Source organism: Eschscholzia californica, unplaced genomic scaffold (assembly GCF_041429995.1).
Source record: "Eschscholzia californica isolate CP2 unplaced genomic scaffold, dmEscCali1.0.p SCAF_1, whole genome shotgun sequence".
NCBI classification, from domain to species: Eukaryota; Viridiplantae; Streptophyta; class Magnoliopsida; order Ranunculales; family Papaveraceae; genus Eschscholzia; species Eschscholzia californica.
Genome location: NW_028238198.1, coordinates 18,155,744 through 18,299,922, shown reverse-complemented (window position 1 = coordinate 18,299,922; position 144,179 = coordinate 18,155,744). Strand labels below are relative to the sequence as shown.

At 36.4% G+C, this 144,179-nt stretch overlaps 8 protein-coding genes, 1 long non-coding RNA gene and 5 pseudogenes across 14 annotated transcripts; 8 read left to right on the top strand and 6 right to left on the bottom strand.

Moving 5' to 3' along the window:
* The first annotated feature begins 20,382 nt into the window (after positions 1–20,382).
* LOC147564816 (aspartic proteinase CDR1-like) lies at positions 20,383–21,750 on the top strand. The gene has a single exon (XM_086639413.1). The coding sequence runs from the start codon at positions 20,383–20,385 to the stop codon at positions 21,748–21,750; it is 1,368 nt and encodes a 455-aa protein (XP_086495539.1).
* Positions 21,751–23,812: 2,062 nt separating this feature from the next.
* On the bottom strand, positions 23,813–26,915 carry LOC147564815 (uncharacterized). The gene is made up of 2 exons (XM_086639292.1): positions 25,565–26,915; positions 23,813–23,931 (listed from the first exon to the last, which is right to left on the bottom strand). The coding sequence occupies exons 1-2, from the start codon at positions 26,913–26,915 to the stop codon at positions 23,813–23,815; spliced, it is 1,470 nt and encodes a 489-aa protein (XP_086495418.1).
* Positions 26,916–40,188: 13,273 nt separating this feature from the next.
* On the bottom strand, positions 40,189–44,560 carry DWF4 (Cytochrome P450 superfamily protein). The gene is made up of 8 exons (XM_086650086.1): positions 44,103–44,560; positions 43,685–44,009; positions 43,448–43,600; positions 43,039–43,338; positions 42,700–42,792; positions 42,213–42,291; positions 42,013–42,119; positions 40,189–40,901 (listed from the first exon to the last, which is right to left on the bottom strand). Exons 1-8 carry the CDS (start codon positions 44,312–44,314, stop codon positions 40,635–40,637), a joined length of 1,536 nt encoding a protein of 511 aa, XP_086506212.1. The 5' UTR covers positions 44,315–44,560; the 3' UTR covers positions 40,189–40,634.
* A 4,511-nt stretch (positions 44,561–49,071) lies between these two features.
* Positions 49,072–50,876, top strand: LOC147564813 (uncharacterized; annotated as a pseudogene).
* A 2,909-nt stretch (positions 50,877–53,785) lies between these two features.
* LOC147564812 (uncharacterized) lies at positions 53,786–56,244 on the top strand (annotated as a pseudogene).
* Positions 56,245–68,308: 12,064 nt separating this feature from the next.
* Positions 68,309–75,091, top strand: LOC147564811 (Sugar isomerase (SIS) family protein). 2 transcript variants are annotated; one of them, XM_086650082.1, is made up of 24 exons: positions 68,309–68,545; positions 68,802–68,861; positions 68,942–69,018; positions 69,142–69,223; positions 69,320–69,367; positions 69,524–69,679; positions 69,774–69,870; positions 69,967–70,009; positions 70,244–70,311; positions 70,412–70,496; positions 70,609–70,657; positions 70,970–71,042; positions 71,147–71,207; positions 71,680–71,746; positions 71,915–71,971; positions 72,072–72,125; positions 72,225–72,353; positions 73,201–73,264; positions 73,335–73,408; positions 73,888–73,941; positions 74,021–74,089; positions 74,290–74,379; positions 74,511–74,618; positions 74,797–75,091. In XM_086650082.1, the coding sequence occupies exons 2-24, from the start codon at positions 68,808–68,810 to the stop codon at positions 74,842–74,844; spliced, it is 1,707 nt and encodes a 568-aa protein (XP_086506208.1). In that variant the 5' UTR covers positions 68,309–68,545; positions 68,802–68,807; the 3' UTR covers positions 74,845–75,091. The 2 variants fall into 2 exon arrangements, with proteins under 2 accessions (XP_086506208.1, XP_086506206.1); XM_086650080.1 differs by lacking the exon at positions 68,309–68,545 and adding an exon at positions 68,550–68,623.
* Positions 75,092–79,841: 4,750 nt separating this feature from the next.
* Positions 79,842–84,975, bottom strand: LOC147564810 (sulfite exporter TauE/SafE family protein 3-like). Its single transcript, XM_086650079.1, has 12 exons — positions 83,938–84,975; positions 83,396–83,555; positions 82,924–83,124; positions 82,646–82,710; positions 82,510–82,552; positions 82,100–82,161; positions 81,922–82,008; positions 81,735–81,785; positions 81,083–81,304; positions 80,656–80,749; positions 80,443–80,583; positions 79,842–80,202 (listed from the first exon to the last, which is right to left on the bottom strand). Exons 1-12 carry the CDS (start codon positions 84,181–84,183, stop codon positions 80,129–80,131), a joined length of 1,446 nt encoding a protein of 481 aa, XP_086506205.1. The 5' UTR covers positions 84,184–84,975; the 3' UTR covers positions 79,842–80,128.
* A 16,117-nt stretch (positions 84,976–101,092) lies between these two features.
* LOC147564809 (uncharacterized) lies at positions 101,093–101,848 on the top strand (annotated as a pseudogene).
* Positions 101,849–123,455: 21,607 nt separating this feature from the next.
* LOC147564808 (F-box/kelch-repeat protein At3g06240-like) lies at positions 123,456–126,653 on the top strand. 4 transcript variants are annotated; one of them, XM_086650020.1, is made up of 3 exons: positions 123,456–123,600; positions 124,044–124,160; positions 124,885–126,653. In XM_086650020.1, exon 3 carries the CDS (start codon positions 125,230–125,232, stop codon positions 126,169–126,171), a length of 942 nt encoding a protein of 313 aa, XP_086506146.1. In that variant the 5' UTR covers positions 123,456–123,600; positions 124,044–124,160; positions 124,885–125,229; the 3' UTR covers positions 126,172–126,653. The 4 variants fall into 4 exon arrangements, with proteins under 4 accessions (XP_086506146.1, XP_086506156.1, XP_086506151.1 ...); XM_086650030.1 differs by having other exon boundaries at positions 123,456–124,796; positions 124,885–124,986; positions 125,316–126,653; XM_086650025.1 differs by having other exon boundaries at positions 123,456–124,796; positions 124,885–124,996; positions 125,316–126,653.
* A 109-nt stretch (positions 126,654–126,762) lies between these two features.
* LOC147564807 (anaphase-promoting complex subunit 6 pseudogene) lies at positions 126,763–127,814 on the bottom strand (annotated as a pseudogene).
* Positions 127,815–131,607: 3,793 nt separating this feature from the next.
* On the bottom strand, positions 131,608–132,429 carry LOC147564806 (cytochrome P450 78A5 pseudogene; annotated as a pseudogene).
* A 1,919-nt stretch (positions 132,430–134,348) lies between these two features.
* On the bottom strand, positions 134,349–137,948 carry LOC147564805 (uncharacterized). The gene is made up of 4 exons (XR_015228133.1): positions 137,142–137,948; positions 136,419–136,522; positions 135,055–135,103; positions 134,349–134,903 (listed from the first exon to the last, which is right to left on the bottom strand). It is a non-coding gene; the product is annotated as an uncharacterized LOC147564805 (long non-coding RNA).
* An 814-nt stretch (positions 137,949–138,762) lies between these two features.
* On the top strand, positions 138,763–139,917 carry LOC147564804 (F-box/kelch-repeat protein At3g06240-like). The gene has a single exon (XM_086650050.1). It carries the CDS (start codon positions 138,763–138,765, stop codon positions 139,915–139,917), a length of 1,155 nt encoding a protein of 384 aa, XP_086506176.1.
* Positions 139,918–139,941: 24 nt separating this feature from the next.
* LOC147564803 (F-box/kelch-repeat protein At3g06240-like) lies at positions 139,942–143,659 on the top strand. 2 transcript variants are annotated; one of them, XM_086650055.1, is made up of 2 exons: positions 139,942–140,844; positions 141,953–143,659. In XM_086650055.1, the coding sequence occupies exons 1-2, from the start codon at positions 139,944–139,946 to the stop codon at positions 141,967–141,969; spliced, it is 918 nt and encodes a 305-aa protein (XP_086506181.1). In that variant the 5' UTR covers positions 139,942–139,943; the 3' UTR covers positions 141,970–143,659. The 2 variants fall into 2 exon arrangements, with proteins under 2 accessions (XP_086506181.1, XP_086506185.1); XM_086650059.1 differs by lacking the exon at positions 141,953–143,659 and having other exon boundaries at positions 139,944–141,037.
* Positions 143,660–144,179: the final 520 nt, after the last annotated feature.

Below are 144,179 nucleotides of genomic sequence, written 5' to 3'. Positions count from 1 at the left end.
GGCCACTGCGTGGGCCTCGCCATTGCTTCACAGTAGCAGAAAGCCAGTTCATTTTGATTTCATAACCCCTTCCTTGCTATATAAGACTAGATATGATGATTCACATGGTGGCCCCCATCCCATGTTGGGAATCCATAGTGGGTGAACCCTGGAAACAGGAACTAAAGTAGTGAGAGATTAGTGGGTGTGTAACTACCCACTTCTTTACTACCCCTGCCCATGATCAGTGGAGAACGTCTATGGTCGGTAACTGCTGCCGATTGATCACCATCGTCCCGTAGTATCTCCTCTTCCGAATGATCACCATCGTCCGTTACAGAATGCATTTGAACATTTTGAATTTTGGTCATGTTTTCACTCTCCCAGAAAGCCAATACTTTGAATTCAAGAGGATGTTTGGGTTGCATCTTTGCCATAACTATCTCTCGTTGTTTATCAGTGAGATTTTTCTCTAGTAGCTCCATTAATTTCATTCTAGATGGACATAATTCAAATGCATGCCCCAGATAACCACCATAGAAACAAAATTTGCATATTCTCACAAATCTTAAAGTAACCTGGTGTGTTTGGCCTCCCGTAATTTGGAGAATTACTTCTCTTGGTAGAGGTGATTAGATATTAACCTTAACTTTGATTCCGCCATAAACCGACCACTTTGATTCTGCCATAAACTCCCAATGGTTGTCCATGATCAAACACTCTATCCCGTAAAAATACGAAAGATAACAAATAAAGATCCTAAAGATCAACGAAACAGGCCCTAAAGACTAACAAGGAAATAACCTTTATTTAAGGACAAAGAAAAAGAAACCCGACGAAGGAGCAAATAATACCCTGAAAGAAAAACTCAAGAAAACGGTTATGGGGAGAGAGTAGAGAGAGAAAATGGAGGGGTACCCGTTGTCCTATTTGGGATAGGTTTTGACAAAACAAAACTCGGACAAAAGACGAAAATGCGAAGAAAAAAAAGCATAATTTTGACTAAATAAAAAGTGTTAATTCCTATTTGGTCCTTACTTTGTGACCAACTTCAAATATGACCCCCAAATTTCTGTAAATTCAAATATGGCCCCCCATTTTCACACAAATGCCATAACTACCCCTCTTATTAATGTATTTTCAAAATAAAATAAAAAAGAAAACTTAAATTCCACCTCACTTCCCTCTCCACCACTCATCTCTCTCCACGTCACCTCTCTCTCTCTCTCCAAGTCACCACTCTCTTCTCCGATGAAATTTTCCGGCCGGCGACCTTCAAACTTAAAAAAAAAATTCACTCATCTCTCTCTCTCTAAAAATTCCGGCGAAGGGGATTTCCCTTCGCCGGAATCTGGTCTGTTGAAGAACAGAAATTTGAAATTTTTTTTTTAAGTTTTTAAAAGGCCCTTCCAACTCATAAAACATTCTTCCATGCATTTTGTAATGTGAGGATCGTACTTTATAGTATTATTCAGGTGAAGGACAATCCAGCAATCAAGAATATAATGTTTAGGTATTTTCACTCATTGTTAATTGATTTTGAATTGGATGACCACAAATTCAATATGCACCCCACTCAATTAGAGTTGACTTCAAAATTATATAACTGTTTTTTCTTTTGCCGACTCTCTTTTTTCTACTTATGTTGTGAGAAAAAGAAAGTGACTATGATAATGAAGATCTTCACCCTCATTTTTACTTTCTCGATCTTTAAAGTCATCGTTTTCATACTCAAACTTACCATTCAGATTCACCTTGCTAGCTTTGTGAGCTCTACATTTCTTACTAATTCATTTATTTATGTATTTGAATATATAAGAAAAGGAAGAAACGGTTAAAACTAATGGGTGGAGAGTGGAGATATATAGAAAATATTGAATGATGAGTTAAAATTAAGAGTTATTTCCTTTTTGGCCCTCTACTTTGTGACCAGTTTCTTTTTTGGCCCCCTATTTTTTATAAATTCAAATTTGGCCCCCTATTTTCAAGTAAATGTCATAACTACCCTTCCTAATTTCAAAATAAAATATAAAAAAGAGACATTTCCACCTCACCTATTTTCAAGTAAATGCCATAACTACCCGGAAAATTTTCTTTTTTTTTCTTAATATTAAATATTTTTTATAGTTTTATTTTGAAATTAGGAAGGGTAGTTATGGCATTTACTTGAAAATAGGGAATCAAATTTGAATTTATGAAAAATAGGGGGCCAAGAAGGAAACTGGTCACAAAGTAGGGGGCCAAAAAGGAAATAACTCAAAAATTAAACTTTACTGAGAGGCATAGAGATTGTACTAGATATGGACTTTTTGAGACCATAGGATCCAAATTTAATTAGGCTTAGCCGCTTAGGAGGACAATATTTAAAAAGGGAAATTTGGCCAAAACTCCCTAAAAACTTTGGCCTTTGGTTAAAAAGGATTGGACAACTTTTTATGGGCTTCAGCTCCCTGTGGCATTTTTGTAAATTATCTAATATAGGGAAAAGACAAAACTGACCTTATTGCAAACTAGTTTGCAAACCAGTTTGCAAACCAATTTGCAAAGCAGTGCAAACTAGTTTGCAAGGCAAACCAGATTGCAAACTAGTGCAAACCAGTTTGCAAATCAGTTTGCAAAGCTTTGCAAGGCAAACCAGATTGCAAACCAGTTTGCAAATCAGTTTGCAAATCAGTTTGCAAAGCTCTGCAAGGCAAACCAGATTGCAAACCAATTTGCAAAGTAGTGCAAACCAGTTTGCAAATCAGTTTGCAAACAAGTTTGCAAAGCTTCGCAAAATCAAACCCTAACAAAATAAGTAACTAAGAAGTAAGATTATATAAAATGTGAGGGTTTTTGGAAAATCTGAGGGTGTTTCTAAAATTTTCCTTTATACAAAGGTCAATTCAGGTATACAAAATTAAGGGATTTTTAGAATTGTCCTTCAAGCCTATTTCCAAACTTTTCATGGTGCCTAGAAGGAAAAAAAGATAACTTGTCTTTTTGACAAAAAAAAACAAAAAATTGGGTCTCCAGCCCAATTTCACCATTTAAAAATTGGGACAATTATTTTCAATCTCTTCATCCTCATTGATATCTCTACACTTTTCATTGCCCAAAAGTTATTTGAAATCTAGTAACAAAATAAGGCGAGCGCTTCGGGGAAAGCTAAATAGTTTTCGGTTGGTGAAATTTTAAAGGGAATATGTAAAATTTTGAAACTTTTTCGGGGAAACATATTTTATGGAGAACATGTTTCAAAATAAAAAACCCTCCACTTCACCTTACTCTCTCTCCACCTCACCTCTCTCTCCACCTCACCTCTCTCTCTCCCCACCCCTCTCTCTCTCCCCACCCCTCTCTCTGTCTTCTCTAACCAGGTCGCCGGCCGGAAAATTTTCCGGCCGGCGACCTGGTCGGAGAAGAGAGAGAGGTGAGGGGGGGGGGGGAGAGAGAGAGGTGAGGTGGAGAGAGAGAGAGGTGAGGTGGAGGTTTTTATTTTGCTATAACAACTTACAAAATAAATTTGTCAAACAAAATTGACCAATTTTTGATCAAGTCTTCATACCCCGGAAACTATTTTGTTTTCTCGAAAGCGATGGCCATCAGAAATTGAGCCCATCTTCATGACTTCACTCCATTTATTTTTGGTAAATGGAGTAATTCTCAACTTGGTCCATCCAGGTAACCTAGTTTTTATTAGGGCCAATTCAATTTGGCCCCTATTCATTTTTTTTTTACTACCGTTCAAAACTTCCGACCTTGTGGTATCTCCCTTAGTTTAGACTTAAAAATATTTAGTGAAATGATGTCTCACATCTTAACCCTAAGTTGCAGTGACTGTGGTCGGACGTTAATGAGTGAATAATCAAATGCATACTTTGCTTTATTTGTACTTCTAATTTATTTCTTTAATCAGGCTTATGTACAAAATATGTGAGAATGGGTTGCACTGGTCTAAAGATAATAAATCTAGCTCTAAGTCTAAGATTAAGCTAGAGTTGCTTAGGTCATGCTCATTTTTTTTAGCTTTGTATATTGAATCCGACTCGAGAGCTAATTTTTTTTTTCTTTTTGAGAGTTCGAGAGCTTAATCGGTTCAACTCGTATTTCAGAATAATTATTTCGTATCTAACTCATATAAAATGTTGGCTCAAATTGATTTTCCTTCTATTTGAATAAGATATAAAATAGTTCTTGATTAAATTTTACAGTGTAAGATAGTTTAAAACAACTTATGTTTCTCCCTCTAAAATAAACTGGACTAAGGTAACAGAAATTCAAGCAATTCAAGCTGAGACACATTAGATTTGCAGCCCTGATACTTTCACTTTTTCTCTCTAAATCTGACCCGACCACCTCACTTGGCCGAGATTCAGCCGGGAGAGCGGTCGGGCATAACAACATTTTCCTTAGATTTGAGATAATAAAAAGAGCAGAAGTAGATGATGGAAGGGCCACATTTTGTATAAGAGGGCAGAATCAAATACTTTTCAACTCTTTACCCCAAAAACTCCAAAAGAAGGGAGTAGTAAAACTTAGTGCTTAGGTGTTAGGAGAGCACTTTGTGTAATTTTGCACGGTGGCCAATACGTGGACAACCGATTTTCTTATATGAACAACAATTTTATGTGGACAATTGTAAAAATTGAAATTTTTATATGGACAACAATTTTTAAAGGGACAACATTCTATTATTTTTCATTCAAGTCCTCAAGAATTAGAACTTTATTCCCTCTCTTTCTCCTAAACCCTAGACTTTAGTCTTCTCCTTCTTCTTCATCGTCGACAATTTCTAGAGAGAGAAAACTTTTGGAGAGAGATTGTTGAAAAATCTTCCCAAATAGAAAGGTAAGATTTTAGTCTTTTTCTTGAACCCTAAAATTCCTTTTTTAAAATCCAGAAATCAATTTTTGAAAATTTAAAACCAAGAACACACAGTAGATGCAGAAACAATGGAGATTTTGTGTTGTTGTTTCTCAAACCAAAAGGTAAATAAGAACAAGAAAATATCTCATCTTCTTCATCAAAACCTCTCTCAAATAACCCACCAAGTAATAAACGGAGTAGAGTGTTGAAATCAGAGCCGATTTTGGCTCGACCTGATTCATCAAACTCTGAAACGAACCGCGTCATTGCGTTCATCTCGTCGAACTCTTCAATTTAGAGCCACGAATCACTCAAATCCGATTACGGATGAATGAGAAATTCAAGTTTAAAGTTTGGAAGAAAATCGGTTGAAATAGGGACTAAAACGTCAAAACGGACAAAGTTAAATTGGGGACCATCTGGGCGAAGTGAGACGTCCAGATTTGGACGGCCCGCGTTCAACCCGAGCTTTTGAAGCAAGATCTGACGGTTAGGCGTTAAGATAAGCAGGATAGTGTTGCGATCACGCGAGACGCGTTGGATCAACGAGATCCAACGGCGTGCGCTTATTCCTTGTCGGGCATGGCTCAGAATTTTGCTAGATCTTCGATCTAACGGCTAATCTCGTCATCTGGTGGGCTATTCTCGGGATGGAACTAACTCCATCTAACGATGGGCGTTTCTCCCGAACTTTTACGGCTAATCCGACGGTCTGAAAGCTTGCCGAAATTACCAGTTAAATAACCAACTCTTCTCAAAGAGTTGTGTCCCAAAAACTAAGGGGTTTGTTCCCAAAACTCAAGAGATGTGTCCCAAACCAATTTTCCTACTTGATTCCTATATAAACCACCTAAACCCACTTCATTTCTCACAACAAATTCATTCTATTCTTCTCTTCTCTTCTAACAATTAGTGTTCTGTGTGTCAGAATACTTATTGGGAAGTAATTCTAGTATATCTAGAAAAAGGAAGAAAGAAGTTTCGAGTGAATTTTTAAGGCGTCTAGAAGATCATCCGCATAAGTCTAAGAGCTCATAATATTTACGAAGGTTCGTCCGCTTTCAGAATTTAGAAGTACCATCTTAAAATTCTGAAAGGAAAGTCGTTGTATCTCGAAGGCATACACCCTAACGTTTGATACTGTTTCGGGGGTGTAAAATGTCTTAAGGAAAGAGACCTTATTCTCGCCTCGACTCTATTACTCTCGTCTATCTCGGTTAATCCGAAAGAAGGAATATTGATAAATCATTATTCTCTAATAGTCTATCTCTCTATAAGTTAGAGAAAAGAAACTCTGTCTAAACTAAGCCAAGACAGAGAGAAATCGACTTATCGATTGATAACCAGAGGAACAACATAGAGTACCTTCTCTGTCATCTACTTCTAAGAGAGATAAACAATCTCAAGATAGATTGATTCAAGAACAAGCTACTGCTGCTTCTATACTCTTTAAATAACAACATCAAAATCAAAATGGTGGTTGATGAGACATGGAAATGTCCCATCTGAGTCTTTTAATTTAGATGAGTTAGTCTCTCTAGAGCAGTTACTCTCAGAATTACTCTCTTTTATGTTCAGGTACCTTTTTACAGAGTTACGCGTGCAAAACGGATAAAGTCGGAAAGAATACAGACTAGGGGCATTTTGGTCATTTGTTGATTCTGACTTCTTGGTCAAGATTAGTGTTCGGATGGAAAGTAGAGTCCAAGACGAGCCCGTAGGCGAAAACAGAAGTCAAATCGGAGTCCGGATCAATAAAATAGAGAAGGTCAAAGTTCGGGTCAAACTTGGTGGACTAAACGACAAGACGGACACATGGCATGCATCCAGGAAACAATCGCACGAACCAGAAGAGACGCGGGCTATGTTCGGTCAGTAAAGGTGTGTCACATGATTCTCAAAGAGCGTCAGATCCGGTACACCCGCGAGCAAGTTATTACGGTGCTTTCGAGCTTGACCGCCGTCCAGATTCGTGTTTTGTAGATCCGACGATCTCTGTAGCCTCCCACCGTGGAGCAATCGGACGTAGCCAGCTGGATCCATCAACCTCATTGTTTCAAACCTCTATTCCTGTTTGATACTGAAGAAGATTGTCAATTCAAACCGAGAGAGAGAAGGAGATATTCTCGGCAAAAAGAGAACAGGAGAGAGAGAAGGATTGAAGAAGATAGAAAAGAAATCAAAACAGAGAGGGAAACCGAGAGAGAAGGAAAATTGGATCACGATTGTTAGGATTTTAGAGAGAGATAATCAAAACGGAAACAAAGGATTTCGATTGGTCTATAAAACATAAGAGAAACAGAGAGCTAGAGGACGGTTTTAAAAAGAGAAAAGAATAGGAGAGAGAGAGACAGAACCGAACCTTACATTTTTCGATTCTCTGAATTTTTGATTTTCCTTTTGTTTCCTCTGCTTCTTAGTGAGAGAGAGAGAGATTACAGAGGAAGAGAGAGAATTAGAGAGAGACGGAGAGATTAATAAGAGAGTTATTGTAGAGAGAGAGAAAAACAGAAACTCGGTTTTAATAATATCATTTTCTTGCTTTTTATTTTTCTTGTTGTTTTCGACTTCTTAGTGAGAGAGAGGGAAATTACAGAGAAAGAGAGAGAGAGAGATTAAGAATAGAGAGAGAGAAAACAGAAAGTGAGAAAATAAAGAGAAAGAGAGTTAAGGAAGGTGAGAAAATAAATTTCTCAGAGAGGAAAATATTTTCGGGAAGACGAGAAAATCGTTTTCCCTAGGGGTGCGCTTGGCAGAATTCTCTGAAAATCAGAAGGAAATCACTTCCTTAGGCTCTGTTTGGTGGGAAAATCGCAGAAAAGTTAGGTTTTTTTCTTCTTTTTCTTATACTAATTCAAATATTTATCGTTTCTAGCATGAGTAGCTAAATCTTTTCTATCTAGGGTTTTAGATGAAGTCATAATAATAATTTTCTCGATAAATTTATTAAAGTTTTTACTATTTTAACAATAAAATCTTCCGGGTTTTTAGACCGTTCATGGACTAAAACCTGAGTTATATAAAGAACTCTCCAATTAGATCAAAATTAAATTGTCGTTAGAATTGTTAGGAAGACGGATTCGAAAACCCTAGGTTTCCTTTTTCTGAATATCGACTTATTTCTTTATTTATTTTTGAGTTTTATATTTTATTTTTATTTTACCTCCATCAAACCATTTTTAAATCTCAATAGTTTTAAGGTTAGAATTTAGTTTAACTTAGTCTCTGAGGAACGAACCGGTCTTACCGGAACTATTACTTGACGCCCGTATACTTGCGGGTGGAGACCTTTTAGGGTAACCTTATAGGCCCATCAGTGGTAGAGTTAATCTTCAATTTTGGTCGGTTCACTCTTTAAAAAAACCCTAGTTTAAGTCAAGTTAGAAACAACAATCTTTACTTAGAAGTTCTAGGGCTCGTTCTCTTAGTGATCCACTTCTTCATCATCATCATCATCATCTCGTTAATAAGTTTTTTATTTTATATTTTTGTTAATGGTCCACAATTTAATAACTGTTAATATTTAAGGCCTTATAAAGTTGTCCCCTTATTAAATCAAAGTCAACTAACTCAAATATAGCTGACTCGTACCCGTTAAAAAAATAATTGTCCATATAAGAAAATCGGTTGTCCACGTATAAAAACATACTTAAGGGGTCAGTTTACTCCCGTTAGAAAGCTGAGACCAACGATAGACATGTGTTTTAGGTTAAATAGAGGATACGCCGATCTTCCAAGCCTTACATTTCAGTTCGACGGGCCAGCCGATCTTAAAGTAGCATCCACAAATGTCTTCCATACAATGCCCACGAAGACTTTCACTGCCTTACAATGGTTCCTTGAAAGGTAGGGATTTCTGTGGTAGGAGCAAGGCATCAAATCAACAACCGGATGAAGTATAATTTAGCTACAAATAGACTCTCATGGGCACCTGAGGATTGTCAAAGGTCTTCACAGGGATGATCTCTGTTTTGTTGGAGCATATTTTCACTCTTTTCTTATTTTTTTGAAGTGTAATGGCTCCCATACTTCTCTAAGTAATAGAAGCAAATGTTCAGACATTCCAATGCCACTCCGGATTGCCTTGGAAGTCCCGTACTTCCTCAACCGTGATTTTTTTCGGGGCATGTCCCTTAATCGACGGATGATTGTGTGCGCATCCATTTTTGATGGGCCTAGAAAGTTTACCTAAATAGGTCACCACCCGCAAGTATACGGGCGTCAAGTAATAGTTCCGGTAAGACCGGTTCGTTCCTCAGAGACTAAGTGAAACCTATTATAAGACTTGGAAGTAAGACGGTTTTGAAAATTGTTTTAGTGATAAAATATTAAAATAAAATAACGGAATGAAAATGAACTCAAATGGGGGAGAAAGCCTAGGGTTTTGGAATCCACACAATAAAATCACTTTTAGAATCAATATCTAATAAATTCTCTTTTCCTATAACTCAGAATTTTGGATAATGAACTATCCTGATTCCGGGAGATGTTTTCGATAAAATCGGTGTTTAACTCATGAAATTGTAATTGTTTTATTTTGAGAAATGAATTTCCAAACTACTATCTATCAATCAATAAGTATGCATCGTCAAAGGATTTAACCTAAGCACGATGCATCAAACCTAAAAGCATAGATAGTGAAAAGATAATCGACTTGACAAATTAAAAACAATTTAGACATTAAATCACATTTAAAGAATTAACCAAATAACTTATGTTTCTAAAAGGTCGAATATGGTTTCATCATCAACCCTAGATTAAGAGTCTTAGCTAATCATGATCAAAGATTAAAATCAATATGAAGAATAAGAGAAAATGGAAGGAAAACAGAACTTTTCTCACTTATTTTCCACTGGCAGCCAAACGCACCCTTAAGGAAAATAATTTTCTCGTCTTCTCCGAAATACTTTCCCTCTGGGAAAATTATTTTCCAAGCGTTTTTTCTCTATCTCTCTTCTGTTTCTCTCTTTCTGAACTCTTTCTTTCTCTCTCTATAACCCACTGTTTTCTTTCTTTTTGTCACAAAAATCAGAAAACAGGAGAAGAAGAAGAAAAGATGATGAACACTGTTAAACCTCTTGATTGATTACAATTTTCTCTATCAATCTCTTTACAGCCACTCTTTCTCTCTATGAATCTCTCTTTTCTCTCACAAAAAAGAAAAGATTACAGAAGATAAAGATGTTACAATAAAAGATGATGGTGCTCTGTTTCTCTTTCTCTCTCTCTGATTTTTCTGTTAGTTGAGCTTTTTGAGAGGATTCAGACCTCCAAAGATGAGATGAGATCCTTTCCTTCTCTATGTTCTTCAATATATATAAGAGAATGAAGTAGTTGCAGTTGTCCCTCTCTGTCTATAATATTCCTTCAATCCGCCACTATCGAAGAAATATATTCAGCCCTAAAATCTTCTCATTGATCTTGCTTAAATATTTCTTTCCTTCTCTCTCTCGACCACGAATATCATATCATCTCTATCTCCACTGTTAGGAAAGTTGTCTTCTTTTAATTTCTATCTACAACCAACCAAATCTCCTTCCATCTATTTCCAGCCAATATTATCCCAGCTCTATATGCAAAAAAATCTGTTTATGAGAAGATTGCTTTCTCTCTCTAGCTTTATATTTGGTTAGAAGATGGAAAGTGAGAGAAAGAAAGAAAGGGATGTTTAAAGATGGGGATGGTGGTGGGCCACATATGCATTTCTTATTGGATTTAAATTCCCCACTAGAATTCACGTGATATGGCAAGCTGGTAAGGTGCAAGATTCCACGGAGCAGGGTCTACCGAATTTATGCGCGACACGTGTATCAAGGAATTATTTGCTGACCTTGGTCAATCGACTTTCTACCCAATCTTCGACCCAGTCTATCTTGCTCGTCCGGGCTCTGATTTGACCTCCGTTTTCGCCGTTGGGTTCGTCTTGGACTGTACTTTTCATTCGAGCACCAATGTTGACCAAATTTACCATAATCAATAAATCACCAAAATACCCCTAACATGTCTTTCTCTCGATTTTATCCGTTTTTCACACCGAATTTCGTAAAAGACACTTGGGAAAGAGAAACAAGCAATTCATCAGAGTAACGACTCGTAATAGACTAACTAGTCCAAATTAAGAGATCTAGATGGGACATTTTTATGTCTCATCAATTTTCCTGAATCTCTTTTGAAGATTAGGCTCCATGGTGGCCAACATAAGGCAAGTTACTGAAACTTATTTCATCCGGATACTTTTGGCCTGCTTTTGTTCCTCAACCTTTGAGTTCGCAGTTATCCTTGGAATTGGGGTATCCAGTACGCTTTCTTTGTTTGTAGACTTGAGAACACTTCTCAATCTCTTTTCTCAATCAAGGAAGTTATCCATGTTCAATTTGTCCTCATCGAGGATTGAACATAGGTTGAAAACATTGATTTTCGCCATAGTAAAACTACATGAAACAGAAAAAGGATTTTGCTAAGTATTACATTCGATAATTTTTGCAAAAAGTCCTAAGTTTTTGCCACATTATTCAAGATAAAACGTGTCCCTAGATGAATAATGCGATTCCGAGATCCCATCTCTCAAGGATTAAGCGGACCAGGGCCCTGTACTTAATTCCCATTGATTTAGGTGAGTGAACACTTTCACTGATCATACCATATGATTCTCGGTTGATGGATTATATGTTTAGTGTAAAATCCATCCTTTTGCCTCGAGTATCCAAGACTCTCTTGCTGATCTCGTTGAGTAGAACCATTTAGACATGTAGGCCTCTTCTATAGGCCTACCTGCAATGTCCCAAGGTAGAAGAAGTACTCTGCGAAGGCCGATCCACCTTCCTCAAACAAGGGCGCAAGGAGTGTCTTAATTTGGATAGGCATTATACTCAAAATTACTTTTAGGGACTTTTAAGCTAGTCTGGCGTTTGTTTTAGTGAACTAATTAGCCTAACTAACATCCACAACATAAAGCGTAAAAACTAAGTAAATGCGCGCGAGAAAGTAAATCAAGCACATATGGATCCTAGTATGGCCTCTAACCTAGAAGATCTAATCTCCTTTGGTTTGATTCTTGTTTCGCCTTTTGGTTCGTCTGAATCTCCATCTTTGAACCTTCATTGATTTCTCCCACTCACCTTTGGATTTCCTCCTTGAGTTTCTTCAATGGACTCATAAACCCTAAACTCTAATTACATGACTCAAACTATTCGCAGATTGTGTAAACTTGAAATTAAAATTATTACAAATTACGCACCTGATGGGTCATGAAAATGCCCCATCTGAGTCGTTTAATTTAGTCGAGTTAGTTCGTTTCGAGTCTTTATTATAATAAAATGGTTGGTTTTCTTGATTAGGTGTCTTGTGCAGAGTTAGGTGTGAAAAACGGTTAAAAACGAGGAAAAGATGCATGAAGGGCATTTTGGTCTTTTAGACACAAGGGTATTCTGGTAAATTTTGCCAAGGTCAGTTTATGGGTGAAAAGTAGAGGTCGAGACGAGCCCGTAGGAGAAAACGGAAGTCAATCCGGAGTCCGGACGAGGAAAATGTGCAAAGTCAAAGTTGAAGTTAAACAATGTTGACTGTTGGGACGCTTTCGGGCAATTTTCTTGCTGGAGGGATAAGAGTGGACGATGTGGCGCGACAATAAGTATGGACCATCTTTGTTTTCTGTTCCTAATAGGCGTTGAAATGCACCATAAAGAGGATGATTCGCTGTAACACGCGACAAGTTATACCCATAGTCCCACAACAAACCTTTTAATCTTAGCCATAGTTCCACAACAAGTTATATCCAACGGTCAATAAATTGTCGGCGGTTTAAGAACCATGAGTTTGGCTACATTGAATCATCTGAATTCCCCACTTGTAGAACCCAGTCGACAGACTCATTAGTGCTTTAGGGTTTTTTATATCTTAAACCCCCGTAATTCCAAATATAACCTTCTCTTTTATTATTTTTTACCATTTAACCCAACTAAAACCCTAACCCTATATAACACACCTTTCTCCTCCATTAAAACCTAGACTTGAAAACCCTCTCAATCCCTCTTCTCTATTCCCATACCTTCTCTTTCTCTACTTTTCTTTCTCTAACCCTAAAATCATCCTCTCAACCTCCTCTTACCTATTTCTTTCTTCAACCTATCCTCTCTTACCTATTTCTTTCTCTCTTCTCTACTACTAAATCCATCTTTTCCATTCTTTTTCCATCTTTCTCTACTACTACTACTACTACTACTACTACTACTTCTTCTCTACCACTATTATTCTTCCATTAATAGTCATCTCCTTCTTTCTTCCATATTTTTCTATCATCTTTACCCCCTTTCATCTTTTCTTTCCAACTTCTTTCTACATCTAATTTCTTCCTTCTCTTTCTTTTTCTTATTTGGGTGACAATAAAATAGCTATTACTTGAATTTCTTGGAGTAAAATTCTTGAGCACAAATGGAGCAAATCTTGGATAAAATGGAGATACATGGGAATATGGATTTTGAACATTCTTGGTGATTTCTTTCCACTAATTTCTTAGTATTTTCATTTATTTTACAATGTCAATGAATGTTACTCTAGATTTCATGTATAGTTAACTTAGCAATCTAAGGTTGTGAATGAAACTCATTTTGGATCTTTATAATACTTGTTCTTGATTAATTAAATCCTTTGATGTGCTTTAATGTCTATTGATTGTTTATCTATATGGATTGGATTTTCTTTCCATTACTCATGCCTCATAATTAGATATTTCATACTTTCGTTAAGTTGTTAGATGGAGTATGCTTTTTAGATAATGAATAATAGTTAAGCAATCCGAATCTCTATAAGGTAGACAATTAGAATTAGTAATTATAGAATTGTTTTATCTAGAACATCATCCGAAATCCAAATAGTTCATTATATTGGATCCCGAGTAAATACAAAAGAGATTTAAGTAATTAAGTGCTTGTTTTATAAAGTGAAATTATGCGGTGGATTTTATAACCCTAGATATCCTCTCACCTCTCACTTAGATAGTTTATTTAGTTTTATTTGTTTTCTTATTTCTTTACAATCAATCATCAAATTTATGAAGTGGGGTGTGTGTGTGTTTTAGTCTAAGTAGTTATTGACATTTTGATTATTGGGCTAAACTCGCCGTCAATATTCGAAGTTACCTACCTATTCCTTGGGACGATTTCCCGATTTACTAACATACTATAACTTGACCCCGTATACTTGCGGGAACAGACCTATTTTAGGCCTATCAGCATCCATCCGTGCTTAAAACAAGAATAAGAAATAAATTCTATGACCATACTAGTTTCCGCATTCACATCACATGCAATCATATAATTTATTTCAAGGCTAACAATTATATATGCAAGTATATCCGGGAGATACTCTTGTCGACATCCATATGTCATGTACGGACCATAAGTCTATATCAAAGGATTAGACTAATGGTGCGTTCTGGTTTGATTTTAAAATCCGATTTTAAAGATAAATTCCGTTTGGGCTTTGAATGGCTCGGGTCAATTTCGGAATTATTTGGATTGGAATCGGGAGAAAATTTGGATAAAACTCCCACCCACCCGAATAATGGTCCCTTTTCGTGATCCGAAAAGCCTTGAAAAAGTCCAGGACAAGTCCCGGCCCAAGCCCACAAAAAAGGGCTCGGACAAGGTCCGGACATGGCACGACCCATAGGGCCGGCATGTTCGGGCCGAGGCCAATAGGCCTGATCTCGTCCTGGCCGGAGCCAGGACGCTAGTCCATGCACCAGACGCGTCCTAGACGCATCTGGTGCTGGACCGGACCAGCACTAGGTGTCTCGGACCTCCCACACGCGTCTCTAAGACGCGTCTGATGGACACGTCCTGGTTAAGCTGCTGGTCGAGTCTGGAAGACGCGTCCACCCAGTAGTTGGTCGAGTCTGGAAGACGCGTCCACCCAGTAGTTGGACGCGTCTCCAGACGCGTCCACTAGCAGTCTGGGACGCGTCTTCCAGACGCGTCCACCCAGTAGTTGGAAGCGTCTCCAGACGCGTCCACTAGCAGTCTGGGACGCGTCTTCCAGACGCGTCCTCCAGGCTACTGGTCCGACCAAGAAGCTTCCTGGCAGGATCTATTGAGTTTCTAAACTCAATAGTTTCCTTTTTTTGTGTTGAAATTCTAAATTGCTATTTCCAAAATTTGAAACACTTCTAAAATATCTCAAATTCTTTTTAGAACAATTCTAAAATTTCTAAATTTTGTTTTTCACAAGTTTCCAAAAACTTAAAACAACTCTTTTAATCAAACCAATTTGGATCAAAATTTTAGGTTTTGAAACTCTTTTCAAGAACAAGTTTTGAAATCTTTTGACAAATACTTGAATCTTATTCAAAATTAATCAAAATTTTTTAAACACAATAATCTATCTAGAAAAGTATGAAATTCGTCCAAAACTTAGATAAGATAGGCTATTTGAAAAAGGCTCTAACGCCATTGTTGGGTTTTACACCCTTCTACTAGTGTTTATAGCGGAAATAAGACATCTAATGTCTACACTAGTATTCTTAGGATCACATGCATAAGCCCATAATAATACTAAGTAAAACTAGAAAGATAAATACCTTATTCGCTAATTTTCCCTCGAACCTTTTCCAATTGCTTATTAGAAGACCAAGAGCTTCAAGCGTAGCTCCTATAGTTGGGACACGAGCAATCAACTTGATCTCCCACCTTGTTGTTTAGCTAGCACATCAATGGTGGTTGGAAGAAGAACTCCGTTCTTTTTTACTAGATAGATAGTTAATGGGAATTAGCTCACTTTCTCCTCTCTACTTGATATGGTAGAGTAAGAAAGCTTAGAGAGAAATTCCACACCTTATTCTCTGCCCTAAAAGTGTTTATATAGAACCCTAATGAGAATACACCTCCTCAAAGGTTTCCTAAAACACCCTTTAGAATAAGATTTAAGGAAATAGTCGAAAATAGCATCTAATGATATTTTCTCAATTCCCTAATGATGAGGTTTCCAAACACCACAAAATTTTTCATGCATACTACTGGATATGTTAGAAATCTCCCCTCAAAATTTCAGCCCAATCCGAGCCCTAGAAGTGCCCGAATCGGCTAAGGCCCAAAAACTCTATTTTTGGCCCTCTTGTACTATCTTTGCCTAATTCCTTTTTAGGCCTATGAGATATGTTAATGGGACATTCCCATTATTATATCTCACTCCCACTAGTCATATCCTAGATCAATTTGACACTCTTATGTGTAACCCGTTGTAGGATCCGATCGAAGTTAGCCGCGAATTACTTCGTAATTCGACGATCGTAGTTTGTCTCTAGCTACAACTCTACGATCCCTAAATCAATCGGACTTGATGATATTCCACATCAATTGTCCTATCCGACAAATTGTTCGCAATGTCACCTTGGTCGAAGAACATCTCCTTCAACTCCTTCAACTCCTTCAATTTCTTGAATATATTCTCAGATGTTGTATCCAAATTTAAGAATGTTGATTACATTTAATTCTTCGCATGCAAACAAAAATAGTTATGTCCGTAACAATATATTAGATGCATGGACATTAAGAAGTTTGTCTCTGGAAACTAAATCCAATGTAAAAACACAACCATTAATGTTAAACAAAAAACGAAGAGTGCCAGATACTAAAAAATTCTTGTCATTGACACAACATGGGATAAAATAAGATTGTGACTTTCATAAAATTTAAGCATGTTGATAACAGCATAATGATTCATATACAAAACATTTTGGGTGACATAAAGCAAAATGATGAAAACATAAGAAGGAATGTTGTAAACATATCAAACAATGTTATTTACAAAATAAGCAATATTCAAGACATAAAGGAAAAGTTGACTACAATTGGGCTCGACAAGTAGCATTGTTGTGGTAAGAAGGTTGGTTGCACCAGCGACAGATTCTTTTCCTCCTCGTTACGTCTTCGGAATTCTGCAATCGTGTTGTGCGAGGTCTACCGGGTGGCATTTTCACTAATGGAGGATGAATCTTGGTTGATTCATCAAAAGTTTCTGGTTCATCAAAATTTAGAACGGGGTAAACACTGTTTTTGTACGTGTTTCTATAAGTCTCCACTCTCCAGACATGATCATAAAAACAAGTACTATCACTCGGCGTCTTATTGATGCATATCATTGCATGTTGACAAGGGAGTGAATCTACTTGCCAATGGCGACAAAAGCAAGTAAGAGCACCGAGGTCAACGGTATGACGTGGAGTTGAATAAACTTAAAAAACAAGTGGTGCTGCCTCAACGAATCTCCAAGTCTCCGCAACTTTGTATTTCGCATCTTGTTCGTCATTAATGGAGGGGCAAAGAAAAGTGTTCCATCCGATAGCTAAGTCTCTGTGCTTTTTGATCTTGTTCGTTATTTTCATTCGAATGGCATCCAACAGTGCTGTAATAGGAAGTACTCGGGCCTTCTTTATCATATTGTTGAAGCTTTCAGACAGTTGAGATGATATGATGCCGTACCTTGAAAAAAAATAAACATATGTTTATGTGTTGCAAACAGAAACGAAAGTGTTTCATACTTTAACAACTATGTAAACAACATAATAATGCACACGGTGACAATAATGCGAATGTGGCTGTAACGATTGAAACATAAGAGAACATGTGATACTATGTAGACGAATAAGATGTAATGTTTAATGCCAACAGTAGGACAAAATAAAGATGAAGCATAAATACCTATCCCAGGAAAAAAAGAATCAGCCCATGATTCCAGATTAAGGGTTTCGAAAAACGTGAAACATTTGTTTTGCTCATCTCACTCATTTGTCCAATGGTTGCATGATACTCACTCGCTGGTATGCACGGGTTGCCTTAAACATAAGAGTCTGAAAATAACGTGATTGGCGCGCACCGTTACGTATTCTGAGGTTTAGATTGCATTGTAGGTGCCAAGCACAGAAAGAGTGGTGAGCAGTGGGAAAACATTCTTCACTCCATTGAGAATTCCACCGTGTCTATCAGAAATGAAGGTATATGTTTTTAGTGGATCCACCACCAATTTCAGATTTTCCAGAAACCAATGCCAATTATCGTCGTTCTTAATATCAACAATAGCGTAAGCAATTTGGAAAAGACCTAATAAAATAAAAAATAAAATCAATTTTGTTTCATTGCATACAGGATTTTGTAGCAAACATTTTTGCAAATGTCGACTGCGAAATTGTGAAAGCAATTCAAATATTTTTACATCAACTTACATAATCTAACGTGTCGGCAACATTATTGTAAATGTTGTTGACATGTTTAATAATGTTAGCTAAACACAAACTTAATGTTAACGTAATATCGAAATATGCAAACATACCGTCATTACCATCCTTGGTAACAGCAACTAAGATGCAACCATTAAAACGAGTTTTGGCGAAAGTTCCATCAATATAGATTACTGGACGACAGTGTTGAAAGCCAAGGATAGATGCATGGAGGGCAATAAAAACTCGAACGAATCTATTTGCAAATTGATTCTACTATTAGGATTAGTAGTCGCCAAAGCATCTTGGTGTTTTCTAATGTCTCGATCCATCAAATTACCAACCAATTTACTAGACAATTTTGGATCAAAAGGTTTGAGGACAACATCCGAACAATCATGTTTCGATTCGTACTCTTTCAACAAAAAGACCGATTTACAACCCAACGGTGCCACAGCATGAACTCTCCAATTGCATCCTGGTTTTGAGCAAACAGCAGTCACACGGCCTGGTTCATTCTTGATATATTTGTAGTTGTTCTTTGTGGCAATGGTATATCGCCCAAGAGCTTGTCGAAAAGCATTCACACCACCGGGGAATGTTTGTCCAACCTCAGTAAATATTTCACCCCATGATTCACAAACAAGCTTCTTATCATTGTTGTTTGAAGTAGAAGGTGCTCTATCCGGTTCCATAGCTGAAAATTCTGCAAGTGCAATGAACAAATGATTATATGCAGTAGGAATATATGAAAATGGTCAAGACATTAAAACGAATGTTGTCAGATTTTTTAAAAATGTTTAAAAGTAGTGGAAAATGTCAAAGACAAACGCATTCAGAATCAATCCCAAAGTCAAAGACATTAAAACGAATGTTATCAGCGTTTTTAAAAAATTTTAGAAGTAGTGGAAAATGTCAAAGACAACCCAATGGTGTTACAATTGAGAAGTATGCTTGTAACACCAGAGAGAATGTTCTTATTATTAAAGATGCGACCTTATTTTTAAAATAATGCTTCAGGCATTTCAATCAATGTTACAGACACTTCTTCAAATGTTTATAGATTATGAGAAGAGTTTTGAACAAAACGAGATGTTCGAGGAATAACTATCAAAACTTGTACGGAAGGCAAAAAATGAAAGAGAATTGAAGGATTTTATTTCAAACACTTCTCTTAATGTTTACGTAAACATGATTGTGTATGTATAACACCATAGGACAAAAGCATTGTAAATGGAAAATCTGGAATAAAAAGGTGTCTACATTTTCAAAAATGTTCTGAACATTTTTAATGTTCACATAAACTATATAGCGTTGTCAACAAAACAAGAAGTTGTAAGGAAAATTAACATGTGTTGTACGGAATAACAAAATTGTTACAGGAACATTCACAACAAAAAAGAAAGAACAACATAAAAAGCCTAAGAATATTCAACAAATGAGCTCGGATATTTTTTTGATTAAAACACGAAACAGAAACATTACCTGAAGTTATCGGTGAAGAAGATGATAAAATAGAGATGTTTAGAGAGAGAAGATGATGAATCTCGGTCTTTTGGATGAAACAGTTATTAAGATATAACCTCAACAAACGAAGAAGATGAAGCTATTGAAGGTCGACAAACGAAGATAATGATGAAACTATAAAAGGTATACAAATAAGAAAATCACTGAAGATGATGAAGCTCCCTCGAACAAGTTTCGGTTTCTAAAAAAAAAAAGGAAGATGATGAAACCAGACTAGGTTTATTTCCAAAACAAGAAAGAGATATGAAGAAGGTAAGGAAATGTAGAGAGAGATAAAGGTGGAAAAGATTTTAGAGAGAGAAAGAGTTATGAAATTCCGGTTTTATAGAGATAGAGAGAGTCGGTTTATAGAGAGAGAATGGAAAGCTGATGAGTATATATAAGAGGATAGAAGGAATATTAAAGTATAGGATGTCTTAGAGATGCGTTTTTGGGAGGGATGGTGCCTAGAGATCCGTATTTGAGTTTGATGTGTAGGGTTTTTTAACTTTTGGGTATTTTTTTTGGATTAATATTCCGGGATGGGCTTAATGTGGGATTTGGGCCCAATTTTTGGGTGTTTCATCAAAAAATTCTTCTATATTAATTAGTAAATCTTATTGTTGGTGAAAAATGTAATTTTTAACATTTATGCATTTCATTTAAAATGGATATTATGCCAAATCCTTATGATTCCCATTTTGTTATACATCAAATGGATTTTGATATTTAATCCTATATCTAATTGGTGATTTCCTACCATTTATACAAACAAGGATTCTACCATTTGGACATATAAATATGTGATGTACCTAAGTACCATAATCATAAACATAGCCATGGCTCCTTTAGCAAAATTATCATCTCTAGGTTATTTTCTTATTCTTTGCTTTCTCTCCCATCAATCTCAATTCATAACCAGTAATGTTGTTGGCAGCTGGAGGGAAGGTTTTAGCTTAAAACTCATTCATAGAGACTCCCCAGAGTCTCCTCTTTACCCTGGTAATCTCACCAGCTCGGAAAAACTCGAACGACTCGTCGAGTTTTCCGAAGCGCGTATTCTCTATTTGCATACCAAAATTGCTGGTGCTTCAAATTATTCTAATCTTGGTCTAATCCGTCCTCCAGTAGTTTCAGATGGCTTCACTTATTTCGTTCAAGTAGGTATTGGCTATTATAAACCTTACCACTTAATATTTGATACAGCTAGTGAGATGATTTGGACCCAATGTAAACCTTGTGAGCCCAATTGTTTCCCTCAGAATACACCAACTTTTGATCCATATAGATCAAATACATTTAGAATTATACCTCATGCTAATTGTCGGCCACCAAAATTCACATGGGAAGACAACAAATGCCAATATAACCTTGAGTATGTATCAGGGAGGACGGGAGGTTATCTAGCTGCTGAAACTCTTAAATTTGATTCGGAACGTTCGGTCAAATCTTTAAATAATATTGTCTTTGGTTGCAGCACAAATAATAGGGGGATAACTAAGTTTCGAGGTGATATTGATGGTATTTTAGGTATGAATAAAGGAGAACTCTCTTTAATATCACAAATGGGAAGCGAAGCTCGAAAACGATTTTCATACTGTTTGGTTGAGTCAAACGCACCTGCAGGGACTCGTAGTTTCTTAAGTTTCGGTAACGACTACAAGTTAAAAGGATCAAAGGTTCAATCCACAGAATTTGTTCCTTTTCCAGACAATCCAAAGGCGTACAGTTTGAAACTATTAGATATCAGTGTAGGTAACCAAAGGTGTTTTTTTAATCCTGGGTATTTCGCACCAAAACCAGATGGATCAGGAGGAGTTCTTATTGATTTAGGAGCTGCTACATCTCACATCCCTCATAATGCGTATAGCCGTGTCACCGATCTTATAAAAACATACTTAAGGGGACAGTTCACTCTCATTCCGAACCCGAGTCTAGGATTAGACATGTGTTTTAGGTTAAATAGAGGATACACCGATCTTCCAAGCCTTACGTTTCACTTTGACGGGCCAGCCGATCTTAAAGTGGCATCGACAAACGTGTTCTATCACGATGCTCACCAAGACCTTCACTGCCTTACACTCCTCCCTTCAACGGTAAGGTTTTCTGTGATAGGAGCAAGGCATCAAATCAACAATAGGATGGAGTACAATTTAGCTACAAATAGACTCTCATGGGCACCTGAGGATTGTCGAAGGTCTTCATAGGGATGATATTTGTGTTGTCGGAGCACACTTTTTCTTCCTTTTCTTATTTTCTTTCGAAGTGTAATGGGGTCCCATATTTCTAAGAAAAAGGAAGAAAAAATTTCGAAATAAATCAATATTTAATTAATTGACTTGTTAACTTACATTTTTATAAGCTTAAGAAATAAAATATGCATATCAAATCAAGTACTCCCAACTAAGAATCGTTGTAAGGAAGTAAGATAAGAATTAAATCAAAGACTAGAGTTAAAAATACAACTAGGCGGTAACTCAGTTCAAACCCGTCTGACTTTTTTCTTGTAGACAACTAAGAGCATCTCCAATGCAAGACTCAATCTTAAAATCGTAAATGACACTAAGGAATTGAGAATTTTTAAAAAAAACCTTTCTAATGCAAAACTCAATTGAGATCTTAAGATGATGTAGAAGAATTTAATTTTAAGATGCCTCAACGCATAAAAGGTTTGGTCAATCGAAATTCTCTTAGGAGGCATATTTATTTTTTTTTGCTCACTCTTTTTTCTCTTATATTTCTCTTCTTTTCCCTCTCCTACTCTCTCTAAATAATATCTTCTTCACCTCAACCCCCAGTTTGCAATTTAAAGCCGATTAAGGACTTGACGTTTAGATTGATAGGCGAAGAGGTTGACCAGGTTATGCCCGCTTTACTTCACCGTTTAGTAAAAGTATTTCATTTGCAAATGAAACAACTAGCTTCTTCCAACCACAAGGACCATTATTTAGTACATTTTGTGCAACAAAAAATATCAAATTGGAAAACAGAGAAGCCCGTAATTAGGAGTACAGAGAGAAGGAACGAGTACACGAGCAATAAGATTGACATTGACGACTAGGACACCATTAGCTTTGCTTAAAACCCTATGACGATTTTCCTTAAAACCCTAGACTAATGAATTGATGAACCCTAGAAAATCCACCTAGATCTGTTCCACTGCTACGAAAAAGACAAGGTCTTCCACGAATGGAAGATCATGCAGGGTTTCCCCTTCATCATCTTCTTCGACTCAGAAAAATTAAATTGAATAATATAGTTTAGAGAGAGTACGAGAAGGAAAAAATATAAAGAGATGAAGAGAGACGAAGAAGACAAAAAAAAGGTAGAGAGATCGGGGGAGAAAGATGAAAATGGGTAGACGGAATTTTGGGGATTACGATAAGGGGAAGATGAAGATGTTAGGGTGTACGTATATCACTAGCACATCAGAAGACTGGTCTACGTCATCTTATAACACGTTATCAACACGATTCACTCTATTATGATGTAGTCTTGGGAGGGTGTTTTGTAAATCAATCTTACAATGGTGGTGAGACGGAGTGCGATACTCCTATTAAGAAGTTAAACATCCTTCCCCAGTGTGGCATTATAAAACTATAAGGCCCAGAAATATTAGAGCGAACCACATCACTATCAGCCTAGAAGGCTGGTCACCATCATACCATAACAGATTTGTATGTATTAATCCCTTTTTAAAAACAATTATTCAATATGTACAGGCGGATAGACTTTATGTACAGCTACGCTCTCATTTTAGGTCAGGGTTGGTGGCTTGGAGCGGGACATATTCAATCCTACCGTCACGTGAGGGTGTAAATGTATAGACGATCTGCCTGTCTGTACACTTACATCTATCTTTTGAAAAATATATTACTGTAAATCTGACTATTAATTTTGACATTATAAAATATTTGTTACTCATAATAACAACAAAAGTAGTTGTATTTTTTTTGTTAAGCTGTTCTGATCATATTAAAAAATCAAAGTGTTTTTACAGTACAAAGGAATTAAAAAGAAAGGGATTCTACTCCAAGATTCAGATTTATTCTTCTTCCTCGCTCGCTTCGCAAGCCTATCTGCTGGCATGTTAAATTTTCGATTAATATAGTTGAATTTCACTCTATTGAATTTATTTTTGATTTCCTGGATTTTCTTGATGTGTACTCGTGATTGCCACTGAATCTCATGCTTTGGATTCTGGATATGTTTGATGATATTTATGTTATCACTCTCTAAGATGATGTCTTTGTACTTATGTTCAGCCGCCTATAGAAGACCGTTAAGGATAGCTATTGCCTCCCCTTCTTCGCTATTCCTGCTTCTGGATGTAGAAGTATGAGCTTCTACGAAATTAGCCCCAGCATCATGGATAATTAAACTAATACCTGTCATTTCATTCGCATTAGTAAAAGATGCGTCTACATTAATTTTCAGCCAAGAAGTTTCTGGGGGATTCCATTTAGTGTTCATGGGTTTGATGTTTTTATTATTGGGTAGCGTATGTTTAGGGAATTTGTAGATCATTTAGATGATTTGTGATAGATCAGTTATTTCGTGTTGAAAGCAATGATCACATCTAGTTTTCCATATAATCCACAAAATCGTAGATAGAAGATTCTGATAAGATGCATCGTTTAATTGAGGGGTGTGTTCCCATAAAAATATCCATTCTGTCAAGTTCTCTATTTTCTCCAATATAATGTTAAAATGGAACTATATATTCTTAGCTAGTGGACAGTGTAGCAGTGCATGTTCAATAGATTCAATCGCATCACAATTAGGACAAATAAGATTGTTATTGATATATTTCCCAATTCTCTCCCTCACTGGGAGTGCCTTAGTACAGATCTTCCATATAAAGATTTGAATTCTAGGTACATTAGGAATGTTCCAAATGAACTTCCAATTGGGGATATAATTTGTGGGAGAATTTATACTCGTGCAGAGGTAGTTATACATGGATTTAACAGTGAATTTACCCGATTTTGTTAGTCTCCATATCCTCTGATCTGCTCCATCCGTACAGATCGGAATGGCTTTTATAAGATTTTGTGTGTGTTGATCAAAGGTATTATTGAGCGTCATGTCATCCCAACTATTATTATTAATTAACTGTGCCACTTTTATGATTTGCGTATTGCTAGAAGTATTATGCATAAGATTATTACCTGGGATCCAGTTATCTGTCCAAATATTAATTTGGGAGCCATCATGGACTTCCCAAGTCGTTAACTCATCAATTTGATATATATGTTTATTTATAGTTTTAGAAACCGGACCCACAAAGCATTAGGCTCCGTCTTAAGTCTCCAGGCTAGTTTACTAAGCATAGCTGTGTTATCTAGCTCTGTACGATGTATACCCAAACCTCCCAAGGCTTTGGGGAGGCAGATGGACGACCAAGATTTCGTACATATACCTCTAGACTTACCCCACCAAAACGACTTCTGAATAGTCGTAATGCTTTTGCTTATGCCTTTAGGAATGGCAAAGCATTGCATTTGGTATCGGGGTACGGCGGCTGCTATTGTTGAAATAACAATAGTGCGCCCAGCTTGAGATAGGAATGAGAAATTCCATTTCTCGAGTTTATTCTTAATTTGCTGAAGGAGATCCTGCAAAGCAATCCGCTTGTTAGCTCCGATAAACAGATCGCCCCCAGATATTTATCCGAAGGAGACGCGTATTTGACCTTCAGTGAGTGCATTATCATACGCTTGAACTTCGGATAGGAGTTTTTAGAACAGAAAATGTTAGACTTCTTATAATTGATCATTTGACCTGATGACTCGCAGAAAGTCTTAAGGATGCTCTTGAGTATATAGATGTTGTCTAAAGAGTTCTGACCGAAGATTATACAATCATCGGCAAATAGGAGGTGAGAAATGGTCAGTTCCGTATTGTTGGTAGGGAATCCCTTAAAAGTCCCTTGATCCTGATTAGATACCAATAATCTACTCAGCCCCTCCATAGCTAAGATAAAGAGGAAGGGGGACAGGGGGTCACCTTGACGAATACCTCTGGTCGGGTTAAAGGTTCGTCCGGGATGACCATTAATTAGCACCGCCATTGAGGAGGTAGAAATGCAAGTGGTAATCAACCTAATCCAATGTTCGGAGTAACCTAATTTCCTCATAATTTCTGTTAAGAAATTCCATTCTATTCTATCAAAAGCCTTGGACATATCAAGCTTCAACCCAAAATGTCCCGCTGTTCCTTTCATCTTTTTCATGGAATGTATAATTTCTTGTCCTATTATAATATTATCTGAAATTTGCCTACCCGGAAGATACGCCGCCTGGACCGGAGTAATAATGTCATTAAGAGTTTCTTTAAACCTATCCGCAAGAATTCGAGTTATGATCTTGTAGGTAGTATTCAGGAGACTGATGGGCCTAAAATCCGCCGGGGTCTGAGGTGTAGCTGTTTTCGGGATAAGACAAATGTGGGTATGGTTGGCTTCGACCGGAAGCGAAGCAGAAAGAAAAAAAGTGTGAACCAGTTTGTGAATATCAGGGCTGACAGTGTCCCAGTTAGATTGAAAGAAGAAAGGCGGGTAGCCGTCGGGACCTGGAGCCGCTTCTCTCTTTAGACCCTTGATCGCATTATTAATCTCATATTCGTCCGGAATGGCTGTAAGTTTATTGTTTTGAATGCTAGATATACTCGGGTGAAAAAGATTGAGAATGTTAGGATTAGTAGTAGTATTATCAGAAGTATTAATCTCTAACAGATGAGCAGTAAAGATCTCTTCAATCTGTTCAGTATTCTCCTGCCAGTCACCATTTCGATCTTTAATCGCCCTAATTCTGTTTTGTCTATTACGCTTAATGGCCTGGGAATGAAAGAATTTAGTATTCTTATCACCCACCGAAATAAAGTTATTTCTGGATTTTTCTTTCCAGATATTTTCTTGATGGAGGAACAATTGTTCAAGTTGCTCGTTCAACCTATCGAGTTCCTCTTTGTTACTACAGTTGTTTATTCTTTCTGTAATGCTCTTAATATTACTTTCTATGTTACCGAAGACTGTTTTATTCCAAATACTTAAGTGCTTACTTAACTTTTTGAGCTTCCCTTGTATATCATGATTAACACTCCATTTCTCGGCGATGAAATCATGACATTCTGGGTGATTCATCCAAGTGCGCATGAATTTGAAAGGCTTGGTCTTATTGTATCTATTATTATTATCAGCCAAAATAATGGGCAGGTGATCCGAACCCACCGACTCTAGATGAGTGATACTGGCTAAGGAGTAAGTCTGGAGCCAGTGAAAGTTCGAGAGAGCTCTATCCAGCCTTTCTTGAATCAATTTGTCACCAAATTGTTTATTACTCCAGGTGTACGGGTTCCCCTTATAGCCCATGTCTATAAGTTGCAGTTGACTAATAATGGAAAGGATACTAGCTAAGTGGGAGGATGTGGCTGGGGAGCCACCTTTTTTCTCAGCTTTATCGAAGACACTGTTAAAATCTCCTATGACCATCCATGGCATATTCTTATCAACCTGGAGTTTGCTAAGAGTTTTCCACGGTTTCAGTTTATTTTTATGGTACGGACAACCATAAAATCCCGTGACAAACGTGTTTAAATTATTAGTCGTATTGGTGATGTTGGCATGTATCATATTCTGATCCGAGTATAAGATAGTGGTATTTAAATTGTGTTTCCAAAACAAAGCCAGTCCTCCAGCTTTATTACTAGGCTCGATAAAGTGACTACTATAATATTTTTGGATCCTTAGGTGTTTATTAATAATATTGGATCTATTTTTAGTTTCCGCTAAGAAAATAATATCCGGGTTGTTTTTATTGATGAGGTTCAAGAGGTGCTTTTTGGTGAGTAGTTGGGCTAAACCCCTTACATTCCAGCTAAGGATGGTAGGGCATTGGTTTGGTAGGCTTTGCATAATGGCCCAGAATGAGCTAGAATACTAACGGCCACCCCTCCCTAGGCCCACCTCTGTCCCGAAGGAAAGATACTAAGGATCTGTATAAGACCCTCCCTTCCCTCTGGACAGAACCCTAATTATATGATAAGAGACAGAACCCTAATAAGGTATAAAGAGCCTAAATTCAATCTAATAACTAAGTAATAGGAACGACCATGACTATAAACTATAGATTATTCTTTACTAGACTAATAAGAACCAGAAGTAATATAAATAGGTCTACATAAACAGAAATAAGTTAAATTAGAGTGCAAGTAAACTAAGTAGACCAAGTATAAGAGATTAAAGTTAAAGATTTGGCTACTGCTAATATAACAATACAAGTTTAAGTTAATCCCAAGTATAACAAAGATACTCTAATCAACTAAGCAAACCACTGAGTCTCTTTCCAAAACAGTGCATCTATCTTATATTAGATGCAAGAACAGAGTTCAAATTATAATAACACGAAATTAAACATAACAAAAACATAAACTAATACTAAAACCGATCAAGCTAACACAAAACACCAAGAATTAATCTTCAACCGAGTAAACTAATCTTTATCTCCCTCCTCTTTGTTCTCATTAGTAGAACCAGGAGTAGCCATGAGAGTATCAGCAAAGAGATGTCTGCGTCTTTCTTCTGTGCTGTCAATGGACTCCATTGGAGGAGAGAACCAGCTGGGAGGAATGGATGAAGAGTGAATAGAGGATGATGAGGACTGACCAGAATACCACCCCACGTGATTCTCCTTCAAATAAACATCGTTCATCTTCTCAAACTCCAAAGCTTTCCTAGTTTCCTAAGATTAGACTTCCTCCTGACATCCTCTTCGATTTTAACCTCCATGATCATGTCTAAGTCTTTCCTCTTACCTCTCCCTTGAAAGATTTCATGAGGAGGTATGGGATTAATCAACATATCATTAGTAACAGTAGACGTGACCACAGAGAGGGCCCATGTTTCATTGGAGAGGGGAACAGAGGGTTGAGTCTTACTAAAATTACCAAAAGCTTGAGGTTGAGGTAACACACAGGGAGTTATTGGATGCTCCACTATTCGACATTTGTGACAAGTGGCTTTAGGAAATTTGTAATAGCTAAAGTTCACTGGCTTACCTCTGTCTGTGAAGATGGAGTTGAGAGTGGCTAGGAGAGGGGTCCTCACGTCATACATGAATTGGATTCTGATGGTGGAGTTGGAACCTGAACTAAAGTTTCTCGGCTGAATCTGAATGATATAACCCATGCAAGAGAAGATGAGTTCCAGGTCTTGCCTATTTTGGATAGAGGAAGGCAATCCAGAAAAACTACACCACATGGGCTCTAGCATGAGTGCTGGGATTATCTCTTTAAGAGGAAATTCCACCTCCTGCATCACTACCAAATACCCTCTAATAATCCATGGTCTACCTTGATGGATCTCGTTCAACACAGTGAGGTTTCTTGGCTTGATGAGGAAATGGTTTGGACCAGTAGCAGAGGGGGTTATTCTACATTCCCTAAAGAATCTAGATTGGCCTGAAAGGTGTTTTCTGATGAACCCTATTCCATAATCATACCTACAACATAAACGTCCTAGAAAACCAGAGGAAATCTCCATGAGATCCTTGTTTTCAGAAGGTTTAGGATAGCATATGGTTAGGTTACCTCCTTCTGAAAGACTAAGTTGAACAACCATTTTCCTAGTTAAATCTTCGAGGTTCAAATCAGAAGGGTGAGTCGACATGAAGGGGGTGGACAGGAGGAAGAAGACGAAGGTGAAGAATGTCTGTCTTTGTACCAGAAAGGACATGCAGTTGAGTAGAAGATAGAAGAGAACTTTAAAGAATATGATGGGTCTCTTCTTTCTTCTCCACTTTGACATCTCTCGTTCTCCTCAGACCACGTGTACTCCTAAGGGGTTACACTCGTCTAGAGAAAGGGAAGATCTTCTAGAGATCTTCACCACTTGTAAGAGGAGTGTTAATACCCTCAACCTGTTGATGACCCAGACAGTCATCCAGGCTCGGCGCATGCGAGGGGAAGTCGAAGAGTTTACCCGGTTGAATCTCTTTAGTTACTCATGTTATTAATTCAAGAAATTTAAGCCAGATGTAAATAGGTTATAGGATGTTGAATCTTACCTAGAAGTGCCTGAATATCCTTACACTGCTTCTTCCCGAGACGAACCGAGGCTCTAGGTCTTCCTTCTCTGTCTGGATGGTATATTGAATGGCTTTAATTACTGGGCAAGTGAACTTTATGACCCCTAATCCAAGATGAATATGGCTGCTCGCATTGATTGAGCTTCTGCTTTTGCTTAACGTGCAGATTAGGGTTTTCAGTGAGGGAGAAAGGAGAGGGAAGACTTCAATGTGGCTGACGTCATCACGGAGTCTCTCTCTCCTCAAAAACCCCTTGTTCCCATCTGCTAAGTAGTTGTATTTAATGAGGATATTTTGAGTTGAATTTAGTATAGGATATTTGATAGGATAGGCGGGTTGCCTATCCGGCCCGACTGGGTCCACCGACCCAGTCGGGTAGAATCCATGCATTATGGTTATCAATATTAGGATAACCATCAAGCTAATGTTGTACTTATCAAAGTAGTAATAATGTTTGTATTAGGATTAATCTCATATTACTATAAATAGGGTTGTAACCTCATTGTTAATGTACAAGAAATATTTTTACCAAGCTCTCTCTCTACCATCTTTCTCTCTCTCTCTCTCGGCCGAGTCTCTCTCTCTCTCACCCATCTCATTCTCTCTCACGACATTCTCTACGTGAGTGAGAATTTCACATGGTATAAGATTTAGACATTAATCAATCGCTTGTTTAAATTTTTTTTTCTTCTTCCCTCTCTAGGGCTTCTTCTCATGATACCGGTTCTGAAACAATATCACCTCCTTCTAATGCTATCTTTGATTTTCATCATTTGGATTCTTCGACTTCTATTCTCATCACCCCACTTTTAAGCGGAGATAACTATGCCTCTTGGTCACGTGGGATGAAGATGGCTCTACGAGCTAAAGATAAACTCGATTTTGTTGATGGAACAATCTCAAAACCATCTTCTACCACTGATTTGCATGCATGGGGACGTTGTAATGACCTAGTGGCAAGTTGGTTGGTTAACTTCGTTACTCCGGATATTCGACAATCAATTCTCTATGATGAATCGACTGCTGTTGTTTGGCAAAATCTTTTTGAACGATTCCATCAAACTAATGCACCTAAGATATTTCAACTTAAGCGTGTTATTTCTTCCCTTAAGCAAGATGGTATGGATGTATCTACCTATTTCACTAAGCTTAAGACTCTTCAAGATGAACTTCAATCTCTCATGGTACTCGAACCATGTCAATGTGGTCAAGGAAAATCATTACTTGATCGCACAAATCAAGACCGGGCAATAGAATTTCTCCAAGGACTCCATGACTGTTTTTCGGCTATTCGTAGCCAAATACTATTGATGGATCCTTTTCCATCTCTTTTAAAAATACATAGTTTGGTTAAGCAGGAAGAAACTCAACAAACCATTATGTATGATACCACCAATGGAACCGAAGCCGCGGCCCTCGCAGTTAACCGTTTTGATTCTTCCCGGCCTCCCTCTTCGCACCGATCGGATAAACCACGAAGCAAAAGAGTTCGTCCATACTGTGACCATTGTCACATGCATGGACAAGTCAAAGATACGTGCTACAAGCTTCACGGTTATCCCTCTCGGTCCCGCCAAACAACCACCGTCGCCTAGGTTACAAAAGGATCTCAGGAGGCGCCTCCAGCAACATCAATGACGTTGGAACAATACAATTTTCTGAATAGCCTCCTGGACCAACAATGATCTGCTGCAGGCACCTCCGTTGGAGGCACCTCCACTGGGGGCGCTTTTGTTGTCCACCACCAGCTCACGCTCCCCAGCATGGCCTCGGGCGTCACTCCTTCGGCTGCATACACCTCCGCTGACGACACTCCAGGTAAACTCTTCTCTTCCTTGGATAGTAGATTTCGGGGCGGCAAAACACATATGTTGCACCCTTTCTTCTTTTTCTAACTACGTAATTGCTCCAACCAATTACTTTGTCCGCTTACTCGATTGTTCTCGTTGCAGGGTATTTCATATTGGTTCTATCTCTTTCTCAAAAGAACTATCTCTATGTAATGTCTTACATATCCCAAGTTTCAAATTCAATCTTATCTCCGTCTCCCAAGTTACCAAGTCTCTTTCATGTGATGTTAATTTTAACTCATCCTCTTGTGTCTTTCAGGACTCAACGACGAATCGAACGATTGGACTTGGTGATCAACTTGAAGGTCTTTATTTTCTACGTACGAAGCATAGGATTTTTTATTTTTCAGTTTCTAATACGAGTGATTTTGATGTATGGCATTGGCCTTTTGGGCGACCCGTCTTTACCTCGTTTTCGTTTAATTTTGGACAAGTTTCCATGTATTAAGTCTAATTTAGTGAATAAACCTCCGTGTTTTATTTGTCCTCTTGCTAAACAATCCCGTCTACCATTTAATCGTAATACTACACGATCAAGTAGACCTTTTGAATTAATCCATGCAGACATATGGGGACCATTGTCTATCCCCTCTCACTCCGGATGTTGCTATTTTCTCACTATTGTGGACGATTTTTCTAGATGCACGTGGATTTTTCTAATGCATTCGAAATCGGAAACTACAAAAATTATAAGTAATTTCTTCGCTTATGCGACAACTCAATTTCATCATAAAATCTCCTTTATTAGTTCCGGTAATTGAGATTTATTATTTCCACAATTACAGACTTTTCGTTCTGATAATGGTACGGAATTTCTATCTAATGACATACAACTTTGGTTTCAAGAAAAGGGTATCGTCCACCAACGTAGTTGTGTATATACACCTCAACAGACTGGGGTTGTTGAAAGAAAACATCGGCATATTCTAGATGTTGCTAGAGCTCTTCGCATTCGAGCGAATTTACCCCTCTCTTTTTGGGGAGAATGTGCCCTTACGGCCGTCTACCTAATCAATAAGTTACCCACTCCTCTCTTGAATGGAAAATCACCTCATGAGATGTTAATTGGCTCTCCGCCTTCCATCACTCACCTTCGGGTATTTGGTTGTCGTTGTTTTGTCCACAACAACCATATCAAAAATAAGTTCGATGCACAAACTATAGAAGGTATCTTCGTCGGTTACCCACAAGGGCAAAAAGGCTATCGTATTTACGATCCTTCTAGCAATAAAATATTCTCCTCTTGCAATGTCGTCTTTCACGAGAATATTTTTCCTATGCATTCTCCTACCGGCACCGTTAGCCCTCCACGGCCCTTTATCACACTACCGGATAAAGGTTCCTACGTTTATCCGACGACCAACTCATCTCTCCCTATCGGTCCTTCTAGTGTGTGCCCACAGACAGCTGACCAGAACCCGGGCCTAATCGCAGACGATCCTCCTGCGGGCACTCCCGATGTTCTTCTAGTGGGTGATTCTTCCAATTCTGCTGGCACCTCCGCTACACCCACTGTTTTTTATGGCGCATCTGTGCCTACGCCACCGACTGTCTTCTCGCGAGAATTTGTAGGCACCCCTGTGCCAGTTACTTCAGACATCTCGCGAGACTCTGTAGGCACCCCCGTGCCGACGCAATCCCTGGATCTGGGACAAGGTCGACCGACCCGGTCTCGCCACCCGCCGGCTCACTTGGCCGATTATGATTGCAACGCTATCACGTTGCCTTTTTCGGATAACTCCGCTTCTGTCAATCATCCTCTATCACGCTGCCTTTCAGTATCGCAGTTTTCTCCTTCTCATCAGGGTTTTCTTGCTACGGTCCACAATGCGGAAGAACCTACTTCTTTTAAGCAAGTGGTGACCTCCCCTCTCTAGCGAGAGGCTATGCCAAAGAGATCACCGCTCTTAAATCTAATAATACTTGGACTCTCACTGACCTTGTAAACGACGTATTGGATGTAAGTGGGTCTACAAGATTGAATTCAAATTTGACGGCTCGATTGAGCGTTACAAAGCCCGTCTGGTTGCCAAGGGATACACTCAAATAGAAGGGTTGGATTATCATGACACTTTCACCCTAGTCTCCAAACTAGTGATTGTACGTGTTCTTCTTTCCATTGCATCCATTAAAGGTTGGCCTCTCCATCAATTGGACGTTAATAATGCCTTCTTACAGGGCGATCTGGATGAAGAGGTTTTTATGAAACCACCTTCAGGATGCCACAGTAAGGGGGAGAAAGGAGTCTGTAAATTAAATAAATCCTTTTATGGTCTCAAACAGACTTCTCGTCAATGGTTCTCAAAATTCTCGACTGTTTTAGTCAAACATGGCTTCCAGCAATCCCTCTCTGATTACTCACTATTCACATACTCTCACGAGTCTGTTCAAATCTATGTACTTGTTTATGTAGATGACATCGTTATCACCGGAAGCGATTCTCAGGCCATTTCTGAATTGAAATCTTTCTTGGACAACACCTTTTCTCTCAAAGATCTTGGTCGTCTTCAATATTTTTTGGGTATTGAAGTTTCTCGCTCTGACAAGGGCATTTCCTTTGTCAAAGAAAATACATCGTGGATATTCTACACGATTCTGGCCTCACGGTCTCTGAAGTCTCGCCTTTTCCTATGGAACAAAAATTTCGATTAACCATTTCAGACGGCACGCCACTTCCTGATCCTTCGGTCTTTCGACGATTAATTGGACCCCTCCTATACTTAACAGTTACTCGTCTTGATATCTGTTACGCAGTCAACAATCTCAGTCAATTCATGCAAAATCCGACTGACATTCATCTCACCGCAGCTCATAGAGTCCTGCGTTATCTCAAAGGCTCTATCGAAAAGGGATTATTCCTTTCTGTCGATAGTTCTCTCACTATTTCGGGTTTCACTAACTTCGATTGGGCAGGTTGCCCAACTACCCGTCGTTCTACGACTGGATTTTTGACCATGTTAGGTTCTAGTCCGTTGTCTTGGAAATCAAAGAAGAAACAAACGGTCGCTCGTTCCTCTGCGGAAGCAGAATATCGAGCTTTGGCCACCCTAACGTGTGAATTACAATGGCTTAAGTCTCTTCTCAACGACTTTGGTATTCCACACTCCGATCCAATGCCTGTGTATTGCGACAAAAAAGTAGCTCTCCATATCGCTGACAATCCAGTTTTCCATGAACGAACTAAGCACATTGAGATTGACTGTCACTTAGTTCGTGAGAAGATTAAATCAAAGCTCATTCTCTATCAGTACACGCCGACTTCCGAACAACTCGCAGACATCTTTACGAAGCCGCTTGGAGCTGAAGCCCTACAGAGATTAACTGTCAAGTTGGGCCTCATTGCCAGTCCTGCTCCAACTTGAGGGGGAGTATTAGGATAGGCGGGTTGCCTATCCGGCCCGACTGGGTCCACCGACCCGGTCGGGTAGAATCCATGCATTATGGTTATCAATATTAGGATAACCATCAAGCTAATGTTGTACTTATCAAAGTAGTAATAGTGTTTGTATTAGGATTAATCTCATATTACTATAAATAGGATTGTAACCTCATTGTTAATGTACAAGAAATATTTTTACCAAGCTCTCTCTCTCTCTCTCTCTCACGGCATTTCTGTGTTGACGAAAGTCCGGGACCTCAAATTGTTAATTAGTCTGTTATTTCCGATGGATTACAAAAAGGTCCCTCTATACCTTTTAATCTTCACCGTTGAATTGATCAATGTTTCCGATTAAACCTAATAACCTAAAAAAGAGAACAAACCAGTTTTTGTTTGGTCCTCTCTCAAACTACTTCTTCTTCTTTCTTCACCCTAACCCAACGAACTATCTATTCTTCAACATTGCAAAATCGTATCACCGATTAGAGGAAGAGATAAAGTGACCGAAATCAGGTATTTTTTTTTTTTAAATCAATGATTTTCATTCTAAGATTTGATTTTGAAATCTAGGGTTTTCATACAAAAATTTAATTTTGAAATCTAGGTTTTTCATACTACTAAAATTTAGAGTGAAACTAAAATTCTTTTGTGTATTCAAAATTGTTAAGAAAATTCTAAACCTAGGCCCTGGATTGGGTTTGTTATAGTTCTTCACAAAATCGGTAAAAGAACATATTATTGTTTTTAGTGTTTGTTGTAACAAGTTATAATTTGTTTGTTTATATTTCTTAATGTTTGTTATAGAATTTGTCATTGTTACTAGTGTTTGTTCTTGAATTTGTCTATGTCCCTAGTGTTTGTTCTTAAATTTCGTTTATTGTTTAGTATTAATTAACCAAAACGTTTGTCTTATTCCAATTGTTCTTTTAGGTTGAAGCTTAGTTGGGGGAAAAAATGAACCCGGACAAGCAATTGGGGCATAAATCGAACTAGAATGTCAGCATCTCAGTATAATAATCAAAATTAAGAAGATGTAGAATCTATCATAGATATCGAATGACAATCAAGATCGAAATAACTAAATGCGTCTATATAGCAAAAAGGTTCATATGCACAAATTCACATCCAAATGGAAGTGTTATGAATGTTAATGGTCTTTCCTCTTTTGTTCTTCAAATTCGGAATTTTTAATATAGAGTAAAAATGTGGGTACAACATAAAGATAGGGTGAAGATTTCAATACTCTATGAGGTTTCACTCTCACTCTGTTAATGAAAGCCATAGATTTTCAATACTAAATTTTAGTAGTATGAGAACCTAGATTTCAAAATTAAATTTTTGTATGAAAACCCTAGATTTCAAAATAAAATCTTAGAATGAAAGTCATAGATTTAAAAAAAAAAAACTACCAGATTTCGGTCACTTTATCTCTTCCTCTAATCGGCGATACGATTTTGCAATATTGAAGAATAGATAGTTTGTTGGGCTAGGGTGAAGAAAGAAGAAGAAGCAGTTTGAGAGAGGACCAAACAAAAACTGATTTGTTCTCTTCTTAGGTTATTAGGTTTAATCGGAACCATTGATCAATTCAACTGTGAAGATTAAAAGGTATAGAGGGACCTTTTTGTAATCCATCCGAAATAACAGACTAATTAACAATTTGAGGTCCCGACTTTCGTCACACAGAGAAATGTGAGCCAGAATGACCATGTCGTCATTCTGTCCGGGTTCTGCCTAGGCTTTCTAGCTCTCTTTCATTTTCGTTAGAACTTATATCGAAGAGTTCAAATAACATATCTTAAACTTATCTTTAATGACTAAAATTATACCTTCTAAACTTATTTCTTACGGTTGAATTATAAAATTAGTCTTGTTCATCGGACACGAATTATATCTCGTATGCCCTAGTTGTATGAGGAAATTATATCATTGTGATCGAGTCTTATAACATATTTGTGTCCTTAATTTTATCATCTACAGGAAAATACCTTGGTGTTAGGTTTGAAATGCTACATATTTTGCTAGGTTAGATGATAATAAAGTGGGATGTTGCAACATAATTTGTGAGGGATATTGTATTTGTCAGTAAAAATGGTATTTGGTTTGGTTAGTCCTAGAGGATCTATCAAATCTAGACTAAACTAAACTAAAAGGTCCAGTCACGTCACACACTTTCTCTCTAGGACCCCCTCCCTCCCTTATAGGTCTAGATCTCCTACACTAGGGTTTTGTAGGTAACTTTTCAATTGCACCGTTCCTCCCACCTACCTACTCGCAGTCAATTCCATATGTAGGACTCCCGTTGCCCGCGCTGTAATCAATCCCTCGGGCACCTATCCCTCCTCCTTTCCTCCCAAATTCTCTACTTTTTTTTGGTGGGGGGTTTTGGGGAACAAAAATAATCTCTAGGGAATAAAGATTTAGACAATTATGATTGACTTAGGGGCATATTTATTTTTTGACCCAAAAATTAACTTACTTGTCTCTTGCTCCCTAATCTTCATCATCTTCAAACCTCATCCTACCACAAATTTCGGCCACCAACAATTCCGGTCACCACTTTCATCTCTGACCTTCCTTATCTTTCTTTCTCTCTCTAAAGCCCATTCCTTCAACTCATATATGAGTTGAAGAAGATGATGCATTAATGGAGAACGAAGGGTTTCCCCTCCTAAAGCAATAAAGATAAAGACTTGGTATTAGAAAGTAACGAACCAGCGTTGCATGAGGTTGGAGGATCCTTCTGCAAGTCTTCCAACTCCTTCTGAATTCCAAAACCGACGGCCTCACTGCAAAAAAAATGTATCAAACTTCTGTAACAGTTGGGCGCCAATATAAACCTAATTAAACTAGAGATAAAGAGGGGTAATGGAAGACTCGGTCATAACCTAACCTACACAGGTTGTGAAGAACTTTTTTTTTGTTGAAGTAGGTTGTGAAGAACTTAATAACATAAGGAAAATCTCTTTAACATATGACAATAAACAAGTAAGATCTGGCGTGCGGGAAGAAGAATTAACAAAAACCAATTATTATTATTTTTTTAAGATTGATTTTATCCCCAAAAGATCATTAACTTCCCTACATTAAAAACCCTAAAATCCAACGCTAGGTTCAAGTATTCAACAACAAAACAAGAGGAAACTGAAATATGAAAACCTAGAAAATCGACAATAGACTCACAGGAATCAAGGAAAAACGATCTCTGGAAATCGAAGTAAGCGTTGATAAAATAAGTTTTATACCTTGTACGAATTGGATGATTGAAACTCTAGATATCAAAAACAGGAAATATGATAACACAAAATACTTCCTTAATGGAAGGGGAACCCCTTCGTCCTCCATTAATGAAAGGAATAGGCTTTAGAGAAAGAAAGAGAAAAGAAGAAGAGAGAAGAAGAAGGGAGATAGAGAAAGAGAAAGAGAAAGAAGGTGATAGATGAAGGTGGTGGCCGGAATTGTTGGTGCCGAAATTGTTGGTGGCTGGAATTTGTGGTGAGATGACGTTTGAGGAAGATGAAGAATAGGGGGCAAGTGACAAGTTAGTTAATTTTTGGGTCAAAATATAAATATAGCCTCCAAGTCAATCATAGTTGACTAGGTCTATATTCCATAGAGATTTTCCTTTATTCCCCAAAGTGGCGGCCTTTTTTTTTTGTACTTCTAACTTATTACTTTTTTAACAATTAAATCTTGGATTATTACCCAAATGACCCCCAACTTTGTGACCAGCTTCCTGTCTAGCCCCTTAGACTAGCAAAAATACCCACATGGCCCCCTTTTTCAGTTACCGTTAACTTTTCGTTACTCTCTCTCCTCCATCTCATCTCCTTTCTCTGCCAAATCACCAATCCCGCCACATCATCATCTTCTCCGACAGGGGTCCCCGGCCGGCCAAATTTCCGGCCGGCAACCTTCAAAAAAATATTTTTTTTTCTATCTCCTCTCTCTCTAAATTTTTTTTCCTTTCTCTCTAGATCTGGTTCTTAAAGAAAAAAAATTTGAGAGAGAGAGGAGATAGAAAAAAATTATTATTTTTTGTTTAGAGGTTACCGGCCGAAAATTTTGCCGGTCGGCGACCTTTGCCGGAGAAGATGATGATGTGGTGTGATTGGTGACTTGGCAGAGAGAGAAGATGAGATGGGGGAGATAGAGTAACGGAAAATTAACTGTAACTGAAAAAAGAGGTCATATAGATATTTTTGCTAATCTAGGGGGGCTAGGCGGGAAGCTAGTCACAAAATTGAGGGCCATTTGGAAAATAACCCTTAAATCTTCAGCTTTGATAGTCCACTGTAATCTATTTTAAGGTAAAGTTTATTTTTCTTAAGATAAGATATGAGACTTGATTGAAAGTTGGAACTTACTAGAGTCTCAAGCATATTACTAGATATGACTAAACATTAAAGATCTATTTTGATAAAGGGCTCAAAGATAATGATAGTATGCGCGTATCACCAACTACCTCGTCAATTGGTAATGCATATACTAAAAAAATTTAAAAGTCACAGATTCGGTTCGCGGTGGATGTGAAATCAATAGTAGGGTATAAATGAAGTAAAAGTAGGACTAAATTGTGTTTGGATTTGGTTGTTATCAGAATTGTTCAATTTATTTACTTATTCATAGAAGAAATCGATGCGGCCAAATATGAATGTGACAGATTAAAACGGCCGAAACCGAAGACATGCGTTTTGGAATTGGACGAAATTTTGAGAGTTTGTGCGAAATAATGTTTTACACTGCTGATGTAAAAATCTGTTATTCTGGTATCAGTCAGAATGATGAGACCGTGACGTTAATTCCCGCTTTAAGTAATGAGACTACTACGTTGAATCCCGCTTTTGCTACTTGATCTAGGGTGAAACCTGCGAAGAGCTTCGAAACCTCTCCGACAATCAAGACAGTGAAATTGTCCTTGCAGTTAAAACATTGAATATTAAGTGAATCGTAGAGTTCGTACCTTATTTGAGGCAAGTTGATTACCTTTTGTAGATTGCTTTAACTGATTGTAGAGAGGTGGTGATGATGAGGCGGTTAAGATCCACCATGTTGAATTGAAACTGCTATATCTTAGTCTAAAGATATTAGGGTTCCCTATCTAGAAGTTACTTCATTCAAGGATTACTGATTGATTATGTTTCCGAGTTAATTAATAGATTCTTTAATAGATGTTTTTTCCTTTGAATCTTAAAGCCCAAATTGAATAAATACTTCATATCCTCATCGACTGAGATCTTTGTTTAAATTCGTGATTAAGTCGGTTAAACTGTCTTTTTTTATGATAAAGACACAAGCTACCAATGTTCAATCGGTAAAAAAAAACAAATAGAAAAGCGAAAACAACTTTATTATTTATTGTATGTTCTTCCACAAATGAATAAAAAGGTTATTGTCATTATTCTTGATACATAAATATATCACACAAAATAATGGGATAAAAACAATAATAATAATTACAAACAAGGACAAAATAAATATTACAAGGAGGTGTGTCAATATATGTAGTGAAGAATGGTGGTCCTAATATTTATATCTCTCTTTATGTTTCTCCATATTCATGTGAGATAAAGTCTGACAAATCTTCAACTAGCCGTTGGAAAATTCCAAATACAAAAGAAAGAAAAGAAAAATCAAACAATATGGTGGTGGGTTCCTCTTTCCTTAGCTCACACATACAAATGATTTATATTCTTCACATCTCCTTTGTTCTTTTATATCCAACATGAGAGGTTGAGAGTGTGTGTGAGAGATTGAGAGAATATTGTTTTTCTTTTTTATATGAGGGTTTGGTGGTCATGGTGGTAGTGGTGGATGTTAATAGGGAGACCATTTTGGAACTCGACGAAAGGGAAAGCTAGTGCATGATCCGGTTCTGCTAACTCCCAATCGTAATTGAGAACTAAATGATGTATGAAAACCGCCATCTCCAACTTAGCTAATTCAGAACCAGCACAAAGTCTTGGTCCTCCTCCAAATGGCATGAACTTATTCGTTGTTGACATGCTCGAAAATGATGTAGACGAACTTTTATTTCTTTGATTCTGCAATACAAAAAAGAGGGAAAGATGCCTAAATATAAACATAAAATGTGAAGAGCATGCATGGCCACTAGTGGAATGCTTGTGAAAACTCAATGAGAGTGGCAATTCATAATATATGGAAACATTGGTTATAATGGGAAGGTGTTTGATTTAGAAAAATTATGGACCACATTGTACAATTGAGTGGAAATTTAGTTTGTCTATTAAGATTAATCTATCTTTTCTCAAATTTGGTTCTTGATGTGTACATCTTTTATTTTTTTTGTTATAACCACTCTAACTTCAAAAAAATTATCTACACTTTTCAAATCAAATTTAGTGTGTCATGTTTACATATAAGTATACCGGAAAAAGGATTGACCGATCGGAAGGGTGAGTATGACTTTTTCGATCCTTCTATGTACCAAGATAAATCCTCAGTACATATTTTAGTGTATTCCTGCGTTAATAAGTCAATATTCGACACCCTTAATCTAAATTATAATGAATTTATATCTTAATATATGTCATTAACAAAACTCTGTCAAGACTGAACAATTTCATGGAAACTTCTGTGGAATCTTAAGCATGTTTGTCTTTTTGACCCACTAAAACAAAAGGAACATTTCTTGCACGTGCACTTGAGTGCCCCCCACCACATGTACTCCTTAATTATCTCAAATAGTTACTAAAAAATATTTAAAACTATAAAAATAATAATTTATTAAATGAGAAAAAAAAAAAAAAAGGAGATCCATGAGAGTAGTTCCCACTATGCACGAGTAAGATGGAACTCATTGATTGATTGGGGGGCCCAAATTGATAATCAGGTCAGTGCCCACAAACTTTATGGTTCTTCTTTTATCGGTTCCACGAATGAACAACCACGCGAACTCATTTATAAGAAATTAGTTCGATATCATATTTGATATGTTGATTTTGACAAGTTTATTTGTTGGCCCACCGCATGAATGGCTCTTTAACTACTATAAGACCTAACCTAGACTCACATTTACTACTCATTTTGGAAAGTGATGTTGATTCTTTTTGGTGATTTTTGTTCATTTTGGAAACGACAACACTTTTATTGCGATGTTAAAAATAGGAAGAATAACTAAGAGTTAAGATATACCTGCCATCTCCACGGATTGAAGAGTTCAGGTTGGTCATAGATCGAAGGATCTAAATGCACAGCAGCGAACACCGGAAGAACCTTCCACCCACAAGGAATGTCATATCCTATGTTGCCAAACGAGAAATACAAATGAGCCTCATATTCCCATCCTCTATCTTTCGGGTTGAAAAACTTTACTGAGAGGTTTTTGTACTTACCTTTGTAGCGGACATTTTTTAGAGCCTTTCTATGCACAAATCTAACAACATTTCCAAGCCGAAGAGTCTCATTTATAACCTTTAGAAAGTAAAATACGAAATATCATTAAATCCTCAATATAAACAAAAGAATAGAAAATCACAAGTGGGAAGTAGATGCTAATTTTCGAATATAAGTCTAGGGAATGTAAAATTTCTTATTTGAGATTACATGAGTGTGAAAATATTCTACTTGTTTAGTGATAGAAACAAATTAAGATGATGGTAAGTTTTTTTTTGTTGGAAAGATGATGGTAGGTTGATCTGTCCTTATCATGACCTCCATTTACATGTGAATTTTTTTTGTCATAAAAAGTATGGTTTTGTTCATATTAAAACATACACTTGTGGGCAGTGGGCATAGTGTGACCCATCTCTATCAAAGTTGTGCTTCTCTTAATTATAAGTAATTAGTGATTAGTATCAAAAATAAAATAAAATAACTTACACATTGAGTGAATTCCATTTGTTTGTAGTCTTCCCAATTCAATCCAACTTCTCTTGCTTCTTTCTTTGCTCTAGCAATTTGAATGTGTTCTTCCTAAATTCACAAGTAAAGTTTGATAATTGTTTTCTAATCAAACTTAGGAAGCAAATTAAAAGGTGACCGAAAAACATGAGCGAAATCTTGCATGAATCTAACATAGGCGGAAAAATTCCATCGAAAAATATGAGCGAAATTCGACCGTCCACGTCAGATTTAAAGTAGATTTCATCATATGTTTTTGGTAATTCATTTGTCTTTGAAATTTAAATAAGAATCAAATATGGATTAATTAGTTATTACCCTTAATTCTTGGACAGCTTTAGGACAAGCTTCCAAGAAATATATAGCTAAAGCAATGGATACTGATGAAGTTTCATGACCAGCAAAAAGCAAACTAAGTATCAAATCAAGTATTTGTTCTGTTGATAGATTTGAATTCTTCAATACCCATCCAAGAAGGTCATCATCTTCTTCTTCTCCTCCATCTTCTTGTTTTAATACTACTACTTTCTCATCATCATCACTAATCTTTGCCTTGTTCATCTTCTCAATTCTTTCCTCCATTTTTTGCTCTATTACTTTCAAAATGCAACATCTTGACTGTCATATATAACAACCAAATACTAATCAAATTTTCAAACACTAAAACTTGTTGTTAATTGAATTCTGAAAAGAAAAAGAAGATTATGGGGTAGTTTAATTTAATTACCTTTAAAGCTCTTCTATATGCAGTTCCAGGAAAATTTAGAGGTGCAGATACAACTCCTTTCATGAAAGTTATGTATTCACTCTTCAACTTCTCTGTCTCTGGCTTTCCTGGTTCCATACTCATTATATGTCTTGCCATCAAATTGAAAGTAAACTACACCAAACAACATTGATCTTCAATTATAACAGAGAGAGATGATTAATAGTTCGATATCGATGATGATGATGATGAACTTACTCTTTTGGCTTCATCTTGAGCAGAGAAAACAGAATTAACCTTCCAAGATTTTAAAACAAGTAAAGTATGCATCTCAACTTGTTGAAGAAGATGAGTTCTTAATCGAGTATTACTCATGAAATTAAGTGAAATCATTCTCATATCTTTATGCATATCTCCAACTAAAACTAACATAGACCATTTCCCAAGTATCCCACCAATGCTTCTTGGATAACTACATTCAAATAATCTTCCTTCATTTTGTAATATAAATCTATTTAATCCTGCATCTGCGGAAACAATTGTCCGGTCCCCGAATAAATTCGACTTGTAAATCTTCCCATACCTGCAAATTTCATTAATTCAAGAACTAATAATCAAAATGAAAGTTGGGGGTATTTTTGATTTTGTTATGTTTTGGGAGAGAAAGAGATTGAACCTTGAGATGTGTTGCTCCATGAATTGACCAATAGTAGTAGCAGAATGAGGCTTCAAGTAGCTAATTGTTTCACCTATAAAAGGTAAACCCATCTTTCCTGGTGGAAGTTTCAGCTGATCTTCTTTCTTTCTTTTGTGAAGAAGATGATTATATATCAGAATTAGAACTAAAATTAATGAAGAGAGTAAGAGAACCAACTCTGCTTCTGACATTGGTGTGTGTATCTACTCAAACTAACTAAACCCTCTCTTTCTCTTTCTCTCTCTGTTTTAATTGTTGAGGAAAGAGATTAGATGAGGACTGTGATGAAATCTTAGAAAGATCTCATTTTTATAGAGCTTTCTTTGTAGTTATTGTTTTGAAGTGGCTTTGTTGTGTTTGCAATTTATAAATGAAAATGGAAATTTGGTTCCACCCCATTAAGTTTCTCTTTCTGCCCCAACCACCACACTATTCTCATTCTTTCTTTTTTTCCTTTTAAACTCAAACCTTTGTACTCACTATATCTCACACATGTGGAGAGATGATGGATGCTTCGAGGTTTTCTTGGCAATGGTAAGCGATAATTCGCAAAGAGAAAGTAAAAATAATGACACAGAGATATAACGCGGTTTGGTAAGATGTTCACAACCTACATCTAAATTCAGAAAGGCTATTAATCACCACAATTGTAAGATTGACTTGAGAAAAAAAAGTAACCTCAACATTTGACAATTGCGTTGCAATCTAACGGGATTTGTCTAAATTTTAAATATATTTTTGTGAACAAAATTATGAATTTTTTAAAGTGAAAAGAAATGTGAATCCAAAGGTTGGAACTCAAACGACCCATCAAAAGAGACACCGACACAAGTTAGTGGCATTAGATGTCGGGGGCGGAACGTAATGAAGACTAACCTGATAAATGGCTCCAGTTGGATTTTGTAAAATTTTTTTACAAAGGTAGGGGTAATTTGGTATTTTATAGGTTCTGAATTTTTCATTGGGTCGATTTTTGGAGAGGAAAAGTTGGGAAGTATTCCGCTTATCATCAAGAGTTCGTGAGAGTTAAAGATTGCTTCCTTGACTTTGGTTCTTAATGGCTTGATCTCCAAACTTTGAAGTACTCAGGCTTATATTTTCCAATCTATAATATATTTCATAGAAATTTTCAATTTCAAGATTCAAAATTTTTTAGGTTTTCAGCTTTCTCTCTAGATTTTTATTATAAATCTTCGAATAGGCTTATGAATTTATCTACCTTTTGGTTTAAAGAATTATGGGAGTTGAACTGAAATCAAACTTATACGTTTTAAAATCAAAAAGCCGAAAAAGATAATATACTTGTGCTTATGTAGACATACAACAAAAGAGGAAGGTCGTTTTGCACTGTAATCGGGCAGTACCTTTTTCGATTTTTTTTTCCACACTACTTTAATTTTTTACTTGAAGAGTACATGTGGTATCAACAATTCTAGGAGTTCGCTGAAAAATTACCTTATACTATAATTTTATAAGGAAACGTTCGATAATAGAACTTAATCTATAGTAAATTTGTGTTAAAAAACTCGAATTACTTTAAGTAAAGAGTTTGTCTCCACTAACTTAAAATTTTGGTTCCGCCCCTAGTCAGATGTACTTCCAAATTGCAAATATTAAGAAGATATCAAAAAAAAAGTTTAAATGGTGAATTACGTGGTTCTGGATCACACCGTAAAAAAGACAAATATTTCATATGATAAAAAGGGGTTTATACTTTAAATCAAAGACATGGAGTGAAAGGTTAAAAGTTATAAAAGTTCACCCACTTTAGAATAGTATAGATATAATATATATTGTTATCAGATCAATCAATTTCTAATGTATATGTTTAATTGTTTTTTAATCACTTTGATGGTTGTTAATAATCATGAAACGCCACAAAATAAAAATATTATGATACTAATAAGTTAAATTAGTAAGCCAGATATACCAATTACGATAACACAGTGCTAATAATCACTACATAAGACCGTTGTGCTTTCTTCTATTTCCTTTTTCAATTAAATAAGTTTTATAATTGTGACATTAATGATTATAGGGGAGAAATAGTTCTTCGGTTGATTACTAATGTTGGTCTTGTAATTGGAACCTCTGCTAAAGTCTGATACCGAGAAACTTCTTACATATGTTCTTCCATGTATTGCTAAGATTATAACCTCTAGTCAAGTTGGCAAAACACATTCCGCAATAGCCTCCCTTCACAAAAAAAAAGAAAAAGGTTGGCAAAACACATGCAATACAACCAAATTGCTCGCTAACAAAAATATTATATAATCAAAATGAAGATTGTCTCTTATCTTACATTACCCTCGACCTAATATAAAGTGAGTTATGTGTCAGGTTCAAATAATATACTTAGTCAAACGGTAGTTCCACATCAGTATTTAAGCTCTCGCTTCTTTGTTTTCTATAATACATGAGAAATTTATTAGACAGGTAAATAAATTACAAGTTAATACTAATCGAACAGTGACCCCCCTAGCTTAAATGAGAAGGTGTCATCAATCAAGAAGTGACCAATCAAAGTTTTAGGCATGAACTTTTAGTTTGGGTGGAAGTCAATGAAGGGAACTAAACTATATAAGAATGTGGATGGTACACAGTACTTATGATCTAGTTGATCTAGTGGATTGTGGACCATAGTCCTTGGTCCTTTGGGCTGTCCTCATATCTAAATACTTTTTCACGTAAAATCCCCTTTGTCTTTATGAACGGCTCAATAGTACCATCCCACGTGTGAACTAATTATTGAGGGTACCCCCATGTGAAACTTTATCCATTAATGTTAGTATAAGCATCTTACCAATATAAATCTCTATTCGAATAAGATTTTGCTTTTTAAGGGCTTCAGATTCGAAATACATGTACAAGTACAAGTGGCTTTTTTTTTTCTCCAACCAAAGTTGGTTTAGAGTTGTTGGTCAATTTCCCCAAGTCCCCCTAGTTACCACAATTTAGGTGAATGAAATGTGTTAATTTTAATTGATTCATAGTGAATCTGTTAAGAAAGAGAGTATTGAAATAATAATAAGAAAACACACATAGAAACAATGAGATGTATTTACTGTAGTCGGTGACTAATAATGATCAGACGAGAATTCGATGGTGGCAACCCTCAAGACGAGTGACGCCTGCATAAGTAGGAGATAAGTGGAACATCGAGGACATTGGTTGTCAAGTGAAAATCTATTGATTTGTCGTCATCGTGCACGTGAGTGTATGTGGTGATGGAGGGGGAAATTGTGTACTTTTTGCAGTGTCGAGTAAGAAAGGAGATAAAGATGAGTAAGAAAGGAGATAAAGATTCTATTGCGAAAAAAACGGAGTATAGAGAAAGAAAATTTCTTTTCATTCTTTGTTGAAAGAGGAGAAAGAAAATTAGAAAAGTAAAAGGATTCACAAAAGTACTGATTACCCAACGGAAGAAGTGATTAGAGGATCAATTTTGCTAATGCGCAAATACAGGGATGAAAAGGATTACTTGGTCAGAATATAAGGTCCAAACAGAAATTAACTATAAAAGAAAGCATCGGGAACCTGCTGAGGCACTCGTGCGGTTGGGTCTCTGACCCAATCATTGCTCCCATCCATCTCCATTTTCCTTCATTTATTATGGAGTACTATTGCCTTTGCTCACCATTATTGTATTGATTGGTGATTGGACGTGAATAAAATGCCTAACTACTACCTCAAAAATAAACCCTCTTCACGCTCCAATTTTGAGTTTTTCAAATTTGATGTTAACTTGACTTTTTAATTTTATATATGTGATGTACATATCAAAAAAATAAACAAATAAATTTTAAAAGAAAAATTAAAAAAAATTAGAGAAAAAAAAAACGTGGATCTCTTTCTCAAAAAATTCACCTCAATTATGACCGTTGCGGACGCCCAACGGTCATAACTGGGATTGGGTCCGGAGGAGAGGGGCTCCTCGGTTGGAGTAGTCACATGCCCATCACGTTGGGGTTACTCTTAGATGAGGGAGTTTGGAAGGGCTTAGATAGACAGACACAAATTAGAGAATGAAATAATTCGTACCCTTTTTATCTTTAAGTCGGTCAGAATTCTGTCAACCTAATATTAGATAAAATATCGTTTGTGTATCTTGATTTATGACCTATACTATGGAGAAACAAGAAAATTTAATGGATAGAAAATGTAAAAAAATTGTGTCTAATTTTTCGGAACAACAACTTCACTTTTTTTTTTTCATTTCTTCGTCTTCGACCACCAATTCCAACCACAACCATTACTTTTCTGATGCAGGCGCATATCGCGTGGGCCCACGTCCACGCGTGCCCACGGCCTAGTCAGCCAGATTAGCTAGGTTTAGGAAGTTTTTATTTTATGGAAGATTCATAATGAATCTTAGTTTAGGAAGTTACATTAATTTAGTGTTTCTATTATTTAGGAAAGACCAGTTTGTGTCTATCTGGAAAGTCTAGTAATCTATAAAAGGGAGTCCAGTCTTGTTTATTCTTCATATATTGAAGAGAAAAACCATTGAAGTTAATCAAGTTTTAGTTTATTTATCGTTTTCTTTACAGTTCTTCGTTTATTTATTGTTCTTATTTTAATTCCGCTGCGACTATATCAAGTGGTATTCAGAGCCATCAAAATTTTGGAAAAAAAATTTTTTCTCACAAAAAAAAAATAATAATACAACAAAATATCGATGGATACATCTCCTCTTGAATGTTGGAAAAATTTTCCACGTTTATGTTGGGATCCAATTAGAGATGCAATTCAATTTTATATGGATCGGAAGGATGAAAGAAAAATTCATCAAGTTTCTAAAATTCCACTCTTCGAAGGTCAATTCCATATAAATTTCTGGATTCAACACATGGAAGATTGGTTCAAAAATCAAGAAGTTCATGACAAAGATAAGGTTTTTTTGGTTGAACAACATATGTCCGAAAGAATCTACGAAGATTTCAATGCAATGCAATGGAGACTCATTGACCAAGGTAAACAATTCATAGATAATTGGGTTATATTGAAAAGCATCCTCAGGTATGATTTTCTTCCTCTGAATATTTTTCATATACAGAAACAAAGATTGAATCAAGTAGACAGTTCTCCAATGTTACTCCGGTCACCGTAATTGATGATATTGAAGGAGAAGTTATTGACACAAACAGAAAAATGCGATCGACGACGAAGAAAGAAGAAGGAAGTAGTTTTCCTTCATTGGACCTAGACCCTAGTCGTGATCGGAAGAATCCATGCCTATTCGAATTATTTGATTCATATGACATTCCGGGAGACGACATCCTTGTTTTGAATCATAAAATTTTACCGCATCAATTATGTCTCACATCACCACCGTACTCACCACCATATTCACCATCACCTCCATCTTTTTATTATACCACCACCACCGTACTATTATTATTCACAACCTCTTATTTCCATTAACCACGAAGAAGTAGTAAAAGAAGAAAAAGAAGAGTTTGAACAAGTTGACGAAGTTGATTACAAAGAAGTTGTAGTTAAAGAAGAAGAAGAACAAGAAGTGGAAAAAGATGATCCTAATTTACGACGCTCATATGATTGGTACAAATACGGTGACTATGGTCTGTTCGCTTGGCGAGGAATCATCGTGGGTGAACCAGTCCGTGGAAGATTTTCAGATGAATGTGTAACAATGATAGGAGAAGTGAAAAATCATGAAGAATGGAAAGTAATTGAGAAATTTGATATGGCTAGTGATTTCAGTGTGAGATTGACTGCATTGGATAAGAAATTAGGGCTTAGACATTTCTGGGTTTTTGTTAGACATCCAAAGTGGAAAGTTACAGAACTTCTATGACAACAATGGACATTAGTTTCAGAAGTTGTTGTTAAAACAGGGGAAGATAGATTGGATAAATGGAATTTAATGGGTCGATTAGGAAACAAAACAAGATCTTTGATTACTAATGGTGCAACTTGGATGAGACCTGATATAATTTATGTTAGAAGACCTGTTTATCAATGTAGATTTGAACCTCAAATTGATTTTATCAAAGGGTTGGTTCCTCTTTTGATCCAAGTTCAGAACAGAATTTCCAATTTGAATTGAAACATGCAGATGGAAGAGTTGAAATGTGTACATATTTTGGTGGGTTATGTAAGATTGTTAGGATAAACCCTACATCGTTTGTGGATGATGTTGTGAACGCTTATGAGAAGATGAATGATGAGAAAGTGAAGGTTCTTCAATCGGTTTTACCTATCGGAGCTGATGATAAACGATGTAAACCAATCGAAAGCTCTGAACAGATGGATATTGAAGTTTTTGCGAATTTATACAGTGGAAAAACAGAAATCCCTAGACTACTTTTCATAGTTGACCAATGCGGAAATCAAGTTATGAGAATGGAAGCTCTACGAATGGCTTTTGATGAGGTCAAGAAAGATGAAAATACTCAGTTATTTAGAGACATTGTAGAGAAGATTGATGGAAAATTAGGTCCTGCTTATGATATGGATAAAGCTTGGGTGGATAATATTGATCCAAGAGCTGGGTTAAAGAAAGAGACACTCATTAATGAACTTAATACTTACAAGACAAATTTGATCAAAGAGAACATTAGAACGGCATACACTGATTTCGGAGACAAATTGGCTCGGAAGGTATTCGATGACTTGTCTGAGAGAGTTGTTTCTACTCGTACTTCAGCTTTTTTCCGCTTATATTCATGGTGGTTTTGTCATAAAGGGCTTCGAAATTTGCATGGATGGGAAGACAAACCACATCGTTGAGTTCGCTAAAAAGAAATACTCTTTTGTTACTAATACTTTATTTCGTTCACGGAGACTTACAACAACATATAATATTGAGAAGAGGATGAGTGTAGACTTGGTTTTTTCGACAACGTTGTGTATGATCTTCTTCATCGAATTGCTAGACGATGGCGCGATGTAGAAATTTGTTGGAAGATTATTTCCCACGATCGATCTTTCGAAATTCCTTACGATATGAGATTGATGCTAATGATATAATCCATATTGGTGTCTTTTGGTTTTCATGCACCTTTCGTGCCAAGTGGGAATTACGGATCGCCATGACAAGGTTACTCGTATACGGGTGCATCAAATTTTTCTTTTCTTCTTCGAAACGGTTCGGGACGAACCATCTGGGGAGCGGGGAGCTGATGCACACTACAAATGGACAGTTTGTGTCTTAGTTTAGGAAGTTACATTAATTTAGTGTTTCTATTATTTAGGAAAGACCAGTTTGTGTCTATCTGGGAAAGTCTAGTAATCTATAAAAGGGAGTCCAGTATTGTTTATTCTTCATATATTGAAGAGAAAAACCATTGAAGTTAATCAAGTTTTAGTTTATTTATCGTTTTCTTTACAGTTCTTCGTTTTTTTATTGTTCTTATTTTAATTCCGCTGCGACTACATCATTTTCTCTTTCTTTCCTCCTTCCTACCATTTTCTCTCTCTCTCTTATATGCTCAAATGCATATGTAATACGAGACTTCTTACATGTATAAACTTTTATCTCGAGGTTTAGCTCTCATCCAGTTAACCATATTAACCACTATGTTAAGTCTGTAAATCTCATGAACATGTCATTTACTAAAAGCAAATTCGAGCAAACTTTAATTAGCACGGACGGAGATACAATCCCAATTGAACTTTATATATGATTTTCTATATGTGTTTTTATTTACGAATCGACAGCACTTTTAGCTCAATAGTCAAAAGCTCGTCCAGATTAACACATTGAGACCTAAAGGTAGGTCATCCAACGAGTGAACACTTACACATAGACTTGTTAATGTAAAAGTGATCTCAAGAAATAACAATGATTTGAAAGAGAGAAATATGTTTTGACATCTTCTTGTCTAAAGGGATTAGGCAGCCGACACTTTAGGAAGAGTCGGCAAAGAAATCTTCTTGTACCACCAGACGGCGCCGAATACATTACTAGATAGGGTGGGTGGTGGCGTATGGTCTTCCACTAGTGAAAAAAAATAAAAGTCAAACATTTGTGTTGTTGGGATTAAGGTGTCAAGATTTCTTATTTTGGAGTTATATGTCAACGGTTTAGATTTCTTTTTGGGGTGCACGAAGAAGATCTGTGGCCACCAATTACTGTCAATCATTGCATCCGTGTGCCCCTTATCTTGGGGTAGAAAGAGGACACACGTATTTGATTAAGATTGAAATTGGGTACTCAATTATTAACTTCTTATCATTAGTTTTCTGTCCTTGTGGGAATTGAAGGACTAAATCCAACTAAAACTTCAAATCATTCTTGTTGATAAGCAAGGCATTTATGTAGTCTAACATGTAATGATAAAATTCTTATGGTCAAGTAATTCTACTGGTACGATTATGTCTTCATTGTTGTGTTATTTTACACGATAGTTGCATAGATTAAATTCTTGAGGATAAGAATCTTTTGTATAACGACAAATTAAAACGTCTTAATCTTAGTAATGTCTTTGTTTAAATCTTGAGTTTCTAGATCGGTCAAATATAATCTATAGATATATAAACATTATACAAAGTAAAAGCAAAATATATATGGTTATTAGATGCAACTACTTTATCTGCATACCATAAGTTTATGAAAGAATATGTATCCCTTAAGTGGGTTGACTCTCATGAAGAGCGACTAAATCGAGTTGCCCCTTCGAATATATATTTGTTTTTTCTTTTTTTTTTTACTTCGGGTAATATTTAAATACTCTAGTACCGTTTTCTTTGGCTTTTCACAAGTTATTCGTCTTAGTGAGTGGAAGAAAGATAGAAAAACTAAAAAATGCTAGAAAATGAGTTGTATTAACATAATTAACCTTTAAACATAACAATAATGATTACAGAATATCACTTTCTCATAAGCTAATTATTGTTCTTCCCTTTACAGGATGCTACAAGTTCTTAGGCCAACACAAGTTCCCTTTTTAGTGACCTACCATTGAAACCCTAATGTAGCTGAAAGGGTAAATGAAATGAAAATCATTTTGTGTCCCTCCAAGTTCTAATTAAGCCTCCTTATATATACTAAAACAATGGTAGTTAAGGTAGTTTATTAGGATGTGGATTGTTCACTTAACCACTAACTCATTTTTTTCCCACTCTTTGTGATCAATGGTAGATGGTCATTTATGAAGGCTGAGTGCTTAGGGGACCGAAAAAATCGCCGCGAAGACAGAATTCTGTAAAGATGTCGTGTAGTTTCTCAGATTCTGAAGGGACAAAAATTTATCGCGCCCATTCATTTTGAAACTCCCCAATTTTTTTCTTTTTTGCAAAAGCACCCCTTCGTTTCTATCTCCATTTTCTCCCCTCGCTACCACCATCACCACCAACCACACCACCACTACCCACTCTCTCTTGAGGGGTTTGTTGAAACCAGCGACTAGAGGAGAGAGACAGATAAACGAGGAAGAGAGAGTCATCGGTGGTGGTGGTCGACCCTAAAAATAAAAATTAAGTTTAATCTTTAGAATAGAATGTCCTGTAACTTAATAAAGTTAATTGGATCAATTAGTGGAGAAAGCTTGAAAAACCCACTATCGATGGACAGGTGAGAATATCACTTGCAAAAGACTATCATTTGGTTTACTTGCATCATTACTATAACCAACACTTGATTTTTGAATTAATTCAAAGGAGATAAAGATCAGAGAAGATTGACATGCAGCAGCATTATGGGTGAGCTCAACAACAAAATGGAACCTGGCCCCGTCTTGCGTTTTTCGAAGAAAGTAACTTAAATTATGGTGTCTGCCACCATGACAATGGATTTTATGTTATCCATTCTACTTGGCTTCTCTCTCTATCTCTTCTAGTGAAAGAGTTGGTTATGGTTTGATAAGGTAATCAAAGGGGCAAAAAAGAGTATGGCCTTCGAGGGGCCGTGCCAGCACAAGTTATGTGAGTTCAACTCAAACGTTGTCGGTGTTCTCGATCATATACTAAATTCAAATTTATCAGAAAAGTAGCAAATAGATAAGATATATGGTTCTAGCTATCAATAATTCGAAGCTAAGATTTGGCCATCATGTTGTTTCTAACTCAGATATCAAGAAGAAGAAGAAGAAGAAGAAAATGCACAAAAAATAGTGACATGATGAGATATATAAATATCTTTTGGGGGTCGCCGTCCCCGTTTGGGTCGTACGTATATTTGTGTTCGTAACATATTAATTCGAAATTTCAAAAATAAAATAAAATTGAACAGAGATAATTTTGGGTGTTATTAGGGATAATATATATGCTCACCCCACATTGGTATAAACATTCCATTTCAAGAATAAAGTGAAAATAAGTTTCAGCTAAGCCGAAATTATGCCAGTTTGAGTAGTTTCAAGAATGTATACTTTCAGACTGATTCTCTATTAAGTCACTCCTGAAGAATTACATCTAGCAACTAATATAAAGACAACAAATCTGATTGAGCACTCATTTTCAAACACTGGAAAACTTTTACAATCTTATGAGTAGGCTAAATAGTAAAGCCCATAAAAGAGCAACAACGACGTAAACCCTGCAAAGACCAACCGAACTTTTAGATTAGTCGCCTAATTGGATAACAAAGGACTTCAAACAAAATAAATCCATGGCAAGAAGGAACATATTAAACGGCGACCACCAAAGTAAGAAGCTTATTCCTAGAAGATATTGAGTTTTGAGGCCGGAATGTATACAAGTCTTAATCGAAGCTAAGAGGTGAATCATTTGCTGGCCTAGTTATAACGAATACATTTCCTCTCGAGGGGTATTCTTGACTTCAATCTTGCTGTTTGGCCTAATGTCGAAACTCGCCTAAAGGTCCTATTGATAATATGCCTTGGGGAATCCTTGACTAATTTGCCTGCAATGCAACACTCCAACAAAAATTCTAGAATTTTTATGTGGCTCTCTTATTTTTAGAGTTTAAGCGTTGCAATAGAGATGCTCTTAGTCTTTTCGTCAAAGAGAGTATTGGTTGGTGATTGGAATGGCCATTCGGGTTAATTCCTAAGGGCGAGCCCCCCCCCCACACCTCGTCACTAATGGGGTGTGATCCATCCTAAACCCACCCTGTTTACATAGGTAGTAGAAAATGCCTAAAGGGCGAAGATGACTCGATTTTGACCAACATAAAGATTGAGAAGTTGAGATCAAGATGCAAATAACTATAAAATTAGTTGTGCCTTCAATATTAGTTGAATTCCACAAGTGTGGTTGCTTATATAAAAAAGGGTGCTTCTAAAGGCACCGGGCCAAAAGGCTGTTAGCATCCATCTCTGTTAGCACCAACCCCAACCGCTCACTTCTCTATTAGCACCAACAAACTATTTAGGCACCGGTCCCTTCTCACTTAGCCCTAACCCCTCCATCCATCATAAAGAAAAAAAAAATCATCAATTGGAAGAAGGTCTAGGAGAAGCAAGAGAAATTTTTCATGGTTCAGTTTAAAAAGCTTTTTCATCAATGGTTTTATAACTAGAGAAATTCAAAGTTATAGTTTACAGATGAGAGAGAATCTGTATTATGAAGATCTTTAAAGAATTCTTTCTCGCGTAGAGAGAGAATTGAATGCATCTTTGTCTGGTTATTTCAACAAGTTTTTTCTCAAACACGGACTTCAATGGTGTCTGTTATGATTCTTTAAGCAAATTTCACTGTGTATTCAATGGCAAATAATACTGCGATTGCAGCAACTCCATCTTCTCAGCCGGCGGCCATCACAAAAAACATAAGTCTATCAAAAAATCAAAATCAGTATAAATCAAAGTTTGATTCTTCATCGATTAAAACTTTCTTTGTTTCATCATTAACTTCAGTATGAGGAAACAATGGCGGTGGTGGAAAAATTAGGTTTAATAATGCTGGTGGAACTGGCAGTAATGGAGATGGAAGATGTGATGAATCTTCGTCATCGAATCTCCACCGTTCGATTATACCTTACAAATTATCATCTTCATCATCTCTAGGTTCATTAATTGGGAATAAAGAAGACTTGAAATTGTGGAATTCAATAATGGAAAAAGTTTCAAAGATGCAGAGAGAAATAAGAGATGAACCCCTAGATGAAGAAACAATGAGACGTCTCGTATCACCCGTTACGGTACAGAGTGAACCGGAGGATTGTTCGGATTATTACATGACTGAAATTTTGTAGCAGGAAGTTTTTTTTTTAAATCTTTCTTATTTTTCTTTCTTTATGGTTCTGAATAAAAAAAAATGATGAACAAATCACTCGGATTGATGGTTCCGAATAAAAAAATGATCGTCGATAGGTGTCGGTGTTTTTGTCGTCAAACGAAGGTGAACGTCACCCACATTAAAAACCGGTGCTTATAGAGACATCGGGTCAATGATCGTTGACCCAAGTCAATAAAATTTATGGATGCTAACAGCCTTTTAGTCCGGTGCCTTTAAAAACACCCTATAAAAAATGATGTTGGGCTAATTTTATAGGGCCCCCTCATTTTTGTTAAAAGGCCCCCCCTCAATGATAATTTACCAAGTAAAATGGTTCATGGGGAGGCCTTTTAACAAAATTGGGGAGGCCTTATAAAACTTCCCATGATGTTGCTGAATGGAGTTAGGTAGAATGTCCAAACACAACCTACTTCTCTAATAAAAGAGAGGCTAAATGCGTCCCTTGATCTCTGTAGATACTCCATTCTTTATTATCTTCTTTTTTTCTATTGACACCTCGAACAATCCTTGACTTTTTATCTTATGATCCAATGCTTGGAAAGTACTTGAAGTGTGTAAACTATTGAAAAATATTTATCACTAATTTTAAGTTGATTTCTAAGTCGAAATTGATCCTCAACTCTGAAAAAGATGGTCTCGAACTCGAACCAGACGAGACTCTCGTACTTGACAGTTCGACAACTGATTTTTACTCTCATACTTGCCAACTCGAAACGTTACGTAAGGTCTTGGACTGACCAATCCGAGAGTCAAACCCAGACCTCAGACTGGTGTGAGTGCGAGAATGATTAATGAAGGGGGCCTTTCTATGTGAAAATTCCAAAAGGAAAAGAATCAAATCATACACTGAATAATCAAACCAGATAAAAATAGGCATCTATAGCCGCGAAAATTTTGATGAAAGGCCCAAATTTTGGGTCCAAATACAAAAAAAAACCCAATAGGGATTATTAACCCACCGAAAACCCAAAAATCAACTAATATTTGAAATCAAACCCAAATACACATCCAATGTTCAATCCGGGCCCAACTCGTATCTCTAAGACATTATATTTTCTTCTAAACCCTTTTTTGCCCTCCTATATATATCCAACAACTCCTAACAAATCATATCTTTCTCTCTCAAAAATCTGATTCACTTTCTCTCTCCAAAATCTATTTCACTTTATCTCTCTACCTAAACCGAAACACAAACCCTATTTTCCACCTTCATCTCTCTACAGTCATCATCTCTTCAATCATCATCTTCGTTTTCACCTTTCTCTCTCTAATATTTTCATCATCTTCGTTCAGTCATCACCTACAGACACAAACCGAGATACAAACCCTCTTCTTCATTCATCATATCGAGTCATCTTCTCCATCCATCAACTTGTTCGTTTCTAGACTCTGCTTCAACCATCAACTTGTTCGAATCACCATCTTCTTCTCCTATAAATCCAGGTAACTGTTGATGATGAAACTCTTTTTTATGGGATTTTATGCTCTTGTTCATCCTTCTTGTCTAATGCTTAGTTTCTGAGGTGTCCGTACAGTTCTTTCGTTGTCCGTACATTATTTTTGTTTCTGTTACAACTTTAAAGTTTGTGTTAACATTTACAAAAATTTTTGAACATTTGGTTACACGTTAACAGTACTTTATCATGTGTTAACACATTTGTTTCATAGCTATGGAATTATCACTTTGACCAACATTTGATAGAATGATCAGACATTGCTTCTTGGACCACCTGATTATACCACATATTCGAAACATTCAGTAGAATGTTATCCATCATTTTCACATAAACTCACACATTTCATATAATTGTAAAACATTCTCCTTGTTAATTAAACATTCCCACGCATGTCAGTACATTCTGTTTGGTGCCGCGACATTACACTAGATGTTCATACATTTGTTAACCTGTTAAGACAATTGATGATACTTTCATAACATTTTATTCAATTTTGCAGTATGGAAACTGAAAGGTCACTTTCTAAATCTCAAAATAATGACAAGAAGTTAGTATGTGACTCATGGGGCGACGTATTTACGGAGATTGGGTAAATATTTCCCGGTGGTGTCAAAGCTTTTCGTCACGCTCTTGGTCGATATACCATTGCAACTAAGAACAACTACAAATATATCAAGAATGAACCAGGTCGTGCGACTGCCGTTTGTTCCAAACCCGGATGTAATTGGAGAGTCCACGGGGTTGCACCATTGGGATGTAAATCTGTGTTTCTGTTGAAAGAGTACGAACCGAAACACGATTGTCTCGATGTTGTTCTCAAACCTGCGGATCCCAAATTGTCTAGTAAACTTGTTGGCAGCCTAATGGATGAAGACATCAGAAAACACCCAAATTGGAATACGGCTGAAGTTAAAGAAAAGTTTCAAGACGATTACGGCGTTGAGTTGAGCTATTACTTTTCTTACGGTGGTAAGAAGGTAGCCATGGACAAAGTATTTGGGCAAGAGGGTGATTCCTATGCAAAGTTGAAGTGGTACGTAGATGCTTTGGCGACTACTAATCCCAATAGCATAATTGATTTGCAAATCGAACCCACTACCAACAGATTTGTCCGAGTTTTTATTGCCCTTCACTCATCTATCCTTGGGTTTCAACACTGTCGCCCTGTGATCTATATTGATGGAACATTCGCCAAAACTCGTTTTAATGGCTGCATTTTAGCTGCGGTTACCAAGGACGGAAACGACGGTAGGTTTTCATTTTCACATCTTACGTTAACATTCCAATGTTCCTGCTAACACTTGACAAAATGTTAAGAACATGATCTATTATGACGCGGCATACAGTGAGATGCTGCGTCATTTATTGATGTCACTCCTCATTCCCAAGTATGTGTGGACATTTCAGAAAATGCTTATGCAATATTGCTTTATGCATCAACAGAACTAATTTTCTCTTTCTTTTTTTTTGTTAGGTCTTTTCCCCATTGCTTACGCAGTTGTGGACATTGAGAATGATCATAATTGGGATTGGTTTCTGCAAAATTTGAAATTAGTGGTGGATCCGATAAAACGTTACACTTTTATTTCGGATAGACATGCTGAAATTCTAAAAGGCGTGAAGAATGTTTTTTCCACCACTCATCACTCATTCTGTGTTTGGCACTTACGATGTAATCTGAACTTGAGAATACGTAACGGGGCGCGCCAGTCACGTTATTTTTAGAGTCTTATGTTTACGGCGGCACGGGCATTACCCGAGAGCGAGTATCACACAACCATTGAACAAATGGTTGAGATGGGTGGAACCAATGTGGAGAGGTTTTTCCAATCCCTTAATCCGGAATCATGGGCAGATTCCTTTTTCCCAGGGGATAGGTATTTTGTTTACTCTTTTTCAGTTGAAATGTTGAAACACCATTAACCCTGTTACCGGCACACTTTAAGTTTACTCAGTTATTTTTTCACATTTAATCATATCTTCTGTTATGGAAGGGCATTCTTTATAGTGTTCAGGGGCGAGCCCACATAGGGGCCGTGGGGGCGCAGGCCCCCACGACCCTAACGTGGCTCGTTAATGTTATGTGACATTTGTCGCTATATTAGATACATATATCTATATATATATATATATATATTTTCCGTTTTTTACACACAATTCTTTCTTAGCTTAGTTGGTGAAGTGATTATGTTTCGACATTGAGGTCAAGGGATCGAGTCCCACACACAACATTCCTTTTTCTAGAATTTTTTTTTCTAAAATATCTACTTCTTAAGTTAGTTGAAGTTATTGTTTGGTTTAAGATGACTACTTATTAAAAATACATTATAAAGGTCATGCTTGGCTTAAAATTAGATTTTATTAATTGAGATAACTCAATTTTGACCTCCTCAAAGTGACCAACTAAATAAAAATGGGCTCGTAGAGATGATGAGTTTTCTAAACGTCCACCTTAATTTTGATTTTGTCCGATTTTTCGGTGATTTGTATTTTGAAATTCAAAATCGTATTTTTTAGACTTTTGTTCTTGTAAACATGTTATTAGAAAGAAAACTTAATCTTCATCTTTTCTTCCATTACGATCACTTCCTCTTCATCATCTAGCATCGTTCTTCTTAATCTTCACCATATCTCTTCATCCCCTCCTTTGTTTTTTATTTCAGTAAATTTTGGGAATCTAGTTGGAGGAAAGATCTTAGATCCATATTGAGAAAATTAGAGATTGATTGTTATACATCAAAATTGTTTCGGAATATCTAAACTATAAATAAAATTTTGTTAAGAAATTGCTTTTCGATTCTAGCTTGATCGTTTACTGTGGAATTTTTTCATTACATATAACAAAAAAGTGCCCCCACTCATAAAAGTTTCTGGCTTCGCCAATGATAGTGTTCCGTCATTCAGATACATGTTACCACATTCAGTGTGCTGTTATCGCACGAGACGATTTATTGCAAGCATCCGATAAATGTTGTGACATTCGTTATAATGTTTTCTTACAGGTATGGCGCCATCAGTTCCCAACTGTCTGAGAGCTTCAACAACATGGTAAAGAAAGCCCGCGTCCTCCCTATTACAGCATTGTTGGATGCCATAAGACAGAAGATTATGAACAAGATGAGAAAGCATAGAGACGCCGCTATTGGATGGAATACATTTCTTTGCCCATCCATTAACTTGGAGCAATAAGCGAAATACAAAGTTGCGGAGACTTGGAGATACGTTGAGGCAACCCCATTTATTTATGAAGTATATTCGACTCCACGCCATTCCGTAAATCTTAGTACTCTCACATGCTCTTGTCGGCGTTGGCAAGTAGATTCGCTTCCGTGTCAACATGCAATGTTATGCATCAACAAGACTCGTGGTGATAGTACATGTTTTTACGATCCGGTCTGGACGGTGGAGGCTTACAGAAACACATACCAACATTGTGTTTACCCCGTTCCAAATTTTGACGAACCCTATACTTTTGATCCATTAACCAAGACTCTTCCTCCACTAGTTAAAAGGGCACCCGGCAGACCACGTACAACACGGTTGCAGAGTTCCGGAGATGTTACCAGGAGAAAAAGAATATGTCGCAGGTGCAACCAACCCGCTTATCACAACAGTGTGACATGTCGAGCCCAACTGTAGTTCTCATGTTTCTAAATGCTTTAACATTCAACGATATGTCTCAACATGTAAATGACTGTCTCTACATTGTGTTGAATGTTTTAGTAAAATCTTTTGGTCTTTAGTACATATTTTTTTGTCTAGTGAATTAATCCTAACATTCTACAAAATGTTCTGTGAATGAATCCTTACATGTCTAGCTATTATTTACAATGTTTCAACATTATAAGTTTTTTTAGTACATTCTCATTAATGAAGGAACATTATTACATATTTCCCAAGACATTTGTCAATATGTCCCACCATTAAGAGGAATGTTCTAACATTTCTGTGTATGTTTTTCTTGAAACAAACTCTTTGTCGTCAATGCATGTCACATATGTTTTAGAAGAAAAATAATAATATATTTAAATTTACTTCATATTGTTTCCACATAAATATCTCATTCAAAATCATTGTAAGTTGTTAACATCCCAAAATAATTTACAAACCATATTTGTTTGTAATCTAATCAAGAATGAAGTCGTTTCGGGTTTAGTGATATGAACATAACCCGTTACCTGAACAACTACTTCATTTTTGATTAAAAAATCCTTTACAAAAAAAATATATGTCGGGGCCACCACACTTTCAAGCTCGGGCCATCCTCCAAGATATCGTATTCTCCTTCAATATGTTGTGGGTGAGCTTAGCCCTCTTCCTTTGTGCCAGGGAAACCCAATCTGGGTTTTGTGTACGCTCTTTGGGTCCTGTTGTCATGCAGTCTTCCACCAGCTCTTCAATTTTCAAAATTACAAAGAGACCGCAATCCGGGCTGTTCAAGACACAAATGAAATGTTAAAGCATAACCAATAATGTTTCCACAGTCACAGACAATACTGAAACATAATGTGAAATGGGACTACATTAATAATAATTACGTGTCTTTTTTATTAATTGTCTGAAAACATAAAAGGTTTTTGTTACAACATTTCGAGGAATGTTGGAACAATTTCAAACAAATTAAAGCATGCATCATAATGTTGGAACAAATAAAAAGTGAAAACACTTACTTTTCTCCCTGAGTAGGGAATTCTGCCTCCCCAAGAACATTTGCATATTTTTGTTGGGTTCCAAACATTGTGAATCCCACCTCTTCCATTACATCCTCCACATATGCCGCGTACTCCCTGACATTTTCGTAACACTCCTTGGCCATCTTCTTATCAAATGACATCAAATCATAATGGTTCCACCGATGGAGAAATACATTATATATCAAGAGTGTCTAGTGCCCCCCTTGCTGTGTCTCCCGTTGTTGGTTGGCAGATTGGTGCACACACAAATAATATTTCCGGTTTCCCAGCATTATTACTCAACGTACGATTGAGCATTCTTTCGATGGAAGCTTGGTTGACCGCGGACTTTATCATTGTCTGTACCACAAACACCAAGTTATCAAAATGTTCACTCATATAAAAGATGATGATAGGAAAACATACTAATCACTTAACTTACATAGATTTCGGATGGGAGGCATAACACACTCTTTTCTTTCAATTTCTCGTGACTAGTGACGAAGGAATTCGCCCAGTTAATTATTTGTGAATCACATTCGAGATTCATCATCAACATATCGAGCTGTTTCCCACAGATGTCGTTAATCCCGTCACTAAACCAGACCTTCGTACTGCAAAATTTGGAAAAAACAGTGTCACCTTTTCTAATGTTAGGACATTTCAGGGAATGCTAAGGCATTACAGTAAGCGAATAAAAATGTTGCAACACAAACAGTAATGTTCAAACATTATTGTCTGTGCATGAACATTACAGTAACCTACTCGTACCTTTTGTCACTTTTCCTGAGGAATTCTTCCAACAGACCCTTTTCTTGTTCCTTCACATTCTTCCAGACTGGGCTTCTTCTCCAGTTTCCAAGCTTCTGACCTTTCTCCTCTTCTGACCTTCCGGCTCCCAACTCTACAATGTCTTCTACATTAATTGTTTTTTTTTTCTCGAGTTGCTTTGCTTTCTCGGTCGTAGTTCGGGTTCGTGGTTGAGTTTTAACCCTCTTAACCAAAGAGTTTTGTTTGTTTTTCTCTTTCTTTTCAACAACTTCAGACATTTCAACCTTTGGCTTATCTACAAAATCGTCTTCAGAAGAACTTTCATTCTCCACGATCTCATAGTTTTCATATTCTTTGGCCACCTCACAAACCTCTGAAAAGAAAGCTGAAGGCCAAGTCAACTGAAAGTCAACTTCTTCCATCTCATTTTCACCTACATTCAAAAAACTTGGAAATTGCTTTTCACCTGTTCCCACCACCACACGTTTAACTAGTCAACATTCGATAGAAAACCAAATCTTAACAACAATCATTCTCCAATTCTTGATCAATATATATAAATTTTATCACGGATGTTCTAACATTTTACGTATTTATGCGGAGAAGAACACTTACTTGTTTGTTTCTTATTTATTACTTAGCCGACCACTCTACTGTCGTTCGTGGTAAAAGACAGTCTTCAATTGTCGTGGTAAAAGACATCGTGGGAGTACGATAGAACTCTTTTACTTACCGTTTATCAAAAAACTTGTAACGATGGCGGAACAATTTATGTTCATACCAATCATCTGACAAGTAAGTAAGAATTTGAGAGAAGATAGAATGATTCCACACAAGTTAATACGTTGGTTAAAAAAAATAAACTAGAAATAAAACCAACTTAAATCTAAAAAAACAATATTCATTTCTTTTATAAATGTAGACTGATTTAAAAACATAATGTTTAATGTTGAAGCATTCTGGTATTTGCTTCAACATTTCTAACTTCTTTTCAAGCAAAGACAAGAATGTCGACAAAAGTAAAGAATTGCGTGAGCATTTACTCACTTGACCCAGCAACTTGGCTCTCTGTCTGCTCCTTGTTTTGCACATCCCATGAAGATTGACCCTTTACCAACTCATCAGAAATTGCCTTCTTACCCTTGTTGCCTATTTCCGCTTCTCCAGTTTGGGCTTCGGCATCACTTTCTTGTTCGTTGCGGGCTTCTACGTTTACTTGTTCCGGGTTTTTTTGGGCTACTTCCTGCTCCACTATCTTCTCTCCACCAATCTCCACTCTCTACCTCTTGTCGAACCTCCACCTCCTGTCCACCTTGTACGTCCTGCCCACCCTCCACCTCCTCTCCACCAATCACCTCATCTCGACCAATCACCTCGTCTCGAACATCCACCTCCCCTCCGACACCAAAATCAAATTCCAAAACATCATTCTTCTCTCCTCTCTCTTTCTTTATCCTCTCCAATTCCTCTCTTAATACTTCTCTCTCTCTCTTAACCATCTCATTCTCTCTCTTAACCAACACATTCTCTTCTCTCAACCTCTCAACTTCCTCCTTCAATTTTTCAACTTCCTCATCATTTATCTTCACCACCACCCTCTCAGTGAACTTTAACAAATCTTCCTCTTCAACAGACTCCGGCACCAACTCCACCTTCACCTACAAGGATGGATACATATGGTTATTATCTCAACACCTCCCAAAAAATGCAAACATTTAATAATTTGTGTAAAATTTCATGAACATGCTCAAACATTTCAAAGAATGTCACTCAGACATCAATTATGTTAGAACATTTATTCAAATCCCAGAGACATTATAGCAAATGTTAAAACACATTACCTGCTCCTCTGAAATGCTATCCAGTTCTTCTTCCAGTCCTTTAAGGAAGAATGACTCGATCATCCATCGAGCTATTCTAGGACTTACCCCTACTTCTTCTACCAGGTCCTCATGGATCCTGGTGTGCATGCAATACTGCAAAAAATTAAACACAAATAGGTCAGAAGTGTTTTTCTGTATCATCACAAGGAATGGAAAAAAATATTATAAAATTCCCAAACATTCTGCAAAATGTTTCAGCATTATATAAGCCCCCCAAGATAATGATGAAACATATTAGAGGATGTCATTGCAAACAACTTTGTCTTTTATCATTATAAGAAATTATGAAACATTCTTGCCTTTTTTGCTAGGCCCAGCAGATGATGGCTCTTCACTAGCCCTCTTTCTAGGGCTAGCCCTCACTGGAGTCTGTTGTCTTTTTTCAGGACCATCTCCTTTCTTTGTTGCAGCTTTAACCATCTTTGTAATCTGCAAAATTTGTTATGTTTTGTATTAGGGGGGGTAGTGGAGCAAGACTTTCGCGGACTCTTGAGAGTCCGCGAAAGTCTGAGGCATTCAAATCCAGACATTTGAGAGTCCACGAAAGTCTGAGGCATTCAAATCCAGACATTTGAGAGTCCACGAAAGTCTGAGGCATTCAAATCCAGACATTTGAGAGTCTATGAAAGTCCGAGGCATTCGATTGTAGACAAAATATGTCCCAGACTTTGGTGGACTTCATAGTTTGATGAATTTGTGAAGGATTTGGGACAAATTTGGAAGCCAAAATGTCTTTAAAAAAACAAGAGACATTTGAAGTCCATCATGTGATCAAACAACAATAATAATATTAAAATAATAAATGTCTACCAAATGTCCATCAATGTCCACAAATATTCACAGATGTTTACGAAAGTCGAAAAATATATTTTTGAAATGTTAGTATAAATATATTATTTCATGTGATTAAACAATAATAATAATATTAAAATAATAAATGTCTACCAAATGTCCATCAATGTCCCCAAATATTCACAGATGTCTACGAAAGTCGAAAAATATATTTTTGAAATGTTAGTATAAACATATTATTTCATGTGATTAAACAATAATAATAATAATATTAAAATAGTAAATGTCTACCAAATGTCCATCAATGTCCACAATATTTACAGATGTCTACGAAAGTCGAAAATATATTTTTGAAATGTTAGTATAAATATATTATTTCATGTAATTAAAAAAATAATAATAATATTAAAATAATAAATATCTACCAAATGTCCATCAATGTCCACAAATATTCACAGATGTTTACGAAAGTCGAAAAATATATTTTTGAAATGTTAGTATTAATATATTATTTCATGTGATTAAATAATAATAATAATAATATTAAAATAATAAATGTCTACCAAATGTCCATCAATGTCCACAAATATTCACAGATGTCTACAAAAGTCGAAAAATATATTTTTGATTAGCACAAATATAATATGCATTACACATTTTGTCAATGGACTCAAGATCTTAAAATGTCCCCAGGACATTTTGTCTATGGATCAAATGTCTTGAAATGTCTATAAAGACATTTTGTCTACAAACTCTCAATGTCTTGAAAATGTCTATGAACACATGTTGTCTATAATAACTCATCCGAAATGTCTTGAAATGTCTACGGGACATTTTGTCTATGAAAGTCTGTGAAAGTCCCGCTCCACTACCCCCCCCCCCCCCCCCCTTAGACACCCACATGTTTCAAACAAACACAATATGTATGTACACAACCAAAATGTCTAAACATATACTAATTTCTTTTACACAACAATGAATGTTAAAACAAACCATTCATTTCATCAACAAAGACAAACACCCATAAATCCAAAACAAATGACTAAATTCCTCCACAGAAACCTAACTTTCGTATCACACCCCTAAATGTTAAAACAAACCTAACCTAAAAACTTGATGAAGATTCATAAACACCCAAATGACCTTTCTGTGAAGATGCATGCTTCCAAAATCACAAACAACTATCAAAATGTCTAACCATAATCCTACATTTCTTTAACACAACCTAGAATGATAAAACAAATCATACACTTCATCAACAAAGACAGACCCCCAAAAATCGAAGACAAAGTACTAAATGTCTCCACAGAAACCTAACTTTCGGATCACAAACCTAAATGTTAATACAAACCTAACCTAGAAGATGATGAAGAACCATAAACACCCAAATGCTTCCGAAATCACAAAACAACAACCAAAATGTTTTATCAAAATCTGTAGAGCAACTTAACCCTAAAACTTTTTTGAAAAACAACCCAAAATGTTTTATCACAAACTCAAGATCAGAGTACTGAACTTGAAATAATAAACCCTAATTGTTTGAAAACACCCCCAAATTTTCGAACACCCCTAAAACTGTACCAACAACCCTAAAATATTACCAACAAACAAAGATCTGAAACAAAAAACCCCAAAATGTTCTAACAATCCAAATAATTTACCAACAACAGAGAGAGGATGAAGAGTTAGAGGAAGAACAGAGACGTACCTGTGTTTGAAAGAAAGCGAAATAGAGAGAGAAGCACAAGATTCGTTGAAAGAGAGCGAAATAGAGAGAGAGAAATGAGTAGATCAAGTTGCTTAAATAGCTTTGATAGAGAGAGAGAGAATCGCCGGTAACGTTTGGATTGTAGGGGTTAATGGCCGAAATCGTTTCGCTTGAAAAAGAGATAGAGAGAGAGAGACGGAGAGGCAGCTTTGAATGAATGAAGAGAGATAGAGTTTGATCGAGATAGAGAGGAGAGATAGAGAGGAATCGTTTGAATGAAGAGATAGAGATGGAGAGGTTTTGTGTCTAATGAAGAAAGGGTGTGAATGAAGAGAGAGAGCGCGGTGACCGAGAGAGAAAGAGAGAGGCTGGCAGTCTCGGGTCAAATCAAGTCAGTGTGGGAAAAAGAGAGGCTGGCGGGAAATGACTTAGGGATATGAGAGGGAACAATTTCTTTTGGAGGGATAGAGAGGTAATCTAACATTTTGGGTTTTTTTTAAATATAAATCCCTATTGGGTTGGATTTTCTATTTGGGCTCATTTTTTGGGCCTTAGATTTATCCTCTCCCTTCTTCTAATTCATAGCACCCGGATGACATACACAAATTGACTTTGTCTATCCATCAAATCATCTAACACCTGTCGAGGAGACACTAAGATCACGCCACGTACTCAATTGATTAAAGTTGACTAGTAAGAGCCGTTAGATAAAGTTATGAACACTCACGAGAAATACGACCGACCAACACCTAATAATCGAGTAATAGGGCATTAAAACTTGTGGCGTGTCTCATGCGAGCGGCCCTTCTCTCCCAATACCCACAGTATAAAGAATAGAATAATAAAATTTGTTCTCTCTTCAGAACTCCATTACCTCATAAAACCATAATAAAATAATCCACAGATTCTTCCTCATTTCTACCAAATACTCCAATTCTGAATACCCAGATTAAAATAATCATCATCCTTTCAGGTAAGAATGTCTATTTCTCTCCCTCTCTCTCTAATCCCGCATCCCACTTTTCATTTGATTTCTTCTTCTTCATCTGATGTAATTTTCAGTCTCCGGGTTCTGTTTTTTTTTTCCTAATCGTCTTTTGTTATTTTGAAGATTATATGTAACCTCTTCTGATTGTGGAAATTTCATTATAACTTTTGAAATTTGGGTATTTTTGATTCTGGGTATTTATTTGTTCAGCTCAGATAATAATAATAATATCTTGTTTCAGATTATAATGGCTTCTTCTTCCACTCTTATTTGCGAGACCCAACCTTGGAATGCTTTAAAGGTATTGATTGCTCTATTCTGGTTTATGTATGTATTTATTGATTTTGTTCCAGAACTTCATCTTGTTTCTTGGTTAAATAGGCTCATGTTGAGGATATTAAGAAGACCCATTTGCGTGATTTGATGAATGACTCTGAACGTTGCAAGTCTATGATGCTGTATGTTTTTTTCCTTTTGACATTTTCATTTGTTTCTATTAATGGTAGATAAGATAGATTGTTATGAAATACTTGTGTTTTAATATGGGTGTGGTGATTGAGGGATTGGTTTGTTTTGTCCAGTGAGTTTGATGGTATGTTTTTGGATTACTCGCGGCAATGTGCGAATCAGGAGACCATGAAGAAGCTATTGGAATTGGCAGAGGTGGGATTAGGCTTTCTCTATCTTATCTTTGTGGTGGTCTTCTTTCCCTCACTAGAAAGGCAATGCAGTTTAATAATGTTGTGTTTGTTATTGCAGGCATCACATCTCAAGGAAAAGATCAACAAAATGTATAGCGGAGAACATGTATGTGTATTTCCCTTGAATCAAAAATAGCAACTAGATTCCTATTTCTTAAGCTTGTTTGTTGAGTACATATTATCACTTTTTCGTATACTAAGTTAAAACCCAAACTTTGTATTTTTGTTTCACTTTTATTGAATTGTTCGATGATTCGTCCAGATTAACAGTACCGAGGATAGGTCTGTTCTTCATGTAGCTCTACGTGCTCCAAGGGATGCGGTGATAAATAGTGATGGCAAAAACGTGGTTCCTGAGGTTTGGAAGGTTTTAGACAAGATCAACGAATTCAGTGAGCGGATTCGCAGTGGCTCTTGGGTAATACAAATGTGTACACTGAAATTTGTATTTAGTCGTAATTGTCGATATTACTATCATTATATAGATGTTGAACAGTCGGAAATTTGTACAGGTTGGAGAAACAGGGAAAGCATTGAAAGATGTTGTAGCTGTTGGTATTGGTGGAAGCTTTTTAGGACCTCTATTTGTACATACTGCACTTCAAACAGGTTCATTTGCTCGGTTCATTCCATCTTCTAGACTGTTGGTATACGCCGGTTTGTAGTTTGTTGCTAACAATTATTCCGACTAATGAACTTATACAGATCCAGAGGCTGTAGTATGTGCGAAAGGACGTCAATTGCGTTTGTAAGTAGTCAATTTCTGATTACTTCTTTGTATGTCTTCAATATATTATTGTGTACAATAAAAACGTGTATTTGAGTTGACAAATCCTTTGCTTGTTGAGGTACTGCTTTAAGATGGGTCTAGCTACTGATAAATAGAGAAATGGGAATTGCCTGACGACATATATAACTATATAATTAGAATTTATTGATTTTTTAGTGTAGAAACCTAATCTTGTGTCAACCTATTCTACAGTCTTGCAAATGTAGATCCGATTGATGTTGCTAAGAGTATCACAGGGTTGAACCCTGAAACCACTTTGGGTAGAATTTCTTTTCCTTTCTCTGTTTTTGCACGACTATAAGTAAATATGATTATCCTCTTTGTTCTCATTCACTGATGCTGTTTCTTGTGTAAACTCAGTTGTGGTAGTCTCAAAGACGTTTACCACAGCAGAGACGATGTTGAACGCTCGTACACTGAGGGAGTGGATATCAGCTGCACTAGGGTTGGTGCTAGAACATCATAACTTACTTTTTCCAGAGATTCGTTGGTGCAGTACTTGCTTTTACTTTGTGTACCTTTGATCATAAAATTCAATGCTATCTTACTGATTTCAGGCCTCAAGCTGTTGCAAAGCATATGGTGGCTGTCAGTACAAATCTCACGGTATTTTCAAATCTCTCATTTTGTACATGTCTTATAAAGTTAGAGTTGTTTAGTGCTCAAAGTTCAGTTTTAGTTTTCGTAATCATATTAAATCCGGAGGTCTTTGAGGGGCACTTGTTGTTCATTTTGTACCATATGATAGTGGCGATATGCTTTTGCCTAGAATCTAATACTTAAGCCAACTTAGCTGCCTCATTATAAAGTGTAGTTGCAATCCGTAGTAGTTCGATTTGTTCTTAAATTGTGCATCAATTGCTTCTCCATTCCTCTTAAATTTCCTGTTCATTTAAGAAATCCACATTTCTGACGCAGCTTGTAGAACAATTCGGAATTGACCCTAATAATGCTTTTGCATTCTGGGACTGGGTTGGTGGCAGATATAGTGGTAACTTTATAAATCATCTCTTTTTGGGATATTATGATATTTGAAGTTCCAATATTGATTAGTGATCCTCTTTTGCTCTTCTGATATGGTGTTTCTTTTTGTAGTTTGCAGTGCTGTTGGTGTATTGCCTTTATCTCTCCAATATGGTTTCCCTGTTGTTGAAAAGTAGGGTGACTCCTATGTCAATGAACGTCCAGTCTAATTTACACATACTTAGTTGCAATTTTTTTGTTCAAAATATAGTAGGATACATCTGAAGTTTTTGTAGAAACACCTTACAAATGGGAAGGGTTACTATTTCAAAATGAGGGGGAGAGAGAATCTTGAAATTAATTTCCTAACCGTCTTATGTACTCATGGAACGACATGTTTTCCTATGCTCCTTCTATGTGCATTTCCTTGCTCTCGTTCCTGTTGAGATGGTGAACTGAGCTGAGACCTTGAATAAGGATATGGAGATGGCCAAGTGGTACCAGAACCTAGGATAGAAGTTGCATGTAAAGCTTAGAAATTGTCCTTCTGCTCTTGTCATGATCAGAAACAATATTGCAGAACTTGTCATGGCTCCACTAGATTACGACATTCAGTTCTTTTTTCAGCTCTCATTACTTACTACTGGATATACTACTTTCTATAGGTTCTTAAGGGGAGCCTCAAGCATTGATCAACATTTCTCTTCTGCACCATTCGAGGAAAATATTCCTGTAAGTCTCCATTACTCTGTTAAGCATTTCTATTACTTGACATTATCTTTATTGTGAGTCCCCTTTTCTTTGTCAATCTTATTTTACTTCAAGAAATCGAGTTTTTTTCATCGAATTTATATATATTTAAAACGTATTTATGGTTCTGATGCATTTTCTCTCGGATAGGTACTTCTTGGTTTATTAAGCGTTTGGAATGTTACTTTTCTTGGATATCCTGCAAGGGTGAGTACGCGTATTGATCTAGCAATCTTAATTATGAATTTCATTTTGATGTGTGCCCTTATATAAAGTAATTTCCTAACTTTAGACTTTGAACGTTTAGGCTATCTTGCCATACACTCAGGCACTAGAGAAGTTTGCTCCTCATATCCAACAAGTAAAGTGTTGTGTGTTATTTATATTACTTTTTACGTTATCTTCCTTTATACTAGATTCCGTATGTCACAAGCTGACGTGTAGACTACTTTTTTTGCAGGTTAGCATGGAGAGCAATGGGAAGGGTGTATCAATTGATGGTGTTCCACTTCCTTATGAGGCTGGAGAAATCGATTTTGGTGAGCCTGGTACAAACGGTCAGCACAGCTTTTACCAGCTAATCCACCAGGTAAATTGGGTGCTTCTCTAACTTACGGATTCCAAATTCAATTTCGTATTGAGATGTATCCCTGTGTTTTGATTGATTTCCTTCTATAGAACGTACATGAGTTGACAACTTATGCGTGCCTGCAGTCCAAAATCCCAAATATAAGTTATCAACAATTAAAATTTGTGTCATTGCTTGAGGCCCTTATTTGCTTCTTCGATTTCTGCATGATGAGATCTCAATATTCATTTTGCTTTCGGGTTTTCATGAGATCCATGTGGGCATATTCCAAACTAGTTGTGCATTTGAGATGCCCATATTTGTGTAGTAATTAGGTGCTGCCTTTGTTGGAGAATTCACTATCAGTTTTTTAGGTAACTAAGATATGATTGTTAACAAATTTAGCAGCACAATAGTAAGCTAGAGCCAACAATATAATCACTAAAAAACGATAAAGAAATAAAAAACATGAAATATAGGCGACATCGATGTTCTCTATTAAATGAATGAAATGACAAAAAGAGGTGGGTTTTATAAGCCTAGAGTCTTTATTGTCAACAGAACTCCGATATAACAAAATTTGCAATTTGATAAGGACATTAAACCCAACAACAAATTGGAATGCCTTGTTTGAGAATGTTAATAGAAGTCTTAGCTACCTCTTTTAAGGAGTATCAAAGTTCCTTATTTGATGTTAGTATCAAAATCTAAGCCCAACAACACTCTAAATTGATTTTCCTTATTCGAGAATGTTCGAAGTCTTAGATACCTCTTTTAAGGAGTATCAAAATCTTGCTTATGGTGGGCTAACTTGAAATATGACATAATTCTTTCCTTAATCAAGTTTTTTTTTTCTTGGAACTTTCAGGGCAGGGTAATTCCTTGTGATTTTATTGGTGTCGTAAAGAGTCAACAACCTGTTTACTTGAAAGGTACTACGATTGCCATTATTCCTAAAGGTAATATAGGTCATATTAATTATGCACTTGAGCTGATTTACAGGGGAAGTGGTGAGTAACCATGACGAATTGATGTCTAACTTTTTCGCTCAGCCTGATGCTCTTGCTTATGGAAAGGTACAGTCTTCCATTTCGTAACTTTTTATCTGTATTCGCATTGGTGACTCAGACTAATGAAATGATCTTTATTTTGCCACGTAGGACAAATATAATTAAAGGCCCTCAAGTAAAACTTGGCACACAGAACTTATAGAGTGTTCTTTTTTGAGTTATGCATTGGAGATGCTTTGAGGATATCCACATTAACTAACTTCATGTCATCATGCTTTGAGGATCTCCATATGTGACACCCAAGTTTTCAATTTTGAGTTTGTACTGGAGATGCTCTTAGGGAAAGAAAACGTTCAGCTGTTTATAGTTTCCCTGAAATCGAACGACTACCTGACCAAGCTTTACCAAAGATGATTGTGCATAAAATCAGGCACTAACCATGTGACTTTTGAAGGGGCCCCGGGCAAAGCTCCCGAGGGACCTATGATACTAAATACTTTTGTATAAGATAGGTTTATTAATAATCAAATATCTGTTTTCTGCAGACCTCAGAGCAATTGCTGAGTGAGAAGGTTCCTCATCATCTTATTCCACACAAGGTAAAATGCTTTTATTATCTACTTCAAGTTGATTTTTCACTTTTGGATTTCCAGCCTTAACTCTTTTATCTCTACACAGACCTTCTGTGGCAACCGACCATCCCTCAGTCTTTTGCTTCCCTCTTTAAACGCTTACAATGTTGGTCAGGTTTGTATACCTTAAGCTAATTTTATTAGCATTCACATGTTTATGAAAGATCATGAAGGTGTAATGAATGGCGGATAATGTATGCCATGTTATGATTTGAGTTTCGAAAATGACATTCAAGATACCTTCGTACTTTGCTTACAACTTGGGTTGTTAATATTTTTTGCTATCAAAGAAATATGATTTTTTGTATACTTCAGTTGTTGGCAATTTACGAGCACCGAGTAGCTGTCCAAGGTTTCATTTGGGGGATCAATTCTTTTGACCAGTGGGGAGTAGAGTTAGGAAAGGTAACGATTACCCTTTAACTAATAGACTGTTTCTTTCTTTCATTGTCTCGCTATTGTCTTCAGAGATTCATTTCTTTCCTCTCTCAAATGATGCCAACATGATAAACTGACTGAACTTGTTTTATTATTAGTCACTTGCTTCTCAAGTAAGAAAGCAACTCAATAAATCACGCACAAGTGGGGAAGCGATCGAGGGGTTCAATTACAGTACCAAGACGATGCTCACAAAGTATCTTGAGGCAAGTATTAAATCACAATCCTAATACTAATTCTCTATGCGAGTATATATGACTCATTCAGTGGTTTAACGAAAACTTGGCATTGGTTTCTAAAGTTGGTATATTGAACAATTGATCAAGGGTGTGGTTGGTCTATGCGGGCTGGATCTTGCTTTACTAAGTTCCAATTCTTTTGCAGGGAGAATCGATGGTTCCTTCTTCTGATACGCTTCTACCAAAAATATAGAATTAACAGCCGAAGAAGAAGAACATATGTTGTCGGCTGTGTTTCCGAACTTGAAGCCGTACTCTCTTTTTAGGTGTTATCTTTTGGTGCAATGCAAATAAGGCTATTTGGTCTTGACTTGTTTGAAAACAAAAAGTTGACTTCTGAAGTACTTTCTAGTTCCTCGAGTCTGAATTTAGTACAAACTAATTGGTTTTCCTTTAAAATGAAATGGCAAGTTACTCCATATAATTTGGGGGATGTCAAATCTTGTGAATCAACCAAGAAACTGAATTCTAGTATCTCACACTACAAGTTGAACAATCATGGAACGTGCAAAAGGTTTGGTGTACATAACAAAACTGCCAATTTGGACTGACATAAAATATGTAGATTACTAGGCTAAAGATTTTGACAGATATAAGGACGGAAATCAACATACTATTGACATTTCTCTCATGAAAATGGAGGGTAAAAACATGCTTAGTAAGATTAGATGGTTAGAGTGAGGATGAAGATGACCAGAGACGCTCGACCAAGCAACATTAATCAATCTTTGAACCACACGGGCACATACTGACCAGTTACAGCAGCAATAGTCTAGGAGGAAATATGCAGCTGCACCAATAATTTGCTAAGCAAGTGTGTTTCTCTTAAATAATTTTTAGGAATTTGAGTTTGGTGACATACCTTATGGACAGGGAAGCGTTTCAGAAGGTAACATTGTAATAACATCAACCATTCAATGGATCAGAATCATCGGAAAAACGAATTACATCAGCCATCTAAGATTTCTGTCCAAAGTTTGCGTAGTGTTTCTTGCTCTCTAGCATATTTCGATGAAATGAGTACACTTACAGGGAAGAGTTCGAAGTACCTATGGAGGAACTCGTTCAAGAAAAAGGGGTCCCAAGATGGAGACCTTTGAGGCCCAATATTCCACCAACTATACCGACTATTATCCCACAGAGGCAGTAAAATATAAGTTGGTGAACTTTCCAGGCTGATGTTTCCTTCCCTATTGATGCAATCACTCTCTTCCCTTTGTATAAGCAGATGGCTTCATAGAGTGATACAAACAGCTATCAGTACCTTCACATTACAAAATTATTTTGTTATTGTTGAAGATCTATAGTGGAGAAGAGAGCGGAGAAAAGTTGAAATTGTCATTGATTATTTCTTCTCATACTTGGAAAAGGCCTAGATAAAAAGATAATTTGTAAAGACTATACTACCCATACATTAACTATATTTACACACACACACATATAAAAGTCTTAACTTCAACACCCCCTCAAGATGGAGGGTAGATATTCAACACTCTAAATTTGTTAAATACACTCTCTAACTAACTCTTAGGAAGAGCCTTAGTGAAGATATGTCTGAGTTGATTAGAAAAATAAACAAAAAGGGTGCATATTTCTTTAATTTGAAGTTTCGAAACGAATGAAGTGACAATCCACTTCTATATGCTTAGTTCACTCATGAAAAACTGGACTAGTGGTGATCGAATAGCAGCTTAGTTATCGCAATAAAGAGGAGTTGCACTGAAGGAGGAGTAGCCGAGTTCTGCTTGAAAAGATTCAACCAGACAAACTCACATGTGGTATGCGCCACACTAGACCGAGCAACAACAAATTGTTTTTTACTCTTCCAAGCAACTAGGTTACCCTATCAAAGGTACAATACCCTGTTGTGGAGCGTCGATTAGATGGAGATCTAGTCCAATCCGCATCCGTGTATCCTTCAATGTTCAAGTATCCATGAGGACGATATAGTAACCCTTGGCATGGTGCCCCCTTAATATATTTTAGGATCCGAATCACTGCATCAATATGAGAACCACGAGGGTTAGCCATGAATTGGCTACAATACTCACAACATAAGATATATCCGGTCGAGAAATAGTCAGATAGATATGTTTTTCAATAAAAGTCTGCTATACGTTTCAGGGTTCGCAAGTAACTCCCCAACTTCAGGACAAAGTTTAGAATTTGGAACCATAGCAGAGTTAATGGGTTTGCAATCCCAGTAACCTGCTTGCTCTAAGAGATCTAAAGCATACTTCCTTTGTGACAAGTTAATGCCAAGCTTCGAATGATCAACTCCAATATTAAGAAATTACTGGAGGTTACCCAAGTCCTTTGTACAAAAATGAGTGGCTAAATGATGTTTCAGGATCAGCATACCTTCCTCATCACTCCCTATAACTACAATATCATCAATATACACAAGTAAGATGACAATCCCTCGAGAAGTCTTCTTATAAAGGAAAGAAGTGATCGCCATGACTTAGGATCGTCCCTTGAGAAGTAACTATAGAACTAAATTTATCAAACCATGTCCGAGGAGACCGTTTGAGTCCATAGATAGATTTCTTCATATGACACACCAAGTCATTAGAGGACTCAAAATCAGGATGTTGAGCTATATAGTTTCTATAAGATCTCCGTGAAAAAAAACATTATTCATATCAAGTTGATGAAGGGGCCACTCTAAATTTGCTCTAGGGAAATGAGAACCCGGATGAGTTCAACTTAGCCGTTGGAGAAAAGGTTTCGTCGTAATCAATGCTATAAGTTTGAGTAAACCCTTTTGCAACCGAACGTGCTTTTAAACAACTAAGGGTTCCATCTTGGTTATGTTTCAGAGTAAATACCCATCCACATCCAACGACTGTAGCATCAGTTGTTCATGAGACAAGCGACTAAGTATGATTGAAATAACCGGGGAGCAAAGAAGTGCAAAATGCACGAAAAGATGGTGAAACATTATCACGAGAAACATAGAGAGGTATATGATATTTGGACAAGATAACTTACCTTTACGAAGAGCAATGAGAACACATCAAGAATGTTGCGACGAAATCGAGTAAACCAAGAAAAGCAATAACAAATAAACAATCACACAGAATACAAGAGATTTACGTGGTTCGGTTGGTGATACCTACTCCCGCCAAAAATGGGGTGATGATTTCCATTCTAAGAAGCAAACCAGTTACACAAGGGATTCATGAGAATTCTCTTATTAGAGATTCCTAGGATTTTAGTTTATATAGCTACTAAAACTCTAATCCCACTGATACACTGCCTCGCTGATATACATGAAAACCCAACTTTAAAAATTTTGATAAGGACACTCTTTAGGAGTATCAAAATCTTAGCTACCTCTCTTTAGGAGTATCAAAATATTAGTATCAAAGTCCCTCTGATATTAGTACCAAAATCTAAACCTAACGACACTCTAAACTAAGATTCCTTGTTTGAGAATGTTAATGGAATTCTTGGCTACCTCTATAGAGTATCAAAATCTCATGTTGTGTTAATTTCTTTTGTATTGGCCAATCACTTTATATTGGCCCTGAAGTATTATGTGTATATATATTATATTATGTCGTATGGAAGATTAAAATTAAGGTCCCTTCTAAAACAAAATTTACCATATTTGAATAAATTCTATTGTTTATGATGAAAATATCTAACTTGAAAAGAAACAATCGAAAATACGTATATGATTATTTATAGAAAGTAATTTTTGAATAATTTAGAGAAGAAATATATTTATGTATATATAGAAGGAATATATTTATGTATATATAATGAGTTTCTTTAATGATCTTCCTGTCTTTTGTTTTAATATTTTAGATTGGAAAGTTTATAAGGAGCGGGAGCGGCACCCCTTATTATTGTTAAAGTCACCTTTCTCAAAATGAATCTAAAAGTTCTCATCAAATATTTATATTTGAATCTTGCTTTTATGATCTTATATTTGAATTTCTTGATAACACCTTTGAAGTAAGTGCACTATACCAATTGAATGTAGAATAAAATATTTGTGAGTAAGACAGTTGGATCATGTCTTTGTCATTAACGATTTCAATTATAGTACCAAGACAATGCTAACAATGTATCAAAATTTAAATATGAGTATCAAAATTTAAAACAATGTATCAAAATTTAAATATGAGTATCAAAATTTAAATATTTAAATATGAGTATCAAATATTTAAATATTTATAGTATCACAATGTATCAAATATTTAAATATGAGTATCAAATATTAAAATATTTAATAAGGAAAGTTCTTTATTAAATATGAGTATCAAAATTTAAACCCAACACTGGAATTCCTTATTTGACAATGTAAATGGAAGTAGCTCCCTCTCTTTGGAGTATCAAAATCTTAGCTATCTCTCTTAGGAACTATAAATGTTCCTTATTTGATATTAGTATCAAAATTTAAACCTAACAAGGCAACGCCACTCTAAACTGAATGATTCCAACCTTAGCTATCTCTCTTTGGAAGAAAACTTTGAGCGGTCATAGATCCATTTACTTCCTCTCTTAAATGATTCCAACCTAGTGAACTTGTTTTATTAGTAGTCAATTGAAACAACTAAACAAATGGCCCCCAAGTGGAGAATGGATTAGTGAGTTTCTTTACTCTCTTAAATAATTCCAACCTCATTAATTGAGTGAACTTGTTTTATTAGTAGTCACTTGAAGCTACTCAACAAATGGTCCACAAGTGGAGAATCCATCAATGAGTTCAATTGCAATGCCAAAACAATGCTCAATACTAATTGTTTATGCTAGTATATATAACTCATTTGATGGTTTAATGAAAACTCAGTTCAACTTTGGCATTGGTTTCTAAAGTTGGCATACCAATAAATTGATCAATGGTTTTGGGCTATTCGTGTTGAATTGTTCTTTACTAAGTTCCAATTCTTTTGCAGGAGAGTCGACGGTTCCTTCTAATAAGCTTCTGCCAAAAATATAGAATTAACTGCTGAAGACGGTGCACAGATGTTGTTGCGGCTCCGTTTCCGAACTTAAAGCTGTACTCTCTTTTTAGGTCTTATCGTTTGCTGCAATGCAAATAAGGTTATTTGGTCTTGACTTGTTTGACAAAAAAAAAATGATTTTGAAGTCGACTTTCTAGTTCCTCTTGAGTCTGAATTTGGTGCAAACTAGTTGGTTTTCCATGAAAATGAAATGGCAAGATACTCCATATGATTTGGGTGAAAAACTCAATTCTTCTGAATCAAACATAAAGGAAAGAACAACAAAGAAACTAAATTCTAGTATCTCACACTACTAGTTGAACAATCATGAAATGTGCAAAAGGTTTGATGTACATAACAAAACTTCCAATTTGGATTGTGGCATAAAATATGTAGATTACTTGGCTAAAATTTTTGACAGATATATAAGGAGAGAAATCAACATACATTGACATTTCTCTCATGAAAATGGAGTGTAAAAACATGCTTTATAATGGTAGATGAACAACCAAGGAGAAGTTAGCACATAGTGTCAAATCCCATATACTGATGTTGCTCCAACCTCTCAACCAAATTTACTATCCCCACTCCACCTGTATTGGGCAAAATAGTCATTTAAGGTTATTCCGAACAACGACCTCAAACTTATTTCCATGTCAGACTCAAAAGTAAATCAACCCGAGTGAACCATTTATGCGAGTAAGATATACGAGTCAGACTAAAAATAAACATTTTGAGATCCGAAACGAGTCAATTTGGATCTCGAGTCAGATTCCTAATTCAAACTTAAAGAAGAACAAATGCTGGCTTAATAGAGAAAGAGATGTATTTACCTAAACTAATGGCGCTGACAAAGATGGTTAGAGCGAGGATGAAGATGATCAAAGACGCTCGACCAAGCAACATTACTATCTTTCGCACGACATACTGTCCAGTAAAAGCAGCAATAGTGGCAACTAGCAGGAAGTATGCAGCTGCACCAATAATTTGTTAAGCAAGTTTGTTTCTCTTAAATAATTTCTAGGAATTTGAGTGCGATCACATACCATATGGAACGGGGAAGCGTTTCAGAAGGTAATATTGTACAACTGACATGGAGGAGGAGAATAACATAGTGTAGGTCGAAGTTGCGCTTGCTACCTGCAGAAAAAAGAAGAAGAATTACTTCCACTCCATGAACTTGGTTTGAGAAGAATAGTCATTTGTCAAAGGAAGAGTGTTTTTTCGATGTTTGTTGCTACCAACTTGTTCCTAATCTTCCATATAAAATAATGTAATAGCACGAGGAATCATTTCAGACAACCTCTTCTGCTTTGAAGTCCTACAACTGAAATCTCCCCGCTATACATTCAAAACATAACATCTCATCCAATAGAAAACGTTTTCTGGAAAGATCATGAATGTGGATATCGCCCATTATGCAAGTTTATACGGAGTTACAAAATCAAATTTACAGGGAAGAGTTCAAAGTACCTGTGGAGGAACCCCTAGTTCAAGAAAAAGAGGTCCCAAGATGAAGCCTCCCCCAAGGCCCAATAGTCCACCAACTATACCGGCTACTATCCCACAGAGGCAGTAAAATATAAGTTGGTGAACTTTCCAGGACGATGTTTCCTTTCCTATTGATGCAATCACTCTCTTTCCTTTGTATAAGCAGATGGCTTCATAGAGTGACACAGAAACAGCTATAGGTACCTTCACATTACAAAATAGTTTCGTTATACCCCTTGATCTCTAGAAATGATGCGAGAACCACTAATTCGCCGAGGGTGCTCAATCATCATTCATATTACGTTAAGGTCTAATATTTAATGGGAAAATGGCCAAAACTTTCTAAGTCAGATGTTCTTAATTTGAAAACATAGGTCGCACAAAATAAGGTTTCCCCAAATCTGCACATGCTATTTACAGGTTTGCACAAGGAGCCCAAGCCTAAAAAAATACTGACATGTCTTTTTTACCAGAGCTAGCAAAAATTAGGCCTTCGATCCAATTACCTCTAATGAGCAAACACTGGAAGTACATTACTACATTATCATATCTAGGAAAGAAACGCATTGTTCTTATAATGTGTTTTGTGGGATTTGGAGCAAAACCAACACTTTTTTACGCATAGAAGATTTACCTGCAATGAGTTTAGAATCCAATACTCGGCAGAGCATCTTGTCGAATATGTCTGCATGGATATTCAAGAAGAGCATAAGCAGAGATAATCTGGTCGTAAGAGTCAGAATAAGGATCTTTCGGGTTTTAAGGAGAGGCTAAATCTAGTAAAAGTAATGTATTTCGGGTTTTAGGATCAAACACCTGACCTTAAAGATCTGCACAACAAGAAATGCAAGCCACACAAACAGAAGCACAAAAAATTCCCCCCAGACAACATTTTCCATCAGGGTCACCTGTATAACGACGATGACGACGGTAATGGAAAAAAGAGACATTGAAAAGACTGTAAAATCTAAAATCATAGCTCAAGAGTCTCGCTGTTACCTTGTCAACCCGTAAAACAGGTGGACCACTTGGAAGTGGTCTGTAGTCCTCTTCGGGATCATCTGAAATGCAAGGTACAAGTAAGTCGAAATATACTTTTTCTTACATTCAAAGTTATCTAAACATCATCTAATCAGGTGCTCTTGTTTTAGCTGAAGGAGAACTATTCGGCAGAACCTAGTATGCCTCGGCTAGTGCATTTCTTGAAAGCCTTAAAATGGGCCCACTTGTTTAGCAAAAACAAGAAACGCCATTAGATTAAAGTTTTTTCGTTATCGTTTTTTTTTTCCGATGTCGCGATACGGAAGTCTTTCTGAAATTGGGTCAGATTGTTTCTTCAATTTACTTTGTAACGAGTTCATAGAAATTGTTGATAATGTAAACCCTAAGATTTGCTAACACAGACGGACCTGTTGATTTGGTATCTGACTCCTCTAACATCTTGGCAGCTTCCTGTAAGTGGAGCAACGGAGCTCAAAATCTTGTTAAGCAGGGGCAACAGGAAATGTATGGGAGACAAGAGGAGCAAGTAAGGGAGATTCTCACCTTCTTCATTAATGTTTCTTTCTTCCACGTTTCAATGCCTTTCAGAAATGCCTTCGTAGACGTAACTAGTACAAATATATCAAGATAAGCGAGTAGATTAGCTTCTCGTTTTAAAGATAGACAGAAACAAAGCGAGTAGAAAGTTGATGTTAAAGGAGAACCAAATACAGATAGAAGAGATAGAAATCCTTCTATAATATTACCAACCGTACAAGCAACTAGAAGAAAGGCATTGGAAGAGAAAAAGAAATGTATTTCAAGGATGAGAACCTATTTACCGATAAAGAGGATGATGAGTAGAACCGTAACCATCCAATCAGCAAACATGACATTGAAAGCTACTCCAATGCTAACGCCTAACATGAGCATGGGCTGGAAGAGCATGGCGAGGTCGTAGTCTATGATGGGTAAGTCCATTGTTGGATGCCGAAGCCTCAGATTGTAGTACACAGTCGACCCAGCCGCTCCCATAATCATACCTGTAAACCATTGGACTTAGCGGAACATAAAAATGAAAGTAAAGACACACTTAAACCCCTCGGGTATCCGCGGCTCAAGCAAAATCATCAAAGAATTCTAACATGTAAAAGTGGTGATTGTGCCTAAAGAAAAGTAGAGTCGTGTTATTAGTACACACAATTTTACAACTTCTGAGAGTAAATTGGGAAGTTGAGCAACAAATTTGCATCTTTGATACTAATAATAGTATGGAATTGAGGCTCAAGTGAAGTATGTGAGAGAGAAACATACATTTTGAAATGGTGATAGAGGATTTTGGGTCGAAACCGATGAACAAGGTGAGCATAGGAACAAAGAAACCACCACCACCAACCCCTCCTATACTCCCCAACGCCGCACCAAAGAAACCTATTATGGTTCCAGCCACCAATCTCCACCCAAACTCCATCTCCTGCATAGCCCACCATCACCATCCTTACCAAAATTAGTATATCATCATGTTTAGTCAAATTATCAGAACAAGATTAGTAAAAAGTAATTGTTGGGGATTGGAGTTGTATTTCACTTGTTGGGTATACTCTAAACTTAAGGAATGTTTCTACTTTCTAGAGAGACAAACATTTCTCCAGAGACTTCTGAGGATGTAGAAAACTGGACAACAACCACAAATAGAAAAGTTTAGAGTCCCTTTTGGCTCATGAAACTTCTTTATGGGGTCCATAAATTCAACATACTTAAATTGTCAAGAAAAGAAAGATGAGATTTCATATATGGGTGATAGATCTTTACTAAAAAAAAAAACTAATTTGAGAGGGAGAAAGAGAGAGACTCACAGGCCAAACAGGGTTATAAGAAGAGTTCCCTTTATGGTTGAAGAATTCTCCATGGTCATCTACACCAAGTACTGTCTGATGATCATGATCACCCAAACTTGTAATCTCATGAAGAGGAGGAAGCTTCAAGAGTCTTTGTGAACTCCCCAAACCCATCTGATTCACCATAACAAAGCACCAACAAACTACCCATAATCCAATTACAAATGATCTCTGATTCTTCACATACCCACTTCTACTACCCATTCAAGTTCAACCTCTTAAGAAGACTCTGTTTGATTTGAAGTTGAAAGAAGATTAGAGAAAGAGAGATCTAAGTAAATATTAAGGAATCTCTTTCTCTGACTAAAAATTCTATTTATGTTTCTCTCTCTCTCTCTCTCTCTCTCTCTCTTCCTTGTAGCAAGGAGACAGATGTAGTTGGTGATGGAGAGGAGAAATGCAGGCAACCACTTCTTCAACCCCTTCTTTTCTTCCTAACAAGTTTGTGTTGTTTATTTATAATTTCATGTCCTTGATAACCAATTGGTCCAAATCATGACACTATTTGCTCACCTTTCTTTGTAAACAGGCAAACGGTTAGGAATCAATCAAATACTTAAGGCTCTGATTTAATGAAGTTGACCTCACCCATAGTCAAATCTTAATCGATCCACATTAATTTTTTTTTTAATTTTATTTTTTATAAATACAATACATTATTGGTTGTTGTATTATGAAAAGATCTACAAATATGAATTTAAATTACAGTATCTTACAGCTTTGAGATCTACTTGGTTAAAATATATTTCCTCAAAAGGGAATGAAAAATCAACAAAAAACAAGTATAATACTATTTGAAGCGTCAATAAACAACTAATATAACCTTTAGTGACGTTGGCGTGTTGTTTTTTTATATTATTATAGATACTCAATAATCTAGATAAACTATGGAAGTTCTTTTCTCAATCATTCATATTCATGTAATATAATTTGTAATTGGGTAGACATAATTTTCCAAATATTGGTTCACGTTTAAATAATGGTATTGTTTTGTTTGTTGGTAGGTCAAATATCACTATTAAGGGACCCAAGAGAGTACACCACGAGGTGTACTAAGTCTACTCAGGCCAAGATGTGGACCTAAATCCATACCTAAACTCTCACGTATGTCTTTCATCTAAAAAAAAAACTCTTACATAGGTCCAAAACTGAATCTCAATCAGTAAAAAAATAAAATAAAATTCAAGTACTGTTATTTTTAGAAACTGACTATTATCTATGTTAGTCATTGACTCATTGCAAGACATTGATACATCATCAAGACGTGATAAACATTATAACTGCACAAGTTAAACCAATAATTAAAAGGTCGGAAGTCAAGCTTGGGACTTCCAGAATTTTGGAGTTTATATCAACACCATCAATCAATTGGGCAACCAAATGTTGACTTTGAAAATACTTTAAAAGGCTATGGTAGAGCTACCCACTAGTAGCCAACTTTAAGTCTATAATGCATCTACTCCGCAATATGAAAGTCTCAGATTCGATCTCAAGAAAGTACAAATCCAAGATTATTGAACTTTGGTATAAATAAAGTAGTTAGATAAGGCAGTCGTTTCTCTAAAGTTTATATTCGACAGTTATCGTGTTCGTCGCGTCGTGTTGATATATTAACGCCTATGTAATGACTATCACTGTCAATATAAAAACAGACTGTAGTGGAGGATCGCGAGTGCATAAATTATGAAGTTGGTTAGATGTAATATAATTAAAACTTTTCCTACAAATTATTTCCTATTATTTCTTCGATCCAACAACAAAGAAAGTAAATATTCCATTATGGATGATAAAAATGTACGTAGAAATAACAACAACGACATATTTGTTATATTTTTGTGTTAATATTACAAAAATAATAAATAAACAAGTCAATAAAAAACAGTAATTAGCCAAAACTGATAACTCAATTGGTAAGACACGTATTATGAAATTCTGGAGGTCTCAGGTTCGATTCAGAACGGAAGTGTTAAAGTAGCCAACAAATGATTGCTCAAGTGAAATTCATAGTTTATTGAACTTGAAATATTAAAAGTACAAATAAAATAGTTTGATAGGCTTTAGACCTCTAGTTTAGATGAGCTTTAAGCCAGGTAGTTTAGAATGGTTGAGTTCAGGTGGTTATCGTGTTTATCACATCTTGATAATGTATCAATGAATTTGTAAGGACTGCAATAGTCAACCTTCAAAAAGAAAAACAATAATTAAACAAAAATACTGATCATTTTAATCCTTGTTGCTTGATCTCAATTTTTTTTTAATTATATGTTCAATATTAAGTTTGAATTTTAGCAAAGTTGTTCCTTGTGAGACTAGAATGTATATTCCAGATCATAACTTAATGGCTTTCAGTTAAGACCAAACTCTTTAATAGTTAATACAACTCAACCTTCTATGATAGATGTTCCCTTTGGTTCTAAATAAGTAGGATCTAGTAAGGGTGGGAATCGGTCCGAGTCGGGCCGGTCGGGTTTATGTCATTCATCGGGTTCGGGCCCGTCGGGTTTTGAGATTCTCTGTCCATTCAGACTTTCGGGTTTAATTGGGCGGGTTATTTAAAAAATCCTAGTGTCCAAAACCTGTCCAAGTCCGTCAAACTTTTTAGGTTTCTCGGGTATCGGGCGGTCGAGTATCGGGTTTTCACCTCAATTTGAAAATATCTCGGTCGAAATGACAAAAATATTTATATTTCGATGGTACTGAAATTTCTATCGAAACTAAATTTTAATTAAGTTTCTTTTGACAATGTTGTGTCAAGGGCACTCCGCACTTGGACAACAATATATGTATATATATATATATACATTATACACTTCAAATACTTTAAAAGTATATCTATATATATATATTACACATGCATACATAAATACATACAAGCACGCATACACATAATGTGCATAGGTATTATCATATAAATAGATGACATTATTAAGCAGGTTATGTCGGGTAAAGACTATCGGGTGGGCTCGTGCGGGATGCCGGTAGCACTTCAAAACCGTACCCGACTCGTTGATTTCATCGGATCGGTCGGACTAAAGCCGCATTCAGGTATCGGGTACCCGCGAGTTCTAACGGACTCGGGTACCCGTGACAGGTTTCGGGTTCTAGGATCTGCCCACCAAAATGAAATGAAAAAAAAACAAAGCGTTGGTTAATACTACTATTATAATTTTTAAAATTTAAAGTAATAGACAGAATATTCAACATGACTAATTGAGTATTGTGAGAGCTAGTTTCTAATTCAAAAGAGGCGGTTTTGGTTTCAAATCAATAGGCGGTTTGGTTTTGGCAATTGGCAGTTTAGATGCTTGTGGCGGTTTCAATTTGGAGTCGGCTTACAAATTGGTTACTAATTCTCGGCTTATATTATTATTATAAATAGGGTTGAGTTCCACCACTAAAAATCACCAACACAACAACAAACACAACTCTTCTTTAGAGAGAGCAAGTAAGAGAGATTTTTTGTTCATAGTTTTGAACGGTGTTAAATTTCTCGGTCGTCGAAGATTTAGTATAGAAGGTTAATTTCTATACGGTACCATCTTGGGACGAACTTGCGGGTTGTGTGAGTCGTCTTCATCTATCCTTCAATAAAGATTTCTTGTTCGCCCGAGGACGTAGGCTTTAAAACCGAACCTCGTTAAATTCTGTTCACATATTTGATTTTGACTTAGCTTTTCGATTAATCTTCATAATCGGATCAATTTCTAGGATATGTTCGATAGCTTCCGCGACTTTTAGTTCCAACAATTGGTACCAGAGCCTTGTTGAGATTGAACGAAGAGAAGATGGGATCGAGAAGTGGTACGGTTAAAGCAGGGAAATATGAGATAGAGAAGTTTAATGGGAAAAACGATTTTTCTTATTGGCGGATGCAGATGAAGAATCTGTTAATCTCGCAGAAATTACACAAGACGTTGACGGGAAAGAAACCAGGAGATATGTCAGATGAGGATTGGGAAGAGTTAGATCTCGAAGCACGGGCTACCATTATGTTGTGTCTTGAGAGGGACGTGGCGTTCCTAGTAGACGAAGAAACAACGGCGGCGGGTGTGTGGTTAAAACTAGAAAGCAGTTTCATGACGAAAACTTTAACGAATCGGGTCTACTTAAAATCCAAATTATTCACATGTAGAATGGAAGAGGGTTCTTCTATTCAGGAATATGTGAATAGGTTTGACAGGATTATCTCAGATTTGAAGGATATTGATGTTAAGGTTGAGGATGAGGACCAAGCCCTCATATTGTTACTTTCATTGCCTAAATCCTATGAAAACCTTGTTCAAACTTTGATGCTTGTTGGTGATAGTCTAAGCATGGAAGAGACGAGAAATTCGCTATTAGCGGATGACCTCCGTAAGGTTGCTACTAGTAGTATGGCGTCGGGTGGAGTAGACAAGGATCAAGCACAAGGGTTGTTTGTAACGAGGGGGAGGAGTAATGAAAGGGGAAAGGGAAAGGGCGGGAAATCTAGATCCAAATCTAGAGGCTCTTTCAAGAAAACATGCTTTAGTTGTGGTGAGCTTGGCCACTTTAAAGCGGCTTGTCTAAAAAGAAAGTTGAAGCAAAAGAACGAAGGCTACAAGGAGAAACAAGAGATGCAAGAGGCGGGATATCTGTAAGAAGAGGCGGACGAATGTTTCTCGGTGACAGAGGTGTCTGAGAAGATCTTCGATAAGTGGATGCTTGATTCAGGGGCGTCACACCATATGTGCCCAAATAGGGAGTGGTTTACTACCTATAGGAGTATAGATGGTGGTACAGTTATACTGGGTGATGATAGTATATGTAAAACTGTGGGACTCGGAACAATACGGATCAAGATGCACGATGGAGTGGTGAGAACATTGACGGACGTAAGACACATACCCGATTTGCGGAAAAATCTAATTTCCCTTGGTGTGTTGGAGCGGAACGACTGTAAGATAATTATAGAGAATGGCTCCATAAAAGTCGTTAAGGGTTCTTTGGTGGTAATGAGAGGTACTCGTTACGGAAATTTATACAAACTTTTGGGGACAACAATTACGGGAGATGTAGCAGTAGGAATCAGTGGAAGGGATCCAACGGCTAGTACGAGGCTTTGGCATATGCGCCTTGGGCATATGTCAGAAAAGGGTCTATCTTTGATGTGCGGGAAAGGCTTGTTGAAGGACATGAAGAAGCCTTGCATGGAGTTTTGTGAGCATTGTGTGTTCGGGAAGGCACACAGGGTGACGTTCTCTACAAGCAAGCACAGGAGCAAAGAGGTGTTAGACTACGTACACACCGATGTCTGGGGACCGGCAAAGTTACCTTCCAAGGGTGGTTCCAGGTATTTTGTTACATTCGTTGATGATCATTCGAGATTTGTCTGGCTTTATTTTCTGAAGCATAAGAATGAGGTATTCAACACATTCCTGGTGTGGAAAGCAATGGTTGAGAACAAAACTGGTCGAAAGCTGAAGACGTTAAGGTCGGATAATGGGACCGAGTACACGGATGGGGCATTCAAGCAGTTTTGTAATCAGGAAGGCATTGTGAGGCACTGGACAGTAGTAAACACACCTCAGCAGAATGGAGTCGCAGAGAGATTGAACCGTACACTACTTGAGAAGGCTAGATGTATGCGCTCCAATTCGGGATTAGGCGTAGAATGGTGGGCGGAACCTGTTGCTACAGCTTGTTATATTGTGAACAGGTCTCCACATTCTTCTTTAGATGGCGGCATACCTTACGAGGTGTGGTCAGGTGAACATGCAGATTACGAGAGGCTTAAGGTTTTCGGTTGTACGGCCTATTACCATGTTAAAGGTAACAAACTTGACAATAAAGCAAAGAAGGCAATTTTCTTAGGATATGCTACAGGAGTCAAGGGTTATCGGCTATGGTGTACGGAAGACAAGAAGTTTGTAATCAGCAGAGATGTGGTGTTTGATAAGTCATCTATTGTAGCTATGGCGAAAGCTACGGTGCCTAGTTGTGGTGATGTTGGGTCTACTAAAGCTCAAGTAGTGGAAGTAGAAGCCGAAGACCAACGGGTTTCTAGGAATCATGATCAGGTGGAGCATCAGGATGATACTCAGGATGAGGAAATTGATGAACCCGATCATGAGGAGGTTCAAGGGGAAGGTACACAAGTTTTACAACAACAGCAGCAGGATGTTTCGGTACACACTAGGCCGAAACGGTTATATAAGCCGGTACAGAGGTTAGGCTCAGACAAACCTCTTAGGCATTACGGGCAGGCAAATGTGGTTGAATATGCACTCTCGGTGGAAGACGACGAGCCGGTCACCTTCAAACAAGCTATTACCGCGGAAGAAAGAGAGAGTTGGTTGGTTGCTATGCAAGAAGAGATGGAGTCTCTCCACAAGAACAAGACATGGGAGGTTGTCCCATTGCCCGAAGGTAAGTCTGTTATTGGTTGTAAATGGGTGTACAAGAAGAAAGAGGATTCTTCCGAAATCAAGGGTACAAGGTATAAGGCAAGACTAATGGCCAAGGATTATGCACAGAAAGAAGGGGTCGACTACAATGAGATTTTCTCACCGGTCGTGAAACATACTTCTATTCGGGTGCTATTGAGTATTGTTGCTCACAGGGATCTTGAGCTGGAACAACTCAATGTTAAAACCGCCTTCTTGCATGGAGATTTGGAAGAAGAAATTTATATGGCTCAACCTGAGGGATACAAGGTTGAGGGTAAAGAAAATCAAGTATGTCGTTTGAGGAAGTCTCTTTACGGATTGAAACAATCCCCTCGCCAATGGTACAAACGATTTGATTTTTTCATGCTAAAGCATGGTTTTCGCAGAAGTGACTATGATTGGTTTGTATACATCAGGAAGCTTCGCGAAGGTGACTTTATTTATCTCCTTTTGTATGTGGATGACATGCTTATTGCTTCTCGAAGCATGGTGGAGATAAATAAGTTAAAATCTCAACTCAGTCAAGAGTTTGAGATGAAAGACATGGGCGCTGCAAAGAAGATACTGGGAATGGAGATTAAGAGAGAGTGGTCAAGTAAGAAACTGTACTTGAATCGGAAAGGTTACATCGAACGAGTAGTTTCTCGATTTGGGATGCAGAATGCGAAGACGGTGTCAACACCTTTATCACCACACTTCAGGCTCTCGGGAAAACAATCTCCCACTACTACGGTGGAGAAGGATCATATGGATCGTGTACCGTATGCTAGTGCAGTTGGCAGTTTGATGTACGCTATGGTGTGTACTCGTCCGGATATTTCACAAGCGGTCAGTGTGGTTAGTAGGTTTATGGCAAACCCGGGGAAGACACATTGGGAAGCTGTGAAGTGGGTCTTGAGGTACTTGAAGGGTACTGTTGATACGGGTTTGTGCTTTGGTGGAGACACATGTCAGGTAAGCGGTTATGTTGACTCAGATTATGTTGGCGATCTAGATAGAAGACGATCTACTACTGGTTATGTATTTAAGGTACATGGTGCTCCAGTTAGTTGGCGATCGATGTTACAATCTACAGTTGCGTTATCTACTACGGAGGCCTAGTATATGGCTATGGCCGAGGGTGTGAAGGAAGCATTGTGGTTGTGGGGTCTTCTGGATGATCTAGGGATTAAGCAGGAGTGCGTAGAGGTATGGTGTGATAGTCAAAGTGCGATCCACTTGGCGAAGAATCAGGTCCATCATGCTCGTACTAAGCATATCGATGTCAGGTATCACTTTGTACGAGATGTCATAGAGGAAGGTGATGTTTCTCTCATGAAGGTACACACAGATGAGAATCCCGCGGACATGTTGACTAAAGTGGTGACGTGTAGCAAGTTTCAGCATTGCCTGAAATTGCTACAAATCGGCTCGTGTTAAGTTGCCCGAAAGGGCGTAATGGCGACAAGGTAATCTTTATCTGAAGGGTTGGTAGAACTACGGTAGGCTTGATCCTGTAAAACGGTACGTAGGCAACCATGGTCATATGGTGCAGTCGGATGAAGCTACAAGTAACAGATATATCTTACAAGGAGTATCCTGGTGTTCGTCCAAAATTTGAAGAGTATCAAATTGTGTACGAGGTGGAGAATTGTGAGAGCTAGTTTCTAATTCAAAAGAGGCGGTTTTGGTTTCAAATCAATAGGCGGTTTGGTTTTGGCAATTGGCAGTTTAGATGCTTGTGGCGGTTTCAATTTGGAGTCGGCTTACAAATTGGTTACTAATTCTCGGCTTATATTATTATTATAAATAGGGTTGAGTTCCACCACTAAAAATCACCAACACAACAACAAACACAACTCTTCTTTAGAGAGAGCTAGAGAGAGAGCAAGTAAGAGAGATTTTTTGTTCATAGTTTTGAGCGGTGTTAAATTTCTCGGCGTCGAAGATTTAGTATAGAAGGTTAATTTCTATACGGTACCATCTTGGGACGAACTTGCGGGTTGTGTGAGTCGTCTTCATCTATCCTTCAATAAAGATTTCTTGTTCGCCCGAGGACGTAAGCTTTAAAGCTGAACCTCGTTAAATTCTGTTCGCATATTTGATTTTGACTTAGCTTTTCGATTAATCTTCATAATCGGATCAATTTCTAGGATAGGTTCGATAGCTTCCGCGACTTTTAGTTCCAACAAGTATGGCATAAACGGACCAATAGGAACACAAGTAAGAGTTACAGTTTTTTTTTTTGTTGAAAGTAATAGTTACAGTTCATTATTCATAAAACCAATATGGTCGCTCTTTAATGCTCATAAATCAGAACACAACTTAGGTGAAAATGAATAAATAATGTCCCTCCAAACAATGTTTTTGATATAATGGCCTGGGCAAGAATATAATCCTACCTCCAATTGGCAGAGTTGCTATTTTTTCCTTCCAACCCAAAGAGGGCCACAATAGATTTTTTTTTGTTGAACTGCCATAATAGATTCCGATGATAAGTAGGTTTTAACAATGGTATTTATGTCAACAGTTGGTAGCCCAAGTGGTTCCAAGGTGTTGACATAAACTTCAGAAAACCCTGAAGGTCTCAAGTTCGAATTCCAGAGTGGAATCTTTGGTTATTTGATTTGGGATTATTAAGGTGTAAATAATGTAGTTGGGCTTTAGGCTATTGTCTTGTTGGGCTATAGGCCCGGTCTCGTTTCAGTTTGAGTGCTCAGTTATTGAGCGTATCACATCTTTAATGTATCAATACCAAATGTAACGACATACGTAGATCGTAGTCGACTTCCAAAAAAACCAATGGTATTTATCTTTTATTTTGTCAATATATGACCTTCCAAAACATGTAAATTTTATGATGATGGTGATACATTAGACGGTACGAAAATGTCAAATAAAAAGAATATAATTACATTTGTGGTGTGGAAGGGGAATGTTTTTTTGTTTTTTGTTTTTTGTCGAAGGGTGGAAGAGGAATGTTGATAAGATATGTTGAGACTATAGTACTAGGTTGGCTGCATGCATGTTTTCAACCTTTAGTTCAAAGAAGTTTCCTGGAAAGATGTAAACTCATATCAAAGTATCTAACCTCAACCTCTTCTTGTCTTTTCATAGAATTTCATGTTTTGGAAAATTTGGCCAAAACTCTCTTTATCTCTCTCGGAGATCAGAGGCCATCTCTCTCTTGAAGAAGAAGATAAAAAATTCTCTTTATCTCTCTCGAAGATTAGAAGCCATCTCTCTCTCTTGAAGATCCTAAGTCCTCTCCCTCCCTCTCTCTCTCGGAGATTAGAAGCTCTCTCTCCCCTCTCTCGAAGATCAGAAAGTTCAACCCTCGCCAGATCCAACGAGAGTTTCGAACAAGACGACCCTCGCCAAATCCAGCGAGGTTTAAGACCAGGGGCGGAGCCAGAATTTCATTTTAGGCAGGGCTGACTTACGTAAAGTTTTGTGTATGGAATTTGAAGACATTATTACTTCCAAAAAATGACGTTTTTTGTTTGACTATAATTGATTCATTCTTTTATTGTGTTACAATAAAATTTTCTATTATGTACCGTTATACATACCCAAAATTTGTGAAGCGAAGAAGAATTTCGAAGTTAGATTTGTGACAAAAACACAAAAATTGAAGACATCAACTTCGCTAAAAAGAAGTCGAGAAAAAGCATATGGTGATGGTTGAAGTGGTAATGAAAAAAAAAAATGAAAAAACAGGAAAGACAAAAAAGGGAAAAAGAAAGAGGAAAAGTTTAGAGTGAAGGAATTCACTACTTGCAAAAGATAAAGATATTTTTGCGTATTAAATTTGTAGTCAGAAAGCATCAGTGCTTGCAAAAGGAAAAAAATATTTTTTATTCAATCGCAATTAATATATATATTTAACCATTGTAATTGATTGCAAAAGTAAAAAAAAATTTATTCAATTGCAATTGATCCATATATTTTTTGCGTATTTTTTATACATTTAATTTTTATGATAATTGTTTTTTTTACTAATAAACATGCCTAAGATTTGAAAAACAATTTTTTTTAAGTTATTCATGATAAAACACAAAAATAGGACATAAAATCTTTCTTTACCGAGTAAATTAAACAAAATATGATACAATACTAAGTTTTCGTATACGAAGAGAAATGTTCTGACAAAGGAGACTCTTCCCTTCACTACAACAACTAAGAGAAAAGAGCGAGCTTGAGAAAGATGAAGAGAAAGAAAAAAAGATGAAACCTAGAAGAGGAAAGATGAAGTGAAGAGAGATAAAAGAGAATAATAAAAAATTTAAGAATAACAAGAAAATTAAAGTATAACAAAATTGCAAAAAAATTGGGGGCAAAAATAAAGTATAAACGCAACTGAGTGCCGAAACAGCGGGAATGAGTTAAGGGTAAAATAAGGATTTTCTTATAAATTTGGGGGCAAAAAGAGATTATTCCTTGTCAAATGAACAACCCTAAAATAAGATTGAAAATATGGTTATGGGTAAGCTCGACAAAGGAGACTCTTCCTTCACTACAACAACTAAGAGAAACGAGCGAACTTGAGAAAGAAAAATAGATGATATCTAAAAGAGGAAAGATGAAGTGAAGAGAGATAAAATAAAATAATAATTTTTTAAGAATAACAAAAAAATTAAAGTATAACAAAATTGCAAAAGAATTGGGGGCAAAAATAAAGTATAAACGCAATTGAGTGTCAAAATAGCGAGAATGAGTTAAGGGTAAAATAAGATTCTTTTTATAAATTTGGGGCCAAGAAGAGATTATTCCTTGTGAAAGGAACATTCCTAAAATAAGATTGAAAATATGATTACCGGTAAGCTCCAACCTATGACCTTAGGTGTAATAGGTAAACATTCTACCAACCGGTCTATGTCATATAATTATTCATACTTTGATGCGGAACTTATAAGAGATAACCCAGGCTATAACCTGGGTTGGTCTTCATATGCCTCCACCCCTGGTTAAGACATTCTTGTTTAAGATTTCAGGGTTCACTGATCCGACGAAAGTTTTCGTCAAATCCGACTTCTACGAAGGCTATCATTACTGGTTTGTAGTGGTGGTGGTTTAGATTGTTGTGGCGGGGTCTGATTTGTGGTGGTGGAATTTGTTTGTCGTTCTGTGATCTTGTGTTATGGTGATGTGTGATCTTGTGTTCAAGTAGTGGTGTTCGGTTCCTGACAGTGGTGGTGGTTGTGGCGGCGTGTCTTTGAGGGTGGTGGTAAAAATAGAGAGAATTTTTTTCCAAAATAGAAGGCCACAAGTGTCATTTCACCCATTTCCAAGTCTTAAATAAATGGTTTCTTTTTCACCCATACATACAATTACTTAATTTAACTAACTTTTCAAATTTGCATAAATTAAAAAATAAACACAAGAAATCTGAACTCACACCCAATTCGGATTTCAGATATGAAAATAAAAATAAAAAAACAAACACAAGCTTACATTTATTAGTTTTTTTTTGTTAAGAATTTACATTTATTAGTTGGAATCTAAAAAATGAAAAGCACAAATGTTTATGATGACACCAATAAGTCCATCCCTATATCATTATCACGGGTAGATCACACCACCAACAAAATGCGTGGATCACAATCTTAATACTATATAAATATGGTATAGAAACTATGACACTTGAAAAAAATTAATAATACATCATACATTAGCAAAGACAGTCATAAAGTAGAACCTAAATTGTCTCATAATAATTGATAATTTAGACTACTTGAGTAAACATTTAATTATAATCGAAAGGGTTAGTTCATATTCTATGATCAGTATCTCAAAAACTTTCACAGTAAGGGGAATTCATCAAATTGGCTTTAATTGTAATTGGGAGGGTTAGTTCATATTCAATCTTCTCCTGTTTTAAATGTCTAATAAAATACAAAAGACACTACTTACTTTGGCTGCATCTTTATTTAAACCATAGGAAGAAATTTCGTGGAAGGAGAACCTTAATGGATATTAGTTAACAACCAATTCATCTCATTCATATCACACACGTGAGGTGAGTGCTCTTATAATTCTTGGACTGCTTGTGTAGAATACTCGTGTCAAACTCATTCTCCTGTGAGTGCCTTCAGACTGATCGTTATTTCAGTTAGCTGCATCCTCTATACCTCTTTTTTTTTTGTTGAAAGCTATGCGTCTTCTTCTTCAACTGACTTTACCTCTCTCTTACACATCTTACCCTTCGCACGATCAATAGATGGAGGAGACGCTTTCGCGGCTCTTACAACAGTACTGTGGGCCAAAGCCAATGGAATACAAAGGATTATCTTGGAAGGAGATTCGCAGAGAGTGATAAATCAGCTAACAGAGAAGCAAGCTCATTGGACATTTAAACATGCCATTAGCAAAATCCTATGTCTATTTCCTTTAGGTTTGTGCGTACATCAGTACATCAGTAAACAGTTACCGCTGATACTCTATATATCCAAGTTTTCTAGACGATTAGGTCAGTCTAGTGTTTGACAAATTATGATGTCTCTTTCGTGACAAAACTATAGTGGAGTTTAGCTGCCTTTTGATATGAACAAATAAAACAGTTTTGATTAAAAAAAAATTATCAACTACAATCACTGAAATAGTTTATAAATTTAGATTGGAATTAGGGATACCTAATGGTTAGCAATCTTAAAAGAATAATAATATAATTTATTATAAGATTAAATAAATACTGATCACTCTATTTAAACTGAGAATAAATATTTGTATCACTCCGGTAGGTAGGTGGTGGCTTTGAGAGTGACTACAAACGTGCCCTAATAAGGTCGGGTTTGTTTTTCTTCTTCTTCTTTTCTCTCTCTTTGGTCAGAACTCCCTAGACAATATTCACATTCTCAAGAGTATCTTGAAAACTTTTTGCGAGTCTTCTGGTCAAATGATTAACTACAAAAAGTCTAACATATTCTACTCTAAAAACTCCCACCCGAAGTTTAAGCGAATGATTATGCGTTCTATGAAAGTCAAATACGCCTCTACTTCGGAGAAATACTTGGGAGCTCACCTTTTCATTGGAGCCAACAAGCGGGCTGCTTTCCAGGAACTCCTCCAACAAATTAAGAATAAACTGGAGAAATGGAATTATTCATTCCTTTCTCAAGCTGGGCGCACTATTGTTATTTCAACAATAGCTGCCGCTGTACCCCGATACCAAATGCAATGCTTTGCCTTACCGAAAGGCATCAGCAAAGGCATTATGACGATGCAGAAGTCGTTTTGGTGGGGTAAGTCTAGAGGCATATGTACGAAATCATGGTCGTCCATATGTCTTCCTAAAGCCATGGGAGGACTAGGAATTCATCGCACAGAGCTCGACAACACAGCTATGCTTAGCAAACTAGCCTGGAGACTTAAATCTGAGCCTAATGCTATGTGGGTCAGATTTCTGAAAGCCAAATATTTCCCCAGAACAGATTCTCCTGGTCCCATCAAAGGACATCACTCCTGGCTCTGGAAGACCATTAATAAACATATGCACCTTATTGACGAGTTAACTACTTGGGAAGTGCATAATGGTAACCACATTAACATCTGGTCAGACTTTTGGATTCCTGATAATATTATCCCGGTTAATATCACTAATAATACTCATATTACGAAAGTGGCACAACTGATAAACAATAATCGCTGGGATGACACCACACTCAATAATATCTTTGACCAACACATTCAAAACCGTATTAAAGCTATTCCGATCAATACGGAAGGCGAAGATCAGAGGATATGGAAATTAACGAATTCGGGCAAATTCACTGTGAAATCTATGTATAATTACTTATGTACGAGTATAAATTCCCCCACAAATTTTATCCCCAATTGGAAATTTATATGGAATCTCCCCAATGTACCTAGAGTGCAATTATTCATTTGGAAAATATGTAATAACGCTCTCCCAGTTAGGGAGAGAATTGGCAAGTTCATTAACAATAACCTTATTTGTCCTAACTGTAATGCAATTGAAACTATAGAGCATGCGCTCTTACACTGCCCTTTGGCAAAGAACATATGGTTCCATTTTAACATTATATCGGAAAATATTTCAAATATTAAAGAATGGATTTTTTCTTGGGAACACACCCCTCAACTTAAAGATGCATCCTACCAGAATCTCCTTTCCACAATCTTGTGGATTATATGGAAAACTAGATGCGACCATTGTTTTCAATATGAAATAAATGATCTCACTCAAATTATTAAGTTAATTAACAATTTCCCCAAGAAAACTATACCCACTATTAAGAACAGAAAACCCGTTCAAAATAAATGGAATCCCCCAGAAAACTCTTGGATGAAAATTAATGTAGACGCTTCTTTTATCAGTGTGAACGAAATGACAGGTATCAGCTTAATTATGCACGATGAGAGAGCAAAATTCATTGCAGCTCAAACATCTATAGCCAGATGCAGAAATAGCGAGGAGGGGGAAGCTGTTGCCCTCCTTAATGGTCTTCTCTGGGCAGAGGAACATGAGTACAAAGACATCATCATCGAGAGTGACAACATTAATCTTATTAGCCACATCCAGAATCCCAAACACGAAGTTAACTGGCAATCCAGAGTTCACCTCCAGAGAATTCATGACAGGAAAAAGTATTTCAACAACGTGAAATTTAATTACATTAATCGGAAATTTAATAAGCCAGCTGACAAGCTAGCGAAGCATGCAAGGAAGAAGAATAAAGCAGAATCTTGGCATAGAATTCCTTATTTTCTTAATTCCATGTACTGTAATAACACTTTGTCTTTTTAATTTAATCTAATCACCTTAACAAAAAAAAAAAAAAAAAAAAAAGAATGCCCCCTTCCTTTTTTTATTCTTCTCTTGTTTACTCTTCTGCCTTGTTTATAAAAGGGGAGGATTGCTATTTCTATTATTTGAAGAGTTACTTATTTTCAGACTCTTATCATGAGAAACCTACTACTAATTCTGATAGGGTTTAAACTAGTAATATTAGTAGTATTCACAAAGAAGAATCTTTTTGGGAACTTAATTCTACTACTAGGGTTTAAACTAAGAGAAGGTGTCATCCTTTTCGGTTAGTTACTGTTTTTGCCCCCAATTTGTCAACTCCAATAGTGTTTATTAGATTTCTCTTTTGGCCCCCAAGGGACAAGGGTATCCAGCTTTTTGCTTGACCTCTAAATTTTGTCACGCCTTCCAATTACACCTTCGTAGCATTTTTGCAGTATTTTCTTTTTATCCAATTTACTTCTGCTTCATCTTTCTCTTTCTCTTTCTTCCGTTTCACCTTCTTTAACCTAAGAAGTCGTCAGAGTAAAGTTGCGACCGACGTCTTTTTTCGGCGGCCTTCACTTTTGTAACTCCTTCCACCACCTCCGTTACCACTTTCTTTCCCTCTCTATCTATTTTTTCTCTCTTTCTCTTATGTCTCTCTCTTTCCCTTTATTTTTCTCTGAACCTCTATGTTCCCTCTGGATCTGGACCATTCGCAAACCTTTTTTTTCTTCAACACAAGCGTGGTATAAATGCAATTTTCTTGCTAATTAATACTCACTTTCTCGTGATGCTTCAATAAAATACACAAAAAAAAATCTTAGATCAGACTTTGATGTGTTGATATTCATGTTTTCAAATGTTTATTTATTTTCGTCAATACTTAGGTTGATTTTCATCTTCACCTACTACTAGTTTGTTTTTCATCATCTTCAAATGGTCTTTTATACTCCCTCCGTCCCAAATTAAGAGTCCCACTTTGAAAAGTCAACTTTTTTTCACAAGTTTTGCTTTTCCATTTTTACCCATATTAATTTAGTAGTATATCCTTTTTGAACTTTTAAGAATTATGGTAGGGTATTATTTCTCTCACTTCACTTACCATAAGTGTCCAACTATTGAAAATAAAATTAAGCGCTAAATTGGAAACACTATAAAATGTGATAATCTTAAAATTTAAAATTGGTTAATTTTCAATGTTCTGAAATTTGGCGCTTTTTATTTTCATTTTAACTAAATTCGAGTTTTCAAATTAGAATTCAATTGTGAACAAAAAATTGAATTTACTGAAAATGTTGTTTTGACAAATTTTAATTCTTGATTTCCAAAATAGATTAGTAGCACTATATAAGATTAATTTCCATAAGCACAAAATTATTCTTACCTTTATCTAAAAGATAACCAAAATCCCACTTTGTTTCTTCCAACATCAACTATGAGCTCACAACAATCAAATTGTGGTTCTAAAAAAAAGTTGTCTAATCAGGAACGCCAAGAAATTCTTAATCAGCTCTTGAAAGCAAGTGATAATGGAAAATTAGTAAGAGGTACAATTGGTCGTATAGCCGAATTATTTTTTGTGAGTAGAAAAACAGTGCATCGAGTTTGGAAACGTTCTCAAGAATGTCTTGCTAATGAAGAAATTGTTAATGTATCCAACAAATTTGTCGGCAATGTTGGTCGTAAAAGAATTCAAATTGATCGTAGCAAAGTTTTGGAAACTCCTCTTCGTCGTCGAACAAATATTCGATCCATGGCCAACGCTTTAAACGTTTCAAAAAGCACACTTCATAGAAGAATTAAAGAAGGTATGCTTAGGCCACATTCAAATGCTTTGAAGCCATCTTTGAACAACGAAAATAGAAAAGCAAGACTTCGATTTTGTTTATCCATGCTTGATCAAAATAGTCCTAATGGCAATCCTATTTTTCAGAACATGTACAACTATGTACATATTGATGAAAAATGGTTTTATATGACCAAAGAATCGCAGAAGTATTATCTTCTCCCAGAAGAAGAAGACCCATATCGTACTTGTAAAAGCAAAAGATTCATCTCAAAAGTTATGTTCCTTGCAGTTGTTGCTAGACCTAGATTTGATTATGCAAGTAATGAAGAATTTTCTGGAAAAATTGGAATTTTTCCTTTCACAAGTAAAGTGGCAGCTAAGAAAAACAGTAAGAATAGAATTGCGGGTACTTTATAAACAAAAGCAATGGTGTCTGTAAATAAAGACACAATTCGATCTTACTTGATTGAAAAAGTTTTGCCAGCAATTAAAGAAAAGTGGCCACTTGATGCTGTGACGGATACAATTTTTATCCAACAAGACAATGCTAAACCCCACATCAACCCGAATGATGTTGAGTTTCTTCAAGCAGTCTCAAACACTGGACTTGATATCCGATTGTGTTGTCAACCGCCGAATAGTCCAGATTTAAACGTTTTGGATCTTGGATTTTTTAGAGCAATTCAGTCATTGCAACATCAAGAAGCACCAAATACAATCGATGATCTACTTCAAGCAGTACAAAATGCCTTTTATGAATTACCTGTGAAATTTCTCAATCGTAATTTTTTAACAATGCAGCAATGTATGATTGAGATAATGAAAGTGAGTGGCTCTAATAATTATAGAATGCCACACATGAATAAAAATCAATTGGAGAAGGACGGAAATCTTCCTATTCGTCTAGAATGTGAACGTAATTTAATGGACAATGTCTTATGAGTATTGCAAGAATTAGAGAATTAAAGACTATTCAAATGTAATCCATAACATTTCAATTTAAAAATAAAAATTTTGCTTTATTCAAATTAATCATTCCTCCTTGAATTTTATGGTAGCAAATGTTGGTCGTATTTTATGTTTTGGTGTTTTCTTTCTTAATTAATCTCATACTCAAATAATGTTGATTTTAAGCCATTATGGAAAGCGGGTACTTTATTAGGGAATGAGCTAGATTTTGGTGTTATTCTACTAAGAAATATTCTAATTAGCTAATAATAACTCTAAACTCCAATACAAGGGTATACTTGGAAAAGGTAGAGATTTTATATGATATAAAAAGAAATGGGACTCTTAAATTGGGACAGACCAAAAAGGAATACGGGACTCTTAATTTGGGACAGAGGGAGTACTTACTTTTCCCTTAGGTTAAAATGGCAAACGAAGTGGAACCTATTGAACTACTAGATGGAATACCGCTTTATGTATGTAGAGCATGCCATGAGGACGGATTCGACACAGACATTGCTTATAAACATCATACTGTTAGTTAGATATTGTATTTGTTTTTTACATTCATCTCCAACACCATAGTAGTTCCACACCATTACATTCATCTCCAACACCATAGTAGTTCCACACCATTACATTCATCTCCAACACCATACCCACTAACACCATCTGACACCAACTGTTGTGACGAGAGCATACGAAACAAATCAAATCTTTGACACAACGATAAATATTCCTGCTAAGAATCTGCTCTCTATTACCACATGCAACTTTTGCTTCATAGAGTGATATTTGGTTAAACCCGCCATCTCGTCCCTTCCCAACCTGAATGTACTCATTGTGGGTGACATTTCCACGCCTTAATGTTGAGTTAAGAAACAAAATGTTAGAGATATCTTAGTTCTGTTTAATCAAGTATGGGTGGGTTAGAGCAATTGTTCCTACGAATAAATATACAGAAGCTCAACTAGGAAGGTTAAATTGAAGAGTTAATTCCTATATGCCCCCTACTTTGTGACCAGCTTCCTTTTTGGCCCCCTATTTTTCATAAATTCAAATTTGACCCCCTATTTTTATGTAAGTGGCGTAAATACCCTTCTTAATTTCTAAATAAAATATTAAAAACATAATTATTTCCACCTCACCTCTCTCTCTATCTCTCTCCACCTCACCCCTCTCTCCACCTAACCTCCCTCTCTCTCTCTCTCCACCTCACTCTGTCTTCTCCGATTAAGTTCGCCGGCCGAAATTTTTTCCGGCCGGCGACCTTAAAAAAAAAAAGCTCCCATCTCTCTCTCAAAAGATTCCGGCGAAGGGGTTACCCTTCGCCGGAATCTGTTGAACCAGACCTTCAGATCTGAAGGTCTGTTCCGTACAGACCCTTCGGAACAGACCTTCAAAGGGTCTGCTCGACCCTTGAAGGTCTGCTCGGAACAAACCTTTAGGTCTGGTTCAACAGATTCCGGCGAAGGGTAACCCCTACGCTGGAATTTTTTGAGAGAGAGAGAGATGAGAGTTTTTTTTTTTAAGGTCGCCGGCCGGAAAATTTTTCGGCAGGCGACCTTGCCGGAGAAGAAAAAGAGGGATAGGTGGAAAGAGAGAGAGAGAGAAAGAAAGGTGGAGAGAGAGATGTGAGGTGGAGAGAGATGTGAGGTGGAAATGAGGTGGAATGTATTTAATTTTATTTTGAAAAATTATGAATAGGAAGGACAATTAAGACATTTACTTGAAAATAGGGGGTCATATTTAAATTTACGAAAAACAGGAGGCCATAAAAGAAGCTGGTCATAAAGTAGGGGACCATATAGGAATTAACTCTAAATTCAATGGGGGATACAATCACAAACACCTCATAATCCAAAAAGAAAACCTTTAACTTTTACTTTGCATCATATAGTACTCATGATACAAGGGAACCCAACAACATAAACAAGATTAAGGGAACAACTGGAAAAGTTCTAAATCAAACATATACAGAAGCTGTTAAGATCAAAACCCTAGCTCCTCCTACATAATATGATACCATCGACAAGGTTGAACATCTCACTCCTCCTCCTTTCGAAAACAATAACATCTTATGATGAAAACCCTCGAAAAATGAAGAACAAAAATACGAGCTAATTGAATCACAGCAGCAACAATCAAAGCAAGCTAGGGATAAACAATCAAGGGCGGCTCATGAATCAAATCGGAATATTCAGATCAAGATACTATATTCAGGCGAATAATTCTATAAATCATCAACGAACTAGATACTTTGATGGTGAAGAAGATGAAGGCTAGGGCATTTTAGAGAGAGAAAATAAAGCAGAGAAGAAAAGTGAAAGTGGTGAGGATAATGGTATTTCTGTAATGATTTTTGTCCAAAATGACCTGAAAAATAATTAGCCATATTATTTGAAACATTAATGACAATTACTTATAGTATTATGGTAAACTTTAGTTGTTTGAAAAAGTTAAGTGTTTTTTTTTGCTCATCTAGGTACTTTACGAAAGAAAAGTGGTTAGGAAGGAAACCGGTCATAAACCAGGGGGCATATGGGAAAAACCTATTACAGATTAGTCCTTACGAAAACCTCCTATAACTAAATAGGGTTATTTCTCAAATAGGCCCTAACTTTGTGACCAGTTTCCTGCCTAGCCCGTAACTTTAGCAATAATTCCTGTATGACCACTTTTTTCCGTTATCTTTAACTTTCTGTTACTCTCTCTCCTCTATCTCATTTTCTCTCTCTGCCAAGTCACCTCTCACGCCACATCATTGTCTTCACAGGCAGGGTCGCCGGTCGGCCAAATTTCCGGTCGGCGACCTTCAAACTTTTTTTTCCTTTTTTCTTCTCTCTTCCCTCTCTCTCTAAAAAAAAGTTTTTTTTTCATTCCTCTCTCTAGATCTGTTCTAGAGAGAGAGAGGAATGAAACAAATTTTTTTTTAGAGAGAGAAAAAAATAGTTTGAAGGTTGCCGGCCGGCGACCCCTGCCGGTGAAGACGATGATGTGGCGTGTTGAAATGATGTGGCATAGGGAGAAAATGAGGCGGAGGAGAGAGAGTGATGTGGCGTTAAAATGCCACATTTGGATCACTTAACTTCGATGAGTTAGTTCGTTTCGGGTTTTATTTCTAACTGTTTATGTGTTTTTCTTGGTAGGTACCTTATTTGGAGTTTGACGCTTCATTCAGAATAAAACGAAACATTTATCACATTTTCATCTCATGTGGAAGAGACCGGAAGGAAAGAGCATCATGGGTATTTTGGTCATTTTGAGAAAATCAGAGGTTAGATGGAAAGTGAAGTCAATGGTGAGTCCGACGGCGAAAACGGAAGTTGAATTGGAGTTCGGACGGAGAAGTTATGGAAGAAAGAAGTCGAGGGACATTTTTGTCTACTTTGAAAATTAGAAATGTAGAAATATATGCTGAAGGCACCCTTGGTTGCTAATGAGATAGAAGGCCCAAAGCCCAAAAGCTAAGAGTCTAACAAAGAACAAAGAAATTTTATGAGCACCTCATTTTAATGTCCAAGTCAAAATAAGTCATGATTGACTAGGGCTTTAGTTGTGAAAGAACAAAAAGGGGAAAAGTCTGATCGGAGGGTTATCATCTTCTCAATTAGAAATTAGGGTTTAGAAGAGGGAACCGGCCAAGGCTTTGGCCGGCGGCGGCAGGGAGAGAAGCAGCTGGGGTTTTGAAGAAAGCAAGGGAATCGAGTCTGTTTCTTCATCATCAGCTCGGTTTTTGAAGTCTTCAACAGCAAACTCGGATCAGCATAGCTCCGGCTTCGATCAACACCGACGGGCAGAGCTGAAAAGTTGCTCGGGACTTGAAGGACTCAGCAGCTCCAGCACCGGAACAACAAGGGAACACGCGGGTTTGCGAGCCTTAACGGGAAGAACAACAGCTGCTAAGGTCTTGGCCGGCTCAGGTTGCTTCGCACGAGAGCAAGGGACATGTAGCAGCAGCACGGGACGGAACTTGGTTTGGCCGGAATTAAATTAGATTTGGCCGGACTCGGTTGTGGTACTTCCGGCCATTATTCTTGCCGGAAAACTTAGGGTTCTCGGTTGAGCTTGTATTCCCATGTTTTCCTTGTGTTTGATTGAGTTTTTGAGTTAGAAATCTTAGAGAGAGAAAGCTTAAGTGAAGCTTTCATGGTGGATTTTTAGTTTGGAGAAAGAAGATGGTACTGTTACTAAGGGGAACCCTAGTTTTCACTGAGGGGACACCTAATCTGCTCTGTTAAGGGGAAATCAGGATATTGCTAGGGGGAGATTGGCAGCACATACATATTCATATTTTCCAACTATCCTAGCCTCGCGCCATCATCGAAAAAGGGGGATTTCAATCTTAATTTTGTCTTACTTTATCTTCTTACTTTTATTATTTGTATCGCCATGTGTAGCTAGCTTTTGTAGTCGGATACTCGTGAAACATGTTTTGATGTGACAAAAGAGTTTTATTGCTTTTAATGATAAAATCTTCCGGGTTTTTAGACCGTTCATGGACTGGAATCAGAGTTAAACCACGAGTTCGTTGACCAATCCAAGTAAATGGGTGAAGTTAACTAACTTTTCATGCTTATAGATCATTAGTACTAGTCACTATCGATTTTGTGGATCGAAGTATCCCTCTCATTCGATTCTTGCTCGACTCTTCCCGAATCTCTCACCTTTAGTTTAGTTAGCCTTATTTGTTTATTTATTTGAAATCAATCCAAAAACCCAACTTATTATCTTTTCGTTTTTAGTCTGAGTTAGTGACTGACACTTAAACCGGTGGGTTAGACTTTTTCGGTATTCGTATTACCTTCCTATCTTCGTGGATCGATCCCGAGCTTACCGGGTTATTACTTGACGCCCGTATACTTGCGGGTGGAGACCTTTTAGGGTAACCTTCTAGACCCCATCAAAGAGTAACGAAAAGTTAAAGATAACGGAAGAAGGTGGTCATACGGGAATTATTACTAAAGTTAGGGGTTAGGCAGGAAGCTGGTCACAAAGTTAGGGGCTATTTGGGAAATAACCCTATTTAGTTATAGGAGGTTTTCGTAAGGACTAATCTGTAATAGGTTTTTCCCATATGCTCCCTGGTTTATGACCGGTTTCCTTCCTAACCACTTTTCTTTCGTAAAGTACCTAGATGAGCAAAAAAAAACACTTAACTTTTTCAAACAACTAAAGTTTACCATAATACTATAAGTAATTGTCATTATTGTTTCAAATAATATGGCTAATTATTTTTCAGGTCATTTTGGACCCTTCGATTATACCACCATCTCCTCACCTTCTGCATCCTCGTTACTTGTGGGTTTAATGCTCGTCGCATAACCTTTTTCCTAATTAATAATGGTCTTGAAATCGTGGAGAAAAAACTGAAGACAACCATGAGAACAGGTTCATCAGTAAAATTAGAGTACCTACAGAAACTCAAACGTTTGCAATTTAGCTCGGTGGAGAACACATTTGATTGTATGATTTCAACCATAAATCCATCCACTTACTATTCTAACTTCTTTCTTCTTAAATGGACGTCCTTGTAGCTTCTCCAACAATAGTCGTCAACAATCACCCTAGGTAAAAAATTTTCCTTACTCACATAGTTCGACTAAAATATCTTTGTTAGATTCTTATCTTCTCCTCAATTTCAAGTATTCTAAGATAGGGTTTACTGCGAATGTTGAAAACTGCTTCTTAGTTCCAACAATTATCGCTGTAAAGGAATTGTTCTTTGCTATTCCATATAAGATGGTCATTTGGTTAAATTAGTGAATACAATAATTTAAACACACCAAAATCATGACATTTTGATTCTTCTTATATTTACTTGGTATGTTTTGGATGTTTTTGTACTGAATGTGTTTCTTGATTAAATCACAATACAAGGAGGTCCATTGCTTTTGATTTATATTTATCTTGTTAATGGAATAGGATTTACTATGCTGCTTTGTCATGTTCCCTCTAATGGCTTAAATCCCATTACGCTAATGGAGTAAATTTTCCATCTCCCATTTAGAGATTCATCTATTTTATGTTCTAAAACTTTGCAAACTTGGGTGCAGGTATGTAGGTTTACTTTGATATTGAATAATGCAAGTTCCTTATTAGATGATATGGATACTGCCAATCTAGAACTGAATCTATTTTTGGGGAGCTTATAAGTTGGCCTATTGTTCCACTTTTCCAAATATATTGTGAAGTTTTCTATCGTTTGCTAACTTCTCTTGTATCAATGTTTATTTGTATCAATGTATATCGTCTTCATTTGAATGCTCTTATAGTAGTAGTGTTGTTCATAAAAATAGGCACGACGTTAGGTGTAGGAATGAAGGTAGAGTTTGATGTAGTTGTTGTCATTTCATTATATGCACAAGAGAGAATTGTTTCTTTTGTTTTTGGAACTACGTGTTCTTTCTGAAAAAGGTTCTAAGTACTTTGTCTTACCCTCTATGGCTTTTCATATTTTTCTCTTTATGTTGATGGCTGATAACAAAAACAAAAGTTATGAAAATTGGTCAAGTTTAAGATTGACAATGGTGAACAGAGGATAAAAATCCAGAGTATTTAGTGTTGAATCTCCAAAAACTTATGATGGTGAGAGGTGGTGTTAGCGGGAGTAAATTGAGCTATTGAAGCAGTCTTCCGGTGGAACTCCTTTTGTGAATGCTTTTAGATGTTTATGACCTTACCATTATTGTTGCTTCTGGTGTTTGTAGGGGATAGACATATGCTTTATGTTTTGGGCTCCCTGTTAGTCATCTCTTTCGAGGCAAAGCTAATTTTATCTTTTTTGATCATTTATTCGTACATGAAATTTAGTCGGAAATAGTAGTTACATATCTAATAATTGTAAGAAAAACAAAACCTTCCCTTTTGAAAATTGAAGATGTTCTCAACCACTTCATAACGTATGAAATCCATAAGGAAAACTTCCGTGCCGAAGGCACGGGTTGTGCCTAGTAAAATACAAGAGACACTACTTCGGCTGCATCTTTATTTAAACCATAGGAAGAAATTTGGTGGAAAGAGAACCTTAATGCATGTGTTCAAGTAAGATAAATTTTGATGTCTTTTTTAAGACAATTACGGTCTTACAGAGGTCGCCGCTATAGCTTTTGTTGTTCGTGACAATACAAGTGAGCGCATTGGAGGCAAATTCAACTTTCCTTGTACTCAATTAGTAGATGGAGGAAAGGCTTTGGCGGCTCTTACAACAGTATTTTGGGCCAAAGCTAATGGAATATGAAAGATTATTTTGGAAGGAAATTCGCATAGCATTAGTGATAAATAAGCTAAACAAGAAGCTGATTGGACATCTAAGCACGTCATTAGCAAAATCCTATACCAATGTGCTTATATTGAATTTTGAATTTATTTCATTTAGATTTGTGCGCGGATAAGAAAATGTTACCGCTAATATTCTATCCAAGTTTTCTAGACGATTAGGTCACTCTAGTGTTTGGCAAGTTATGATGCCTCTTTCTTGACAAAACTGTAATGGAGTTGAGGTCCTCATTGATATGAATAAATAAAACAGAAGACAAAAAATTAGGAACCGCAATCACTGAAATAGTGTTTAAATTTGATCTTATAATAAATTATATTGTTCTAGAGTAACATTATCAATTGCAATCACTGAAATAAATACCGACTCTAATTAAACTGAGAACGAATATTTATTTGTATGAGTCGGGTGGGTCATAGGTGGTGGCCTCATCACTTGAGAGTTGAGACTGACTACAAACGTGCCCTAATAAGGCCGGGTTTGTTTTTCTTCTTCTTTTCTCTCTCTTTGAGCAACCGATCACATAATATATCAAGCTCTTCTTTACTTATTGGGTTACCCGATTTATCACGCAACAAGTGGATCTCATCATCTTCAAATTCAAAAATAGTCTTCCGCCGCCTCCTCTTTCTCTCCTCCTTCTGGATGATGATGGGAGCACAAGAACAAGACTCTTCTACTACCTGTTTCTTTTTCGCTTTTTCTTCTTCTTTGTTCTTCAATTCCATGACTAACTAATGCCCGCTTCCTTTTTTTTAATTCTTCTCTTGTTTTACTCTGCCTTGTTTGTAGAAAGGATTGCTATTTAAAGGCTCTATTATTTGTAAGGTTACTTATTTTCAGACTCTATTCTGAGAAAGAAACCTACTACTAATTCTGGTAGGGTTTAAACTAGTAATATTAGTAGTATTCACGGAGAAGAATCTTTTAGGTGATGGGAACTTTATTCTTTTAGGGTCTAAATCTTTTTGGTTAGTTACTGTTTTTGCCCCCAATTTGTAACCAACTCCAATAATGTCTAGACTTTGACCTCTAAATTTTGACAAGTCTTCCTATTATACTTTCGTTGCACTTCTGAAACATGTTTTTTGGGCTTACCTCCTCGTCACTAATTGGTAATTGAGTTTACCCCCTCAATAATGGGTAATTGAACTTACCCCCTTGGACTTACTATTAGTGACAAAAACACAAAGACTATGTTTGTCGTACGTGAAATAATTGGCATTACCAAGAACAACTATTCTTTAATATGATTCATATTAGGGATTCTACCTCATTTTATTGTTTGATTTGGTCAGGAATATGATTACTAAAGATTAATTTTGTTTATGTATTATTTACTTTATGATTTTATTATCACATACCAAACATATCCTTAGTAGATTTCAGAAAAAAAAAAAAAAACTAAATTCAAGGGGGTAAGCTCAATTACCAATTACTAAAGGGGGTAAACTCAATTACCAATTGATTGTGAGGGGGTAAGCTAAAAAACACTTTTTTTTTTGTCAAATTCACTTCCACTTCACCTTCTTTAACCTAAAAAGTCACCAGAGTAAAGTTGCGACAGACGTCTTTTTCCAGCGACCTTGACTTTTTTTAACTCCTACCACCTCCATTACCACCTTATTTCCCTCTCTATCTATTTTATTTCTCTCTTTCTCTTATGTCTCTCTTTCCCTCTATTTTTCTTTGACCCTCTCTGTTCCCTCTGGATCTGAACCATTCACAAACCTTTTTTTTACACAGGTGTGGTATAAATGCAGTTTTCTTGCTAATTAATACTCACTTTCTTTTGTTTATCTAAGAAGAAAAAATCACTTACTGATATCAAAATTTGTCTTTCTGGTATTAGTTAACATGTCGAGACAGCTACCTTGAATCCCATTTTAGAAGATATCCGAGAGAAGGAGATTGAATGCATTTTAGAAGATAATCGAGATAGAGAGACGAAACTGGTTTTCTCAACCCAAACAGAAAGATCGGAGAGAGAGTCTAATTGAGAGAGAGAAAGCTCTCGGTCAATGATAGCAGGACAAGGAGAGAGCTGAATATTTTTGGAAGATTTGATTGAGAAGGAAAGAAATTAGAAAGATATAAAGGGTGATTCGAGTAAATATTTTAGAGGGGGAGAGACTGATTCTTCTTCTCTATATATGAATAACAGATTCAGAGCATAAGGACATCTCATCCTGGAGGGGGTCATCTCCTCTCTTAGCTCAATTGACAGAAACCATTATCATCTCCTCTCAATTGAGAGAGAGAGTGAGCTTGGCATATAACCGAACAAAGAGAAACAGGGAGTTAGAAACCATTATCATCTTCATCTTCTTCTTTTGTTCTCTTTTCTTTGTTATTCTTTTGTGAGAGAGAGAAAAACAGTATAGAGAGAGGGAGAAAGAGCTAATGTATTTTCATTTTTGCTTGTATAATCAATTCATCATCTTTGTTAAAAGTTTCTTCATTTATTTCATTTCTTTGTGAGAGAGAAAGGGAGTGAATAGAGAGTTGTGTTAATCAAGGAGAAGGATTTTGTTTTGAAATACCAGTAGAGAGAGAGAGAGAAAACAGTAGAGAGAGGAAGACGAGAAAATTCGTGAGAAACTTATTTTCCCACAGAGAAATCGTTTCCGAGAAGATGAGAAAATTAATTTCCTTAAGGGTATGTTTGTCTGGAAAACAGTAAAAACAAAAGGAAAACTGCTCCTTAGGGTGCGTTTGGCTGCCAGACGGGAAAATCAGAAGGAAACAATTTCCAGCGAGAGAAAAAAGTTATGTTTTCTTCCCTCTTTATCTCTTACTTTGTTTTCATTGATTCAATCTTGAATTCCATGATAACTATGATATCGGTATGTTTTGTATGTGAGTCAACAAATTCCTAGATCGAATAATTATATATTTTAAGTTTTTATTGGTTTTAATGAAGACATCTTCCGGACTTTAGACCATTCATGTGTTTAAAGCCCGAGTAATAAAAATAACTTGTTGACTCATAAGTTCACCTTTAGAGTTGTTCCGTGGATGAATTCAGAAATCCTAGGTTTTCTCCCCATTTGAGTTCATTTTCATTTCCGTTATTTTATTTTAATATTTTATTCATTTTAAAACCAATACCAAAGCATTTTAAAATCTTAATACTTCCTAATTTTAGAATAAGTTTAACTAATCTCTGAGGAACGAATCGGTCTTACCGGAAATTACAACTTGACACCCGTGCACTTGCGGGTGTAGACCTATTTAGGAAACTTTCTAGGCCCATCACCCACTATGTTCCTCACGATCTTGGGCGAAACCTGCAAGGAGCTTGGAAACCTCTTCGATGCTCAAGATAGTCAAATTGCCGTTGCAGTTAATAATTGAGTATTGAGTGAATCAGAGTTTATGGAGTTATGACTTACTCGTTGTTTGTCTGCTTTGAGATGATTTTTTTTATTATCTTTTATAGGCCTTTATAGTCGACTGCATCGAGTGGTTGAGACGAGGCAGCTTAGATCTACTGTGTTGTAGAGAAACTACTGTTTCAGAGTCGCATTGTACTAGGATACCTCTTTGAGATTATCCCGTGTATTAGATATTCAGAAGTTACCTTGTTAAAGGATATTTGATATTTAAGATAGATCGTGTTTCTGATCTTATGGATTTTGTGGGGAAAGTTTTCTCTCCGCGAAACTCTTTTAACCCAACTTCATTAAATACTTAAGATCCTTACTGACTGGGATCTTTGTTAGGGTTTCAAGATTAAATCGATAAAGGATTGAGGTATCGACTCCACTTAAGATCTTACCCTTCGCCCATGTTTTCAGTATTGAGGTATCAGTCCTAATTACGCGGACCCCCTAGTCTTATTTTAAATTCTAGGGTATACCTGGTTGTATTTGAGCCAAGACAGGGCTTAGGCGCGTAGGACGACCATACCGACCCCTCAGTTATGGGTTATAGCTAGTGACAAACCTCTTTCGGATTCAACCTCCCTGTTGACTTGATACGCGTTGACCCGCTGGGTTTTTGGTCTTTTCTTTGCTAATTAACTGAACCCAACGGATGACCATTTTTTGGATTATCAATAGTATCGTCACTCCTAATCGAAAATAGAGAAACTAAGAAGTTGAAGAAATTAATAGTCTTTCTTTGATTTTAAACGATAATTGTATTCAGACATTTGCATAATGATGCATAATTCATTTGAATAATATTATATTGAAGGTTTTGAAAATATTTTAACCAAGGATGCATGCGAAGGCTAGTTATACTTCTTATTTAACAAAATAATTCTGATGGTGTTGTACGTGTCGTTTCACATGTGAAAGGTCTGAATGCCTTGAATTCTTTGAAGAACGGGTTTCGTCTTTAGCCTTTTGATTTTTTGATGTTAGGTGGATGATCTTCTGATCACCCGTCTACTTGATTGGGTAATTTATTATGGTATCTCTCCTTGTTAGTCGTCGGACACGCGTTTGCTTTTTATAGGTTTGAAGCCTTAGCCGTTTCTTGTCACATATATTGCATGTCTGAATGGGTCAGGGATTTGTCATGATTTCCTTACGAGGGTTAATTACTTCACCGATTTCCAAAGCGTTCTCGTTTATTCCTTAACTCCAAATTACCAAAATACCCTCTGTGTATCTTTTTCTCATTTTTAACCGTTTCACCCATAACTCTGCAAAAAATACCTAATCAAGAAAACTAACCATTTTATTATAATAAAGACTCAAAACGGACTAACTCGGCTAAATTAAACGACTCAGATGAGACATTTTCATGACCCATCATAGAGCACGTGTGGCTTTTAAGTCTATCATATGCGGCCATAGCTTTGATACCAAATGAAGTTTGTGGTCAATTAAAGTTTGTGGTCATCCAACTCAAAACCAATTTGTAAAAAGTTGAGAGGGGTTAGATATTGTTTTGGTTGCTAGTTAGACCTTCTCCCATGTGAGACTATCCTCATATGATATCTATTATTTTGCTTTGTATAGATAGGGGATTTGCAGGTTTCTCATCTTCTTTCCTTTCCAAGATATTAATGGTGGCGTTCATTATCTTTCTTTTTTTGGGTTACTGAGTGTCTTAGTTTCATGGATAGATTAAATTAGTTAATGCGCAAAATTCACTCTCTATATCTCTAATAATTTTTATATTTATCAAGTCGTGTACTTGAATACCTTAGATCACTAAGAAAACAAAAATTGAATTCCACCAATTCTGCGTATTAATCTTAAATTTCCTGATTTTTTTTTTCTGGATCTCCCTCTCGCAATCTTCTCAGAGAAATTAAAAGAAATAGAAAATGCGAAAATGTTAGGGAAAAGAAGAGAGTAATAGTTAAGAGAAAAAATAATACTATAGTAAAAAAAGCGTGTACTAGTTAAGTCCTAAAGGAAGGGAAACAATAATTAAGAGAGAGAATAAGGGTAAAATTGGGAGACGAAATGCAAAGTTAACATCAACTAGCGGATATTTAGAAAGGGGGATCATCAAGGTACTTTACGAAAGGGGGTAATTTCTAGAAAGGTCAAGATAATATAGAAAATGAGTAGAATAACACAAAACATTTACAAATCATTATTCAGGTCAAAAAGTGTGCAAATACTAAAATACCCTTTTTTGTCATTATGTGTAACTAAATTCTTTAGCTCTATTTGATTTGTTTCCTGGTGGCTTTTAGTTTTTGGGTGGCGGCGCCACCGATTTAGGGTGGTTACTAGCAGTTTTTTTCGGTTACCTAGACGGTTAATTCTTCTCTCTTTTGGATATCTTTTGGTTGAGATTTAGTCTCTTTTCATCCTTTTTCTTCTCATCTTCTTCTCTTTATCTGGTTTCTATCTATTTTCTTTCTTATCATAATCTTTAAGTATGGATGCTACAAATTCTGATCTGCTGCAACAACTAGAGGAACTCACAACTACAGAACCATCAGTACAAACAGTAGAAGGATTCGAACATCTCAGTTTGGAATCTTCGGTGAATAAACATGGGGTTCTAAAGTTCTGCAGTGACAAGAGGATTGATACTAGTCAGGTCATGATTAGGCTGTCTCGAGTAATATATGGTCCTAACAAGTTTTCTCTCATAGAAATCAAAGAGAATCATTTCCTCATTCGCTTCTCTACGGGAACAGAACTCGAAATGGCTATGGTTCGATCTCCTTGGATCATAATGGATGAACTCATTATTTTACAAGAGTGCAATCCCCTTTTGGCTCCAATCGACCATACATTTGACAAAGTATGGTTCTGGATCCAAATGCATGGAATTCCTATTCGGCATTTGAACAACACTAATATCAATAGGGTGGCTTCGACTATAGGAAATTATGTACCAACTACTCCCGAAGACGCAGCAAAGTGGTCGTTATTTGGTCGAGTTCGTGTGGAAGTTAATGTCGCAGATATTCTGCCGAACAGGGTGAACCTGAAACTGTCTAATCATCAACTTATTTCGGTTGAATTACGGTTTGAACGATTACCCAAGTTTTGCAATCTTTGTGGTCGAATAGGCCATACTTTAACTTTCTGTCCTATTAATTTACTTATTGGGGATCTTCTAAAAATGAATTTGACCGAGTCTCAACGATCTAAACTTCAATCGACCTTGATCCCCAAATACCCGGACAACTTTAAAGTAATCATGTCGAATAGAGGACAAGGAAAAGAATTAGAGTCTTTTCCAGGGACTAACATTTCTGGTAGTGATGGTATATTAGGATCCAGCCCAATAGGAGAATCTATAGGAGTGTCTCTGAATAATAATTTTGGAGATATCTTGGATCGTTTGAATTCGGTCAAGAGAGCACGTACTATTGGTCAGAACATTCCTTTTAATTTTCTTTTAAGTCATCTTCAATCAGGTACTAATAATGTGCATGGGACATCTAATGGGGAGAATCTAGAGGAAGGAGGCAGAATTCACAAGAGAATGGCGAGGGAGACAGTCAACTAACAAAGCAGTTGAAAAGGTTTCGGCTACCTTAAAGCCGATGGAAGAATGAGTATCCTTGCTTGGAATTGTCGGGGAATTGGGAACAACCCAACAAGGAATGCTCTTTATCAGTTCCTGAGGGCCACTAGGCCTGACTTAGTTTTTATTTCCGAGACTAAATTACCGTATTTATGTAATTTTTCTTTTCTTCATAATTTAGGATATAATAATTGCCACCAAGTTCTTTCCCAGGGAAGAAGTGGTGGTCTTGTTCTTCTTTGGACTAATAATATTAATATTAATATTAATTATTCGAATTGCAATTTAATTCATGCAACTATTCATGATAATAATCATCTTTTCAATTGGGATTTATTTTCTATCTATGGTCCACCTCGCATACAAGATAGACGTAACTTCTGGACTAACTTTTTGTCAACTTTATCTTCAGTTAATAACCCAGTTTGCTGTATCGGGGATATGAATGCAATTGGACATAATTCAGAAAAGCGAGGAGGATCGCAGAGTTCTCCTTTCATGAACCACTTCCAATCCTTCATCCAACAGAGTGGGTTGATAGATCTCGGGTTCAATGGTCCTGCATTCACTTGGACAAATAATAGAGATCGACACCATCTAACCTAAGAACGACTAGATAGAGCAATGGCATCATCGGATTGGCTTTTAACTTATCCGGATTCTGGAGTTTTTCATCTCCCTCGGTATGTAAGTGATCATGCTCCAATTCTTCTCAAGCTTAAAGTATAGGGTCAAATATTACCGACCATCCAAAGGTTTGAAAATTTTTGGACCAAACATGAAGAGTACCTTGAGACTTTTTCCAACAGTTGAGATTCGGCTATAGGCTCCTTTTATGATAAGGCTCAATTGGTTAAGTCATCTTTATTACTTTGGAGTAAAAGGTCTTTTAATATCCTCCGAGATAGACTTATAGCTTTACGAAAGAGACTTCTTGATATCCAATCATTACAGCCAACGAGTTTATCTATGATAATAGAAAGCTCAATACAAGAGGAGATTATTCATTTGGAAGAAGTCGAAAGAATAAAATGTGAACAACGCTCTCGTCAGAAATGGGCAAATAACGGCGATAGGAATACAAGGGCATTTCACGCTTCTATGTCAATTAGAAAACAAAAGAATAGAATTCATCAATTGCGTACTCAGTCAGGTGATGTTACATCTAAAGAAAGTGAAATTGCTAATGATCTAATTAGTTTCTTTCAGAATCTGTTTACAGCTGAACCGGTAATTCAACCGCCGATGGAAATTCTCAGTGCTTATAAAGTGGTATCGCAGGAAGACTTACGCGCCATCTCCGAAATCCCAACAGCCGAGGAAATTAAAGAAGTAGTCATGAATATGGGTACTAATAAAAGTCCTGGTCCAGACGGACTACCATGCGAATACTTTCAGCTCAATTGGGACAAAATAAGTAGTGAACTTATCAACTATATTCAGAATATATTTCGATCAGGTGATATAAATTCTTCACTTAATTTTACTACTTTGGCCTTAATTCCAAATGTCAAGATTCCTAGTTGCGCGTCTGACTTCAGACCAATATCACTTTGCAATTCCATCTACAAATTCATCACTAAGATTATAGCTAATCGTATTAAGCCTTTTCTCGAAGATAACATTTTGTGGACCCAAAACGCTTTTGTGCCTAACAGGCAGATTTTAGACAATATTGTTATCACCCAAGAGGTCTTACACTCAATGCATAGCTCTAAGTCTAAAAGTGGTGGATTTTCCCTAAAAATGGACATGGCTAAGGCCTATGACCGAGTAAGCTGGCAGTATTTGGAATTGGTTCTTCGAGCCATGGGACTTCATGGTCCCTTTCTACAACTTATCCTTCAATGTATTACCACCCCCACTTTTAGTATTCAGATTAATGGTCATTTATATGGGAGTTTTAAGGGTTCTAGAGGTTTGAGGCAAGGGTGCCCCCTATCACCCTACCTCTTCATCCTCACCTCTCAAGCCCTTTCTCTTCTTATTCACCATTATGAAACTAAATGTTTGTTTACAGGTTACAAGATTAACCCCTCCAGCCCCTCTATATCTCATCTTTTATTTGCAGATGATCTTATTATATTCGGAAAAGCATCACAAGCGAATCTAACTGCAATTCTTGAGTTTATGTCTATGTATTCGAATTTTTCAGGACAGTCGGTAAACTTCGATAAACCCTCCATCTACTTCAGCTCAGGAGTTCCAACTGCAATGAAAGAAACTTATATTAATACTCTTCAAGCTCCTATAATGACTACCCAATCGAAATATCTAGGGACACTTCTCTTAAAGCCGGGCAACCGTATAAAGAGCTTTGAGTGGTTACAGGAGAAATTCAAAAAAACTCTCTCGGGTTGGAAACAGAGATTGGTCTCACAAGCAAGGCGTACTGTTCTTATAAAGTCAGTTCTTAGTCCTTTATGTGTGTATCCATTCAGCTACCAAATGATTCCTAAAGGAGTCATTAATACACTAGAAAAGGAAGAGAGATCATTTTGCTGGGGACATGGAACTCATGAAAGAAAACTACATTTTATCAATTGGGATATTATTTGTAGTTCTAAAAAGTATGGTGGGTTAGGTATTCGTTCTCTCAATGAAGTTAATGAATCGTTGATAGCAAAAATGGCATGGAGGTTCTTAACAAATAAACAGGAAATTTGGGTTAAGCTTCTAAGCTCAAAATACTTAAAACATGGAGATTTCTGGACTGTAGACAAGAATTTACCTGCTTCTCCATTTTGGAGATCACTACTGCAAGTCAGAGAGACTATGAACAACAATACAATATGGATGATAGGTGATGGAACGGATACAAGGATAATGAAAGATAAATGGATACCTGAAATCACAGATCACATTCCAACATTAATTCAGGATTTACCACAGAATATTATTTGGGTCGCGGATTTGATAGACCATCAGACAAATTCATGGAAAATATCTTTACTCCAACAATATTTTACTACAGATTCCATCATAGCTATTATGAACATTACTATCCCAATTTCATACCAGAAAGACAAGTTGATATGGAAGAAAACAGAACAAGGTAAATTCTCTTCAAAGTCGTATTATTCTTCCATAAAATCAAGACCTAATCTACCTACAGAGTTAAATGATTTTCCTTGGTCAAAATTTTGGAAGAAGACGAATATGGATCCGAAAATACAAAATTTTATTTGGAGAATACTTCATGACGGGGTAGCCACTTTAGAAAATATTGGGATCAGAATATGCAATGTTAGCCAGATTTGCAAGATGTGTCAAGAGGGAGAAATTGAAACAGCTAAACATCTATTTGGTATGTGTCCCACATTCAAATCATTTATATGCTCTTCGCAAGACAACAAGCTCATAGGTCTAACAGATGATTATATAGATAATTTGAAACAATTACTAAATCAAGGGGAAACAACATCTGAACAGTGGTATAAATACACTTATCTCTTGTGGCACTGGTGGAAATATCGAAATGAATCTCATTTTCAACAGTCGGATACTAATCTGGATTGAATTTGGAGTAATATTTCTCTCGACCTTCGTCGTATTCCTTCGATTGCTATTTTCCCCTCTTTTTCGAATGTTTTGCAGGAGAAAGCTTGGAAACCTCCAAACTTTGGGAGGATCAAGATTAATGTGGATGGAGCATACACCATTAGTAGAGCAGGTGCGGCGGCAATAGCTAAGAATTGGAGAGGAGAGGTGGTGGATTCGATGACGGCGGTTTTCCATCCGATTTCAGCTTTGCACAGTGAACTAAAAAGTTTCGAATTAGGGCTTCGACTGGCGGAGAGAATGGGAATATATACATTTGATTTAGAAGGAGACTCCCTAACAATAGTTAACCTAATATCCAACGGTGCAGATTCATGCCCGTGGCGCCTTATACATGATCTCACCAAGCTGCGTGTCGAGTTAAATCAAAGGGAGGTGAACATTACTCATTGCTACAGGGAGGCCAATTACGCTCATGAATTGGCAACATCAGTTTTAAACCCCTCTGTTTTAACACTTTGACATTTGGTTCTTTTATAATTGTGTTGTACTCTTGTAACTCTCATCAGTATGGATGGTTATCTATGTTATTAGCTTTTATCTCAAAAAAAAAAAAAAAGTGTAACTAAATTCTTTTATTTTTCTTTAAATTTTAAATCGATACAACTTTTTGTTTGAGATTTCGGATTTCTATAAAAATTATATATTTAGAAATGATTTTTCATTGACTTTCGAACAAGATCCACTTTCAATATTTTTTTTCGAAGAAAAAAAAACCCAGAAAAAACGACGTTTTTTTCCTTTACGTTTTTCTGCAAACGTACAACAATCTGCTATGCAAACGTGTTTGCAGCAATCTTTTATGCAAACGTGTTTGCAACAATCTGTTATGCAAATGTGTTTGCAACAATCTGTTCCGCAAACAAGCGTTTGCAAACAAGTTCCGCAAACATGTGTTTGCAACAATCTCGACGACATTAAATGAAACATTTGGGTTGCTTCTTTTATCCTTCTGCATTTTGCATACATGTCAATGACTGAATTAGGGACGACAAGAAACTGAAATTCCAATTAACGAAGAGAAAATTACGATAAAAACTTCTATTTATTAATGCAGATTAGCAGTACACCACCTCGTGCAACCACCAATCCAATTATAAGTGGCAATGCTCCACCTTTTAGTAATTTATTACATTGGTTTGTTGGATCCATCATCAATGCACAATAGTAGTTCCACACCATTACATTCATCTCCAACACCATACCCACTAACACCACCTGACACCAACTGTTGTGACGAGAGCATACGAAACAAATCAAATCTTTGACACAACGATAAATATTCCTCCTAAGAATCTGCTCTCTCTATTACCACATGCAATCTTCGCTTCAAAGAGTAATATTTGGTTAAACCCGCCATCTCGTCCTTTCCCAACCTGAATGTACTCATGGTGGGTGACATTTCCACGCCTTAATGTTGAGTTAAGAGACAAAATGTTAGAGATATCTTAGTTCTGTTTAATCAAGTAAGGGTGGATTAAAGCAATTGTCCCTACGAATAGGGGCGAGCCCACATAGAGGCCCGTGGGGGCATGTGCCCCCACAATCCTATGTGGCTCATTTATTTTATACAACACTAGTCATCTTTATATATATGTACTGTTCCAAGTCTTTTATAAAAAACTCTCCTTAGTTCGGGTGGTGAAAGGCATGCGTTATGTAAGGAGGGACATGGGATCGAGCCCCATGGATCGACCTCACATTTTTTTTCTAGAACTTTTACTACTTACCGAAACTCTTGTTGGGTTTAGAATAATGCTTATAAAAGTCCTTGTGAAGGCCATGTTACGCTTTTAATTGGCCTAACTCAATTTTGAATTCTTCAAAATGATCAACTTATTAAAATAGCCCCCAACGTTTGAATTTTGTCATATATTTCTTGACTTGTATTTTGGAATTCAAAATTGATTTTTCTATTCTTTTCTCAGATTTGTCATAATATAAACATGATATTAGAAAAAAAAAATTCATCTTTCTTACCATTACGATCACTTCCTCTTCAACGTCTCCACTATCGTTTCATCTTCATTTTAACCATCATCCCTTCATCTTCTCTCTTTGTTTTCTATTTTAATATTTTTTTGGTAATCTAGTTTGGGGAAAGATCCTTTGGTGAGTAAATTTAAGAGATAGCTTGTTATACGTTAAAATTATCACGGAATATCTTAACTATAACTAAAACTCTGTTGAGAATTTACTTTTTGATTCATACTTAATCGTATACTATGACATTCTTTCATTAACTATAACTAAAAACTGCTCCCACACCTGAAAATTTCTGGCCTCGCCACTGCCTACGAATAAATATACAGAAGCTCAACTAGGAAGGTTAAATTGAATGGGGGGATACAATCACAAACACCTCATAATCCAAAAAGAAAACCTTTAACTTTTACTTTGCATCATATAGTACTCATGATACAAGGAAACCCAACAACATAAACAAGATTAAGGCAACAATTGGAAAAGTTGTAAATCAAACATACACAGAAGCTGTTAAGATACTAAACCCTAGCTCCTCCTACATAATATGATACCATCTACAAGGTTGAACATCTCACACCTCCCCCTTTCGAAAACAATAACATCTTATGATCAAAACCCTAGAAAAATGAATAACAAAAATACGGGCTAATTGAATCACAGCAGCAACAATCAAAGCAAGCTAGGGATAAACAATCAGAGGCGGCTCATGAATCAAATCGGAATATTCAGATCAAGATACTATATTCAAGCGAAAAATTCTATAAATCTTCAACGAACTAGATACTTTGATGGTGAAGAAGATGAAGGCTAGGGCATTTTAGAGAGAGAAAATAAAGGCAGAGAAGAAAACTGAAAGTGGTGAGGATAATGGTATTTCTGGAATGATTTTTTCAAAATGACCTGAAAAATAATTAGCCTTATTATTTGAAACAATAATGACAATTACTTATAGTATTATGGTAAACTTTAGTTATTTGAAAAAGTTAAGTGGTTTTTTTTGCTCATCTAGGTACTTTATGAAAGAAAAGTGGTTAGGAAAGAAACCGGTCATAAACCAGGGGGCATATGGGAAAAACCTATTACACATTAGTCCTTACGAAAACCTCCTCTAACTAAATAGGGTTATTTCCCAAATAGACCCTAATTTTGTGACCAGTTTCCTGCCTAGCCCCTAACTTTAGCAATAATTCCCGTATGACCACCTTTTTCTGTTATCTTTAACTTTTCGTTACTCTCTCTCTTCCATCTCATTTTCTCTCTCTGCCAAGTCACCTCTCACACCACATCATCGTCTTCACCAGCAGGGTCGCCGGTCGGCCAAATTTCCGGCCGGCGACCTTTAAACTTTTTTTTTTCTTTTTTTTTCTCTCTTCTCTCTCTCTAAAAAAAGTTTTTTTTTCATTCCTCTCTCTCTAGAACAGATCTAGAGAGAGGGGACTCATCACAAATAGAGGTCTGTTCGTGATGAGAAGATTCATCACGAACAGAGATCTGTTCGTGATGAAATTTTTTTTTAGAGGGAGAGAGAAGAGAGAAAAAAAATAGTTTGAAGGTCGCCGACCGGCGACACCTGCCGGTGAAGACGATGATACGGCGTGTTGAAATGATGTGGCAGAGAGAGAAAATGAGATGGAGGAGAGAGAGTAACGGAAAGTTAAAGATAACGGAAAAAGGTGGCCATACGGGAATTATTACTAAAGTTAGGGGCTAGGCAGGGAGCTGGTCACAAAGTTAGGAGCTATTTGGAAAATAACCCAACTAAATACCGTTCTCTATAAATACCTCCATTCTGAAAAAAAAAAGATACAAATAAATCGCGCGGGTAAAAGCTTAGTGAAGGGAAGTTCGATTTTCATTATCATCTTAGGGTTTTGAGTTTTGACGATTGAGAGGCCGTGAAGGAAGGTTCGATTTGTGGAAGAGAAAGCTAGTGATTTGCTCTGAAGTGTTGGAATGCCCTAATTTGGTACGTCAAATCTTCATTATTTTCATTTCTTACTTTTAATTTTTACATTTTTTAGGGTTTGAAACTTTGAATCCACTTTATCCTTACTTCGTCATTTTTATTTCCTGGCTCTTTAGACTCTTAATCTATTATGTATTATGATTTAAGAAGAATGTACAAACATCATAATAATTTGTATGACCTAATAGTCAATTACAGAGATTTTTGGGAACCGAATCTTTATGAGATATTGGCACCGTAATTCTTGTGATGCTTCAATAAAATACACAAAAAAAAACCTTAGATCGGACTTTGATGTGTTTATATTCATGTTTTCAAATGTTCATTTATTTTCGTCAGTACTTAGGTTGATTTTCATCTTCATCTACTACTAGTTTGATTTCTTTAATTTGTTTTTTTCATCATCATCTTCAAATGGTCTTTTATACTTATATTTCCCTTAGCTTAAAATGGCAAACAAAGTGGGACCTATTGAACTACGGGATGGAATACCGCTTTATGTCTGTAGAGCATGCCATGAGGACGGATTCGACACAGACATTGCTTATGAACATCATACGGTTAGTTAGATCTTATAATTGTTTTTTACATTATATATCATGTGATAAAGAATTTAGGTTTTCATTGTATTTTTGGAAATTTATGATTATATGATAAAGAATTTCATCGTATTTTTGGTAATTTATGAATATATGATAAAGAATTTAATTTTATGTTATGACTTTTCTTCTACATCGTATAATATGATAAAGAGGCTATTGGGGTGGCAATTGGTTTGCCTTCTGTCATGTCGGTGTTTTGGAGAAGATCGAAGTTGTACTTGGTTTGAATTAACCTGATGAGGAGCGGGAAATTCAATGCCTACAAATAGTGCAAGGGGCCTAGATCTTTCATTACAAAACTTGATTGGAGAGTGAAAATCAGATCTGTGATCATTCTGTGATCACTCACTGTTAAGATAATGTCTTCCACGTAAAGAAGAACGACTACAATACCAGCAGAAGCTTAGCATGGTTGTTAAGGAGGAGAGGTAGCAGGAGGTAAGGGCCTCATAGGTGCAGTAGGGATATGTGTGGAAAAGGAGAGAGTTAGAGGAATGATAGGAAAATGTGGGGCAAGGAGACTTTTGAGAGGAAGGTAAAGACGGGGAAGATAGAGGAGTAACTGAAGATGACTAAAGAGGAAGCTCTTCTGTTGTATGATACCTAGAATTTTTCTACTTGCTTTAAACATATCTAAACTTCGCTCATCCTTTTTTTGTTCTCTTCAATGAATTTAATGCAGGTTCAATTTCAAACTGGGCCCGGAGCAGCCACTTCTCGACTACCATCCAAAGAGTATAAGGTTCGAATGTGGTAGGTGCAACCATCAATTGGTTGGGCTGTGGTAAGAATTAGTAAGTTTATCGTTTAACCAATGAAAATTAAACTCTTATGATATTCAAACACGTTGGCCCATAATCTGCTTTAAATCCTTTATTTTTTGCTGTTGCTTTTCAGTCCTTCCGTTAACTGTTGACTGTACTTTTAGTAGCCCATCAGTAGCCCTTAAAGAAGTTACTATAACTTCCAAAAAAACAAAAAAGGTTTTTAGGGAAATAAGAAAAGTTTTCGGGATAGTAAGTTTTGGATGGAAACAAATTTTTTTTTTTGTTTCTTCCAAAAATCACCCTTAATTATTTTTTATTCTTTCTTTTTCCCCTCTCACTCCACTAGAACTCCGACGACCTCTAGTACGAAGAAGAAGATGAAGAAAAGTCGACGATGTTCTGTGCGGATCAGCCTCCTCCCCGACGATGTCATCACCTGTATACTTCTAAATTTACCACCCAAATCTATCCAGCGGTTCAGGTCAGTATCCAAGACATGGGGCTCTCTATTTTCTAACCCTAATTTCATTAAACTTCATCTTAATCATGCTATCAAACAGGACAAATCTAGTCTCATTCTAAGTGACAAAGAGACAGAGAGATCGTATATCATTGATTCTGATTTATTGGCATCTAATAAACCTCTCAATTTGACGGATTACCCATTCATCTCTTATAAATCTGAAATCAGCATTTGGGGATATTGTATTGGTTTATTTTGCTGCACTCTTGATGGCGAGTTTGAAATATGGAACCCATCTACTAAGGAATATAAAACACTACCAGAACCACCATACTCTGACCTAACAAAATTTCCTATTGTCGCTGCGTCAAGTGGGTTGGGTTATGATTGCAAGCTTGATGATTACAAGTTTCTGATTATTTTTAGCTTAGTGGACGGAGATAGTTTTCTTAGTGAGATCATGGTTTACAGTTTAGGTTCTGAATCGTGGAATATCATTAAAAACATTCCTTATAAAGTCTTGACTCGTGGTCTTGGTGTGTTTCTCAATGGAGGTCTTCATTGGATAGGAACTCGGGCCACTGTCGCAGGGAAGAGATTCTCGGTTCATGAGAGGAGATTTTCGTTTGATGTTATTGTTTCATTCGATATGGTTCACGAGACTATTAAGGACGTCCCATTACCTAAAGAATTGAACTTGGAAGACATATCCTCATATCACTTAGTATTGGTGTTATGAGAGACCATCTTTGCTTATTTGATAATAACAAAAGTAAGGTTCAAACTGAAGTATGGGTAATGAAGGAGGAGGAGAATGGTGATGGTGGGTCTTGGACTAAACTGTTCTCCATTCAAACAGACAATGCCACTCCATTTAGTCATCTCCTAAAGCCGATTAAGTGTTTCAAAAATGGTCTCATGCTCTTAAGGAAAGGTAAGACGGATTTAGTTTTATATGACGAGAAGCATAGAACTTTTACTAAGCTAAAAACGTCTAATGAGATCCAAGCAATCAGTTATGTTGGGAGTTTAGTTTCACTGAATTCTAGAACCTATTTCAAGCAACAATTTGGTAATGTAGTGTAGTTCTTTTCTAATGTTTTTTTTTGTATTCTCCCAAAAACACTATTTAGTCATTACTGTGAAAGTGTAACAACATTGCAAGATCAAGATGGATGATATAAATGAAATGATAAATACATGAAAAGCTACTTACTTTCATCCTTTTTTTCTCTTTATAACCTAACTCACAGAGATTTGCTCTGACTATAAATTACAATATTCGTCCAAAATCAGAGAAGATGAACTTCATCTGCCCTCGGGGCTCGGGCTATATAGAGTCATGACGACATTCATCCACAAGAGCCAATGTTAACATTTCGGTGCAGGACTGGTGATCTTGCTTCAACCATAAAGCCTTATGATAGTATGTAATTGCAGCACTAAAATTATCCTGTAGATGATATGTCTATGTAAACCTGCGTAAGTACTCAACTTCTGGTTGATAATGCAAGTGCTTTCTTGTAATATGAAACAGCATCGTGATACTTTTTAGCTTCCTTAGAGCATGTGAAAGATTCACAACAGTCGGTTCCCACATTTCACTTAATGACGATGGAACGTGAGTCAAGGTCTTCTCGAACCACCACACTGCTTTTTTATACTCCTTCATCTGATAAGCAACGACTCCAAGTTCATTGTATACTAATGGGGTCAGATGGACAAATTGTTTTTGCCTGCATGAAAAACTGCTCGGCAAGTTTAAAGTTGTGTGTTCGCATGTAGTCCATCCAAATGTACAAAGTCGGCAAATGACACCCAGGAAACAAACGAGCTGCAGTTTGGAAAGAAGGCATTGCTTGATCACCCTCTTCTCGAGCAGCATACGCATTTCCAATGCCTATCAAGGTAGGGGGGAAGGTTCCATCCAAGTTTGAAGCTTTGCTGGAATAACGTCGTGATTGATCATATTTCCAATGCCTTTTGAGGATAATTCCTCACCAATTTGCATGCCATGAGATAGAGCTCATTTGAATGGCCAAGCTCCAAAGCTGCTGATAAATGCACCAAGGTACATTTTGAATGGAAATGTTCTCTTTCAAGTAGTAAAGAAGTCAGGTCAAAGCACTTCTGATATTCTCCACATTGCTGAGGATAGTATTCAGCTTCGCAGACCAACAGATCAGAATTATTTTCAAGTGTGCGGTTAAATGATGGAACCAACTGGTTAATATCACAATTTTCTTTTTCCAGTTCAAGGAATTTTGCTTCTACGACACTTTCCTTGTCATACTTCTTTAGGTGACATAACCACTTCCCTTGGATGTTAAATCTAACAGCTGCTCCTTCAAAAGGATCACTCAATTGATTGATGTTCAACATGAGGAACGGTAAAAGCGTGCTGAAATAACAGCCAGCAGAAGGGTTTAAAGTTTAAACTAATGTATCAATAGTACAATTCAATACGTTGGATTTACAGAAACTAGCTGAAGTCGTAGTATTTTATGAGATACAAATCACTTTACTTCTATCTAGTGAAGAAGTTATCATGGCCTAAGTATTCATGACTAATGTTGGTCTCCTAGTTCTCTTTTTTTATATAACAAATCTTAGTTTTTCTGTTTAAATAAAAACAGAGTACTATATGATAAATCAGAGAAAAAATTGTCTTCCTCTAAACTAATTGACAAAGATGACAACATTGAAAAAATAAAATGAAAATTATATGTAACAAATATCCGAGTCGAAGATACTTCTGTTCTTGAGACAATTTACACTCTGTATATTAGTACCAACAGTAATGGTGTATGTCTCCCAAGATAAAACGGATTACCTATCAAGTTGAAGATGGTACCTCTTAGTTTTGATAGTTTGTCGAACTTTGTAAGCAATACAAACTTCTGAAACAATGATCCTTGAACACAAATGATTGAAAATGAATGCTCAAAAAATGCTAAAAAAAATGATCTTTTATTTACTGAATTCTCATGGTATTTACATGAGTAATGGCAACACTTCGTATGGGTGCCTATAGACGAATAAATGTTTCCAACCGTCACACTTGACTGTTGGATTTCAGGTTTAATTTCGACCATCAGATCTCAACGGATCTATCTAGATCTAGCGCCTCGAACGCCTACTGTTAGATCCCAAACAGATCTATCATAGAAGGTGCCAAGCATCTCGACCGTTGGGTCGCATAGATCCGTTGATTACATCTCCACCATTGGATCCAATCTCTGAGTGAAAAACTAATGCCTCCAATCGCTCCTAGCGATGACGTGCACGTGCAAAGTGCAAGCAGACGCCTCTAAAGCGCCCTATACGCCCACGCCACGCGCGTGCGCGGTTTGCACCACGCAAGGCACCTCATCGTCTCAAAAGGAATTTAGTGTTAGTATCTGAAAAAGTCTATATAAATATGTAAAACTTCCCTCATTTATCCAATATGGTACTAATAAAACTACACGTTGTAGTTATCCTTATATATTCCCCAAGTAAATCAATGATAACTCATTCATATGAAATCGGATTTTGACAGACTTTATGTCTAAATCCAGGAGCTCGACGAGATGAATCCAATGGTCCATCTTGATCCTGATTTGGACAATATTTGGTTGCCAAATTGACCAAAAATAGATTGGGTTTCTGCAACTATTGCTCGAAGCCTCTGTTTAACAATCACATTAGCAATTTTGTTCAACTATGATAGAGAAACCCTCCCACCTCACATAAATCGATTAGATGGGTTTAAAGACAATATCGTCATTTGCCTCCATTTTGTCTTATTGTCCACGTAGGAAATAAGCGAAGGTGGGAGGTATCGTACCATTTTCTTTAAAAAGAAAAAATCAAAACTATCAAAGGAGTCAAAACTATCAAAACCATGTAATTTCTGAATTGTATTCCCTCTATGAATGAAATTCTGGTTTATCTAAAAAAAAGAATTTTTGTTAAAAACCCCAAATTTTGGGCCCAAATAGGAAAAAAACCCAGCCCGGAAAAAAAACCACTTAAAACCCAAAACCCAAATATTATTCCATATCAAACCCAAATACGGATCTCTAGGCACCATCCCTCCCAAAACCGCATCTCTAAGACATCTTATACTTTCATATTCCCTCATTTACCCTCTTATATATACTTCAACAACAACTTTCCATTCCCTCTCTATAAAATATGTTTTTGATTTCTTTCTCTCTCTAAAGCCTTTTTCAACTTTATCTCTCTACATTTCATAACCCTCTTCCTCTCCCTTTCTCGTTTTGGAAACGGATAATGGTAAACGAGGGAACTTCATATTCTTCATCGTCTCCATTCCTCTTCATTATCACCATCTTCCTTCGTTTTTTAGGAAACCTAAACTTGTTTGAGTGACCTTTATCGTCTTCAGTCATTATCTTCTTCGTTTTCACCTTCAAAAGCTTCATCTTCTTCATTTTTTCATTTTTTTTAATCTCTGTTTTACCGGAAAAGTTTGTCGGATCTGCTTCTCTTTAAAGGTACGTCTTCATCTTCTCTCTTCTACTCTTTTATCTTCAATCATCATCTTTTATCTTCTTTAATGGTAGTTAAAAGAAACTCTAAATCTAGTTTTAGGGTGTTTTCATAGTGTTTTAGAATGATAAATATATAAATTTTCAGATCTAGGTATTTAGAGTGTTTTAGAGTGTTTTAGAGTGATAAATATATAAATCTAGTTTTAGGGTGTTTTCATAGTGTTTTAGAGTGATAAATATATAAATTTTCAGATCTAGGTATTTGAAGCTTCATTGGTGAGGTTGTTCTTGGTGTTTCATCTTATAAGGTTCAATCTTCTTATTAAGTTTATTGGTTTTACTTCCACACCATATAATTTCAAAAACAATACTGCGAAAAAATTTTACACACAAATTTTAGTCTAAGAAATCAAAAAGTACAACTTCAGATCTACTTTTTCAGTTTCTCTCTCTAGAATTACGGTTTTTTGCATATGTTTGTTTTTAACAGACAAATTGATTCGTGGATTAAGCATTTTAAAATGTGTTGTTAATACGATGTTAATGCAGCGAGCAAACTCAAAAATGCTTTAGTTTTTTTTATAGATGTTACCATCATAAATCAGATTTTGCTTTTTACAGTAATCGATTGGGATTTTAAACACTTTTACGTATGTTTTGAACACTTGTAAATATTTTTCAATATTTTGTGTGGTGTTGTTTAACATAATGCTTAATTTCGAATAATTTGTCGTTTATATTTTTCGATTGGTGATTTTTGGGTGTTTTACTTGGTAAAAAAGCTTTTGCTCTTCGTTAAGCATTTTAGGGGTTTTGAGAAAAATTTAAAGTTGTGTTGAAGACAAACATTTAGGGATTTGTTGGTGATTTTTGGGTGTTTTACTTGGTAAAAAATTTATCGTTCTCCGTTAAGCATTTTGTGGGTTTTGGAAACATTTCTTGTTATGTTGAAGACATTTGGGATACTGTTTCTAACAATTAGGGTATTGTTGGTGATTTTGGGGTGTTTTACTTGGTAAAAAAACTTTTGTCCTTTGTAAAGCATTTTGGGTGTTGTACTTGGTAAAAAAAAACTTTTGTTCTTCGTTAAGCATTTTGGGGGTTTATGAAAAAAATTTAAAGTTATTTTGAAGACATTTTGGATTTTGTTTCAAACATCTAGGGATTTGTTGATGATCTTTGGATGTTTTACTTGGTAAAAACGCTATTGATCTTCGGTAAGCATTTTGGGGGTTTTTGGAGACATTTTCAGTTATGTTGAAGACATTTGGTATTCTGTTTCAAACATTTAGGATTTTGATGATGATTTTTGGGTTAATTCCGTTTTGGACTCCGATTTGTGACCAACTCGCCGTTTTGGCCCCTATAAGTCTCCGGCAGTTCGTTTTGGCCCAAATTTCCTGTTTGGCCCCAACATATTTTTGTAGGCTTCTCCATTCTACCGTTATGGCAATTTCGTAAATTAAATGTGTTTTCTTTCTCTTTGTCCACCTCACCAAGCAATTTCCACGTCACATTTGTCCACATAAGATCGCCGGAAAATGTCGGCGGAAAATGTCACCGGCGACCACCATTTTTTTTTTGGGAACTTCTTCTTCTCCAATCATCTCCTCCACCTCCATTCTCTCTCTTCCACCTCCATTCTCTCTCTCTCTTTCCTCTTCCCTCTCTCTTCCCTAAAGAACAATAATCTTGTCCTGTTTCTTCAAATCAAGCAATACATCAACAAAATCTCCATTACTTTCATGAACTAAAACTCAATTCTCTCTTTTCTTTCCATGTTCTTCAATGATCTTCCCAACAAAATAATTCACCTTAGACACCAAAAATTTTCATCTTTTTCTAACTCCTTGAAAATCAAATAAACCAAGGACAGGGAAATGATCACTCAAGTTAAAAATCCCAAGTAATTCATAACCTTCATTTACTAATTCCTTAAGCTCAAATCCATCTCCTCCATTACCATTCTTATAAAAATCATAACTTTTTCCAAATACACTCATCATCACATTATTGAGAGACCCAAAATGCAATACTTTCTTAATTTCACCAAATGGAGCAAAACCCATTGCTCTGTGGAAAAGAAGTTCGTAAGCCGATTCTTTAATAGGTCGATCAGCGAAAGATGAACTGTTCAGAATTTCTTTAGTAGTTTCAGGGTGACTAGAAATGATAAAACGAGTAAACCCAACTGAAAACGCCATTAATTGTACAACTTTGAAGCTTTTCGAAAGCTTAGCGAGTATTAGGTGAGTTAATGAACCATTAAAGGCCAAGACAAGACCCACAATGGGTAAACCAGAGGGACCAGGAATCGCAGTTTTGGAGTGAGGATGAGTTTGGGATTTTGATAGAGCCCAAGCTAGATCACCAGGTGTGAGCCAAAATCCAAATGCAAATATGATCAATAAAGCACAAAAGATGAGCTCAAGATTAACAGAACTTGGGTAAGCAGTATTGGGGAAGAAGAAGAAAAATGGGTAGTTTTCCGACGACATTGAGATGAGTTTTCAGGAATGGGTAAGCTCAAAAATGAAGGTTTTGATTGTTTTCAGGTGAATACAGGTTTGGGGAAAGTGTCGCCGGAAAATCCAGACGAAGAGGCGTCTGGATCTGGGGAAAACCCCAGATCCAGATGGTTTCCGGCGAAGGGTTTCCCTTCGCCGGAAGCCTAACATTTTTAGAGAGAGAAGAGGAAGGCGAGAGAGAGAGAAGAGGAAGGAGAAAGAGAGAAAAAGCCATGGAAGAGAGAGAATGGAGGTGGAGGAGATGATTGGAGAAGAAGTTCCAAAAAAAAATGGTGGTCGCCGGAAATGATGTTGCCGGTGAAATTTTCTGGCGACATTTTCCGGCGATCTTATGTGGACAAATGTGACGTGGAAATTGCTTGGTGAGGTGGACAAAGAGAAAGAAAACACATTTAATTTACGAATTGCCATAAGGGTGGAATGGAGAAGCTTACAAAAATATGTTGGGGCCAAACAGGAAATTGAGGCCAAAACGAACTGCCGGATACTTATAGGGGCCAAAACGGCGAGTGGGTCACAAATCGGGGGTCAAAACGAAATTAACCCATGATTTCTGGGTGTTTTACTTGGTAAAAAAACTTTTGTTCTTCGTTAAACATTTTGGGGGGTTTTTGATAATTTTTAGGTGTTTTACTTGGTAAAAAAACTATTGTTCTTCGTTAAGCATTTTTGGAATTTTTGGAGACATTTATAGTTATGTTGAAGACATTTGGGATTCTGTTTCAAACATTTAAGGTTTTGTTGATGATATTTGGGTGTTTATCTTGGTAAAAAAAAACTTTTGATCTTCGTTAAGCATTTTAGGGGTTTTGGGAAAAATTAAAATTTATGTTGAAGACATTTTGGATTCTATTTCAAACATTTAGGGGTTTGTTGATTGTTTTTGGGTGTTTTACTTGGTAAAAAAACTTTGGGAAGTTTTATAAGGCCTCCCCAATTTTGTTAAAAGGCCTCCCCATAAACCATTTTACTTGCTAAATTACCACTGCGGGGAGGCCTTTTAACAAAAATGAGGAGGCCCTATAAAATCTCCCAAAAACTTTTGTTATTCGTTAAGCATTTTGGGAGAGAGAGAGAGAGATTTCTATTAGGTATTATTTTTTTGTTTCTTTTCTCTTAAATTAGTTATTATTTTATTGAGAGAGAGGGATTTTAATTTTTTTTTAACCTTTGAAATTTATTTTGTTTCTTTTTTTCTTAAATTAGTTATTTTGTTTCTAAAAAAGAAATGATTATTGTTTTTTAAATAAGTAACTTTATTTCTACGAAGGACTATATTTTAAATTTTGAGAAGGACTTCTAGACAATATCTTTTATTCAAAAAAGATGTTTGTCCCAGTCATCGTTTTTTCCTTCTGTTTTATTATATAGACTAGAGTATAGCCCGCGAAACTTGTCGAACACACTATAATCTAAAGTATCCAAGTAATTCAACTCCCCCCAAATTCAAAACACGTTAACAATAAAGACCATATAATGTATCTTTATGCTACATACGTATGTAAACAGAAAATCATCAAGATGCAAAGGAAGAAGTGTAGAGAGTCAAAAATATTAATTTTTTTGTAAGAGTATAATTATAATGTTGACAGTAATAAACAAAAAGAAGAAATAAAAGGTTCCCATTAGATTGCACAAATAGAAAATAAGACATCTACCGTAGCGCAAATATATCATGCGAAGTGTTCGTTTAATAAGGATTTTACAACTTCGAGGTCCTTCTCCATCTGAGGGTCATATTTTGTCTAATTCATGAATTACTATGTGTAATATATTGCACCATATTAGGACTATACGACGATCAGTTCAAGGGTGGGACCAAATATATTATAGGGTAGTTGCCTCAAAACATATGAAACACCAATCCAATTCAACTGGAAAAGAGTATAGCTTAACGAATTTTTTTAACTTCAAGGTAAGCACCTCAGTTACAAAATAAATGGCTTGGAAGCAACTGAGAGTTTAGATCTTTTCTTTGCTTCAACATGAACGAAAAAAAAACTTTTGCTGTTATGTTGGTTCAGACTTCACGATCACATTCTCTTTCTCTTCCTTTCTTGCTTTTTTTTCTTTCTTTCTAGAGCCAATACAACAACCAATCTCCAAAATTTTGGACTTTCACAGACTTTTAAAGATAAACATAAGACTCAACTCCTATATTATAGATTGTGAAACCGGATGAAAGAGTATACCTCCTATACCAACAAATTATCTCCGTTTTTGGTCTTCAAGTTTGTATTGTCATGTGTCTACAAGCTCTGACATTGTCTTCTTTGGAGAGCTTAAAGCATTTTGTGATTTTCCATGAGTTATCCGAACCTCGGCTTCTCCTTATCAGTTAGACCAGGGAGATCATTTACAACCTTCACAATCTATAAGTTAGTAACAAAGAGGTCTCGACTGTGCATTCGCCACCCGATTTCCTTCTTCTTTCTCCATTTCTCCTTCCAAAAGAAACAACCAAATTATTAAGCCACAAGTTACGGTAATGTATTAGACCACTAAAAAAATGAATGTACTGAATCAACACGGACAATATTATTTACTAAATTGCAACACATAAAGAAACAAATTTTAGAAATATATAGAACTCACCGACTGTAAATGAAAGAAAATGGCTATTAATCAGAATGTTGGAAGAGTCCTAGTGAAATGAAAGAGCCAAAAATAAGAAAACCCATAGCAATCTACGAAACAAAATTAGGTCAGGGTATCAACAAAATTACTACTTACTCATTAGGTCAATGAATTAAGAAAATGATTATTTACTAATTTTAAGTAACAAAAACAAATTAGTTCTAGTGCTCTAAGCCTCTAATTTTCGAGTCAATGAATCAAAAAGGCACAGCCAGTAAATCTATAGTCTGTGAATCAACAGAATTTACTATTTATTAATTATGAATCAACAAAGCGAAATCAACCAAAATAAAGCAAATAAACTGCAATAATTTCAAAAATTAGCAATGAGGCAAAATGAACTAAAGTAAAGCAAATAAACTGAATAAAGCTAAATCAATAGAGCGAAATCAGTAATTCCCGTGAATATATAGTTTATTGACCCAAATCAACAACGCAAGAATTTAAAGAATAATTTTTCGTGTCATGAGAAATACCTGCAATTGTTTCTTCTAAAGCAATGTTGCACCTACAACTATAGTTGCAACTATAATAGAAGCGACAGTATAATAGAAGCGACAGTAAAGCGTAAAATATCAAATATTTTATTTTCTTCTGTTTAAGTGGCTTCAAATGGGAAGTGATTTGTAAAAGTTATAACAATTAGGATCAATAAGTTGGCATCAACCCATAGAAAACATACATATAACTGTCAGTAAGAATTAACAAATGAATCATATGCTAATCATGTACATTACACAGACAACGATTGTTTGTTGTGGCTCCAGCCCTGCGGGTCATACCGCTTGCAGCTGGAGTCTAACCCCACTAACTGTAGAGAAGCGGTTCATAAAGTGTTGAATCTCACATTATCAAAACATTCGCTTTTCTCATTTATCGCTTGATGGTCTTAGATCGATTGATGAAATTATGTGAACAAAGTAGACAGTAATCAAAATTCAGAAACAAAAACACACAATTATTTTCTACAAAAAAGATTCGAGTGGTAGAATGATATTGAGTTACAACATATTTCAAATTCATTCTGAGCAGAAAACTACAGATGCATACGTACTAAGTCTAAAATGAAAACTGATGTGCTAGGAAATACTTGTCTGTACGTAGGCAACATGTATAAGTGTTTAGAGATACCTATATGAAACTGAAATCGGTGATCTTTTGATCTCTATGATAGAATAGATTTCCATATGCCCATAAACTCAAGTCCTCATTTGATGAGTACAATATAGTCTTGATCTCAAAAAGGTTATAGCATAAAACATGAGAAATTGGCGACAAAGATAAGTAGAGATGGAGGGAGAGAGAGCATATAGAGGACTTACTCAAATATACATCCAACTTGAAATTGAATCTTCGACATGGCAAGTCTTAACAACTAATCTTCAAGGCCGTACATTAATTAAAAGTCCCTAAAGAAAGTTTTCGCCTACAAGAACATTATCAAGATGTAAATGATGGGAAAAATGTTCAATGGCTCGAGCCAGACTAATATTATTCAATGAAGTGCAACGTTAAAATCAACCAAAGCAAGAATGAAATAGAAGGTCTGGAGCAAAGTTTAAAATCAACTCTTTATAGCCTTTTGATATAACACGAAGATAGAAAACCAGGAAAAGAAACTTATCCATTCTCAATATTTAATTTGAACACTTCGACGAAGTCATTACTCATGACAGATTGTAAAATGGTGCATCTTCTGATGTATAAACAATGTGTCAAACATCTCCACAACATTTACATTAATAACCATTGGTAATGAAATAGCAAGAACTTCCACATAAAAATAAACAATAAATTTTATTTAGAATAGAAAGAAGCAAAATGATTTGAGTTCCTCGAAATAACAGTATCTAATTGATTGAGGAATTTTATCGAACAACTAGAGCTCGCACTACATGAAGTTCCTTCATCGACATTAGTAATGTAAGAGTGGGAGAGTGAGAAAACATATAAAACCTAAGTTGGAATTTGGGGGGAGAAGATTTGCAAACTTTAGTCAGGTCATGGATTAAGAAGAAAAACTAAAGACAGAAGAAATAACTTACCTGGAAGTGATCTAGGAGGACAGGAGTAGGAAAACTTTATTCCCTTCTTGAACTAATAGATCTGCCGAGAGTTCATTTGATGGAATCACGGATTCAGGCTCATCAAATTTTGCTTCCTTCAAGGAGTATGAAACCATAGAGAAGAAGCAATGGAGACTGGATGGATATGAATAAACAACTTTATATAGACAAAGTCAGGATTTACTTATTGACTAAAATTCTTACTTGGATTTTCAAACTTTGTGAGCATATAAACTCTAGTCTATATAACAAAACAGTAAGATAAACCAAAAGTTGAAATTGGATTTTAAGAAGAAATACAAACCTCAAACACACTCAAAACCGAGAACGGTAAAATCAATGCCACTGCATATTCATTTCTGTCAATGAGACTTAAATGAAACTTTTGTGTGATGTGGGTGAGACAGTAAAATAGGATTTTGTTGTACCATTTGCATATAAACAGTAAAATCAATGCTCACATAGAAGATTTAAAAAAAAATAGAAACTATAAATGAGACTTTTTTCCATGTTTGTTATCTAAAATTATTGAGACACTTTATCAAAGAATGAGAATATCTTCACATTCTTGATTGCAAATTAAGATAACTTGGATTTTAATGTGTTTGAGACATTTTATCAAACACTTTGTGAGCATATGAACTCTACTCTAACCAAATACAATAACAACCAAAACCGAAATTATGATACAAAACTTCAAGATCAGAACGTATTTCATAGAGGAATACAAAAATCATAATTCACCAAATCAAATTAGACAGAGACAGAAAATCCGAATAAAATAATTACTTGGATTTTGTTGTACCTCTGACTGTTGAAGACATAGAGAAGTATGAGATACCAGAAACCCTAAAGGAGGAAAAGTTAACGAACACCTCAATCGTTTCTAGTCGCAGCAAACAAAATTTCAAGATCAGAGCATATCCCACAGAGGAATATAAAAATCATAAGATACCAAATCAAATTAAATAGAGAAGGATGAGACAGGAGATCGATTCAGAAGCGTGAAACATTTAGAATGACTAATGAACCAAAAGAATTATGATCACTAAAGCCAGAAAATGAAGTAAATGAAGGAGAAGTCTTCGTAAAGGATGGGAAGTGAGAAGATATGAACTGAGACGATGTGTCCATTCATTGACTATAGACGCCCGGTTGACAACCTAAGATTTTGCTGAATCCAACGGCTGATGACAATGATGATGTGGGCCGGACGGCTGGATTTATCCAGAGCTTTGTCCCAGTCAGCACCCATCCACCTATTTTATTATATAGATTTTCAGCCGACCCATACTTCAATTCCTAACTCCGCGGCTGCTAATAAAGCCAGCTAGGTAAAAAGATAATTGAGCATACCATAGCGTATCTTAACAGACCAATAGGTAGGAGGCCTGTGGTTAATAGGATTATGCAGTGGGCCTCTTTGCAATGAAATAGGTTGCCTTTATAGTTGTTCTTTCAACGGTGTCTTTATAAAATCTTAATAGAAGAATAGCTAAGACGGCCCCTAAATTTGGTGGGTTCAGCATATACATTTTAGGGGTTGGTACTTCTTCCTAAGCGAATAGCGATCTGGTAAACTAGTACGACGAGGAAGACGATGATGAAAAGACAACGATGTTCAGTACCGATGAGCCTCCTCCCCGACGATGTCATCACCGATATACTTTCAAATTTACCAGTCAAATCCGTCTATCGATTCAGGTCAGTATCCAAATCGTGGTGCTGTCTATTCTCTAACCCTAATTTCATTAAACTTCATCTTAATCATGCTATTGAACAAGACAAATCTAGTCTCATTCTTCAAGAAACAATGGTAGAGAAATTATACCTCATCGATTATGATTCATTGGCATCATCTGGTAATAAACCTCTCAATTTTATCGATTACCCATTCATCTCTTTTACTGAATCCACCAAAATTTTCATTGCCGGTTATTGTAATGGTTTAGTTTCCTACGCTTCAACTAGTGATAATAGGTTTCACATCTGGAACCCTTCTACTAATGAATATAATACACTACCACTACCACAAATACCAAAATTTCCATTTCCTATTATTTCTTCCTCGTGCGGGTTGGGTTATGATTGCAAGCTTGATGATTACAAGTTTGTGATTATTTGTAGCTTATTGGACGGAGATAGTAAATTTTATAGTAAGATCATAGTCCACAGTTGCTCCGAATCGTGGAAGATCATTGAAAACATTCCTTATAAAATGTCAACTCGCGGTGGTGGTCCTAATGGTGTGTTTCTCAATGGAGCTCTTCATTGGATAGTAACTCCGGTTGTTGCCGCAGGGAAATGCTCTTATCTTGTTATACTTTCATTTGATATGGTTCACGAGACGGTTAATGATGTCCCATTACCTAACGAATTGAAAGACAAATCTTCATACTCACTTAGTATGGGTGTTATGAGAGACCATCTTTGCATATTTGATAATAACAAAACTAAGTTTCAAACTCAAGTATGGGAGAATGGTGGTGGTGGGTCTTGGACTAAATTGTTCACTATTCAAACGGAAAACGACCGCCCATTTAGTTATCACTTGAAGCCTATCAAGTGTTTCAATAACGGTCTCATGCTATTACATCAAGGTAAAACGGATCTAGTTTTATATGACCAGAAAACGAAATCTTTTACTAAGTTAAGTTACTTGTCTCATGATATCCAAGCAATCACTTGTGTTGGGAGCTTAGTTTCACTAAATTCTAAAACATATTTGAAGAAAGAATTTCATAACCCGATGTAGTTCTCAAGTTTAAAACGTGGAAGACGATGATGAAAAGACAACGATGTTCAGTACCGATGAGCCTCCTCCCCGACGATGTCATCACCGATATACTTTCAAATTTACCAGTCAAATCCGTCTATCGATTCAGGTCAGTATCCAAATCATGGTGCTGTCTATTCTCTAACCCTAATTTCATTAAACTTCATCTTAATCATGCTATTGAACAAGACAAATCTAGTCTCATTCTTCAAGAAACAATGGTAGAGAAATTATACCTCATCGATTATGATTCATTGGCATCATCTGGTAATAAACCTCTCAATTTTATCGATTACCCATTCATCTCTTTTACTGAATCCAATATCAACATTCGGGGTTATTGTATTGGTTTATTTTGCTGCAGTTTTGATAGTGAGTTTCACATCTGGAACCCATCTACTAATGAATATAAAACACTACCAAAACCACCAAACCATGATGACCTAACAAAGTTTCCTTTTATCGCTGCGTCAACTGGGTTGGGTTATGATTGCAAGCTTGATGATTACAAGTTTCTGGTTAATTGTAGCTTATTGGACGGAGATAATTTTTTTAGTGAGGTCTTGGTTCACAGTTTAGGCTCTGCATCGTGGAATATCGTTAAAAACATTCCTTACAAAGTCTTGACTGGTGGTCATGGTGTGTTTCTCAATGGAGCTCTTCATTGGATAGGAACTCGGGCCGCTGTCGCGGGGAAGAGATTCCCGTATCATGAGAAGAGATTCTCGTTTGATGTTATTGTTTCATTTGATATGGTTCACGAGACTGTTAAAGACGTCCCATTACCTAAAGATTTGAAAGACAAATTCTCATCATCATCACTTAGTATTATGAGAGATCATCTTTGCATATTTGATAATAATCAAAGTAAGTCTCAAACTCAAGTATGGGTAATGAATGGTGGTGGTGGGTCCTGAGCTTGAAAAATCGGAAATCGGGACTAGTCGGTCGACCCGGGCCTAGCTACTAGTCCGGACTACAACGGGAGCAGTCGGATTTAATCGGTTAATATAAAATAATATATACTATAATATATCATATGTAAATTATGTATATATTATAAATTATATAATAGAGATTATACATAATATATGGAGTATATATAATATATCATATATAAATTATATATATACATAATATAAATAATATAATAGATAGATTACTTCCATAATAAAACTAACTAAAATTTGTGCTAAAACTCATCCTCATTTTCCTCCTAGATTCATTACTAAGTTTAGAAAAAATTGCTTTCAAAATTGACAACCAACAATAAAATAAAATTGGCAAGAAATTTAACTAATATTGACTTCAATATTTGTTTCCAAATTCGAAATCTTTCAATGTTAAAGATAGAATTTTTTTAAAAAATTTTAAATTCAAAAGGGTATATGGTAATTACAATTTCCAATTTAGTGCACTCTCGTCAATATTTTCTACCAAAGTTGGTCAAGTTTCTTTCCAAATTCTTATTTATTTTAGGTTTAAATATGATAATGTTAGCCTTATTTTTCCAAGAAAATTATCTTTCCAAATTCTTATTTATATTAGGCTTAAATAGAGGGTTCTAGAGAATAAAAAATATAAAGAAAAAACAGAAGACAACTTTCTGCAGCTGTAGAGAGAGAAAGAAGACAAAAAAGAGAGGGAGAGAGAGAAAAAAGAGATCGAGGATGAGAAATAGAAAGAGAGATCGAGGGAGAGAAGAGCAGATTGAAGACTTCTTCGTGTTTCTCTCTCTATAATAATGAGGTAGATTGAAGATCATACTAACCCTTGAGGAAAGAACATTAAAACCCTAACTTTAAGTTGGGGTTTTGAAAAAAAAAAAAAAAAAAATAGCTGCTGCCCGAGCCGAGTTAGTCGGCGCCTAGCCAGCCGGGTAGTCGGCTCTAGTCGGCTCCTGGGCGCCGGCTAACTCGGCTGCTGAAATCGACTAGCTGACCGAGTGCTAGTCGATCGGCAGCTAGCCGATTAGTGTGTAAGCGGCGCCTAGGCGCCGCTTTTTAAAGCATAGGGTGGGTCTTGGACTAAACTGTTATCCATTCAAACAGACAATGACACTCCATTTAGTTATCTTAGGCCGATTAAGTGTTTCAAAAATGGTCTCATGCTCTTAAGGAAAGGTAAGATGGATTTAGTTTTATATGACCAGGAGCATAAAACTTTTACTAAGCTAAATAATACGTCTAGGGAGATCCAAGCAATCAGTTACGTTGGGAGTTTAGTTTCACTGAATTCTACAACCTATTTCAAGCAACAATTTGGTAATGTAGTGTGAAAGGTTAACAACATTGCTTGATCAAGATGGATGATATAAATGAAATGATAAATACATGAAAAGCTTACTTACTTTCATTCTTTTTTCTCTTTATAACCTAACTCACAAAGATTTGCTCTGGCTATAAATTACAACATTCATCCAAAATCAGAGAAGATGAACTTCATCTGCCCTCGGGCTATATAGAGCCATGACGACATTCATCTGCAAGAGCCAATGTTAACATTTCGGTGCAGAACTGGTCATCTTGGCTTCAACCATAAAGCCTTATGATAGTATGTAATTGCAGCAGTAAAATTATCCTGTAGATGATATGTGTATGCTAAACCTGCATAAGTGCTCGAACTTCTGCTTGATAATGCAAGTGCTTTCTCATAATATGAGACAGCATCATGATACTTTTTTGCTTCCTTAGAGCACGTGCGTCAAGGGCTTCTCGAACCACCACACTGCTTTTTTATAATCCTTCATCTGATAAACAACTACTCCAAGTTCATTATATACTAATGGGTGAGATGGACAAATTGTTTTTGCCTGCGTGAAAAACTGTTCGGCAAGTTTAAAGCTGTGTGTTCGCATGTATTCCATCCAAATGTACAAAGTTGGCAAATGACACCCAGGAAACAAACGAGCTGCAGTTCGGAAAGAAGACATTGCTTGATCATTCACCCTCTTCTCTAGAAGCATGTGCATTGATTTATCATATTTCTTGATGCAATAGTAGTCGCAACCAACAACATACCATGATAAGGTCTTTTGAGGATAACCCCTCACCAAATTGCATGTCAAGCTCCGAAGCTGCTGATAAATGCACCAAGGTACATTTTGAATGGAAATGGTCTCTTTCAAGTAGTAAAGAAGTCAGGTCAAAGCACTTCTGATATTCTCCACATCGATGATAGTATTCAGCTTTGCACACCAACAGATCAGAATTATGTTTAAGTGTGTGGTTAAATGATGGAACCAACGGGTTAATATCACAATTTTCTTTTCCGAGTTCAACGAATTTTGCTTCTGGGACACTTTCCTTTCATACTTCTTTAGTGACTTAACCACTTTCAGTAAAAATATCTATTCTCTATCTCTCTCTTCTTTCTTATTATGTAAGAATGTTGAGGTTGGGACAACCGACTATGTTCTTGAATTTTTCTTACCCGTGGATTGTCGAGATACTGAACTACAAAAGATAATGCTCAAATTCTTGTTCCTGATCATACAAAGTGTTTGCCGAAAAAGGATCATTCAATTGATTGATGTTCAACGTGAGGAACGGTAAGAGCGTGCTGAAATAAGAGCCAGCAGAAAGGCTTAAACTAACAACTCATTGGGATAGTTCTGAGGTTGTACTACAACAATTATTTTGAGTTTAACTCAATGTATCAATAGTACAATTCAATACGTTCCATTTAAACTAATGAGATTTTCAGAAACTAGTTGAAGAAAGTGAGTGTACATCAATTTTTGATTGATGATTTATATTAAAGGCTAGAATTAGTATCTAACAAACTAATTGAAGGCGTAGTAAGTGAGATACAAATCACTTTAATTCTATCTAGCGAAGAAGTTATTATGGCCTAAATATTCTATAACAAATCTTAATCTTTGTGTTTAAATAAAACAAATCTTAATCTTTGTGTTTAAATAAAAATATAGTACTATATGATAAATCAAGAAAGAGTTATCTTCTCTAAACTAATTGAAAAAGATGTTTCAACCAAAAAAAAAAATTGAAGAAGATGACAGCAGTGAAAAAATAAAATAAAAATTATATATAACAAATATGTGGAATTTGGCCAAAACTCCCCCTAAAAAACTATGATATTTGGGTCTTGCTACAACTTTACAACTATTTTGCAATAACTTTGCAACGTCTTGCAAAACCTTGCAACACCTTTGCAGCGCCTTGCGACATCTTTGTAAAAAATATTTGGGTTTTAATCAAACAAAATAAATATATTTGAGT

What these genes read in the sequence shown, in the direction of transcription:
- LOC147564810 (XM_086650079.1), bottom strand. Translation starts at nt 84,183, where the DNA reads ATGGGTAGTAGAAGTGGGTATGTGAAGAATCAGAGATCATTTGTAATT. An exon ending in AAGAAACATTAATGAAGAAG is followed by an intron (nt 82,553 to 82,645) that starts GTGAGAATCTCC and finishes CTCCACTTACAG; the next exon opens with GAAGCTGCCAAGATGTTAGA. An exon ending in AACTAGGGGTTCCTCCACAG is followed by an intron (nt 80,750 to 81,082) that starts GTACTTTGAACT and finishes TTTTTTCTGCAG; the next exon opens with GTAGCAAGCGCAACTTCGAC.
- LOC147564811 (XM_086650080.1), top strand. Translation starts at nt 68,552, where the DNA reads ATGTCTATTTCTCTCCCTCTCTCTCTAATCCCGCATCCCACTTTTCAT. An exon ending in CGTTGCAAGTCTATGATGCT is followed by an intron (nt 69,019 to 69,141) that starts GTATGTTTTTTT and finishes TGTTTTGTCCAG; the next exon opens with TGAGTTTGATGGTATGTTTT. An exon ending in TGGATATCAGCTGCACTAGG is followed by an intron (nt 70,497 to 70,608) that starts GTTGGTGCTAGA and finishes TACTGATTTCAG; the next exon opens with GCCTCAAGCTGTTGCAAAGC.
- LOC147564815 (XM_086639292.1), bottom strand. Translation starts at nt 26,915, where the DNA reads ATGGGCTATAAGGGGAACCCGTACACCTGGAGTAATAAACAATTTGGT. An exon ending in AACCTTTAACCCGACCAGAG is followed by an intron (nt 23,932 to 25,564) that starts GTATTCGTCAAG and finishes ATGAAATGACAG; the next exon opens with GTATTAGTTTAATTATCCAT.
- DWF4 (XM_086650086.1), bottom strand. Translation starts at nt 44,314, where the DNA reads ATGTCAGAAGCAGAGTTGGTTCTCTTACTCTCTTCATTAATTTTAGTT. An exon ending in ATGGAGCAACACATCTCAAG is followed by an intron (nt 44,010 to 44,102) that starts GTTCAATCTCTT and finishes TGAAATTTGCAG; the next exon opens with GTATGGGAAGATTTACAAGT. An exon ending in AAGCTGTCCAAGAATTAAGG is followed by an intron (nt 42,793 to 43,038) that starts GTAATAACTAAT and finishes TTGTGAATTTAG; the next exon opens with GAAGAACACATTCAAATTGC.
- LOC147564808 (XM_086650020.1), top strand. Translation starts at nt 125,230, where the DNA reads ATGGAAACAAATTTTTTTTTTTGTTTCTTCCAAAAATCACCCTTAATT.
- LOC147564804 (XM_086650050.1), top strand. Translation starts at nt 138,763, where the DNA reads ATGATGAAAAGACAACGATGTTCAGTACCGATGAGCCTCCTCCCCGAC.
- LOC147564803 (XM_086650055.1), top strand. Translation starts at nt 139,944, where the DNA reads ATGATGAAAAGACAACGATGTTCAGTACCGATGAGCCTCCTCCCCGAC.
- LOC147564816 (XM_086639413.1), top strand. Translation starts at nt 20,383, where the DNA reads ATGGCTCCTTTAGCAAAATTATCATCTCTAGGTTATTTTCTTATTCTT.